Genomic DNA, 121896 nt, shown 5'->3' with positions numbered 1-121896 from the left:
TACTATTAAAACTCGCAAGGAATTCAGGAGAAACTTCTTCAACAAGGGAGCGGTTAGAACATGGAACTTGCTGCCAAGTGGGGTGAGTAGTACAGATGCAGTTCAGGGAAGGTACGTGTGTACATGAGCAAGAAGGGAATAGAAAACGATGCTATGGAGACAGAACATTTTGAAAAGTCTCAGTAGGTCTGGCTGCATCCGTGGAGAGAGAGAAATGGAGTTAACGTTTCAGGTCTCTGCTAGAGTGGATGGTCTTCGGAAGATCCTGCTGATTGGGCTCAATAAGTTAGGTGAGAGAAGGCTCATGTGGAGCATAAATACAGACACAGATCAGATAGATCGAATGGTCTGTTTCTGTGCTGTAATTTTGATATAATTTATGTTATATTAATGCCTGCCCTACAGGCAAAATGAACACAAAAACTAAACATTAATGCTAAATATAATGGCGATGGTCCTTTACCATAACCTGGGTTAGAACTAGTAATTGCAATACTTTCATTAGTTAAGAATCAACTCATATTTAATTAAATCGTTCTGTAATTGATACACTTCAGAAGACTGAATGTGCTGTGAGACTGATCTCCTGCAATGCAGCTCATTATATAGCACTGCACAGTGCTAGTGGGCTCAGTCACTAGGCAGGCTGATTATAAGAAACATTAAGTGATGAATAAAGCACCCCATGAATAAAGCCCTTGAACCAGGATTATTTTAGTCAGTTGATTTTAAAAGCAAATGAGCTATTTCTTACCTTTGTGCAAGTATTCTCAATTCACCTCAGTCTCATAATAAAATGCACCCTTTAAGCATCAAGGCAAGTCTGGAATTGGATCAACCTTGATCAGGGGTCTGACCTCATCAGAATTCACCAAATCCTAGCTATTTGAGGAACTATTCTTAAAATGCCTGATGGCACAATGCAGTCAACTACCAATAACTTGCAGGAAAGGTGGCAAGAAGGCTGCTTGCCATGTGAAACACTTCCTCATACAAGTGGAAGGCAGAACAGAACAGGAATTAGTAGGAACTGGTCTCAAAGAAGTTACAATGCAATTGGGAGACACTAAGGTGAAGATTCCTTCCTGCAGAGAACAGGGTATTGAGGTAATTAGCTCAAAGATCACAAAGAACAACAAAAGCAGATAGCAGAAGCTAAATGCTATTTAGTCAATGTTTAGGGTATTAGTTAAATTTTAGTTACAATAGTTAAGTAAAAATAATTGGATTCGGTTTGGATTTGTTCATTGTCACATGTACCGAGATACAGTGAAAAGTATTTTTCTGCGAGCAGCTCAACAGATCTTTAAGTACATGAAAAGAAAAGGAAATAAAAGAAAATATATAATAGGACAACACAATTGAAAAGCTATTCCACAGTACTTCATAGAATCCCTACAGTGCAGGTCATTCGGTCCATCGGGTCTGCATCAGCCCTCCGAACGAGCACTCTACCTAGGCCCAATCCCCCGCGCCTTTCCCATAACCCCACCTAACCTGCACATCTTTGGACACTGAGGGGAAATTTAGCATGGGCAATTCACCTAATCCACACATAGAATCATAGAATTTACAGTGCAGAAGGAGGCCATTTGGCCCATCGAGTCTGCACCGGCTCTTGGAAAGAGCACCCTACCCAAGGTCAACACCTCCACCCTATCCCCATAACCCAGTAACCCCACCCTACACTAAGGGCAATTTTGGACACTATGGGCAATTTAGCATGGCCAATCCACCTAACCCGCACATCTTTGGACTGTGGGAGGAAACTGGAGCACCCGGAGGAAACCCACGCACACACGGGGAGGACGTGCAGACTCTGCACAGACAGTGACCCAAGCCGGAATCGAACCTCGGATCCTGGAGCTGTGAAGCATTTGTGCTATCCACAATGCTACCGTGCTGCCCTAGGGGCATCTTTGGGGACTGTGGGAGGAAACCCATGCAGACACAAGGAGAGCCTGCAAATTCCAGTCAACCAATGTCAGAATTGAACCCGGGTCCCTGGCGCTGTGAAGCGGCAGTGCGAACCACTGTGCCGCTTTCTGGGGGACTTCCCATGTTGCCTATCAATCTCAGCGTTAAGACACAGAAATGCAGCCCGGTTTATGCAACAGCTCTACTTACCTGACTGTTTCATGTGACGATCAATGCAGCATTTGAACATTTTAATTGACATTGAGCACTACATGGCATTATCAGACTGTCAGCCTGAATCTAGTGCTGAATGACTATCACTATGTCAGAGAGTAAAATTAAGCAACATTTCATTTACCAGTCACAGCAGTAAACTTGAAGTCTGCATAAAAGATTGCTGCCAAACAAAAAGGCTGTTTGTCACCCCGGCGACAGGCTCTAAGTGTGTCTGTCAGTACTGTCTCAATACAGTTTATGAACAGAGATGAAATTTGATTCAAAACAATTTCTTTTTCTAATATATTCTAATATAGTACAAATTGGACACTGAAAAATGTTGTACGTTTCACTCTATACACGTAATTTATCAATAGAAAAAGTCACTGAATGTCAATACCGATCTGCTTTATAAAGGTTAGGCTTTAGATACTGCATTTGCATGGAAATAAAGGGATTAATATTTCCATCAGTGCCGGGTATGTGTAGCAGGGGCCTGCATGATTTGTTCCATGTTTTTGTGACAAAATATTTCCTGTATATTTACTTGTGCAAAATAAGAGTTCATTTTCTTTAATTACTGGGTGCCTCTGTAACACACGGTACAGTTCTGTTGCCAATCCTTGATCCAGGCAGCTTAAAAATACTGTGAAGTTGCCAGCTGATCATCAACACTCGTTTTACTTTAGTGTTGGCCGATTTATGAAGACAGGCTAATTACTGGCAGCTGACTTTATAATACATTCCCTCAGAGAACGTTAAATTTACAATTTTTGAGAGCTATCACTGTGCAACACCATATCCTATATCAGTTTAACCTGGCAGCGTAATAACATACACATTCAAGGTTCAACTTGATTTTAGTTTCATTGTTTTGATTGGCTGGTTTAGAAAAGTACGAACCAGACTAACTGTTCTGAGTGTATACGTATTTTCAGCTTTTGATAGGGATCTTCTAGTCTACTGTAGGTGACATCTTGAAGCACAACATTGGGACACTGGTTAACCTTTTCAGTATATAGGGCAGCACGATGGGCCAGTGGTCAGCACTGGTGCCTCATGGCGCCGAGGACCAAGTTTCGATCCCGGCCCGGGTCACTGTCCCTGTGGAGTTTGCTCATTCTCCCAGTGTCTGCTTAGGTCTCACCCCCACAATCCAAAGATGTGCAGGGCAGGTGGATTGGCCACGCTAAATTGCCCCTTAATTGAGAAAAAAAAGAACTGGGCACTTTAAATTTAACTTGAAAAAACCTTTAAAGTATATTCTAGACAATTTCATAAAGGGGACAGGGGAAAAATGAAAGTAAAAAAGGAATGAAAGCGGGAGTGCACAAAAATGAGAATGATTCTGCTGTCAGTAATGCAGTAGGAACAAATTAGACACACAAGATGCGTCAGGCAACCATCTGATTGAAATCACACTTATTCATTTCTTAGTACAATTGCACTTCATTTTTGAATCAAAGGACTTGTTCAACTTGCCATGAAGATATTCAAAAGAACGAGAAGTGATCTAATGTGAGATTCTGAAGGAGGTTTGTTATGGTAGATACCAAGAGGTTATTTACCCTGGTTGCAGAATCTAGGGGTCAAAGAGTAAGACGTCAATCATTTGGGTCTGAAGTGAGGGCTTGTTCACTCAGGGGTTGTAGATCTTTGGAATTTTCTACCCCAGAGGTTTATAGGCATACGGTTGTTGTGTCTATTCAGGGCTGAGATAGATTTTTAGGGAATCGAGCCATATGGAGTATAGGCAATTAAAGTGTTGAGGCAGCAAATTAGCCATGATCTTATTGGTTTGCACAACAGGCTAAAAGAGCACTGAGGCCTCCTTCCCGCTCCTTATGTGGTTATCTGCCAGCGTGAGGACCAAAATTAATCTAACATCCTGGGGCAACATGAAACCCGGTTCATGACACTGTACCGTTTCCTTTAAGGTTGCATGGTAGGCGGATCAAAAGCAGCTTTATTCTTGGTTAACACTGTGATTAGAGCATAATCAGAAAGACAAATAACCACTGCATATAAATTCAGATGACTCATTCATAGGTAAATTATTTTAGTCCACAAAAATTTCAAAGACTATAAAAAGGAAAACATCACACAATCTTTGTTAAGTCCCAGTGCCGTGACCTAAAATTCTTCAGCTATTCAACAAGTTGAATCATGAAGCAATTCTGCTGAAAGATGCATTAGCCTACTTACCATCTATCATTTGCCATTAGTGTTCCAGTAGTTTCTCCCAATTATGTCTGTCCTGCCAGCTACCACCAGCGTCAAATTTAAGATTTATTCTTGAAGTTAATTTTTTAAAAACAGGATTGTGCACGCTGCTGGCCAGTCCACCATTCATTGTCCATGCCTAAATGCCCTTGAAGTGGTGGTGCTGAGCCGATTTCCTGAAACTTCAGTCCATGTGGCGAAGGTACTCCCACAGTGCTGTTAGGGAGTTCCTGGAATTGGCAAAATAATGGAAGATGGAAGAGTGAAGGTAGGTATCACTTAAAGAACTTGCAGGTGATAGTCTCATGCACCTGCTGCCCTTGTCCTTCTCGATGGTAGAGGTTACAAGCTTGGGAAGTACTGTTGAAGAAGCCTTGGTGAATTGCTGCAGTGCACCTTGTAAATGGCGCATGCCGTAGCCGGAGTGCCTATGGTGAAGGGAGTGCCAATTAAGTGGGCTGCCAAGTCCTGGCTGGTATTCATAGAATTTACAGTGCAGAAGGAGGCCATTCGGTCGATCGAGTCTACAACAGCTCTTGGGAAAGAGCACCCTAACCAAGCTCACACCTCCACCCTATCCCCATAACTCGGTCACCCCACCCAACACCAAGGGCAATTTTGGATACTAAGGGCAATTTAGCATGGCCAATCCACCAAGCCTGCACATCTTTGGACTGTGGGAGGAAACCCACGCACACACGGGGAAAACATGCAGACTCCGCACAGACAGTGACCCAAGCCAGGAATCGAACCTGGGACCCTGGGACTGTGAAGCAATTGTGCCAACCACTATGCTACCATGCTGCCCCAGTAATGAACTTTAGTAATGTTTTTGGAGTTGTACTCATCCAGGTAAATGGAGTATTCCACCACACTCCTAACTTACATACTGTAGATGGTGAAGGGATTTGGGGAATACGGTCAATCACTTGCCACAACATGCCTATTTCTCAACTGATAACCCAACCACACTATTTGGGGCTGGTCCAGTTGCTTCTGGTCAATGGCAACTACCAGGATATTGATGGTATTCACTAATATTAATGTTACTGAATGTTAAAATGTGATTGAATTCTCTTGAAGGTAGTGATTGCCTGGCACAAATGCTGGTTGCCACTTATCAGCTTAAGTTAAAATTTTGTCCGGGTCACACTCATGGGCACAAGGATTGATCCATTACCTAAGGAATTGTGAATGAAACTGCACTGTTGTGATGCCTCCCTTTGAAGTAATTTACAAGCCACAGACTTAAAAGCACAAGGCCAAGGTGAGTAGATGGAAAGATAGAAAAAAAAAGGAAAAGTTCTACTGGAGGAAATAACAATCTTTGTGTTTTATGAACACAGCCAATGGGGGTTCAAGTGCTGCCCCCTCACCAGAACCACATATGTGCACCCAATATGGCGGCTGCATGTGTGATTAGCAGGCGCCTGCGGACTGAAGCATATTCTCTCCGCGTTGCCAGCTGTTTTCCATCAGCTTGCTGTTTGCTTGAAGATCAACAGACATCAGACAGGAGGGGGTGAGTGGAAGATGATGGATTATGTTCCCCACCAAAGTAGACCCCAAATATATCACCAGCACCCTGCTCCATCCCTTTAAGAACCGCATGGATGACACTATTAACTTTTGAAGGGTATCAAATTGATTGATCAGAAGGCCAAACACATCATTATTGGACAGAACAAAATCCGGAATTAACAGCACTGTTACTACACCCACTTCTGCACTGTAAATTCTATGAATACCATCCAGGACTTGGCAGCCCACTTAATTGGCACTCCCTTCACCATAGGCACTCCAGCTACGGCATGCGCCATTTACAAGGTGCACCGCAGCAATTCACCAAGGCTTCTTCGACAGCACCTCCCAAGCTTGTAACCTCTACCATCGAGAAGGACAAGGGCAGCAGGTGCATGGGACTATCACCTGCAAGTTCTCCTTTAAGTGATACCTACCTTCACTCTTCCTACCAAATAAACCTGCTAATAATCACATTAGCAGTACACAATGCCCCATCAGTCACCACAGCTCAGCTGAACAGAAAGATTTACACCGGTGTGGGTACTCTGGATTTGCGTTCATAGAACCCCTACAATGCAGAATGAGGCCATTCAACCCATCCAGTCTGCACCGGCCCTCCGAAAGAGCATCCTTCCTCGGCCCACTCCCCCACCCTATTCCCCATAACCCCACCTAACCTGCGTATCTTTGGACTGTGGGAGGAAAGCAGAGTACCTGGAGGAAACCCACAGACACAGGGAGAATGTGCAAACTCCACAGTCGCCCAAGGCCAGAATGGAACCTAGGTCCCTGGCTCTGTGAGGCAGCAGTGCTAACCACTGTGCCACTCGTTGTCTCCCTGAGCATCAGCTGGTTCACTCCATGATGTCACTCTCAGCACCTTCTAAAAATCCATGGTTTCACAGAGCCGAGGTCCCGGGTTTGGGTCACTGCCTGTGTGGAGTTTGCACATTCTTCCCGTGTTTGCGTGGGTTTCGCCCCAACACCCAAAGATGTGCAGGATAGGTGGATTGGCCACACTAAATTGCCCCTTAACTGGAAAATATTAATTGGGTACTCAAATTTTTTTTAAAAATTCCATGGCTCTGCAAGTGATGCCACTGAAAGCAACTTCACCCTCTCGATCAAAACATCACCACAGTAGCACAGCGGTTAGCACTGTTGCTTCAGAACGCCAAGGGCCCGGGTTCGATTCCTGGCTTGGATCAATGTATGTCTGTGCGGAGTCAACACGTTCTCCCTATATCTGTGTGGGTTTCCTCCGGTTGCTCTGGTTTCCTCCCACAAGTTCCGAAAGACGTGCTCGTTAGGTGAATTGCACATTCTGAATTCTCCCTCTGTACCCGAACAGGCGGCGTAGTGTGGCGACTAGGGAGATTTTCACAGTAACTTCATTGCAGTGTTAACGTAAGCCTATTTGTGACACGAATAAAGATTATTAAACCAGTCTAGCTCATCAAATAATGTAAATTAGTGCATGCAGTGAATTTGTCGAATGCAGTATCAATGACAACATCTAATATGACCTTATATTGCCTATCATAGAATTTACCGTGCAGAAGGAGGCCATTCGGTCCATCGAGTCTGCAGCGGCCTGTGGAAAGGGCACCCTGGCCATGCCTCCACCCTATCCCCACAACCCAGCAACCCAATCTAATCTTTTTTTCAAAAAATAAATCAGGTCACATTTTTGTGGGGGCCCACATGGCAACTCAAACGTGGGTATCAATGAGTGGTCTGCAGGTGGTGGCCAATTTCTACAATAAATCTGCTGGTTCAAAAACAATGTCTGCAGATGCTGGAAATCAGCTTTAAAATGCCAGCAACAGAAAAATCAGGCAGCGTTTCCAGAAAGGGAACCAGTTAATAATTCACATTCTGATAGGTCATTGACTTGAAATGTTAACTGATGCTACCTGACCCTTGAGCATTTTATGTTCTGACCATATAGCATTTGCTGTTTAATCACACAACCAAATGTTGGTTGGGAGAATATTGACAGGGCATGTTGTATCTGACCACATCAGGGGCGTCATTCTCCGACCCCCCGACGGGTCGGAGAATGGCCGTTGGCCGCCGTGAATCCCGCCCCCGGCGAAGTCTCCGGTACCGGAGATTGGGTGGGGGCGGGAATCGGGCCGCGCCGGTTGGCGGGACCCCCCGCTTGATTCTCCGGCCCGCGTGGGCCGAAGTCCCGCCAGAAATTGCCTGTCCCGCCGGCGTAAATCAAAGCTGGTATCTACCGGCGGGACCAGGCGGCGTGGGCGGGCTCCGGGGGGGGGGGGGGGGTGCGCGGGGCAATCTGACCCTGGGGGGTGCCCCCACGGTGGCCTGGCCCGCGATCGGGGCCCACCGATCCGCGGGCGGGCCTGTGCCGTGGGGGCACTCTTTCCCTTCCGCCTCCGCCACGGCCTCCACCATGGCGAAGGCGGAAGAGACTCTCCCCACTGCGCATGCGCGGGAAACTGTCGGCGGCCGCTGACGCTCCCGCGCATGCGCCGCATTTCCGCGCCAGCTGGCGGGGCACCAAACTCTATTTCCGCCAGCTGGCGGGGCGGAAATCCCTCCGGCGTCAGCCTAGCCCCCTCAATGTTGGGGCTCGGCCCCCAAAGATGCGGAGCATTCCCGTCTGATTGGCGCCGTTTTGGCGCCAGTCGGCGGACATCGCGCCGTTGGGGGAGAATTTCGCCCCAGGTGTTTTGTTCATTTTCTGCATTAACAGGTAGTTGTCGCCGTTGCAGCAGTTTGATTTGGGGAGCACAAGCTACGATGCACATGCCTTTTGCAACCTACGTGGAACATCACCTGTGCCTGATGCACCAGGCCACTTCCCCATTGCACTGTTTCGCTCCACATGCAGGGGCAGGGAAATTACAACCAGTCAGCCTAGTGATGGGGAAATCTTCTATGAGCTGGGGCAAAATTAAATGCATTTAGAGACGTCTAATAATTGAAAGCCAATACGGATGTATGGAAGGCAAATTGTGTTTAACTAACTTGATTGAGGATTTTATCAAAGTAGAAGAGGGGTTGATGAGGATAATGCGGTTGATTTGCGTATGGGCTTTCAAAAGACGTTTGATAAATTACCACATAATAGACTTGTTAACAAAATTAAAGCCCGTGGGATTAAGGGGCTACATGGATATAACATTAGCTAAGGGACAGAAAGTATAGTGAATAGCTTTACTGCCAGCTTCTCAGGCCTACAAAACAAAATTATTAGTTGTCCCACAAACATGCTGCAGATGTATATTTTGTACAAAGCAAATGTCAACAGAGGGAAAACCCACTGCATGTGTTAGGGAGCAGGCAATGCAAGCAAAACCAGTACTGTAGCTATGTCTGAAAAAGTGTAGTCTTCAGGAAGAAAATGCAGCACTGAAGCTTTGCTACTCTAAAGCTTTGTGAATGCACGACTTTATTACAGCAAAAGCCAGAGTAAATTGGCACATCCTCAAATTTATACTCGAGTTAAGATGAGGTTTACAAGACATCAAAAAGGGTGCAGTCTGCTACAGTCAATCTGTCTCTCCACTTTGACCAGATTCGTTGGAATCAATCTGCTACATCCATTTCAATGACAAATTTTGAATTAACTATTGTATGTTGGAGTAGTTAAAGGCAAAATTAGCAAACAGTACAGCAATAAAATGCACATCAATTTTAAAAGGAAAACAACAGCAGGGAACAATCACATACCATGCACTTCTTATATATTTCAGTCAATAAAAGTCATGAAGAATCTAACCCTGCAGTTTTCTAAAGTTTGCAAACAAGAGAGTTTATCCATTTTCTGCTTTATTAGGGTGATAGGACAACATAATAATGTAATATACAAACTAGGAGGGAAAAAAAAAACTGGCAAATGAGTTAAATTCCATCTATCATGATCTAAAATTTTTCACAAAGACCAATGTTGAAAGCAACTTTCAACTGTAAAAACGCAAGGTTTGCACTTTTGACATAGCTTCCAAAACTCAAGTAGCCTCGTCGACTGGAATGACACGATTTCTGCTCTGCGGGTCTCAGACACAAGTTGGAAAATCTACATAACTAATGGAATACAATGCAATGCAGCCCAACAGGGGAAATTATTAAATCATTCAATACCCCACAATTTCTGTTGGCACCAATGTTAAGTTCAGTGAAATGAATGAATCTAAATAGAGGTGGTGGACTCAGTCGAAATCACAGCAATTCCTTCCCTATTTGATTAGAAAACGGACTACAGTTATTCGCCTTTTGAATAAAAGCGAACATCTGCAGTTGTTAAGATAATTGTGCCACAAGTCTATGTAATCAACAATGATGGACAATAAAAAGTGTGAGAACGAGGGAAATACACAGCAGGTTGTTCAGCAGTTTAAAGTGAAAAATCAATTAACATCTCAGGTGGACTCCAGACCGAAACATTAATCGACCTTTCTCTTACAGGCAGCAGACCTGCCGCCCATTTCCAGCATCTTCAGCTTTGGGATTAATGTCTGCATTTGCCATTGGAATACACAAGTCCTTTGTGACAGAGAGAACACAACATGCTGCCAACTTTTGAATACAAGTGAATTTTGGTGTAGTGGTTGTCACATTATTGAGGGGGCCAGCTAAGTAATCACCACTTCAACACAATCCCACATCCCCCATTTTCTTTGTAGTCAACAGCTGAACCTTTTAGATACATAATGTCACTGGGTACACTACAACCAATGAAAATAAATAAACGTAGCTCACAATCACAATCACTCAAGCTAAATTTAGGCAGCAGCGAATTGCAGACTTGAGGGTGCCCAATGCAACCAAAATCCAGTGACTCTGCCAATGATACATTTACATTTTCCAGGGTTGTTTTTAAAAGGAATATTGGAACACAAAGTTTTTAACAACGTCAGCACCAGCGGGAGGATCTTACTACAGATTTGGAGAGATATATCCTTGATTTCGTTATTTTTTTTCTTTCTATGCCAAAGCAAGAACTAGACAAAGGAAAGAGAAGCACATATTATTTTACGGGTTAGATAAGAAAAGCAAATACAAATGTCAGCACCGACAGCCTGAATTTAAACCAGAACAGGATTGGAATACACAATAAATCAGATGGGATTTCTAAAAGGGAGAAAACTAAAGACAACATTTTGGGTAGGAAACCAATGATGGGCCCAAACTGAGATATTACCATCATTCTCTTAGATATTGGCAGATCACTTGTGCATTCTAAATTATTTCAATTATTTAGAATCATTATTTATTTCCTGTTCATTCAAAGCCTACCAGCTTCTACCAACTCTTATCTGTACTTTGAATTTTTGAAATGTTTGGGGTACAGCGAACAGGAGGAGCAGACGAGGGCTTCCCTTCAAAGAACTTGTCAGAAGGGTGACAACGTTTTTAAAAATAAACTTGCATATCAATGACATCTGCCAACTCCAGGATATCCCAAAATGGTTTGCATCCAATTAAACAATTTTGAATTTCGGTCATTCCTGTAGAGTAGGAAAGCGTGGCAGTTGTGATGAACGCAGCAAGGTCCCACTAAAAGTGGCTGAATAAGCTGTGCGGTTGCGTTGGTTGAGGAATAAATGTTGACCAGAATTGAGAGAACTCGCCTGCCTTTCTTAAAATAGTGCCATGGCATCTTTTACACCCAGCCCACAAGGCAGATGGGTCCCAGTTTAATGCCCAAATGCATTAGGCCATGGTCACCTGTTCAAGTCTCCGTAGTTGGTCTTTAACATATAACCTTCTGACTCCGAGGTGATTGCTTCTGCTGAGCTAAAGGTGACAGCTCTGCAAGATAATTCCAGCATTAAAAGTTTTCTGATCATAAACAAGTGTTAGTTCATTTATTGGCTGCTCCTTCCAAACATTACAGCAGCATGTTTTATTTCTATTCAATTGTCTCCCTAGTTTTCCATTGTCTCCCTAGTTTTCCCAGTGTAAATTACTTACTTTTAAAGAGAACATCCAGTCAGGTTACTTTCAGAATTTCTAATCCATAAAATGTGTTTTAGACATTTAGACATACTGGTACTATTCAATTCTTTCTTGTACTTCAGAAGCTTACTTACATGCAGTTTATTACGTGATCATCTGGTTAACTGACTCTAGCCTCAACTACCTCTTTGGAGTACGTCAACAGATGGCACTTCATCATGAAATAAATCATGATTGGAGCATTCGGGTGGTATTCAGCTTCAGAGATCTGGCAATACGTAAATAACTAGATCAATGAAACAGGTGTCAAGTGCTTGAAGGAATATCTATACCAACACCAAATCTAAAACAGCAGTAAAATGAATGAAAGAAATGAAAATCGCTTATTGTCACAAGAAAGCTTCAAATGAAGTTCCTGTGAAAAAGCCCCTAGTCGCCACATTCCGGCGCCTGCTCGGGGAGACTGGTATGGGAATTGAACCCGCGTTGCTGGCCTTGGTCTGCTTTACAAGCCAGCTATTTAGCCCACTGCGCTAAATCAGCCCCAAGCAACTCACCAGTTATAGCTTCCTGCGCAAAGTATTTTACGTCCATATCTTGGTCCTGACTCAGTTTCTCCAATATTGGTTTGACTTCAGTTTGTAAAGTGCTGTGATGCAAAAAAAGGAACATTTTAGCTTCTGGAAACCAGAATGTCAAGCAAAAACCAGAAATAGTACTTTCAATTTATTCCATTAAAGGTCACAATAGCACTGGATATTGCATTTTGGTTAAAATTTACTCTAATCCTCCTCCCACCTGCCCTCACCATAGACTTCTCACTCGTCGGGAATGGGTTTGCTGACCGTAGCTGGACAGGAGTGAGCGCTGTAATTGGGCTCCTATTCTTTGGGAAAGGGAATGAGAAGTGGTTGGGAAGAAGGAAAATCACCTAAAGGGTGAATTTTGACATGGTGGTGCCAGAGAATAGTCAGTAGGAAATCAGTGTCCTTTCCACAGAGAACGTGGCAGGTTGGCAACTAACCCAAGACCACACATTTTCCACTATTACCTAAAGTTAAAATTACCCCAAAGTTTTCACTCGTCCCCAGTTGCAGTTCAATGATCACCACCTGACAGCGTGCACATTATAATAATAATGGAGCTGTTGGAATTAACAACCAAAGAGTGAATGTACATCAAGAATTGTCTTCCATTCACATTAACACTGCAATGAAGTTACTGTGAAAATCCCCTCGTCTCTACGTTCCAGCGCCTGTTCAGATACACAGAGGGAAAATTCAGAATGACCAAATTACCTAACAGCATGTCTTTCGGGACTTGTGGGAGGAAACCGCAGCACCCGGAGGAAACCCATGCAGACATGGGGAGAACGTGCAGACTCCACACAGACAGTGACCCAAGCCAGGAATTGAACCTGGGACCCTGGAGCTGTGAAGCAACAGTGCTACCGTGCTGCCCACACGAGAGTAGAGTAAGGGTGTGATTAGATTTAGCTGTAAAGGCTCCTACAGTTAGTCAGCCATCGGCACTCTCACTCGATGTATAATGGATAATTTGGCAGATCTTACCTGCAAAATTAACTGCATTGTGGGGCCCTGACGTCAGGAAGGGAAAGAGACAGGGAAGAAAATTGGGAACAGGCAAATAAACCATTTCTAAGCATTCGCTCAAATTGTTTGAAGTATAACCACTGCCAACAATTTCAACCAGGTCCACTCACTCTGGAGTCTTAAGTTCCATTTAAGCTCAAGGATAATCAACTGTTCCAAGAATAAGAATGAGAGGCCACAGAACTATTGCCCTGGCCCTAACTGCAGTGACAAGAGATTTGCCGTTCTATAACCTAGTCCGGAATCCCAGTTAATCTTCCACAAAACTTACTTAGCATCTAAAACCGGTCCTATTTTCTGCAGCGACTTAGCCACATTGAAGCGAACGTTTGCCACTTGATCACCTGCCATCTGTAAAACCGTTGGCAACATTTGTTTTGCGGTGATATCCTGGCCACAGGCTTCAGAGAGGACCTGAAAATTCATCAGAAGAAGGAATGTTCACTCAAAGAGCATAATATCATTGGTCATTTTTGTGATACTAAAGCTTTTAATCAGCAGATTGGACAACACATGAACTGTTCCAACATGATCTAAGCACGTACAGGAACAAAGGGCTGAAGAGAAGCACCAGGCTGCACTCGCTGCCTCCCTTAGCTCTCTACTGACATTCAGCACCTTCTGCCTATACACATCAAAATACCATTGCTTTCAAATGTAGTATTTTGAAAAAATATCCTGCAAGCTTCAAAATATGACCAACTGTTCAAAATAAAGTTTTTTTTTCAGGCAACAGCATTAGAAATAACTGAATAAACTGGAGACGGTGATTTCAGAGTTATATGGACAGGGAAGGTGCTGAGGGTAAAGAGGGCACTGCTACAGAGGCAGAGATAGAAAGGGGGGTTGGCGAATTGGAGACGGTGATGTGATGGTGGTGTGTGTGAAGGGGTTTATGAAAAGTGTAGGATTTATACACACACACATGGTTGGGGGAGCAGCGGGTGGGGCGCGCAGGAGGTGAGGATCAAGAACAAATGGGAGGCGTAGGGGGAGTGGAGGAAGATAGGCTGGGGACTGTGGTGCGAGGCGATGCGTAGGGTGAATGCAACCTCCTCCTGCGCGAGGATGAGTTTGATTCAGTTTAAGGTGGCGCACAGGGTACATATGGCCCAGGCGAGGTGAGTGGATTCTTCCAAGGGTTGGCCGAAGAGTGCGAAAAGTGTGGGAGAGGGCCATCATGTGCACATGTTCTGGGTTTGTGAGAAGCTGGAGGGATACTGGGAAGCGTTTGGGACGCTATCTAAAATTGCGGTGATAGAAATCAGGTCGAACTCAATGGTGTCAATCTTTGGGGTATCAGAAGTGCCGGACCTGCTGGAGGAAAAGGGGGCGGCCGTCACCTCTCTAATTGCCTGGCAACGGATCTGGCTAAATTGGAGGTCGGATACTCCGCCGGAAGTGAAGGCCTGGCTGGGGAACTTGTACGATTTTCTACGATTGGAAATGATTAAATTTGAGTTGAAGTGGTCAGCAGAGGGCTTTGAGACACGGTGGGGGTTGTTCATGATAGTGCTCGAGGAACTGTTCGCCGGCGGGCGGGGTACAACTGTACAAACTATGGACTGAGTTTGTGGAGTGTGTTTTTGTACATGTTGCTGGTTTTTTTTACACATGTTTGGAATAAAATACATTTTAAAGTGAGAAATAACATAATAATAAGTTAACAAATAAGGAAATCCAATAGAAATTTAATAACTAATGTGTCCAGGGACACTATTTAAATAACTACAGTTTACAAGTTTTTTTTTCTTAAAAAAGAAATTTAAATCTTTTTTGTTATAAATTTAGAGTACCCAATTCTTTCTTCCGAATTCAAGGCAATTTAGTGTGGCCAATCCACCTACCTTACACACGCAGACACGGGGAGAATGTCCACATGGACAGTGACCCGGGGCCAGATCGAACCCGGTCCTCGGCGCTGTGAGGCAGCAGTGCTAACCACTGCACCACCCTGCCGCCCCACTATGGTTTACAAGTTAACTAAAACTAATGTCGCCACATTTTCCTGCAACTATAAAATTGCAATTTAAAAATAACGAAGGCTAACCCAGCATTCCTATCTTTGTATTTAGCTTTGTAATAAAAAATCTCCATAAACATTAATAAGCACCTTCATACAAATACTGACAGGCACATGGAAATGTTGTTTGACGGAATCTCTATCTGACTAGTTAATTTCACGAGACAACCCAAAAGCAAAATGACAAAGTTTCCAACTGAGAAAACCCAACTAAGACACTCCATGATTGAGCTTTGAACTCGTCTTTTAACCGATGGGGTACTCATCTCGGATTGTAGCTCAGCAAACTGCTGCCCACTCACACTGGCAGTATTTAACACTGGCGCAGCAAGTGGGATGGATAGGTTAAACATGGTTAAGTGATTAGTGCAGATCTTAAATACATAGATTGAACAAGACACTACAGAGCTCCTACATGGATGATAATATAGAATTTGTCACTTGGTCAGAAACCAGGAGCTCCTTTCCTAATGGCACTGTGGTTGTTCCTGCAACACATGGACTGCAACGGTTTATAGCAGCAGCTCACCACTACCTCGCAAGGGTAATTAGAGATGGGCAATAAATGCTGGCCTTGTCATCCCACGAACGAATAAATTTCAGTTCTTTGAAAACTCAATCCACACTGAACTCAAAACTATATATTCACTGCATCGGGAAAACCCCCCAGTACTTTTTAAACTTAATACAAGCTGAACAGAATTATACTCACATTAATGCAGAACAGTGTGGTCATTCTATGAAGGTAGTTGGGATCACTAGCCATGGCCAGGACTTTCGGCACAATAGTAGACTCTGCCCAGTCTTTGCCAAACTTCTCCACCAGCTTTGTCAAGTTGTTCGTGGCAGCCTCTCGAATGGCATATACTGAAAGAATGCAGAACCCATAGGTCAACCAGTGATCTGAACTGACCAGGCAATTATTACTGTGAATACAAAAGTATTAGTTGCTGGGGATGGCACGTGGCGCAGTGGTTAGCACTGGACTGCGGCGCTGAGGACCCGGGTTCAAATCCCGGCCCTGGGTCACTGTCCGTGTGGAGCTTGCACATTCTCTCTGGAGTTAAAAGTGATTTTTTTTCCTTGAACTCTTTCAGAGTAACCGTCAGGGCAAAACTGGCAGAACCATCCGAAGTTAGCAATTTAAATTTCTTCTGTCAGCACAATTGTCCAGAGGAAGTTGGCACTCCTAGACAATTGCCAAGTAAACCCTTATGGAGGAACCTCCTAGAGGGATTCCCCAGCGCATCATCGGTGTACCCCCGAAATGCGAGGCTGGGAAACCAGTGAATAATGGGCCAAAAACAATTTAGAATACTTGGAAAATGGTGTTAAAAAGACCTCTTAAATCACTGTCAGAAGTTGCACTAAAAACAAGTGCAACACATTTAATATATGAATGGTTCAACTGGTCTCAAATGAACACAATGCAAAACTGCACTTAACAAAATAAATACCAAAAAGCTGATTCAGCAATAATAATCTTGAATAGTGTCACAAGTAGTCTTACATTAACACGGCAATTAAGTTACTGTGAAAATCCACTAATCGCCACACTCCGGGCCTGCTCTGGTACACTGAGGGAGAGTTCAGAATGTCAAATTCTTCTGGGACTTGTGGGAGGAAACCGGAGCACCCGAAGGAAACCCACGCAGACACGGGGAGAACGTTCAGACTCCGCACAGATAGTGACCCAAGCCAGGAATCAAACCCGGGTCCCTGGCCCTGTGAAGCAACAATACTAACCACTGTGCTACCGTAAAGAGTGCACTATGTAGCAAATGATTATTGTTCAAATATCTCCAACTGGAATACAAAATCCGAGGTAACTTTATCCAGACGGGAAAGGTTCAGGTCTAATTTGTGATCAGGATCTTTGGATTAATAACATGCTCCTGAAGTAGTTATTTATAATTAAATGACTCCTGCCCTTCTTGAGGAATTGATCCAATAGCAGAGCTGTTGGCATCATGGAAAAGATCTTGTCCCCCAGCTTTAAACACACAAATCACATTCTCCACCTCGGATTTGTGAAAATGAAGACATGTCTGAATACAGGCTCTATATCACCCTGACTGTGTATAATGTCTCTTGACTGATAACATTACTTTAAAAATCGCATTTAAACAGCTAAAAAGCTGGAAAGTATTAAAATGTTCTCATACGAGGTGAAGTGCACCTGAGTTTTTTTAATTCAGGAAGGACTTCGAGCATCAATTGAATACATCACTTGTGTAGCTGTCATCCATGAAGTGTAATTGATAAGTGCTTACGTGCCTGTTACCAAATCACAACCCTGTCTTGGGTACACAATGTTCTTCTCATTCTACTTCTGTCCCCAAGCTGACAGAGGTAAATAGATATCAATAACAAATTCATGTTTCACTGACACATTTACGCCTAACAAGTGGTACAACTGAGGAAAGAAAATAAAAATCGCCTGCCAATTATTATTTAAAACCAGAATAAGAGTGCTCATGTAGCTAGATCCTGTCACAGGTTCAGATCAATGCTGGCACTGCTTCTTTCACACTGAGCGCGCTCATCACCATTATTCAACATAGCTTAACCAAACCAGCTACTTCAGAGTTACGGAATATTTAACTGATTGCTGCAAAAGCAATTTAATTTTAGAATTCTGTTAAGCTTGGCAGTTCCTGCCTCGGATTTAGCACTGTCACAGTAATTTCTGCTACATCATAATGTGGTCTTCAACGGAAGGCTTCCAAGAAAATCTATACCCCACTAAGATGGCAGAAACGTTTCAATTTCCAGAGGAACCCTGTTCCTCTGTGCCAAATGTGTACTGTTGGATGAATTTGTGAATAGACAATTGTGGTTGTGAGAGATTTGTGAATGGAACTTTAAAGCAACCTAGCTGGCAGTATCCCTCTATCAGTGGGAAGGCCAACAATGGTGCCGGGCACAAAGTTCAGCAGATTTCAGATTTATTAAAGCCAACACTTGTTGGTTCCACGTGGAAGCCTTGGTGCCTCCAACAGTGCTTTGTTTCTGGGGTGATGCTAATATGGCTGTCCAAGTAAACAGGCTAGCAAATGACCTGACTGAACACCTCCTGTCCATCTACTGTCTGTTTAATTAAATTGTATTAATAGTTTTTGCTCCAGAAATCTAGATTTTATTTAAAACTAGCCAAATAGGACATGAGCAACTGAGCAAATGGTTTATTTTTATTTCTAAGTTTTATTCTTCATAATATGAAGTATGTAATTCCATATGAAATAAGTTAATTATGAATGATGCAAGATATGGGGGCTAGGCATGTGCCTTATTTGAGACAAACTTCAGTTCCAGGGAGGAATGGAGGTTTTATTTCACATGCCCAAGATGATCCACATTTCAGGTATGAGTAATTGCCTTTCTCCATCATGAAAATACTAATACGGATAGAGAGATATTAATTGTTTAACAGGTATTTCATAGATGAAAGACAAAAAGGGAAAATATGGTGATCTTTGAGATTGCTCTTTTAAAATTATTACAAAGCTACAAAGGATGCTGATCAAATGAATTCACATTTTTTACCCACTTGTTTGAAAGGGATACTGATGTGATTGTTGAGCCTATGGAATACATTGTGGAAAATGGTCTGCATGCAATCTTCCACAAGATATCAATATATTTTCGTTTAGGGTTGTCAAGGAAACTGTGCTTCAATTAAATTATCTATTGGTGCCTGGTGACAGATCACATATGCTCTTGCTACTTCTTTCAAATTAAAGCTTCTGTTCACTATAAGGTCCCAGCTATACACAAGGCTGAGGTAGTTCAGCTATTAACCATTTCAAGGGTTATAATAATTTCCTGCATCGATTACAATGGAGAGTTGTCATGAGCCACCCCTGTCAGGGGCACCATTACAGGTCTGAAAGAGTTCAGAGTTTAAGGGTGACCTGATGAAAACGTACTGCAAATTTGTAATAAAAAGGTTAGATTGCAATAATTCCGATGTTCAAAAAGACGACAAACTTTCTTTTACAGCTCTATATTTCCTTTTAGACACCCTCCAGTTTGTCTTTGAGATAATTAAATAGTTTTACATTAATTCCACAGTATCAGCATAAACTCCTAGCATTAATTTTCCAATTAGTCTAATAAGAGGATGGAGGAAAAAAATTGTTTACTGTTTGAAACAAGGATTTTTAAAAAAAATCTAAACAGGGACACGAGTGAAAGCTGCTACTCTGCACGTCTCCCTAGTCTTGTTTACTGTTCTGCAAAGTGCTGATCTATCAAGACTCCTCTTGGGCTGACTGCAATCCCATTTGTCCAGTATGGGTTACTGCCAGCATTTGTGACACATTCCACAAAGGAAGTTTGCATGTTTACTGTAAATTAATCTTAGCCAAACCTTGACAGGCAGCCAACTGCTGCACAAACATTTGTCCTATGCATGGAATTCCAACCGCTAGTCAGCGGTGAGCTGCAACACAAGGAATGCACGCCACCAACATTTTAAAAGGAGAATAGCTGACTGAAAGATTTCTGGTACATTCTCCATGGCAATGCCTCTACCAGCCTGAATCCACTTGCCAACCAATCAGCACTCTCTTTTCACACGGCATGCTCCCCGCTATTGGTAACCTTGCGATCGTCCCGATGAGGGCAAGACAGAAAGCTTCAACAAAATGTATGTTTTCAGCAAGACTCAAGTTCTGTCCTACCCAACGACTATTTGTAAACTTAGAAATTTAATTGGGCGGTGTAGTAGTTAGCACTGCTGCCTTACAGCGCCGAGGACCCACGTTCAGCCCCGGCTCCGGGTCACTGTCCATGTAGAATTTGCACATTCTCCCAGTGTCTGCAAGGGTTTCAACCCCCACAAACCAAAGATGTGCAAGGTAGGTGGATTGGCCACGCTAAATTGCCCCTTGATTGGAACTTTATTTTTAAATTTTAAAAAATTAATTTAATTTAGGGTTTCAGATTTTCATTTTAGACCATACATTCAAACTTATATTCTAATTGTTGTGTGGGAGATTGCAGTATTGAATGAATATGGAGGATGTCTAGCAATTGTTCTCTCTGGAAAGGCTGTACACATCAAGGCAGCACAGTAGCATTGTGGATAGCACAATTGCTTCACAGCTCCAGGGTCCCAGGTTCGATTCTGGCTTGGGTCACTGTTTGTGCGGAGTCTGCACATCCTCCCCGTGTGTGCGTGGGTTTCCTCTGGGTGCTCCGGTTTCCTCCCACAGTCCAAAGATGTGCAGGTTAGGTGGATTGGCCACGCTAAATTGCCCTTAGTGTCCAAAATTGCCCTTAGCGTTGGGTGGGGTTACTGGGTTATGGGGATAGGGTGGAGCTGTTGACCTTGGGTAGGGTGCTCTTTCCAAGGGCCAGTGCAGACTCGATGGGCCGAATGGCCTCCTTCTGCACTGTAAATTCTATGATAATCTATGATAATCAAGTACTTGCAAAATATGCATTAAATGGTGAAAAGTTTAATTTACAATGCAGTCCAGAAATTTACAAGTTAACTGTAATGGACATTTATAAAGACATGAAGTGTTGTGTGAAGGAATTGAAGTAGTTTTTGGGGAGAAAAAAGCCACTTGATAAAAAGAAGCCAACTCCATAATTCTGACAGCTAGCTGGACCATTGTGGAATATTCAAGTCTTTAATCAAAACTCAATTTATTACATTCATGATTATATTCTTCTCTTAAATAACCGGATTAGAGATTGAACTGATCCAACACTGCTGTCACTTTCATTATCTATTCATCTAGAAATGTTGGGGAGTGTAACAGAGAAATAGGATCCCAGAATTAAAAGTACAAACTTCCTTTGTACAGGCAGACTCTATGGCCATTAATCTATTAAAACAGGATTTACCTGCCATCTCCCTGACATTGCCCAGATCGTTCCGAAAATGGAACTCTAAATTAGGGTACGCGTCACAAACTTAATCTAATACAAGATTTGATTTGGGGGGGGGGGGGGGGGGTCAATTATATTGGAAAAAAGCACCAGCGGTGAACATTCCATGTAAATTCTATGTAACTGTATGACTGTATTAACATACTGTAAATCATCATGGCTGCCAAAAGCTTAACAATTCCTAAAGCCATATATACACACTATATCAAAATTCTATCATAAAATCTTCACCTTTGCAACCAAGAGTCAAAGAGATAAATTAAAACTTGTAAAGTCGTAAATTATACAAGTGGCTGAGCTTACAGTAACATTGCATTTCTCTAAGGAGGCCAACATCGCAGTCAATTACAATTAGGTTGCCTTCCCCCAAGCCTAACATTTACTGCTCCCACCATATGACTCACCAAAGTGTCCCCTTGCTGGTTAAACCACAATCACAAGTCACCAGAGTTCAAAGTCACTTTGGCAGAAACCATATTAAGATAAAATACAAGAGGAATGGAACCTTGTGTCAGGTAATTTCAGGCCAGAAAAGAACTGTCTTTAATTTTAAGGAATTTAAAACTAAAGCAAAGATGCCGAATAAAGCGATTGAGCAGGTCTCAAGAAAATTAAGCAGAAGTATTTCGACAGCAAATGCAATGTTTTATGAAGCCTATACTCACCATGATCCACCAGCCACGTCATGCACAAGGAGTTCAACTTCTCATCAAAAAACTCTACCCCCTAAATAGATTGAAAACAAAAAAACGTCATTGGAAAAAATGCATCACTTTGAAGCTCTAGCAGCCTATTTTATCGCTTCAGTAGTAAGCAAAATAATTAATGTGCTTTGTGTGTTTTCCAAACAGGTTTATTGGAAATGTTTTAAACTTATGTAAAAGTGCTTTCAGAAGACTCATTTAATAGCAGATACCCAACAACTAATTTCAGTACCTTAACGGCAGATCTGCACTGAACCATAGGAGGTCAAATTATTCCACCTTTATTTTCATTCACGGGATGTGGACCTCACTGGCTGGGCCAGCATTTATTACCCATTCTGGAGGACATTTACGAGTTCACATTGCTGTGGATCTGGAGTCATGTGTAGGCCAGACCAGGTAAGGATGACAGATTTCCTTCCCTAAAAGGACATTAGAGAACCAGATGGGTTTTTACGACAATCTTGGAATCTCTACAGTGCAGTAGTAAGTCATTCGGCCCATCGAGTCTGCACTTTGGAAAGAGTACCCTATCTAGGCCCATGCCCCGACCCTATCCTGTCACCTCACCTAACCTTTTGGACACTTAAGGGGCAATTTAGCAAGGCCAATCCACCTAACCTGCACATCTTTGGACTGTGGGAGGAAACCGGAGCAACCGGAGGAAACTCACGCAGACTTAGGGAGAACGTGCAAACTTCACAAAGACATTAACCCAAGGCCAGAACTGATCCCGGGTCCCTGGTGCGGTGAGGCAGCAGTGCTAACCAATGTGCCACCATGCCTCCCCACGACAATGGTTTCATTAGACCTTTAATTCCAGCCTTTTTATAAAAATTTAATTCATCTGCCATGCCGGGATACAAACCCGGGTCCCCAGAGGATGAATTTGGGTCTCTCGATCACTAGTCCAGCGACAATACCACTACACCACTGCCTCCCCCACATAACAAGTTCTTCAACAGTTTTACAAAATATACCAATGTGCTATTTCAGTTTTAAAAAACTTACATCAAATAATTTTGAATATCCTTAAATAAATTGCTTAGCACCTAAATAGTATGCAAGACTTCCATCCAAGAGGGAAAACCCTTTTTAAAATGGCCCTCCCCCATCAGGAAATGAGTTGCTTATTTTTCGCTGGGTATAAAAGCAGTTAAAATATTTTACTGCAATAATACTCATCAACTCCACGGTAATAAATCCAATATCTAAATGGTATAGAGAACATTCAACTCTCATGAAGCTGCAAAGTTTTTTGCCACCACTGTATCGTCAAGCCAGGCCGCTAACAGCAGATGCTTTTAATTTCACGACTTTAAAAATAAATTAGTGATAAGTTATTTTACTTGCACTGCATTGCTGGAGTTACAAAGGCCATACCACTATGGCAGTGGGGCATCACATAGTAATATTATTTGGTTTCTTGTTTTTAAAAAAAACTTCTACCCAATTGAATTTAAAACAGTTTCACATCTTGGGAGTGGATTCAATTACATGAGACAATCTATGATTTTCCCAGAGTGTATGGCTGCACAGTTGCAAGATTCTATGATTACGAATTTCACATAGAAACCAATTAAACACTCCCACTGGTATCCATGCAGCTGTACTTTCAATTATGCATGATCTGTGTACCCTGCTTACAGTAAGGCCATATTATCTCTTTACTTATAAAGACCCTCTGTTAAAACATTAATACTAAACAGTTGTGATAATGAACTACAAAGCACTGCATGACAGACAGGAAGCTTTGTTCATCTTCCCAAGAAAATCTTTCTATTCCACTATCTTCATATGGAAACTGGCAGCTACTTGGAATCTTAGCTACTGTTGGTCACTTCCTTAGGCTGTAGAGATTATACAAAAAAGGTCCCCTTATGGGTCATTATTTACAAGAATCTGCTTAGGTTATTTGTCTTTTCAGTCAACTTAAAACCTTGGTTGTATACGGACAGACACACTGGGAGATGACTTGGGATCCTATTTTAAGTGGGAACTGAATAAATATTTCTGCACTGCGAATTGAATACAGCTGGGGTGTGGGAGGACAGGATAATACTTTGTAGTCTATCTAGTGGCCAGTTCTTTATCAAGGGCTTGTCGATAGAATGGAAGACACACCCCCAAGGATATTCTATCTGAGAGGTAGCCCATGCCAAGAAACCAGCAGGCTGCCCAAAGTTCCTGATTCAAGATATTGTCAAATAGATATGAAAGCCTCAACATCAATCACGACAAATGCAAAATTCTAGCTGATAACTCATGCAAATGGCGACACCAGTTATGGGCAGGAATTTGCCAATGACATAGGTTGTATAAGCTCCAAAGCAGGCGACTGCCCTTCACCTTCAGACAAGGCTTCCGCATTGATCAACTGGAACTGCCAGCAAGGAGAAACTTCACGTATGATACTTAGGGAAGAATTTGCCTTTCCACAGTCAACTTGTTCAATCAAAAGAAATGTAAATAGGGTCATAGAGTCATACAGCACAGAAAAGGCCCTTCAGTCCATCGCGTCTGAGCCACTCAAAACCAACCATCTGACGTAGTCTAATCCCATTTCCCAGTACTTTGCCCATAGCCTTGTATGCCCTCGGCTTGCACACCTAAGTGCACACCTAAATACTTATTAAATGTTATGAGGGTCTCTACCTCCACCATCCTTTCAGGCAGCGAGTTCTAACTCTCATCACCCTCTGGGTAAAATGTGATTGCTTGCATCTCCTTTAAACCTCCTGCCCCTCACCTTAAATCTATGCCCCCTGGTTATTGATCCCTCCACCAAGGGGAAACGTTTATTCCTGTCTACTCTAACTATGCTCCTCATAATTTTATACAGCTCAATCGTGTGCCCACTCAGTCTCCTCTGCTCCAACGAAAACAATCCAAGTCTATCCAATCTTTCTTCATAATTAAAACTCTCCAGCCCAGGCAACATCCTGGTAAATCTCCTATGCACCCGTAACAGTGCAATTACATTCCTCCTGTAATGTGAATTCCAGAACTGCACAGCATACTCTAACTGTGGCCTAACCATACAGTTGCAACATAACCTCCCTGCTCTTAAACTCTGTGCTTCGGCTAATAAAGGCATAATACCATAGACCATCTGAACCACTGTATCCACCAGCTCTAATACCTTAAGGCATCGGTGTACATGCACACCAAGATCCTTCTGATCTTCGGTGCTTCCCTGCCGTTTATCATGTATTCCCTTGCCTTGCTTGTCCTGCTCAAGTACATCACCTCACACTTAGCCAGATTGAATTTAATTTGCCACTGATCAGCCCATCGGACCTCCTGTCTATATTCTCCTGTAATCGAAGGCTATCCTCCTCACAATTTACCACCCCACCAATTTTTGTGTCATCCACAAACTTACTGATCAACCCTCCTACATTCATATCTAAATCATATATTATATATGGTTCATATATAAACCATAAACAGCAAGGGCCCCAATACTGATCCATGCGGAACACCACTGGCCACAGGCTTCCAGTCAGAAAAATCACCCCTCGACCATCACGCATTGCTTCCTGCCATTCAGCCAATTTTGGATCCAATTTGCCTTTGATCCCATGGGCTCTTGCCTTCACTGTCAGTCTCCCATGTGGGACCTTAGCAAAAGCCTTGCTGAAGTCCAAGTAGGCTACGTCAAACGAATTCCCCTCATCTACACACATGGTCACCTCTTCGTAAAATTCAATCAAGTTGGTCAGGCATGACCTCCCCTTAATAAAACCATGCTGATTGTTCCTGAATAGTCCTTGCCTCCCCAAATGCAGATTAAGCCGGTCTCTCAGAATTGTTTTCAAATCACCTCATCTGACATCACCAAAGTTCTGCAGCTGCATTCCCAGCATTTCTTGCAGACAAAGGGATGCCAACAACCACAATCAGTCATATAATGATATCAATTTCAATTTAACACTGCCATCCCAACGAAGATCAGCTAACCGGTGCAGATTAAACTGGAACTTTCTGGGTCTGTGTGTTAGAACATAGAACATAGAACAATACAGCGCAGTACAGGCCCTTCGGCCCACGATGTTGCACCGAAACAAAAGCCACCTAACCTACACTATGCCATTATCATCCATATGTTTATCCAATAAACTTTTAAATGCCCTCAATGTTGGCGAGTTCACTACTGTAGCAGGTAGGGCATTCCACGGCCTCACTACTCTTTGCGTAAAGAACCTACCTCTGACCTCTGTCCTATATCTATTACCCCTCAGTTTAAAGTTATGTCCCCTCGTGCCAGCCATTTCCATCCGCGGGAGAAGGCTCTCACTGTCCACCCTATCCAACCCCCTGATCATTTTGTATGCCTCTATTAAGTCTCCTCTTAACCTTCTTCTCTCCAACGAAAACAACCTCAAGTCCATCAGCCTTTCCTCATAAGATTTTCCCTCCATACCAGGCAACATCCTGGTAAATCTCCTCTGCACCCGCTCCAAAGCCTCCACGTCCTTCCTATAATGCGGTGACCAGAACTGTGCGCAATACTCCAAATGCGGCCGTACCAGAGTTCTGTACAGCTGCAACATGACCTCCAGACTCCGGAACTCAATCCCTCTACCAATAAAGGCCAACACTCCATAGGCCTTCTTCACCACCCTATCAACCTGGGCGGCAACTTTCAGGGATCTATGTACATGGACACCTAGATCCCTCTGCTCATCCACACTTCCAAGAACTTTACCATGAGCCAAATATTCCGCATTCCTGTTATTCCTTCCAAAGTGAATCACCTCACACTTCTCTACATTAAACTCCATTTGCCACCTCTCAGCCCAGCTCTGCAGCTTATCTATATCCCTCTGTAACCTGCTACTTCCTTCCACACTATCGACAACACCACCAACTTTAGTATCGTCTGCAAATTTACTCACCCACCCTTCTGCGCCTTCCTCTAGGTCATTGATAAAAATGACAAACAGCAACGGCCCCACTGTTACAGGAATGCATAACCATGGTCAAGTTTCTTTTTGCTGCTGAGGGAGCAAAGCCACTCAAACATGCTCAAAGTCAGATCTTTCCAAATTACAAAAATAAAATAACTCTAATATAGGTGAATGCATCCTTTGAGAATTCAGATCGAACCATTTTTCTGGAGCAGCGAACTCCCAAACGGGGCTATACATTTTAAACAATTGTTAACAGTTCACAAAATCATTTGGAAGGCACTACTTACCAACTGTCCTGCAAGCAGAGGCATGTACTCGATTATTGCCAGGCGCACCCTCCACTTGGCATCTTCTGCTAATTCCACAATGGCTGGCAGAAGGGATTGTGAAAGCTGGCGAATTCCTATCACTTCGTTCACACAGTCCAGATTGGAGATGATATTCAAACGAACTTCCGGACACTAGAGGAAATAGACAATCTTACTTTGCTATAAATGACGAGCTGAGCAAATCAACAGCCTGTACCTCAAAGACACGGAGAACAGAGGATGAGGGCAGAGTAGAACTCGAGATGGATCAACACTCAAATATTTCCTCCTCTTATGAGTTATCTAAAAATTCATAAAGTATTGACCAAAAAAAAGTCAACATATGCATGCTTTGTTACAAATGGACAAATTAGGGTAGCTTTTTCCAAAAATTATACTTTGCTGAAGATCAAAATTTCCAAATTGAACTTGCTACCACAGTGTTTCACTGATAAAGCCCTTAAAAGAAGTGAACAAGGTTTGCAGCCAGTTGCAGAAATTAACAGTAAATGACCCTGAATGAGTCACAGAAGCCTAATGGTACAATATTAAACCATCGTGGCTGCGGCATGCATTTTCTTTGATGCAGGTAATCAAAAGGGAAGGTTGAAGTGAAGTCTCAGAGCAAGAGTAAGACTTTCAAGTTATCTTCCAAGCACAACTGAAAGTTTCCAGAAACATGAAAGATCATTATTTTGCAGTTGGAAACTATAACCTACACAAGAAATATTTGCATTGTTGCATTCCCTTCAATCGGGTTTTGTTTTTCCCAAATGAAAATCTTGAAGGGGTAAAGGAAAAGTTTTTGGGATCCTTGTTTCAGGAGATGGCATTTAACGGTAGCAGCCCATTGGGTACCTCAATTTTCATTGTCCTCCTTTATTCTGATCAGTATTGACCACATGGTGATGAACCAGTACATAATAAGATGCACTTTCCACTTTGTCACTCCAGTCTACCATTGAAATCAAGTTATCCAGCAGCTCAAATTTAGCCATTCTGAATTTTTTTTGTATAATTCCATTTCAATTGAAGAAATAATTTAAGTTAAAACAACTTTGAATAAGAACACATATGTGGAATTTGTGTATACAATGTGAAAGATCAACTTTTTTTTCACTGTTGAATTAATAAGAAAACAATGTCCCATGTCCATTTCAAGTATTTTTTAAAAGGAGGGACAGCAATTTGAAAGATTTATTTTTTTAAAACTAAGTTTACTTTCAACTGCATTGGGCAGAGTTTTTGTAAAAAAACTCAATTCGAGCCACGTTTGAAGAGGATGTGCTGGATTTTCAATTTTATTTTTTTTAAAGGGAAAGCGCCCGCACATCATGGGCAATTCATCTTTAGGCCAAGAAACAAGATTTTGTAATTTAACAGAATAATTTTGTAAAATTGTTCGGCACCATAGTCAGATGTGCTCCCATGCAAGCCAATGACCATTTTATGAATGTACTGAAGATGGACTCTCAGCAATTAGCTATAGTATACAATGGCATCTCTCTCTGTGAGGAGAGAGAAATTGATTATATATGGGCCACCATTCCAGTGTGGGGCAAGGTGAAGGGCAGCAGAGTTTGCAACTCTAATCCATCTGAAACTCGTATCTAACTGCACAGCTGGAAACTATTTGTCGGTGGCTGCAGTTGTTCTTTAAATTCATTCAGCACAAATTAGGAGATTCTGAACCATTACACAGGCTGCAGTTACAATCAATTAGTAACAGTTTACAAATGCCAGACACATTCGTTACCCAACAAGCTGGCATTTAGATGAATACGGATTAATTGCCACTTCCACCATGAATCGCTCACAATAACTAACAAAATGCATCAGTACTATTTTTACACTACATTCTGTCAAACCACCATACTGTCATATTAAACCAGGATGCTTTCTCAAGATAAGCACATATACCCTTCATCACCTTCAGTTTTTGTCAAACTGTCGGGCTAGAAGTTCCAGCATTTAGATGCAGGACTAATAATTATTCAAGTGGCATGTTTATCTACAATTGCTTCACGGCCTGTAAAAAAATTGACCACCCTCATTTCCACTTTGAATAAGAATGGTTTTTATACAGTGAAATCAGTTTTACTGATCACCTGTGTGAGCAGTCAACTGCGACAGCTTAAGTGTTCCATTGAAATAATTTTGGTTTATCTATTACCGCATTAGTCTTCTGAAACCATTATGCTAGTTTTGCTGCACTGTATAATCATTACCTCATCTTTGAGTTGAGCCAAGAACAGTGGAAGCAAGTGTTCAACTGTGCTGTCCTTGCCCAGGATGGTGGACAGACCCATAATAACAGAGGCCAAGGCTGACTTCACATGTTGATTAGTATCAGACACAAGTTCCTGAAAAAGAAATCAGATAATCATGAAATAAAAGCCGAATCATGATGAGCAACTTAACCAAAGTTAAACAAAAGCAAACTTGCATTTCTGTTTATTACATCTGAGTGGGGTTGTAATTACTCTTTCTCTGTCCATATTTCTATAAATACTAAACCACAAAATGCCAACATTTAATGGTGCAATTAAACTAGGTAACAATGCATCTAGCTTCACACAAACCATTTTCAATTTGTAATCAAACTACAAAAGCAAAATCTTTTTTTTTTTATAAATTGGATTGCGATTGGCATGAAGTTTTTATGTAAGAAAATATCATTTTGAACTGACCGGACATTTTGCAATTCTAACTGAGACTGAGCAAACTGCTCAAAAATACAAGGCCACATTCCAAGGTGAAGGTGAGAAACAAACAAATCTGCCTCAGGGGAGTGTGAAGGAAGAAAGAGAAAGATATTTCCTATAATCCAGACAGCCAGTGAAACTCTGTCTGAGGAGAAACTTAAAATGCAAATTATAGATATTGAAACAATGGCTGCGACAGACTGAACCACCCAGATGGCATTAGATATACGCAACGAATGATTTAACGCAAGATTTCCCAGCCTAAAGAACACTTAATTGTATATTCTTTTCCCTTTAAAAAAAAAAATCAAACTCTTAACTTTCCTTATTTCTGATACCACTGTGCGCGTCCCTGAATGTCTGCTGTTAAGGGTCCTTCCTGTGTGTTCCTGCTTGGCCCTAGTTTTGCCTATTCTTTATTTTTGCTGTTACATTTTTGATCCATGGATGTTTATAGATGGTAAAGCAGGCTGTACCTTTAATTTAAACAGTAGGATGCAGAAGGCTGTGCTTGACTTAGACTGGTGATGGACAATTGGCCAGTGTTAGTGCCGACTTGGTATGATTAATTTGGCTCATGGCCAAGGATGGGCCCAAAAGATTGTGCTGTGCACTGTAACAGGTGGAGATTGGATCTGATCCCATTGGAACGTTCTGAGTCACAAACTTCCAGTTTTGTTTCACTTTTGATTCTGCAGTTTGGATGGAGGGTTCCACTTAAGTCTCTCCCAAACAATCCAGCTAAACTCTATTCAGAAGGCCAGTGAGGGCTGACTCTCTCTCCAGCAAGTTGGGGCACCGTTCGCTGGAGGCTGCAAAGTCCCAAAGTCAAACCACAAGCTGGAAGCAGGATTTGATGCTGGAGGAAGTGTCTCAAGAAAGAAATAGGCCGTAATGTGAACCTCAAGCTCGATAAGAACTCAAGTGACTCTCCTTCAACCTTCATCCTTATTATTTTTACTCTACCCCCCCCCCAGCATGTTTGTCTCCTTGTCTGCATGTGTGAGTAGAGGGTGGGGCAGTTAAAGGAGGTAGTAGGTTAGCTTGTTGTTATTCAGCTGCACATTCATCTATATTCTTGTCATAAATAAGAGTAACTGTATTTCAACTTACACACCTGGTGACTATAATTACTGGGCAGACAAGGGCCAAAGACGTTGGGTATTTTATAAGAATTATTGGTTAATTCACTTGGGTTGTGACTCAGGGACAAGTGGGGCTGGAATTGACCGTGGACTTGCCCAGGTGTCGTAACATTGCATGAGGGCCCAACACACATTTTTATTATTTTTCTTAAGATTTAATGGTTAATAAATGTGCCCCTTCTTTGATTTTGATTGGCCCCTTATTGGTCACAGCTTAAGTAGTTAAATACATTGCGATTTGGAAAAAGCTATCCTCGTGAAAAATAAAATTAACCCTTTGTTGTGACCAACTGAGTTTGAAAAGTGGGGAACCAGCTCACCCCATCTCACCTGGTCATACAAGATGGGGACACTTTACTTTCAAAATTGGATGGTTGTGCTTTGTGAAGCGTTTTACTGGATGATCTAGTTGTCTTTATGTGCTTTGGCCTATAATATTCAGAATACAGGAGTAGGAGCACTGAAAATAACAATGAATTCCAGCAAAGTGTAAATCAAAATCTGGATAACAGTCCTCTCACATTTCTAAAACTCCAGTTTCTAACAGGTTCCTCTCCATTCTTTCATTTTTAACTGACACACAATGTATTTCACTGCATTATCTTCAGTCTGATAGATCGACCGCCTAACAAGAAGACAAAGCACATCACGCAATCACGTGAGAACTGCAGCAAAGTCACCCACACACAATTAGAGATAAGTCAGATTTCTTACAAGAGAAAACCCACTGGTTTCAAACACAGAAAGAAATGAAGATTAGCAATTGCATTCTCACTTGTTAACATCCTCAAAATCAGCAACTGGAGTCATGCCAAGGTAGCCACCTAAAATCCCTGGTCTCTCTTACGACGAATAATAGAACTGAAAGGGTTTAACCATGTTCCAGGTTCTTCAAACCATTTTTAATAGCCTAACAGTGGGGTTTGGAAGGGATCTTGATGTCTCCTAAAATCAAATCATCCGTTAATCGGGGCGGTTCAGGATCACACTTGGAAGCTACACCAAGATACTGGATCATGAGACAGTACCATACCTTAAGTACGAGGCTGCACCTTCAGGAAACGAACCAAAAATAAAAGAGCACAGACAGTTCGACAATAAATTAATTTCTCTTCATACATTATTAAAAACCTTGTGTTTGTGTGTAATTCCTGTCCACAAATCTAATTCAAGTGGTCATAATTTTCCCTCACATTTATGTATCATTTTTCATTCAATTTGCTATGTTAAATAGATGGCGTAGTTCAAGCTCAGGCTACTAAGTGGTTCTGTGGAGTAAGTGTGTTGAACTCTCTCCCTAGTCCAGCACCACCTATAATATAATATATAATATAATGTAATATAATATACAATATACTTTATTGTCACAAGTAGGCTTACATTGCAATGAAGTTACTGTGAAAAGCCCCTAGTCGCCACATTCCGACGCCTGTTTGGGTACACAGAGGGAGAATTCAGAATGTCCAAATTACCTAACAGCACATCTTTAGGGACTAGTGCGAGGAAACCGAAGCACCCGGAGGAAACCCAAACAGACACTGGGAGAACGTGCAGACTCCACACAGACAGTGACCCAGCTGGGAATTGAATCTGGGACCCTGGTGCTTTGAAGCAATAAATATATTTATCAAATGGATGGAAAATATGTTCATCTTGTATAAAAACACAATAAGCAGCTTGGAATTATTAGTGCCAAATATGCATATTCAGTACAAGTAATCTTTGCACCTTGTGCTACCAACAGAATCTAGATATGTGACAACTAGCACAAACTTAAATTATTGGCCAATTCCAAAATAGCACTGGAAAGTTGATACACTCAAATTAATTTGGACAGATCATTGATAGTTTTGTTCCAACAATTGGTATTATTAATACACTATTTTCTGAAACTTAAACAAATATTATTTTCTTAGATTCATTACAGCGCCTAACTGCAAGGGCCATCATATACACAAGTGGATGGAAGTGCATTTAGACACTTCAGCGAGTGAAACTGAAAAAAAAAACTGTCCAACAAAATGTCAAGTGGGAAAGTCAACTTTCAACCATGAAAAATGAGCCAACATTCTCATGCAGAATTGCCAAGAACAGTTCCTGCAACAAAAAAGTAGTGAAAATTCAGAGCCTGAATTTCATGCTAACCTCAAGGCTCATTAACTTGGGTATATGATTACAGCAGTACTGGAATCAGTGTACTGTGAAATGCATTCCACATGGTAAGTTATCATTTTCAGCCATGTGGTCATAAAGAGCTACTAAGCAGAGGAGATGAAATTAAAAGGTCTCAAGCTTCTCTCTTAATTTGGTCTTTTAATCAAAGCTGCCACTTTGCATCATTGGGTGCACAGATTCAAATCATTTTGGTACTTGTCCTGGAGCCCACCACTTCTCCCAATCTGATTAAAATAAACACCAGGATTTGGAGGGATGAGGAAGATGCCAGCAGCCAAAGCAAGCCTTCAAGTTTTGCTAATTCACCAATGCAACTTTTCAAGTCTCCCCCAAGGCCAACAATTACCAATTTAACTGCATCCTTAGTCGTTCTTCTATATACATTATTGAACTCAAAAGCTTTTCTGACCTTAATTGCAACTCCAAGGTATACACATATTTCCTCGATTGCTAACAATTTGCTTTTTTTAATTTCATACTAAACACTTTCAATACACCACAAGAAATTGTAACGCCCATGTTCAAACTGTTCAAGCATGAATATTTTGTCTATCTTGTATGTCCAAACAAGATACAAAGAAAAAGTTCACGATTGAATGTTATCCCTCTCGTCTATCACAGCTAATCTCTGTTGCAAACTTGATCCTTCTTATTAGCATTAGAGGTTGGTAATCCTCTTAACTTTCTTTTTTGTGACTAAGCGACAGGTGCTACTGCACACATGTTCCTTCCTGTTTCTTCATTATGTTGAAATTATGGGCTGGACTTTCCTGGTCCTGAGGTGACGGGAAATAGATTGGCTGTGCCAATTTCCATTTTTACAGACAAAAGTAGGACTTTTTAGCCCCACCAACCCAGTAGCATCTCACTGACAGAAGTCACCAGCTCCATGGAGGTGGCCCCTCTAAGCTGGCCTGAAGATCCATCAGAGCCAGAGGCTCCATGCCCCAAAGAAGGATCCACTGGCAGGATAGGCTGCATCCATGGCCTGAACACTTCTGCCAGAGGCCTGCCAGCTTGGCCACCTGAAATAGTCATTTAAATTTTCTGCTCCAAGGGCTCTGGTGGTCCACAACCTGCCTCAGCAATGTCCAAATCTCCCAGTAGGGCTATCGAGGCTCTAGCGCTGTGGAACCTCTGATCACCACTGGCAGTATGGGAAGCATGCCCACCATAGTGAGCATGGAGGCAGCGATTAGGTCACCCTCAGGATGATTGTCCCGCCAGTCTCATCCCTGGCAATTGTGGGCTTGGGCTCCTGAAACCCATGGGAAAATCCTGCCTTAAGTCCAACTCTCTTTTATCATTTCCTGAAATTGTAATATCGTGGAACTTCTCTCTTCCAACTTTCATCCTCCTACCCAAACTTGAGATCACCTAATCATCACCAATTTGCCTAATTTTCCTTCGCTCGTGTATTTTGGTGGCATTGTGCACTGTGGGGTCTACCCCACTATTTCACAATTAAAAAGTTGAAATGCAGTATCGCAGTGTCTTGGGAGATGATGGGGCATATTTTAGTCCAGTTTTTTAGATTAGAGACGGTTTTGCAACAGGAGTCAACATTTATTCATGTAAACAAGGTTGTGTACCTTTCTGAATCACATTAACAAGCTCAAACTTTCACATTTTTTTCAATTATTAGAAGTTTGGTGATCAAAGATGACTGGATATAAAGGTGCCAATCTTTTTTTAAATAAATTTAGAGTACCAAATTCTTTTTGTCCAAATACAGGGCATATTAGCATGGCCAATTCACCTACCCTACACATCTTTTTGGGTTGCGGGGGTGAGACCCACACAGACAGGGGGAGAATGTGCAAACTCCACACGGCCAGGATCGAAACCGGGTCCTCGGCACTGTGAGGCAGCACTGCTAACCACGCCACCATGCTGCCCTATAAGTCATCAATCTACTGTTGACACCTGCTTCCCATTCAACAATCTAATCAGCTTTGAAGCAATTTTAAGCTGCATAATCAACTGCAACTTGAGAAAACGTTACCTTAACATATGGCAAGATGTGGTTCATTATGACAGTTTCTCTGCAATCTGCTGGCAGGTTTTCACAAAAATCTGCAATATAATATAGTACCATTAATGCACGGTTCTCACTGAAAGAAGACACTTACCATAACCTGTTAACTTTTAAAACAGTTTAAGCAAAATACTCAGTACACAGCTAAGCTGCATACCTACCAATATTTATCAGCTAAACAAAAGCACTGGAAATCTTTTAAGAGGGTGGCAAAGAAACGTGCAAAGTCTAAGATACTAAAATACATTTTAAATAGTATAAGATAGACAAGGCTGGCATTTGTAGCTTAAACATTGAGCTATTAAGGAGGCAGTAAATTGCCAAACTCCCTCTTTGTTTACTCTTGGCAAAGCTGCATTAGTGCAAAGAATGCAAATTGATTCAAAGAGTGATCTGGCATCAATGAAGAGTACAGTATCAGCTGCAGTACGGAGGACGGCTGGCGAAATATGTTGGCAGACACATCAAAATTATTTGAGTTATGGCGGTAAGCCAGATGGCTGATTCAATGATATTTATCAGCGTCAGCTCCACTTCCACACTAATTCGCAGCAAGGCGGTGGCCATCACAAAAGTGTGATTGGCAATTAGACAATTCAAAAGAGCAAATCTAATTTATCCAGCTAATTTCAAGATACAAGATCTAAGACAGATTGTGGGATGAAATAAAATTCACTGGGTAAGCAAACCTACAGAAGAACCAATCTTTCCACCTTTTATTGAGCCGGTTCGCGCTTATTAAAAAAAAAACTCTAAATCTATCTTCTGTAATATAATCACTGGTAAAATATGCAAAATTGCCCCACGGTGTAAGATACATCATGTAACAGATATAAGAAAGCTGCAGCACAAAACTCAGATTTCTGATGAAAACACAAACGATAAATGCTAGAAATCTGAAATTAACAGGTGAATCAGTTCATACAAGTCGACAATTATTAGTATATTAAATATTTCCCAATAAGGGTTCATCAGCCCGTTTCTCTGATGATCTAACGCAACCTCCTTCTGAGGTCCATTGCATCAGACATGCCAATCTTGAAACAGTTAAGATTCATTCCAAGAAACAGCTGAAGGCACTGGACTGTATCAACATCCCAGATATAATACTCAAACACTCCTGAAATAGCCACACCCCTAACCAAACTCTTCCAATCCAGCTACAGTACTTTCTGTGATCCCACCAATGAGATTTGGCTGGCAAGCATACCGAATTTAATACCTTATTGATAGATGATTAAGAATGAAATAGCTTGGATTCATTTAGCGCCTTTTGTAACCTCAGTATGTCGTCAAGCACTTTGGAACCAATGAAGTACTTTTATTGAAATGCAGCCACTGCTTTGGTATTAGGCAATTTAATCACAGCAAGGCAATGCTACAGATGAGCAGATCATCTAATTTGATGATGGTTGAGGAATAAAAAGGACAGCTGAGGAGGATGGGAAGAGAGCATTGCTGGTCTTCTTTCAAGAAGTACTAGGGATCTTTTAAGCCCGGTTGACAGCACCCCGATATTCCGCACTCCTCAGTCCTCCGCTAAATACAAAGGACTGGAAGAGGAATATGAGAATAGAGAACGTTCTTAACCAACCTTTAACTTTGTTGGCTCCAGCTGCACGGACCTCAGCCTCGCAGTCTTTTAGCAGGTTCTGGAAAGCTGGGACCAGGTCATTTTCCGTAATTTCAGGACCTACTGCTTTCTGAAGCTACGAGGCAAGGAGAATGAAATGAGTGTTAAAGAGAAATATGTCAGGTAGATTCACTAGGATTTTCAGTAATGTATAATGGTGGATCATAGATTTCCATTTTAGCTTCAAAAAGAACTCCGCAATATAGTGCTAGATCTTGGTCCAAAGTGAGGTTGTTCACGGACAGGGAATTTGGAGTTGCACAACTACTTATTTGATTCCATTTTCAAGATGAAATTTGCTTCCATTACCCCTTTTGGCACTGATATCTTGTCGATATCTTGCTGCTTAAAAAAAGTTTCTCATCTCCCTTCAGGTTTTTTCGCCAATTATCTTAAATTTGTCGCTCGCATCGGAGCCCCGCCACTGGTAGAAACAGTTCCTCCTTATTTACTCTCACCAAAAGCTTTCATAATTTTTAGCATTTCTATTAAATAATCTCCTTTACAGCTCCTCCATAGAATTATTCTTAATGCATTGCAAGTTCTTTCAGCATTTGACAGGTGCACTTAACAGAATCTTATAACAGCAGGTTTCCAAATCTCAGATCATATCTTAAAAAAATACAAATTCCAAAATCACATCTGACAATACAACACATCAATTCGATCTGGTTTTAAAAAAATTAAAAATTCATTTATTTTATGGAAAGTCAATTAAATGAACTTAGAATTTGACCATCCTGGATTTTTTCCTCTCCCCCTTTGCCCAAACCCCAATGTTTTAGACAACTCTCAGCATCATATTGGTAACTGTGGTTATTTTACAATGATGCTGAGCTAATCTGTCTGATCTTAATTCTAATGTCTTTTGAACTAATTAATATATTTAAATGCAATTAATACACACTTCAGAAAATTTGTCTGCCACCATATAGCGAACACGCCATGATTTGTCCTCTACTGCTTGCCGTAGGGTAGGCATCACCAGAGCTTCCAGATCTTCCTGGGGCAATAGTTGGGCGATGCTCACACAAGCCTCTACTGCCAGTAACCTCACAGAATCCTGTGGAATTAAAACAATATTCAAAACAGTGGCCATAATGGTTCTTAATAAACATTTTATTTTAATAAATTTAGAGTATCCAATTCATTTTCTCCAATTAAGGGGCAATTTGGTGTGGCCAATCCACCTACCCTCCACATCTTTGGGTTGTGGGGGCGAAATCAAGCAAACACGGGGAGAATGTACAAACTCCACACAGACAGTGACCCAGAGCCGGGATCAAACCTGGGACCTCGGCGCCGTGAGGCAGGAGTGCTAACCGCTGTGCCTTAATAAACATAAACTTTACAGAAGTACATATTAGCAAAACAGTGATCTCATCAATAAACTCTTCATGTTAACAGATTCGGTCATATTATTCTGTGCTGGCGAATCACATAACTAGGGCTGTAGATAAGGCTTTAAATTAAATGTGGGATTTAAAAATTTTAAGTTAAAGGAGAAGATAGGCGTGCAGGTCAGTGATGAGGTGGATTGATATCAGAAAATAAAAAGGACAGAATGTGTGAACGTCATATTGCACCAAGGAATCAGACAAGAGGGAAATGTGATAAAATAACAAACTTAAAGGCTTTGTGCCAGAAAGCACAAAAAATTTGGAACAAAATGAATGAGTTAACTGCGCAAATAGACACAAAGGAGTATAATCTGGGGGTGATTACTGAGACATGGTTACAAGGAGATCCGGTCTGGAAGTTGAATATCCAAGGGTACTCAGTATTTCATAAAGATAGACAGAAATGAAAAGGAGGTGGTTTAGCTTTGCGAGTAAAGGAAGGGATCAGTGCTGTAGTGAGAAATGATATAGGCACTGGAGATCCAGACGTGGAAGTAGTCTGAGTAGTAATAAGAAATAGCAAAGGAAAGAAGTCCCTGGTGGAAATATTCTATAGGTTCCCAAACAGTAGTTCTGCAGTGGAGCACGGTATAAACCAGGAAATGTAGGAGGTTTATAAGAAACGTACAATAACCATGGATGATTTTAATATGCATGTGGACTGGATTAATCAAACTGGCAACGGTAGCCTCGAGGGAGAGTTCATGGAGATTGTTTCTTGACGCATGCAGGTACAGCAGGTAATAAGGAAGACAAATGGAGGGTGGCACGGTGACGCAGTGATTAGCACTGCTGCCTCACGGCGCCGAGTTCTGTCCCTGCCCCAGGTACTGTCCGTGTGGAGTTTAGACATTCTCCCCATGTCTGTGTGAGTCTCATCCCCACAACCCAAAGGTGTGCAGGGTAGGTGGATTGGCTACGCCAAATTGCCCCTTCATTGGAAAAAAGTTTAAAAGGCAAATGAAATTTTGGCCCTAATAGCTAAAGGAATAGAGTATAAAAGTAGGGAAGTATTGCTGCAACTGTACAAGGCATTAGTGAGACTGCACCTGAAGTACTGTGTACAGTTTTGGTCCCCTTATTTGAGGTGGGATGTAGCTGAATTAGAGGTAATTCAAAGGAGATTCATGATATTGACTCCAGAGGTTAGGGGTAGCACAGTTGCTTCACAGCACCAGGGTCCCAGGTTCGATTCTTGGCTTGGGTCACTGTGCGGAGTCTGCACGTTCTCCCCGTGCCTGCGTGGGCTTCCTTCGGGTGCTCCGATTTTCTCCCACATGTCCTGAAAGACGTGCCGTTAGGTGAATTGGACATTCTGAATTCTCCCTCAGTGTACCCGAACGGGTGCTGGTGCGTGGCAGCTAGGGAGGGGATTTTCTCAGTAACTTCATTGCAGTATTAATGTAAGCCTACTTGTGACACTAATAAAGATTGTTATAAGAGAGATTCAGCAGTTTAGACCAATACTCCCTCTAGTTTAGAAGAATGAGGCGACCTAATTGAGGTATATAAGATAAAGTAGATGTAGAACAGATGCTTCCCCTTGTGGGGCAATATAGAACGAGAGGTATAGTTTTACGATGGGGTAGCGGGTTTTAAACAGAGATAAGGAGTGTTCACTTCTCTCCAAGGGTCGTGAATCTGTGGAATTCACTACCCCAGAGTCATTAATGCCGGGTCATTAAGTAAATTTGAGGAGATAGACAGGTTTTTCATTATTAATGGATTGAAGGATTATGGAGAACAGGCAGGAAAGTGGAGTTGAGGCCAAGATGAGATCAGCCATGATCGTATTGAATGGCGGAGCAGGCTCGAGGCATTGAATTGCCAACTTCTGCTCCTCGTTTTTATGTTCTTATTATTGCAGAAAGACCCCATCACCAACAAACTGGAGTGCAATAGGTATATTTATATTCCAACATGTTCGGCAGCACCATGCTGGTATGTATGCAAACATGGAAATTTAAAATGGATTATGTTTAAAGGCATTTCTGACAGACGTATGCTGATCTGAGTATTATCAGACAGGTTGCAAGGATGTTTTACGAACCACGTTTTTCCTTCCGCTCTTGCTGGGTATGATTCGAGGACCAGTTATCCACCAAATGGTCAATATTTGCCCATGAACCTTGACAGTAAGTTTTGGTAGGCTTGTAACCAAGGACAAAGATAATCCTGTCCTCATCCACAAACGCATGCTTCCATGGGGCATATTGACCACAAAATGGAATCGTGCCCGATCTCTTACTCCTTCAACAGAAGAACGGAGGCGGATTATATTGATGCTCCTGTCAACTTAGCCACAGTGACCTAAGTCAGCACAGATCAGGGATCAAGCCTGGAATTTCTGGTCCATATGGCTCATCTGCTCACAGAATTAAACTGCTTAGCCAGGGGAGCCCGTAAACAGAAAAATTAATGCAAAAAAAAACCGAAGCTCCGCAGTCACTTCTTAATGAACAGTGAGGTAAGGTAGGGCACGTTCACCTTCCATTCAAAGTCCCGGTATCATGACAAAGACTAATCATTCATGCAGGTCTCTTTCTGACTTCCAAGTACTGCAGATGTCCATTTGACAGCTGAGTAAACGATCAAACTTATACGGAGTCCTTTGCTCAAGTGGACTATTTGTATGGGGGTATTTGAACCTGGTGCATATTGGTTAAACCTTGATTTTTCAGCCAACAATCTCTGAAATGCTTAAGATACAAATGGAGAATAACTGCATTATTCATAGATCACTTGCCAAAACGAAATTAGATATTCATTTTAGCCATGAGACATGACTTATATCCGATATGTAATTACAGGTACAAAGTCTCAAAACTGGCGCTCTCAAGGCCCAGGCAGTGCCAGATTATGGATCTTGCCAGTTTAATGACAGACAGTTTGGGCCTCATGGGGTCAAGAATTGCTCAGACTAGAGTGCTGGAGAAGACAAGCACACAAAGCTAAAAGCTAGTCAGTGCATCATTGTGCCAATGCAGCAGCAACTAGTCAAACAAGCTGCAAGTTATTTTACTCATCTAATACTAATTAAAATTCCCACATAGCAGATTTTTTTTTAAGTTTCTGGGTTTCGGACATCACCAATTTTGGGTAGCCAAATTTGAGACACTGCACCTGTATATCTCATAATTTGTTGATCTACCCTGGTATTACACAACAGGGAGGAAAGACAAAGTGTAGCCTCTTGGTGAAATACGGTTGGAACGTTAACAGCTCCTCACCATGAGGAGGATCGGCTCATCACTGAAGTGCTCAGCCTCAGAAGTGACAGGATGATGCAATTATAGCATGGCACATTTACATGGGCAGTTTCCTTTAACAACGTGGACAAGAAATTTATACTGGTAAAAGGTTGGCAAAAAAGGGTAGCACAAGGAAGGACGGTTCTGTAAACAAAACAAATCCCACAGAGGAGGTGTTTAACATGTTATCAATGATAATTGAGCCAATCAATTATATTCCATTCCTGATCCTCGCCAATGCAATTTATACACTGCATCCATCCAATGGTAACCCACAGTAAAATAAAATTTATACTTGTGTGCAGATTGCACATTTGCTCCAGTGAGTTTAGAGTGAACCAGCTTTCTAAAAGAGCCATCTGTTCCATATTATAGCATCTATGTGAAATAGGAGAAATATTTCATGGAGCACGTCATCACATGTGGAATAAATTAGGACTCTTGTTGATATAAGTAATTGAATACAGAAACCATTTGAACATGAGGGTCACAGCAGCTTCGGCAAGATAGATGAGAGAGAGATAATCATGGCATCTAGCGGAAAAATCTTCTTTTCCAATATAAAGACTGAAGATTCATGTGACTGGTTGGGATGGGGTAGCATTTAGTAATTGAAACAATCATGGAGAAGTCAGGCATCTGTGACTGAAAATTGAATGATAGCAAGATTATTTGGGCATGGTTAAGTGGGTGGTACGGTTGCGATTACAGCTGCCTGACAGCGCCAGAGACCCAGGTTTAATTTGGGCCTTTGGTGACTGTCTGTGTGGAGTTTGCACCATCTCCCCGTGTCTGTGTGGGCTCCCCGTGTCTGTGTGGGTTTCCTCCAGGTGCTCCGGTTTCCTCCCACAGTCCAAAGATGTGCAGGTTAGGTGAGAGTGTTTTGGGGATAGAGCGGGAGATTGGGCCTAGGTAGGGTGCTGTGTCAGAGGGTCTGTAGACTCGATGGACCAAATGGTCTCTTTTTGTACTGTGGGGATTCTATGGATTCGATCTTCTGTCGAGGTTTCCCATCATAGAACCCCAACAGTGCAAGAGAAGGCCATTCAGCTCATCGAGTCTACACTGACCCGCTGGAAGAGCACCCGACCGAACCCCACTCCGTGCCACCCCAACTAACCTGCACAGCTTTGGACACTAAGGTGCAATTGTAGCATGGTCAATCCACCCAACCTGCCCATCGTTGGATTAAACCCAGGTCCCTGGCTCTGAGAAGCAGCAGTGCTAACCACTGAGCCACCGTGCCGCCCATATTTGGCACCCATTGACCCAGTAATGAATTGCGAATCGGGATGCTGTATTGTAACTACATACCTGTTCATCAGAAGCCAAGGAAGTGAAGAGCGGAATAATATCATTTTTTAAAAACTCCAGCTCAAGAACTTTGGCAAATTCACCCAGCTTTGATGCAGCAGCTCGGCGAACCATTGGTGTATCATCTGAACATAAGCTACGGAAATGCCTGCAGAGAAAATATCAATGTCAACCAAAATTGATGATTCATTTATATATTAGAAATTTTTTTAGGCAGCACGGTGGCGCAGTCGGTTAGCACTGCTGCCTCACGGCGCCGAGGTCCCAGGTTCGATCCCGGCTCTGAGTCACTGTCCGCGTGGAGTTTGCACATTCTCCCCGTGTTTGCGTGGGTTTCGCCCCCACAACCCAATAATGTGCAAGCTAGATAGATTGGCCATGCTAAATTGCCCCTTAATTGGAAAAAATTGATTGGGTACTCTAAATTTATATTTTATTAAAAAAAAGAAATTTCTGCATACAATTTCTGCCCCAAACATAAGAAAAAATAATAGGCAGGCAGTCCATTAAACGTGAGGTCATCCGTTTTGGTAGGAATAAAGCAAAATTGACTATTATTTAAATGGTAAAAATTGCAGCATGCTGCTGTGTCCTTGTGCATGAATCGCAAATAATTGGTTGCAAGTGCAGCAGATAATTAAGACGGCAAATGCTTCACTGCTCGAGGAACGGAGTTTAAAAACAGGGAGGTTATGTTGCAGCTGTATAGGGTGCTGGTGAGGCTACACCTAGAGTACGGTGTCGTTTCGGCTGCAGTGCTGATCAGGGAGCCCTTTGAAGCCCGTTCCCAGCTCTGAGTCCCTCCCTTATCAGAGTGACGGCATTAACTACTTTTTTCTCTAAGGGGCTCAAGATTAGATGAGAAATCCCGCCAACAGACATTCAGTTTCTCTCGCCGGGGCTGACACTTTGACATTTTTTGGTAAAATTCCACCCTTAGTATCGTTCACTTCTTTCTTTCCCCAAAACTACATACATATTAAGTGCAAATGTCATTAAACGTGAATCTTACTACAGGTTCTCACTGCAATACGTGATTTACAGCTATTCCCTAGAAACTAACCCTATCCACTGAAATAAATCATGTTTTTCGTGATGGAAGCAGACCGCTTCTATTTCTTTCAATTAAGTCCCATACTGCAGTTGAAACCAATACAGTAGAAGGTTTGTCACTGTAAAAGTCAGCGTTTCTGGTTCACTTTTAATTTGGAATCCGACATGAAAATGTGCACAGAGTGATAGACATACTCACTGGCGCAGTTCAGTTTTTACAGTGCTGGATACCCGAGGGTAACAGACACTGAAAAGACCACAGGCTGATGTTCTGGATGTGAACCAGTCACCACAAGCCAAACGTTTGACCAGTGGCACAAAATGGACTTCTAGGTCTGCGGGAGAATGTTCATGGGAAATCGCTCGCAGTGAATCAACAGCCTTATCTCGTACCACAGTTTCTTCCACGGTAGCAAGGCTTTCCAAGGGAGGCTGTAGAGAAAGAAAGAATTAAAGTGAAATGCATGGCCACAATTTATTTCTCTGCCACCAAAATGATGGAAACAGTGTAAAAGAAAACTATTTCAGATGAATTCTTGAGCAAATTCACAGGAATTAAGAATAAAGGAAAAAGAGACACAGAGATACTGAAAGGCAAAAAATATATATGGATTCAGAAAATAATGAAAAACATCAAAAATTCAGGAGTTATCTAATGGAGCATAAAAGGATTTCCATTAATATAATAAAGATGCATGTGGGTATCCTCAATAAAGCATGGGGGTTCATATCAGACTTACTCTCACATAATGTGTGCAATGTACATATTGCCACATTAGGAATTACAAATTTTACATTTGTAATAGTGTTTAAAAATGTTCCTTTTTCTAATATTGCAGCAATGAAGCAGTGATCATAGATGATTATAAGGCATCTATAAATCTGAAGTGGGTTTTCTTCTGGTTTTTCGCGCAGAGCAAGATATATACATAGCAAAATGATATATTTACACAGCTTTGTACACTGGCCCTCACCCGTACGTGCCAGTTTCCCCAACCCTTCATGTTATCTCATGCTCATCCACCCTCCCAGGCAGTCCCCCCTTCCCCCCCTCCCAGGACGTCCCCTCCACACACACACACAACCCCCCCACCCCCCCAAGGTTGCTGCTGCTGCTGACCGACCTCCCTCTAACGCTCCAGAAACAACTTTTTGACGTGAGCACAGAAAGGCACTTTAGGGAAATGAACCAGATGTCTGAAATATTTGACCTAAAATTTGTGCTCTGAAAGACCATAAAATAATTCCAGAATAATTCATTTTTGACATGCCAAACAATACTTTGCTAATTAATATTTCTAAATTAAATATAAATATGAAAAAGATTAAGTCTGCTTTAATAGTTTAATAATTTCAAATAATTATTTTAATTTAGTGCTGTCCACATTCCAATCATGGTTCCACCATTGAGAAAATCAGACCATTTGAGTCTGAATCACGTTCTACATTGACAAAAGATCTTTATGCGTTTCATTACTTACAGGCCAATTTAGTTATTTGTTCACCATTACAATGGTTGCAGATTAAATAAATGCATTTCCCCCCCCAACAAAATAACACAATAGATTTTTGTGTTTATGCACGTAATATAAAATATTCTTGTAAGTAGTCTTTAAAAATGCGTTTTGGTTCCAACAGCTCAGAACATAAATGTAGTTTGTACGTGATCAATACAAACCCGAGGTTTCCATGCTTAAGTAAAACTTAGGGCAACACAATTAATTTAAGTGTTACTGAACTCAGAAATGAAATGCCAGTGTTCACAATCCATTAAGCCAATGCAAATGGTGCTTGTAGATTTGGAGATGGGGCAATTATGTTGACCCCACACTGAAATGGACCTTTGATACTACAGCTAGGCTATGTATGAAGAACATGCACCATGGCAAGGCAATATAGGGCACAAGGCACAGATAGAACTGTAGAACATCAGGTAGATAGGCAATTAAGGGATGGGGAATGGACAAATTAATAGTTTTTTTACAAAACAATTAGGAACACAGCTTTAACCAGCTGATAAAATTGCTACAGAAGACGTGGCGTTTCAGGAGTTAACTCTGACAAAGCAAATTAAGTAGATTTTAATATATTACCATCATATTTTTTTTAAAAGCCTTGCACGAAACCTTGTCCGAAGTTGATCGTATTACACTCAGTATAGTCATGATATATACAGATCTACCTTCAACAGATTATCCAGTTGCATCATGCAGCTGTTTGCGGGACCTTATTATATGCAAATTGGCTGCCACGTTTCCTACATTATGATATTGACCAACCTTAAAAATATGCTTATTTTGCTGTAAAGCGCTTTGAGTTACCCTGGGACATCATATAAATTTAAGGCTTTATTATTGCTCATCAAAGTGACAAACTACATGCAGAAACTGCTCATCTATTTGTTACCAAGAATCCAATCAGCAACCCTTGCATTAAGATCCGTTTATGAGACTGGATCATGTAACCTAGGCTGACACTGCAATACAGTGCTGAACTGTCAATTACCAGCTGTTAAACTGAACTGCTTCCTCGGATGACCAGAAGAAAATCTGACGGCACAATTAGAAATAGAGCAAGGATTTATCTGTATCCTGGTTAACATTTATCACTAAAACCTGGATGGTCATTTAAGTCATTGTTGGTCGTGGAATCTTGCTGCACAAAAAATTAGCTGTAGCCTTTGTCTACAGACAACAGTGACAATTCATCAAAATTACTTAATTGACTCTGATCACTCGGAGATGCTGATGTTCTGAAAGGCACTATGCCTTCCGGTGACGGCGGGCGGGAGGCAGCCACATATTGGAGGGCTCCCGTTCGGGAACGGCATTTTCGGGGAGTAACGCCCGGTCCTAGCGCCAGCGACGGCAGTAAAAGTCGGGAAATAGCGCAAGGAGAAGGAGGATGTCGAAAAACACCAAAAAAACGGCCGGGAAAAAAGCGGCTGAAAGTCCGCTGGAGAGGGGAAAGGTCACCGCGGGATCAACAAAGAAAATGGAGGCTGGAGCACCAGGGGAGGCCGCAGGGCTTACGGCTGAAGAACTATCTAAGGTGATAGCTGCGGAATTCCAAAAGCAGTTGGCGCAGATTGAGAAATGTATGGAGATGGTGAGGAATGAGATGAGGGAGGTTTTGAATGTGCTGGTGGAGGAGGCGGTTTCCCCGGTGAAGACAGCGGTGGCAAGCGCAGTGGCGGAGGTGCGAGAGCAAGGGGAGGCGCTGAAGGAAGTGGCGGAGACGGTATTGCAGCACGGTCATCAACTTACCTCGATGGGGAAGGAGATGCGGAAGGTGATGGACATGAACAAGAATCTGCAAGGAAAAATGGAAGATCTGGAAAACAGATCCAGGCGACAGAATTTGAGGGTCGTGGGGCTGCCCGAAGGAGTTGAAGGACCGAAGCCGACTGAGTATTTTGCCGCGATGCTGGTAAAACTACTGGGGGAGGGGGAGGACCCCATCCGATATGAACTGGATCGGGCTCATCGGTCGTGAAGGCCTGTACCAAAGGCGAGTGAGCCTCCAAGGGCAGTGACTCTGTGCTTCCGTAGGTACAGTGTGAAGGAGAAGGTCCTGAGCTGGGCCAAGTAGAAGCGGGTGGTGCAGTGGGCTGGAGCTGGTATACGTGCATACCAGGACTTTACGGTGGAGCTGGCGAGCTGCCTTCAACCGGCTGAAGAGGGCACTGTACATTGGCAAGGTGCAGTGCGGCATTGTATATCCAGTGAAGCTGAGGGTGACTTACAAGCTCAGGGACTTTTATTTTGGAACGGCAGAAGCAGCGGCGGAGTTTGCGAAGGCAGAAGGACTGTGGCAGAACTGACAAATTGAGGAATGGACATGTGCCGATGTAACCTCATGACTTTTTTTCGTATCACTGCGCGCAGGTGTAGAGGCTAAAGGAGCCAATGTTGCATATATTTGGACAAGGGAAGGGACAGGACTTTCACTCAAAAGGAGGGCTCTTTGGGGTGTAGGTGGATATGCGGGGTTTGTGTGCTAAAATGGGATCTTTGGGCTTTCCTAGGGCCGGGCAAGGGGGAAAGGGACCCAGGCGGGGGCCTCCACGCTGGCCGGTTTAAGCCGGCCAGTGAACGGGAGTGAGGTGGGGGGGGGGGGGGGGGCTGCGGCCATCGGAGCCTGACAGAACAGGGTCCGAGTGGTCTAGCCGGGGTGGAAAGTTGGGGGAAGGGAACCGAGGTTGGGGGAGGGAACCGAGGTTGGGAGGAGGAGTTTTACAAGAGGCAGTGGATGGGAGGAGCTGGAGACTTGGGGGGGGGGGGGGGGGGGGGGGGGGGGGGTGTACAACTTTGGGGTATCATGTACGGTACTCTCTTAGAGGCTGGATGGTGTTGGTTGGGGGGGGGGGGGGGGGGGGGTGGAGAGCCGCGTAGATTAAGGGTGACTACGGGTAATCCCTGATTCCTTTTTGTCATTTGTTTATGTAAACATGCGGGTTGAGGTTTGGGGGTTGGTGGGCGGATGGGATCGTTGTTATTATGGGGATTGACATATCTTGTTGATTATTGTTTATTGTTGATGGGTGTAAATGTGGGAGAAAACGTGAAAAAGGAGAAGAAAAGAAAAAAAAAATGAAAGGCACTATATAAATAAATGATTTCCTACCAGCAAACAGTGAACATATTCTGGACCCCCAACAAGGACGGTGAAGCTTCCAAGTTGTTCTGCCAAGGCCAATAGGACTTCATCTTCATCATAAATGGTATCTACATTGATACAAGAAACCAACACAAATCAGTTTAACGATCAGTCTCACATTCCAGTGGATAGTTCCTTCGTTAGAAGAAAAATACAGAAGCAAGCACCAACAGTCTTGTACATACCAGTCAAGAATGGGAGGAGTTCACTCCTAGTTCTTTCAACTCCTAAAGCCAAGGCGATTGTTGACAGTTTCTTAATACTGTTCAGACGCAGCTGGTAAAGGACAAGTACAATTTGTGAATGTCAGTTAGGTACAGAAAGCAGTATTTGAGAATGAATTAAGAAGTAATATTTCCTACACCAAACAATATTAGACTAATAAAAATAAATTTAAAGTATTCAATTATTTTTTTTCTAATTAAGCTGCCAATTCACCTACCCTGCACATCCTTTTGGGTTGTAGGGGTGAGACCCACACAGACACGGGGAGAATGTGCAAACTCCACACGGACAGTGACCCAGGACCGGGATCACCCAGGTCCCCAGTGCCATGAGGCAGCAGTGCTAACCACTGTCCCACCATGCCGCCCTGCTAGCTTCATAATTAATACCCGTAGTGACAATTTCCATTAGATGACAGTGATCAATAAAATGGGAAGCAATTGAGAAACATGGCAGTACGCTCATCCCAAAGTAACAGTTAGGTAACTCTTGATGCAAATAAATTGGATAACTCATGGTTTGTCAGACAATATAGTGATACAATTATCCCTTTCTGTGGTATGATTTAATGGTACCTTATCCCACTGATTAGCTGCATGAATGTTGGTCATTCTAGCATGCAGGGCATCACAGTGCTCATACCCCGACATACACACTTCCAGCTCTGGTTACTGATTAGCAATAGAGAGAACCATACTGAACTCCACCCCCTCTGGCGAAGCAATTTTAACTCCTCAATCAATAGACCTAATTCAAACCAGTTAAGTCAGACCTCCCTGAATGCAAACCGCAGCTATTCACACACCTCTGTACATCAATCATAGGATTTATCATAGAATTCACAGTGCAGAAGGAGGCCATTTGGCCCATCGAGTCTGCACCAGCTCTTGGAAAGAGCACCCTACCCGAGGTCAACACCTCCACCCTATCCCCATAACCCAGTAACCCCACCCAACACTAAGGGCAATTTTGGATACAAAGGGCAATTTAGAATGGCCAATCCATCTAACCTGCACATCTTTGGACTGTGGGAGGAAACCGGAGCACCCGGAGGAAACCCACGCACACACGGGGAGGATGTGCAGACTCCGCACAGAGTGACCCAAGCCGTAATTGAACCTGGGACCCTGGAGCTGTGAAGCAATTGTGCTATCCACAATGCTACCGTGCTGCCCCTATCTTATGACTTATTAATATTCAGAGTTGGGACATTTCCAGTCCCTCCACTTTCTCTACCATCACAAAATTTTGGGACAGATCTTCCGAATTCTATTATTACTGATCCAATCATCAACTTGTGGGAATTTTTAGCTCTTTGCATCCACGCAGGAAAACTCCTAAATCACCATTTAACACAGTGGGAAATTAGTTGCTTGACTTTTTCATTCTGTAAAGGAGAGTAGAAATGCAGGATTAACACTCAAAAGTAAATCGCATAACTGCGGCGAGTGTCATCACACTGTACCGAGACAATTTCCTCAACCTAACTGGACAGCCAGTATACCAAATCACCGCCCGGTGTAACATCTTAGATAGATAGAAACTTTTGCATTCAGAACAGACCCACACATAATTAACATTTCAGAATATATCCCTAATGGGCTATTACACAACTACCAATGCAGAGCAAATACATTTGCACACATGTTCAAGTTATGAAATAAGCCCCTCAAGAGTCTCAGCACCTGCAGGGATTCCTTACAAACTATCCACTGGTGACTTGAAAAACTGCCAATTGGCTCCATTCTACGTGATACTGCCTTAAGTAGGATGCACCATGTTTGAACACGCAAAAGGGTTCAGTTACCGGAGGCTACATTATGAGGGTCGAGCATTTCAGAGCTCAAATAAGCAAACCCAAGATCAAATATTCTTTCAGTGCGGTTAAAGTAGCCTGAATGTTGTCAAACTAACTGGAGTGTGACCATTGCTTGGCATAAGATTCAACAGTAAGTACAAATGAGATGTCCAAGTATTTGCCATGTTTAATAGCCATTTACATTGGAACCAGTTCCACTAGGAGCAGCTTTCCAATACGATGTGGGTGTCTGTATTTATATTTCAGGGCAAATTCAGCAGGAATATTGGACAAGTTCACATATACTGTATTTGTGAATGCATTTTCCCTTATGCCATGAGCTCTAATGATGTTACAAGGCTGATCAAGCATGTCATAAAATTCCAGCTTCTTAGCGACACTCCAAAAACTGTAGCTGCAAAAAGCTACAGTTGGTGCAAAATCAGAAAATGTTGGAACCATTCAGGAGGTCAGTTAGGATCTGTGGAGAACAGAACGGTCAACATTTCAACAAAGCAGTCACAAACTATGTGCTTCTCCCAACTAAGCACACATTCTATTCATTTCCCAAGAGGCTCCCCATTTGGCATGGGGCAGACCAAAAGTAAATTAAATGGCTGTTTTGCTGGATTCCTTAATTCGGACTGCAAGTGCAATCCCAAAGCTCCCTGGCACTTGCCGTTTCAATTCCCCATCCCAGTCTAACTTTCTGCACTATTCAAATGCACCACAAGGCAGGATGGATGAATTAGGTGGGATTCTCCGTCCTGCGTCACGCCCCCGCCAGGAGCGGGATCCTCTGTCCCGGCAGCCGGCTAATGAGATTTCCCATTGTGGGCACCCCCACGCTGTCAGGAAATCAGTGGCCGTGAGTGCGCTGCCGAAGCGGAGAATCCAGCCCATTATCTTTCTGTTAGGTATATTTCAGTTCTCTGGGCCAATTTAGCGTGGCCAATACACCTACCCTGCACATTTTTGGGTTGTGGGGATGAGACCCACGCAAACATGGGGAGAATGTACAAACTCCAGAGTGACCCAGGGCGGGGACCAAACCCAGGTCCTCAGTACCATGAGGCAACAGTGCTAACCACTGTGCCACTATGCCGCCCGGCCTGCACCCTTGATACCAACCTTTATTATTTCTCCAGACTCTTGGGTCACTACAGCCTGTTCTACTTTGCCAGTTTAATGCTTCCATTTTCATCATCCTACTTACGCATTTTCTATGTTTTATAAATATCTTTGATTTTCAGGGTTAGTGTCATTATGGCTTCTTTTATTTCATGTTACTATATGACATCTGCAATTCAACCATTTCCCTTCCACTTGAGGTGCAATTTCTGCTTCTTTCAGATACGTTTTTTAAAAATTATTTTCCTTGGAATAGAGGAGAGTTTGAGGGGATCTAATTGAATACTCCAGGGTATGAAGGGAATTGATGAAACTCTGCCAGTTAAATTACGGTGCTGGTTTTCAAACCCTTCTAGATGGGAAATCACTAAAAATTCTTCGACACATTCCTCAGAACGAAGAGAAATGTATCCTAAGAAAACAAAACTATCAATACTGAATTTTTTTTATTTTTTTAAAAACATGCTGGTAACAAAAAGAAAACTTATAATTTGACAGCCGCATTAGGATTCACAAAAAACCTCATAGGATCCGGACACCTATACATTAGGATGAAGGGTTTCAGAATCAGCAAGCCCCAAGTCAAACTAAATTGCAAAGGAGAACGTGAAAGAAGTCAACCAGAACATTTTTCATCCAAAGTTTAAAAGGATTCTCAAGTACATTGCCCAAGGGCAGCACGGTGGCACAATGGATAGCACTGCTGCCTCATGGCGCCGAGGTCCCAGGTTCGATCCCGGCTCTGAGTCACTGTCCGTGTGGAGTTTGCACATTCTCCCGTGTTTGTGTGGGTTTCGCCCCCACAACCCAAAAATATGCAGGGTACGTGGATTGGCCACACTAAATTGCCCCTTAATTGGAAAAAATGAATTGGATACATTAAATTTAATTTTTAAAAAGTACATTGCCCAAGCAGCCCAGTGAATCGGTAAACAGATTGGTTCAAGAGATAAAAATTAATTTCTAGAGGCAGGGTCTAATCAGCAGACTGGTAGGCAGGGTTGCTCTATTAAAATAAATGATGGTTTCACTAAACTAATGGTCTTTTTCTGTTCTGGATAAGTTTTTTTTTTACAATTTGCAATTGCACAAGATAAAAATATCAGTCATAAAACTAATGATACCTCAAGAATGCTGCCAAACAAGGTAGGTTATAGTTTCGAGAGCTCCATCTCGGTACACTGAAACGCCTACCTTTTCAGCCAGTGACAGGCACAGGAGGAGTAATTAAAACACTGCTAGCTACAAACTCCTGGGAAAGAATCACTGCTACCTGCACCCAATGGTTCTGAGTTTACCCAGTGAGAACCTCAATCATGCAGACAAGGATGTTCCCTTTTTGGCATCTCACCCTTTCCCTTTTTGTGAAAGAACTGATATCAACTTGGGGCAGCAATGAATTGTTCCCAAGAAGCTAGAATACCCTTAGGCCAAGGACTGGCGTGGAAGGAGGAAGAAAGCAGTTATTGTTCCCACTCCTAATAACAATCCACAAACTACTGCAGAAACTAGGAAGATGCCCACCCAGTGAGCGTCAAATCTGGTTCAGTTGTGACAACCCCATAGTTAAATGGCCCACTGTCACTTAACATAAATGTTCATATGTTGTAAATAATCACCTGGGCAAGGTAAATGCAGATTCAAACTTCAGAACAATAACGTCAAGAAATGAAAATAGGGAAGCACGGTGGCGCAGTGGGTTAGCCTCACGGCGCCGAGGTCCCAGATTCGATCCCAGCTCTGGGCCACTGTCCGCCGCGTGGAGTTTGCACAATCTCCCCGTGTTTGCATGGGTTTCGCCCCCACAACCCAAAGATGCGCAGGGTAGGTGGATTGGCCTTGCTAAATTGGCCCTTAATTGGAAAAAAAATAATTCTGTACTCTAAATATTTAAAAAAATAAATGAAAGTAAAATTATTGTTTTGAAATTTTACAGTAGCAAACTCAAGACAGCAAGATCCATTCCTCATTTATACAACTAGGAAAGCAACCACAATGATTGACTGCAGCGGAATGATTGACGGGGTGGAGGGATTGGATGAGGAAGCACAATGTACATGGGGCATGCTTAGACTGGAACAAAGATGATTTGAAGTGAGATGATCGGTGTTTAAAGGATTCTAAAATCCAAAGGACATAGATCATGACAAGTTGTCTCATCCTGCCCAGAAGACACTCTTCTTGCATGGATGAGTGCAGCTCCTACAACATTCAAGGAGCTCGACACCATCCAAGCAGCCCGCTTGATTGGCACCATGTCCAACAAACATGCACCCCCTCCACCAGTTGCGCAATAGCAGTGCGCACCATCTACAAGATGCACTGCAGCAATTCACCAAGGCTCCTTAGACAGTACTGTCCAAACCCACAAGCACTTTTATCACAAAAGACAAAGGCAGCAGCTACATGGGAACACCACCTGGAAGTGCCCCTCCAAGCCATTCACCATCCTGATTTGGAAATGTCGCCGTTCCTTCACTGTCGCTGGGACAAAATCCTGGAACATCCACCCTAACAGCACTGTGGCTGTGTCTACACCACATGATTCAGCGTTTCAAGAAGGCAACTCACCACCACTACCTCTCACGGGTAATTAGGGATGGGCAATAAATTCTGGCCTAGTCAGTGAAGCCATTTTTAAAATAGCTGCAGAACCAAAGAATAAAGCCTGCACTTAGGTGGGGTCAAGGTAAAGTCACCATAGTCCCAGATGACCATAGCCTTCGTTCCCCTTTGAGGAGGCGAGCTAACTGGTGGTGATTTAACCTGAGGATCACTACACCTCAGGTGAGGGACATGGTTGAGACGACAGGCCTTCATGAATAACCTCAGCTGGTATGGGAATTGAACCCACACTGCTGGCCTCGCTCTGCATCACGAACCAGCTTACTAGCCAAGTGAGCTAAACCGGCCAAGAACATCACAGTGAGAGAGTGGTTCATGGAAGCCAATACAGGCAATTCTGCAGCCAATTTTAGAATACAGTCGGAGTAACAAGACTAATATGTGCCAAGTGTAGGATAATGGTAATGAACAAGGGACTTTGCACCTATGGTTTTCAAAATTCTCCATCACCAGGGTCTGCCTCATGCAATGTCTGGCTTTATGGACAAATTGATAGAGACTGATTGCTATATAATTGATCAATATGCTGATAGTGATCAAGATCTTTTTCCATCTAGAAATGATCTCACATGCAGTAATTCCTTCATAAGGAATTGGTTACAGCAAGTATCCATCCAATGAAGTGAACTGTCCAATGTGGAAGCAATTTTTGAAATTTCCTCGATAAAAGATGAACCCCAATAAAAAATGGAATTATCCAAAAATTGAAGGAACAAAAATAAGTGCATTTGCTAACAATTGAATATCAGATATGAATTAAGTAAATCAGTGGATGAAACTATTTCTTTTTAATTAGAACAGGGAACAAATTTTGAAATGAGGTGTTGCCATGGAAGTCCCGAGGTAAGGTTAATTTTGGAGTTTGGATATGTTGAACAGAAGCAATTGTAAATATAACAGCCAAGGGGAAACTGTGCCTATATCAACACCATGCATGCATACCCGATGATCTTCAGCAATTAATTTTTTTAATCAATCATATCTATAGCACACGGTTATGGCATCTCTCTCATTATGATGCAGATCTACAGATCTTCTCCAGTGGGGAATGCATACAGCAAAATTGCATCATGGTAGGGGGGGTTTGGCCGATGCCAGGCAAGGCCAGGCGCAGTTGCTAGTATCCTGTTGCCATTGAGGATAGGGGGTGTTCCTTTCTGGGAGCCCTGTGGGGGGTGTCAAGAGAGGTTATGTCTGGTCACTGGGGTACAGGGAGGTTTGGCGAAGGACTGTGCACTGTGTTTGGCATACATTCTGTCGCGTCCCCATCCCCTACCTCTCTCCTTAGAGTGGGTGTGATGCCCTTCTATTGACTGAGCGACTGGCTTTCTTCCTCAAACGTGTGTCAAGCTGCCTGAGAGATTTGGATCTGATTCATAGATATCCGAGAGATTAATCCTGATGATTCTTTTTCTTTCTTCCTTTTTTCTTCTCTTTTGGGAGGCCTTGGAGGTCATATCATAGATACAGAGAAGTTGGAGCAGGAGGAGGCCTTTTGGCCCATCAAGCCTGCTACGCCATTCATCACGATCATGGCTGATCATCCAACTCAATAGCCTAATCCTGCTTTCTCCCCATAGCCTTTGATCCCATTCTCCCCAAGTGCTATATCTAGATGCCTGTTGAATATATTCAACGTTTTAGCATCAACTACTTCCTGTGGTAATGAATTTGACAGGCCCACCACTCGTGTGAAGAAATGTCTCCTTATATCCGTCCAAAATCGTTTACCCTGAATCTCAGACTGTGACCCCTGGTTCTGGACACACCCATCATTGGTAACATCTTACCTGCATCTACCCTGTCTAGTCCCGTTAACATTTTCTAAGTCTCTATGAGATCCCTCCTCATTCTTCTGAACTCCAGCAAGAACAATCCCAACCTAGTCAATCTCTCCTCATATGACGGTCCCGCCATTCCTGGAATCGGTCTGGTAAATCTTCGCTGCACTCCCTCGAGAGCAAGAACATCCTTCCTCAGAGGAGACTAAAACTGCACACAATACTCTAGGTGTGGCCTCACCAAAGCCCTGTTTAATTGCAGCAGTGCATCCCTGCTTCTACACTCCAAAGTCATCGATTTCAGGAAGCGTAGTGGAGAACATGCCCCTGTATACATCAATGGGAACGAAGTAGAAAGGGTCGAGAGCTTCATGTTTTTAGGTGTACAGATCACCAACAGCCTGTCCTGCCCCCCCCCCCCCCCCATGCCGACACTATAGTTAAGAAAGCCCACCAACGACTCAACTTTCTCAGAAGACTAAGGAAATTTGGCATATCAGCTACGACCCTCACCAACTTCTACAGTTGCACCATAGAAAGCATTCTTGCTGCTTGTATCGCAGCTTGGTATGGAGCCTGCTCTGCCCAAGACCGCAGGAAACAACAAAAGATCGTGAATGTAGCCCAGTCCACCACGCAAACTTGCCTCCCATCCATTGACTCGATCTATAATTCCCATTGCCTCAGAAAGGTAGCCAGCATAATTAAAGCCCCCACGCACCCCGGACATACTCTCTTCCACCTTCTTCCGTCAGGAAAAAGATACCAAAGTTTGAGGTCACGTACCAACCGACTCAAGAACAGCTTCTTCCCTACTGCCATCAGACTTTTGAATGGACCTACTTCGTATTAAGTTGATCTTTTCTCTGCACCTTGCTATAACTGTAACATTATATTCTGCAGTCTCTCCTTCCTTCCCTATGTACGGTATGCATTGTTTGTACAGCATGCAAGAAACAATACTTTTCACTGTATACTAATACATAAGAACATAAGATCCAGGAACAGGAGTAGGCCATCTGGCCCCTTGAGCCTGCTCCGCCATTCAATGAGATCATGGCTGATCTTTGTGGACTCAGCTCCAGTCTCCGGCCCGTACACCATATCCCCGAATCCCTTTATTCTTTAGAAAGGTATCTATCTTTTTCTTAAAAACGTTTAAAGAAGGAGCCTTAACTGCTTCACTGGGCAAGGAATTCCAGAGATTCACAACCCTGTGGGTGTTGAAGTTCCTCCTAAACTCGGTCCTAAATCTACTTCCCCTTATTTTGAGGCTATGCCCCCTAATTCTGCTTTCCCCGACCAGTGGAAACAACCTGGCCGCATCTATCCTATCTATTCCCTTCATAATTTTATATGTTTCAATAAGATCCCCCCGCATCCTTCTAAACTCCAATGAGTACAGTCCCAGTCTACTCAACCTCTCGTCATAATCTAATCCCCTCAACTCTGGGATCAACCTAGTGAATCTCCTCTGCACTCCCTCATGTGACAATAAATCAAATCAAATCCTCTCGCAATGAAGGCCAACATACCATTAGCTTTCTTAATCGCCTGCTGCATGATTACCTTCAGCGACTGGTACACAAGGACACCCAGGTCCCGCTGCACACTCCCCTCTCCCAATTTACAACCATTCAGTAATAATCTGCCTTCCTGTTTTTGCTTCCAAAGTGAATAACCTCATACTTATCCAAATTATATTGTATTTGCCATTGATTTGCCCACTCGCCTAACCGGTCTAGATCATGACGTAGGATCCCTGCATCCTCGTCACATTTCACCCTCCCACCTAACTTGGTATTATCTGCAAACTTTGAGATGTTACATTTTGTCCCCTCATCCAAATCGTTAATATATATTGTGAACAGCTGGGGTCCCAGCACCGATCCCTGTGGTACCCCACTAGTTACTGCCTGCCAATTTGAAATGGACCCATTAATCCCTACTCTTTGTTTCGTCTCTGCCAACCAGTTTTCTATCTACCTCAAAACATTTCCCCCAATCCCATGTGCTTTAATTTTGTACAATCTCTAATGCGGGACTTTGTCAAACTCCTTTGGAAAGTCCAAATATACCACATCGGCTGGCTCCCCCTGGTCAACTGTACTGATTACATCTTCAAAGAATTCCAAAAGATTTGTCAAGCATGATTTTCCCTTCATAAATCCATGCGGACTCTGACTGATCCTGCCACTGCTTTCTAAATATTCCGCTATAAAGTCCTTGATAATGGATTCAAGCATTTTCCCCACTACCGATGTTAGGCCTACTGGTCTATAATTCCCTGATTACTCTCTACTTCCCTTTTTCAATATCGGAGTGATGCGGGTTGCCCTCCAATCTGCAGGGACAGTTCCAGAGTCTATAGAATCCCAGAAGATGACCACCAATGCATCCACTATTTCCAGATCCACCTCCTTAAGCACTCTGGGATGCAGATTCTCAAGCCCTGGGGATTTATCCACCTTCAATCCCATCAATTTTCCATCAGCCACTGGGTCTCTCTTTGTGTTTCTTACTTGAGCCACTTGAACATCAGTTTAGTGTTGGTGCATGGTGAAGTTGGATTGGTGATGTTGTCCTGGCTGGTACGGAGCAAGTCTGCTCTGGGTACTCCTCCTGTGGCGGTGATCGCCTTGTGTTGGTCTGGGTGTTCCTCCCCTGGTTTTTGTTTTCACATACGCATGGTGCTGGGTTTTTCCTGGGTGGGCCCCATGATGTTGCCTGGGAGGAAGGAGTCAGCCCTCCCTCCCAGGGCGCTCTATTGGTGGGTGCCTTCGACTGGATTGATTATTCTGGGATATATCCAAGCCTTGTGCATTGAAGGTTATTCTGTGGTTCCCCTTGGCGACGAGTTGCCTTATTGTGGTTGAGTGGCGCATTCCCTTTTTACTGATAGATGCTTAATGCGTACCACGGTGAGTCAGGGCCTGGACTTGGTCCTGAGTTCTTGTTATCCGGTGGGTCAGCTTTGGTAGCTCTAGTCTTTTCCTCCTTCATCTTTATCTACAGAAGACCCTGGGTTTGAGAATAACTTGGATTTGTTGCTGCCGGTCCTCTCTTTACGATTATATGAATCTGCTCAGGGCCTGGATTATAAAACTGGATTACGGGCAGCACGGTAGCATTGTGGATAGCACAATTGCTTCACAGCTCCAGGGTCCCAGGTTCGATTCCGGCTTGGGTCACTGTCTGTGCGGAGTCTGCACATCCTCCCCGTGTGTGCGTGGGTTTCCTCCGGGTGCTCCGGTTTCCTCCCACAGTCCAAAGATGTGCAGGTTAGGTGGATTGGCCATGATAAATTGCCCTTAGTGTCCAAAATTGCCCTTAGTGTTGGGTGGGGTTACTGGGTTATGGGGCTAGGGTGGAGGTGTTAACCTTGGGTAGGGTGCTCTTTCCAAGAGCTGGTGCAGACTCGATGGGCCGAATGGCCTCCTTCTGCACTGTAAATTCTATGATTCCATGAAAACCATAAGAACCAGGAGTAGGCCATCTGGCCCCTCGAGCCTGCTCCGCCATACAATGAGATCATGGCTGATCTTTTGTGGACTCAGCTCCACTTTACGGCCCGAACACCATAACCCTTAATCCCTTTATTCTTCAAAAAACTATCTATCTTTATCTTAAAAACATTTAATGAAGGAGCCTCTACTGCTTCACTGGGCAAGGAATTCCATAGATTCACAACCCTTTGGGTGAAGAAGTTCCTCCTAAACTCAGTGGTAAATCTACTTCCCCTTATTTTGAGGGTATGCCCCCTAGTTCTGCTTTCACCCGCCAGTGGAAACAACCTGCCCGCATATATCCTATCTATTCCCTTCATAATTTGATATGTTTCTATAAGATCCCCCCTTCATCCTTCTAAATTCCAACGAGTACAGTCCCAGTCTACGCAAACTCTCCTCGTAATCCAACCCCCTCAGCTCTGGGATTAACCTAGTAAATCTCCTCTGCACACCCTCCAGTGCCAGTACGTCCTTTCTCAAGTAAGGAGACCAAAACTGAACACAATACTCCAGGTGTGGCCTCACTAACACCTTATTCAATTGCAGCATAACCTCCCTAGTCTTAAACTCCATCCCTCTGGCAATGAAGGACAAAATTCCATTTGCCTTCTTAATCGCCTGTAAAACAACTTTTTGCGACTCATGCACTAGCACATCCAGGTCTCACTGCACAGCAGCATGTTTTAATATTTTATCATTTAAATAATAATCCCCTTTGCTGTTATTCCTACCAAAATGGATAACCTCACATTTGTCAACATTGTATTCCATCTGCCAGACCCTAGCCCATTCACTTAACCTATCCAAATCCCTCTGCAGACTTCCAGTATCCTCTGCACTTTTTGCTTTACCACTCATCTTAGTGTCGTCTGCAAACTTGGACACATTGCCCTTGGTCCCCAACTCCAAATCATCTATACAAATTGTGAACAATTGTGGGCCCAACACTGATCCCTGAGGGACACCACTAGCTACTGATTGCCAACCAGAGAAACACGCATTAATCCCCACTCTTTGCTTTCTATTAATTAACCAATCCTCTATCCATGCTACTACTTTACCCTTAATGCGATGCATCTTTATATTACGCAGCAACCTTTTGTGTGGCACCTTGTCAAAGGCTTTCTGGAAATCCAGATATACATCCATTGGCTCCCCGTTGTCTACCACACTGGGAATGTCCTCAAAAAATTTCACTAAATTAGTTAAGTATGACCTGCCCTTTATGAACCCATGCTGCGTCTGGTTAGGTTGCATGGTGAGGGTGTGCATGTAATTTCCCCTTAGATATGGGATATTTTCTTTTGTTTTTGTATAGCTGGGTATGACAAATCCAGTCTTGGCTTCTGCATGGGTGTCGGTGGGCCTGATATCCGAAGGGAATAGCTGTGATGCATCATTGATGCATGTGGTGCAGCTGGGACAAGGGTGCTGGCGTGCGCCCGACCTTACTGCAGAAATTTTAACCCGACTTTTTATGATGGTTGCAGCCCTATGTGGCATGGAAGGGTGTGCACCGGTTTAGCATGCACCGGTTTAGCATGTCTTTATGATGTTATCCGATTTTTTTCTCCCCTTGGTGGGATCAGAAGAGCATCCAGTCTCGTCTAATGTTTGTACTAAGCCAATTCGTGCTCATCAATGATTTTTTTCAACTAAGGAGCAATTTAGCCTGGCCAATCCACCTACCCTGCACAACTTTGGGTTGTGGGGGTGGGACCCATGCAAACCCGGGGAGAATGTGCAAACTGTAACACATTCCAAGTTCAATGTTGTTTCAGAGAAATAAACACATGCATTTCTATCAACTCGGGTGATTCTAATTCCACGTTTCTGGTTGGGACCGCAAAAGAACAAGTTCACTTTGATCTTTGATGCTGGATATTTACATCTGAAGATCAAAGGGAAAAGCCATAGATCCAACCAGCACCAGTGTAATTAGCTGAATACATCTTTCTGCACCAAGAGCTGTGATTTTTACAAGTTATGCTACATAAATGTAATGTACAGATATTACTGATAGTGTGCCAGCCATTTGGTTACTTCAGCATCTACAAGTATTTGGATTCAAGTTCACAGACCCTCAAGGTTAGCTTGTACCACATTCAGCCAGTCAGGAAACGGAGTGAAAGAGAGAAGGAAAGGGAATCATACAACAATTTATCTTTAGATTAAGTTTCAAAATGTTGAGCAGCATCAAATTTTGAAGTTCTTAAAAATTAAAAAAGGGGTCAACCATGCTTCAGTGGTATGGTGTCATTTTGCAAATGAGATGTTTAGCAAAAGCCCTGTTTTGCCCTCACAGTTGGAAGTAAAAGATCTCATGGTATTTTTTTCAAAGAAGAGATAAGAATATAAGAACTAGGAGTAGTAGGCCATCTGGCCCGGGCCTGCTCCGCCATTCAATAAGATCATGGCTGATCTTTTTGTGTACTCTGCTGCACTTGCGCACCCACTCACCATTAACCCTTAATTCCTTTACTGTTCAAAAATCTATTTATCTTTGCCTTAAAAACATTTGAGGTAACCTCACCTGTTCACTCGGCAGGGAATTCCAGATTCACCACCCTTTGAGTGAAGACATTCCTCCACAACTCAGTCCTAAATTTGCTCCCCCTTATTTTGAGGCTATGACTCCCTAGTTCTATTTTCACCTTCCTGCTTCTATCTTATCTATTCCCTTCATAATTTTATGTTACTATCAGATCCCCCTCATTCATCTAAATTCCAATGAGTATACACAGCCTACTCAGTCTCTCCTCATATGCCAATCCTCTCAACTCCAGAATCAACCTAGTGAATCTCCTCTGCACCCCCTCCCATGCCAGTACATCCTTTCTCAAGTGAGGAGACCAAAACTGTACACAGTATTCGAGGCGTGGCCTCACCAGCACCCTATACACCTACTCCACCCCACTAACAATGAAGGACAAAATTCCATTTGCCTTCTTAATTTCCTGCTGCATCTGCAAACCAGCTTTCTGTGATTCATGCACAAGGACACCCAGGTCCCTTCTCACAGCAGCATGCTGCAATATTTTACCATTTAAATAATAGTCCATTTTGCTGTTATTGGCTCTGCAGGTCATTATCCCCGCTTCCCATTCACTAATTTGGTTGCGATCTCCCAGACACTACAGCCCAATAATAGCTACCTCACCTTGTGGGCTGCTAACACAGCAGATTCCAGGACATTCCTCCATCAATGGAAAAGGAAACCAAGATGGCAATGACCGAGATATCTAACAAATCGAAAATGAATGAAATGGCATCCCATTGGCTGTAAGTTTAGATATAACCTCAGAAAAGGAGGAAAACAGCCAAAGCTAAGATATTTACCTATTCTATTTAATGTACATATATTGACTATTTTCAAGTAAGGACACCTGATGCAAGTCCTTTGGGTTTAAAAAAAATATTCATTGTTGGGATGGCCGACTGGGGATTTATTATCCATCCCGAAATGTCAATGAGAAGGTGGTGGTGAGCTGCCTTCTTGAACCACTGAAATCCATATGATGTAGATACACCCGCAGTGCTGTTAGGGAGGGAGTTCCTTCATTTTGATCCAGCAGCAGTGAAAGAACCGCAATATATTTCCCAGTCAGGATGGTGAGTGACTTGGATGGGAACTTCCAAGTGGTGGCATTCCCATGAATCTGTTACCTTGTCCTTCTGGATAGCAGCGGTCGTGGGTTTTAGAAGGTGCTGATAAGGAAAATTGGTGAGTTCCTGCAGTGCATCTTGTAGATGGTACAAATGGTACACACGCTGCTACTGTGACAGTGGTGGGATATGTGAATATTCATGGGATGCTTGGTCTTAGATGGTGTCAAGCTTTCTGAGTGTTGGGGTTGCACTCATTCAGCACAGTTGAGATCATACCATTACACTCCTGTCTTATGCCTTGTAGATATGGATTGGCTTTGAGGTGTCAGTTCAGTTTCTGGTCAATGGTAACTCCCAGGATGTTGCCAGTGGGGGAACTGGGTAACGCCATTGAACGTCAAGGGGCCTTGGTTAAATTCTCTCTTGTTGGTGACAGTCAATACTTGGCATTATGTGGTGCAAATGTTACTTGTCACTGGTTAGCCCAAGCCTGGATATTGTATCCTTCAATTATAGTTTTCACTGCATTTAATTGGCTGGAAAGCACTTTGAAACATCCAGAGTTGTGAAAACGTATGTCCCTTATGCTGGCATTAGTCATTGGACTAATAATCCAGTGACCCAGGGTAAGACTCTGGGAACCTGGGTTCAAATCCCTTGGCAGGTGATGACATTTGAATTCAATTTTTAAAAATCTGGAATTATAAGTTTAATGACGACCATGGAACCATTGTCGATTGTCGTAAAAACATATTTGATGCACTAATGTCCTTTAGGGAAGGAAATCTGCTGTCCTTACCTGGTCTGGCTTACATGTGACTCCAGACCCACATCAATGCCCTCTGTAGTGACACTCAGTTTCAAGGGCAACTATGGATGGCCGAGCCAACGATGCCCTAATCCAGTGAATGAAAAGACTGGAGGAAGTACCAAAAGCCCTTAGTAGACAAAAATTTACATTGCAGTTCCATCACAAAATAAACCGTGCTAGCTCTCAATTTAATGATCTCCAACCTCGAGCACTAAATGCAGCAAAGTACAATAACAAGTGCACTTCTACAGCCAGACTGAAATGTTTCAAAATACCAATAAGCATGGTGTGCACATTTCTGAGAAAATGGCTTAAGCAGCATTTAACTTCCAGGTTAACAAAACTATCATTCTTATACAAAGGTGACTGGAATGGTCAAGACACCTCAAAGAAGAGCTCCAAGTTATTCAATCCTTGCCTTCCTAAACTAATCACTACCACACAATAACTCACTATGGAAATGTGGGAGCTCATTGATCTTCAGTAAAGCCTAGCTCTTTGCTCAAATTAGATCTGCAAAGGTTAATGGATGGTGATCTCCAAAGTAAGATGAGCCACTATCAGAGTCCGTGGATAAACAACACTGCATCATCATGAAGGCTCCTGACCCAGTTCTAAAGCTAAATGCTGCAGGATGCAACTCAATGAATCCTTCCAAAAATCACAACTCAATTCTTTCTTTTGAAAAAGACAGAAAATTCATCTAATTTTGCCAAAATCAAAAGACAATTAGGGAAGTTTATCTCCACTGTTACCCCCGCCCCATTTCTCATGTCTTTTTGACTTTCAACAACCCTTTCATCTTGTCCTCTGCTTTTTCCATTTCAGTGAATCCTGCTGGGTTTATTTTTCTATCCCGTGCAATTGTAGTTATAGATATTTTAGTTCCACAGCATTTCTTGGCCCTGATTGCTCAGTTTCCCTTCCTTGGATGTTTTTGTTCAGTTTCTGTCTTTTTAAGTCCCTGCTCAACTCAGCAACTTCTCAATTCCTCTAATCCTAAGGGAATGCTACTTATAATGTTCCAGGTTTCCTTTATATTTTCAGATTGCCTCTGAAGGCTTGTAGAGTTCTATGCACCCATCTTTATTTTAGGCTGATACAATAACATAAGGAATCTTCATTCATTGGAATAACCGATTACTGAGGGCTCTCTCTAGATCCTCATCATGTGCTCAATAAATTTGGCATGCTCCTTCAGTGCTAAAGCTGAAATGGGAGTTGCACTAGCAAGGATCCCGTATTGATTACATGTTGCAACAGTACATTTGCCACATAAATACTATTTCCCCAACTTCAAATTTATTCATGATTAATAAATTTTGGGTGCAAGGTAACGGCAATGTTCATTTTTGTCAATCACAATGACAAATGCTTCATCTACTAAGATACCGAGTCCAACAGGCTACGAAGTTCATTGGGTCTTGTATTTTCTCCACAAGACCCATCCCCTACTCTCTTGGCATTCCTCCAACTAAACTGCTGACCCCTATGTTAGTTAACATTGTAAATAGCTCCCTCGCTTCATGGACAGCAGATCCCTCCCCTCCCTTCAAATCTGCCATTATCACCCAACTCCCTGTCCTTTCCGAAGTCTTTGAAGAAATTGTCACCTCCCATTTCCATGCCCATCTTTCCACAATTTCATATTTAGTTCTCTCTAATCAATGGCCATCACAATACCATAATGGCCATTCTCAAAAACACAAATGACGTTCTCTGTGCTGTAGCTGAGGTAAATAGTCCATTTTTATCCTTCTTGACAATTCCTCCCCTTCCATTGTCCAACTGGGTGGAATTGCCTTGCCTGGTTCATTCTTTTCCACAAATTGTAGCCAGGAAATCACTTGCAACGGGTTCTCTTCCCACTACCTCACAGTTACCTCTGGAGCGCCAAGAATCCAGCTGTGGCCGCCTCCTTGTTCTCATTGACATCGAAAAATGCAATGCAGATCCAATATCCAGCTTTGGATGGTAGAAATTCTTGCTAAATATTTATTTTTATCCTGCCTCAAACCCTATTCTTTAGCTACCCATTCACTCTCTAAAGCTGAATCACGACCATTTTCAACTTTGATGTTTGGTTTGATCCTGAAATGAGCTTTTGCCCACCAGTCTGTTCCATTACGCGACTCCAATCCTGCCTCAGCTCACCTGCTGAAACCCCAATGCCTTTATTACATCTAGACTCGAATACCGCAATCTCCTCCTGGTTGGTCTCCTGTCTGCCACCCTGCACAGACTTGTATTCATTCAAAACTCGGTTGTCTGAACCTTAACTCACAATAAGTCCATCCACCCATCACTCGTGTGGTTGCTGACCTATACTGGTTTACCATTCCAGCAACATCTCAACTTTAAAATCCCCACCCTTGTTTTCAAATATCTCCATGGCCTCTTCCCTCCTCTGTGCTTCTCCAATTGGGCTCGGTCAGACTTCCTGACAATGCTCTTGAGATGCACCTTGGCTTGAAAATTTTCTGTAATGACTCTCTTCCCACCATTAATATGATACATCAAGGAACTATCCTCAGCCTCTCCTGCTTCTCATTTATTTATTTTTTAATTTAAAGTACCCAATTCTTTTTTTCCAATTAAGGGGCAATTCAGCATGGACAATCGACTATCTTGCACATCTTGGGTTGCGGGGGTGATCCCTGCCACCAACGTCATGCATAGGTTTCAGGTGAGGACAGGATTGGGTTTAACTACTGTTGAATAGTCCATTGAGTAAGCCCACAAAGTTTAGCCACTTCAGTTTAGCACCCGTTGAATCAGATCCCAAGGAAACAACCTTCTCCAAATCTAGAAATTATGGAGGTAAATTTGTTGAGAAAATCTCGAAGATTTTGACATAGAATTAATTATTTTCCATGTAAATGTAAACAATAGCCATAGAATGGGTACAGCAAAGGAGGTGGTTATTCAGCTCATGTCTGTGCCACTCTCCTCTGTAGGATCAATTTGTCTAATGTCACTTCCCCACCTCTACCCCGTAGCCTGGCAATTTTTTTCTCTTCAAATATTTGTTCTACAAACAGCAATACAATTAGGAGCAATAAAATTAGGCTCAATTATTTTAAGCTTTACATACTAGTTGAAGAAAGGATGCCAATTTGGACACCAATCTTTGAAAGAGTGAAACTCCCAGCTCTTTTTCGTTGATGTCAGAGGATCTTCAACATTTATCTGCAGACCAGGCCACACTTAATTTGAAGGACAAGCCAATAGAGAAGCCCCTCCCTAATGCAGTGAAATCAACCTAGATTAAAGCTGGTGCAAGAACAGAGAGATATTCCTGGAATTCACATATAGGTGGGTTCATATCCGTGCAGTGACAGGACATGTTGATAACGTTGCAAAAAAAGAATTAAAGTGTCCTTTGCTTAATAAATAGAGACAGAGTACAAAAGCAAAAAAAAAACAAAGAAAATTACAGCACAGGAACAAGCCCTTCGGTCCTCCAAGCCTGCACCTACCATGCTGCCCATCTGAACTAAAACCCACAACCCTTCTGGGGACCATATCCCTCTATTCCCATCCTACTCGTGTATTTGTCAAGACACCTCTTAAAAGTCACTATCTATCTGCTTCCACTACCTCCCCCAACAGCGGGTTCCAGGATACCTCCACGCTTTTTGTAAAAATACTTGCCTCGTACAGCTCCTTTAAACCTATGCCCCTAGTAATTGATTCTTTCACCCTGGGAAAAAGCTTCTGACTATCCACTCTGCCCATGCTGCTTATGATCTTGCAAACTTCTATCAGGTCACCCCTCAATCTCCGTCATTCCAGTAAGAACAAAACAAGTTTCTCCAACCTCTCCTCATAGCTAATGCCCTCCATACCAGGCAACACCCTCGTAAATCATTTCTATACCAAAGCCTCCACACACTTCTGGTAATGTGGCGACCAGAATTGAACACTATATTCCAAGTGCGGTCTAACTAAGGTTTTATAAAGCTGCAACATGACTTGCCAATTTTTAAACTCAATGCCCTGGCCGATGAAGGCTAGCATGCCTATGACTTTTTGACTATCTTCTCCACCTGCATTGTCACTTTCAGTGACCTGTGTACCTGTACACCCAGATCCCTCTGCCCATCAATACTCTTGCAGGTTCTGCCATTTACTGCATATTTCCCATCTGTATTCAAACTTTCCAAAATGCATTACCTAACATTTGTCCAGATTAAACTCCATCTGCCATCTCTCTGCCCAATTCCACCAGCTTTTATGTCATCCGGAAACTTACTAATCAAACCAGCTACATTTTCCTCCAAATCATTTATATATATTACAAACAGCAATGGTCCCAGCACTGATCCCTGAGGAACGCAACTAGTCACAGCCCGCCATTCAGAAACACACCCTTCCACTGCTATCTTCTGTCTGCTATGGCCGAGCCAGTTCTGCATCCATCTTGCCAGCTCACCTCTGATCCTCATGCGACTTCACCTTCTGTACCAGTATGCCACGAGAGGCCTTGTCAAAATCCTTACTGAAGTCCATGTAGACAACATTCACTGCCCTAACCTCATCAATCATCTTTGTCACTTCCTCAAAAAACCCGATCAAGTTAGTGAGACTTAACTTCCACTTCACAAAATCAAGTTGCCTCTCGCTAATACGTCCACTTATTTCCAAGTGGGAGTAAATCCTATCTCGAAGAATCCTCACCAATAATTTCCCTACCACTGACGGAAGGCACACTGGCCTGTAATTATCTGGATTATCCTTCCTACCCTTCTTAAATAAAGGAACTACATTGGCTATTCTCCAATCCTTTGGAACCTCCCCTGTAGCCAGTGAGGGTACAAAGGTTTCTCTCAGGGCCGCAGCAATTTCCTCCATTGCCTCTCAGTATTCTGGGGTATATGCCATCAGGACCTGGGGACTTGTCTACCTTAATGTTTTTCAAGATGCCCAATCCCTCCTCCTTTTTGATCTCAACATGACCCATACTATCTACACACCCTTGCCAGACTCATCATCCACCAAGTGCTTCTCTTTGATGAATACTGACGTCAAGTACTCATTTAAGCTATGGTAAATCTTTTAAAATAAATCACTGGTTGGGCATCAGCTGGCGTATTGTTCATTTCTGAACACCACACTTTTGGAAGGATGTCAATGCCTACCAAGGGAATGCATATTTACCAGAATCGCAACACGGATGATGGTCTTGGGTTTGTAGAGAGAGTGAATACACAGGGATTGTTCTTAGAGGGTCAACGGGACACTTAAGGTGTTCAAAACTATGAGGATTTAAGAGAGTAAATAAGGAAAAGCTATTTCCAGTGACAGGAGATGAAATAAAGAAATTTTAAATAATTGGCAAAATATCCAGAAAGGAGATCAGAATTTTTTCACACAGCGAGCTGTGATCTAGAATGCACTGTAAAGGGATGGTGGAAGGAGATGCAATACTTTCAAAAGGGAATTTAATAAACATTTGAAAATACTTGACCGGCAAAAGTCCAGAACAAGAAATGTTGTATGCATAGTCTGCACTAGTCCAGCGAATTGAAGCTCAAATTCCATCATGGCAGTTTGATAAGAAGAACAAAGAAAAATACAGCACAGGAACAGGTCCTGCGGCCCTCCAAGCCCGTGCCGACCATGCTGCCCGACTAAACTACAATCTTCTACACTTCCTGAGTCTGTATCCCTCTATTCCCATCCTATTCATGTATTTGTCAAAATGCCCCTTAAATGTCACTATCTTCCCTGCTTCCACCACCTCCTCCGGCAGCGAGTTCCAGACACCCACTACCCTGTGTAAAAAAACTTGCCTCGTACATCTACTCTAAACCTTGCCCCTCGCACCTTAAACCTATGCCCCCTAGTAATTGATCCCTCTATCCTGGGGACAAGCCTCTGACTATCCACTCTGTCTATGCCCCTCATAATTTTGTAAACCTCTATCAGGTCGCCCCTCAACCTCCGTCTTTCCAATGAGAACAAACTGAGTTTATTCAACCTCTCCTCAGCTAATGCCCTCCATACCAGGCAACATCCTCGTAAATCTCTTCTGCACCCTCTCTAATGCCTCCACATCCTTCTGGTAGTGTGGCAACCAGAATTGAACACTATACTCCAAGTGTGGCCTAACTAAGGTTCTATACAACTGCAAGAGCTCATTCCAAGAGCCAGTGCACTCGATGGGCCGAATGTCCTCCTTCTGCACTGTAAATTCTATGAAACATGACTTGCCAATTCTTATACTCAATGCCCCGGCCAATGAAGGCAAGCATGCCGTATGCCTTCTTGACTACCTTCTCCACGTGTGTTGCCCCTTTCAGTGACCTGTGGACCGGTACACCTAGATCTTTCTGACTTTCAACACTCTTGAGGGTTCTACCAATTTGAGGTCGAGGATAGTTCTATTAATATATAAATGGGATCTCTAAATTCTGTTTAAAAGCTAAAGAAAAAATCTGCAACTATAAAGTTTATAGCAGCAAGAGTAAACCATTAAGCTGCTGGATTGCAATAAAAGTCCAACCTGTTTACTAATTCAACCTTGCCCCTCGCCTGAGGTGTGGTGATCCTCAAGTCAAATCACCACCAGTCAGCTCTCCGCCTCAAAGGGGAAAGCAGCCTATGGTCATCTGGGACTTCGGCTACCTTACTTTATCTCATTGTTTATGGAAAGAAACCTGATATTCATTCCCGGGCCAGCCCAGACATGTAACCAGCCCCACACCAACATAACTGACCCTTACATTTCTGTCTCAACTGGCCTAGCAACCACTGCCAGTGGTTCAAGGGGGCAGCCCAACCTTGTCAAGGCTTCCAAGGATGGGCCAATGCCAGCACATCCCCTGAATGAATTGCAAATAGATTCCCACTTCTTGTTCGAGGAGGTGAAACGGGGGGGGGGGGGGGGGGGGTCTGCAGAAAAAAAAACCTGTGGTCCAAAACAGAGCAGAAGCCTTATTGCAATAAACAGAAAAAAGGTTTGCATCTCCACTGTTAAAATGAAGGGAGACTGTTCAGTGAGAACTCGATTGCGTGGAAAGACTGGAATCGTTTTAACACTCCCCTCCCAAACAATGAGATTTAATTCCTGCTCATAAACTTTGTCCTTAAATCATCTCACTGTGTATAAAGGAGACAGCCATTTTATCACGTCTATGTAGGCCTCCATGGTCACCTATTCAGTGTGACTGCACTACCCTGGTCACAGAATATTTTCATTTTCTCTTCCGCAATGTGCATCGTGGGTGTATGAATTGCAATCCTTCGCCGTTTGGCAGGTCATCCTTTTGGTGAATGTGGCCGAATCAGGGTGTGAGGCCCAGTGAGATGCTAACACCGGCCTCGGTTACAAGGCTACGCTACGCTACCTCCCCCTCCCCCTCCCCAAATCCTGGGACAGAGACATTCCCCTCCCCTTGCCCACCTGCACATCCTCATTCCGCAGCTCGTCTATCAAAACCGCGATCGGGTACAGAGAGTCGTCGCCATCAGCCACCTCCGCCGCCGCCATCTTAGCCCGCTTCCTGCCGGTGTATGGGGCCCACCCAGGATGACGGCAGGAGCGGAAGTCGCCGCGGCCAATGGGTCCTGGCGGCCGGCTGCGCGCGTGCGCGGTGCGCGCCGCGGGGCTGGGAGGCGCGGCGCCATGTTTGGTGCAGGCAAGGAAGCAGACTGCCTGACGGGAAGGGAACGTTTGCTTTTCAGCAGAGTTTCAGGGCTGCTTTGGTGCCAGCCGCGTAGGCCGCATATGCCAACCACTTGTGGACAATATCACACACAGTACGTCCCTGCGGCTGTTCAGAACGGGCATGGCACCCGTATCCAAACAGCCCATGCTTGCGGGACTCAATAGATTGTGGCCAACGTTAATCGGTATTCCGTGATGGGACAGCACTCACTGAACAATCCTGATTGCGCTAAGGAGGGGCAGCACGGTGGCGCAGTGGTTAGCACTGAAGCCTCACGAGGCCGAGGTCCCAGGTCCGATCCTGGCTCTGGGTCATTGTCCGTCAGGAGTTTGCACATTTTCCCCGTGTTTGTGTGGGTTTCGCCCCCACAATCCAAAGATGTGCAGGGTAGATGGATTGGCCATGTTAAATTGCCCCTTAATTGGAAAAAATGAATTGGGTACTCTGGTTGCGCTGAGATTTACACGAACAACCAATTATTGATTATCAGTCAGGCTCACAGTGTGGCTCACTTGCGCATACTGGAAGTTGATATGTCCACACACGGGACCCTCTGTCCAAACAGAAAGTGTATGTCCACTTTTGCAAGGGACAACAAAAGGAGTCCACACCGAGTTGTAGAGAAAAACAAAACTTATTTTTATTTAACACGTTAACTACATACACAGCTCTAATAGTCTTTAGTCAGTGCCTGGCTGGTGACTCCAGTTATACAAAGGCACATGACCTTAATTAAGGGTCCGCCATCCCCCTTATCGGGGGAGCTTGTATTCTGCAAGCTCCATGGGATAGTGGATCATCCTTACCCCGTATGACCCGTGCGGGTTACAACATCCACACATCGCAACTTATACAACTGAACAAAAGCTTGGGGACAGTCATTCCCTGTTTCACTTCCAAAGCTTTGACAATAAGGGTCAACCTTCCCGGTTTCAATTTAAACAAAAGCTTGGCAGTTAACTGTTCCCTGATGCATTATCCATAGCTGCACCTCCACCAATGGAGTCCACTTGTCAACCATTCTGCCATCTCTTTTCATGAAGTTTAATTTCTTGTTCCCTTTACAATTGATATTCTTGCAAATCTGTGCTGATGAGTGCAAGACTAGCATGTCTCTTTTTTCAGCACTACTTCACAAATAACATAATAATTTTGCAAAGTGGTGAGTGTAGGTATGCAGGCAATCTTGCCATTTTCTGTCTCCAACTAGGGTGGGGAACAACCCTACAATAAATGCCAATAATATAAATCAATGGTCTCCTGGAATCATTTCACTTCAGGGGTTGGAGAGGAATGGTTGAATGTATTCCCCCATAACACCATAAGACATAGGAGCAGAATTAGGCCACTCGGCCCATCGAGTCTGCTCCGCCATTCAATCATGGCTGATATTTTCTCATCCCCATTCCCCTGCCTTCTCCCCATAACCTCTGATCCCCCTTTTAATCAAGAACCTATCTATCTCTGTCTTAAAGACACTCAGTGAATTGGCCTCCACAGCCTTCGGCGGCAAAAAGTTCCACAGATTCACCACCCTCTGGCTGAAGAAATTCCTCTTCACCTCAGTTTTCAAGGATCGTCCCTTTAGTCTGAAATGGTGTCCTCTGGCTCTAGTTTTTTCTACAAGTGGATACATCCTCTCCACGTCCACTCTATCCAGGCCTCGCAGTATCTTGTAAGTTTCAATAAGATCCCCTCTCATCCTCCTAAACTCCAACGAGTACAGATCCAGAGTCCTCAAACGTTCCTCATACGACAAGTTCTTCGTTCCAGGGATCATTCTTGTGAACCTCTTCTGGACCCTTTCCAAGGCCAGCACATCCTTCCTTAGATACGGGGCTCAAGTGGGCAGCATGTGGCGCAGTGGGTTAGCCCTGTGCCTCATGGCGCTGAGGTCCCAGGTTCGATCCCGGCTCTGGGGTCACTGTCCGTGTGGAGTTTGCACATTCTCCCCGTGTTTGCGTGGGTTTCAACCCCACAACCCAAAGATGTATAGGGTAGGTGGATTGGCCACGCTAAATTGCCTCTTAATTGGAAAAAATTAATTGGGCACTCTAAATTTATAGGAACATTTTTTTTTTTTAAAACATACGGGGCCCAAAACTGCTCACAATACTCCAAATGGGGTCTGGCCAGAGCCTTATAGAGCCTCAGAAGTACATCCCTGGTCTTGTATTCTAGCCCTCTTGTCATGAATGCTAACATTGTATTTGCCTTCTTAACTGCCGACTGAACCTGCACATTAACCTTGAGAAAATCGTGAACAAGGACTCCCAAGTCCCTTTCTGCTTCTGCTTTCCGAAGCATTTCCCCATTTAGAAAATCGTCTATGCCTAAATTCCTCCTTCCAAAGTGCATAACCTCACACTTTTCCACATTGTATTTCATTTGCCACTTCATTGCCCACTCTCCTAGCTTGTTCAAGTCCTTCTGCAGCCCCCTTGCTTCCTCAACACTACCTATCCCTCTACAGATCTTTGTATCATCTGCAAACTTAGCAACAGTGCCTTCAGTACCTGCTTCCAGATCATTAATGTATATTGTAAAAAGTAGTGGTCCCAGCACCGACCCCTGAGGCACAACACTAGTCACCGGCTGCCATCCTGAAAAAGACCCCTTGATCCCCACTGTCTGCCTTCTGCCAGTCAGCCAATCCTCTGTCCATGCCAGGATCTTACTCTGAACACCTTGAGCTCTTAACTTATTTAACAGTCTCCTATACGGCACCTTGTCAAAGGCAAGTTGACCTTGGCCTTTACAACCTTTTTTCCACCTCCCGAAGGGGTTATATGGTTTCTGGTTGGGTTGGGGAATATCTGTATGGAACAAGCTGGATGGGCCAGTTCGTCTTTTCCAGTCCATCATTTATTATATTTTTCATATGCATGATATCTAATTTGTACGTAGTAAGGATTAAACCGGAATGAGATGAATGACAGGTGAATCTATTTTGGGTTGCATCGAGTTAGATCTTGACTATACAAAAAAAGGTTTTAGTTATGGCTTAAGATAAAGATGGGGCTTAAAAATATACATATATTGGCGATACTGGAAGAGCACAAATGGGAGACATTGTGATTTCATACCATTTATCTCCATAAAATTGATGTTCTATCATCTAATATTCTAACACCTTCCCATCACAGCATTTGTGCACAAATTATTGAAGGTAGCAGGGGAGGTTGAGAGCAGTTAATGGAGAACATTATATCCTGGGCTTTATAAATAGGGGCAGAGAGTATAAAAGCAAGTGAGTTATGATGAACTTCTAGAAAACAATAGTTTGGCTTCGATCAGAGTATTGTGTCCAGTTCTGAGAACTCCACTTTAGGATTTGAAGGCATTAGAGAGGCTGCAGAAAAGATTCATGCGAATGGTTCCAGGGATGAGGAAATTCAGCGATATGGGTGGATCGGAGAAGCTTGTTCTCCTTGAAGAAGACAGGTTGATTTGATAGAGATGTTCAAAATCATGAGGGGTCTGGACTGGGTAGAGAGGGTCTACCCTCTCATTGATAGAGGGTATCTCATTGACTGTTCTCATTGATAGAAGGATCGAGAACCAGAGGACACCAATTTAAGGTGATTGGCAAAAATGCAACAATGACATCAGGAAAAATGTTTTCACGCAGGGAGTGGTTAGTGTTATAACCTGCCTGCTTACCACTGGCTGGGGACTAATGACAATCCCACAATCCAAAATGTTATTTCTTTCTATCCTACAACTCGTGCTGGATTCTTCATGGCCCTCACAAAAGTTAGCACCTTGAATGCATTACCTAACAGTACAATGGATTTAACTGTGGCCTTCAAAAGAGAATTTGACAATTCCATAGAACCCATAAAATCCCCACAGTGCAGAAGGCGGCCATTCAGCCCATTGTATCTGCACCCACTCTCTGAAAGAACACTCTACCTAGGCCCACTCCCCACCCTATCCCCATAACCCCACCTACCATACCTGCACATCTTTGGACACTAAGGGGAACTTGCAACCACGGCGGCAACGTTAGAGCTCCGGACGTGCGTTTATTTCTGGAAGCCGATCCACTTTTTAAATTTTGCAACCATGGCTCCTAAAAAGGCAACCCCAACGTGAAGGCGACCAAAAATCTGATAAAGTGGCTAAGCCGCTCAGAAGATCTTGTAGATTGGAAAATAATGCTGCTGCTGCTGCCGCTGCTGCTACTGCCAAGGAAGATTCCAAACCACAGAAGCGTGCTCGGAAGCTTTCACCGAAACCCAAGAAACAAGCCAAAGGAAAGGAGAAGAAAATAGCGAAGGAAGACGATGCACCTGCTCAAAATGGTGAAACAAAAGCTGATGAGGAACAGAAAACTGAACCTGCAAGCGATCAGAATGACTGAAGATCTGCCATTGTCTTCAGTTGAATTTTATGTACCACCTGTAGAATTGAAAATATTTGTATCAAGTATTTTGTAAATGCAAATATTTTTAGGATTAGTACACTTATGCTGAAATACATTGAGGAAGCCTGCACATCAGGAAATTGGGATATTTGTAACTTACTGTGCAAAAAACAAACAATGATTTTGCAATTGGAAAGATTTTACATTGTTTTCTCTTGATAACTTGGACACTTGTTTCATGGGCTTTTAAGCTTGAGAATGTTGGCTTTACTGCTTAACGTGATTGCAAGTCTACATTTCAAACTTAGTTTCTTTTTTTTAATGTTTTTGTGAGGCAATAATAAATCAGTGGTGAATTGTGCTAAAAGTTGACATGGGTGAGTGACAATGTGACCAACTGCTTGGTTTGTGTTGTCCGCTTTGTAATAAACAGTTCTCCTGTTTATTATAGAATATTTGTTTCACAAAAATTTTTTTTTTTTAAATCTTTGGACACTAAGGCCAATCATGGCCAACCCACCTAACCTGCACTTGCAGCAACCACCTCTGTGGGCAGTAGTGAGGCTTGTATGGGGATGGACTCCCTGCTTCTGAGGTGTTCCAGGTGGTCCTCAAGACCTTTCCTGGCCTTCACTTTGTATGACACTGGTCCTGTTCTCTCCAGCTGGAGACATCTTCGAAATTCCTCACATAGACCAGATCACCTGTATTAAATATTGTTTTGGATCTGGTTCTCTTGTTGGGTCTCCACACTCCCCACCAGGTTTGGTAATAAGAGGCTTAATCGCGTGCAAAGCAGTCATTAACAGTTCCGCTGGGGCGATTCCTGTTGTGGTCTGAGGAGACCGAGCTAATTTGGTCCCTATGGATGCTGCCAGTTGCGTTTTCATGCTGATTTTAAAGGTCTGCACTGCCTGTTCTACCAACACATTTGGCGACGGGTGATAAGGTGTTGTTCTAATGTGTCTGATGCCATTGGATTGCATGAAGCTTTGGGACTGTCCACTGGTGAAGGCAGAGCCATTGTTGGAAACCAGGACTTCAGGTATGCCACATGTGAAAAAACTCTTTCATACTTCCTTGATAGTAGAGTGGGAGATCGTAGAGCCCGCATGGTGTACCTCCAGCCATTTGGAGTGTGCATCCACCAGGATCAGAAACATAGAACCAACAAAGTCCACGTGCACGCTCACCCGTGGCCTGCCTGGCTATTCCCATGATGGAGAGAATTTAAAGGAGGGAATTTCTGATCCTCCTCGCATGAATCACACTGCTTCACCAAGTCCCTGATGTCTGAGTCCAAACCGGGCCATCAGGCAGCACGGTGGCGCAGTGGGTAGCACTGCTGCCTCACGGCGCCGAGGTCCCAGGTTGGATCCCGGCTCTGGGTCACTGTCCGTGTGGAGTTTGCACATTCTCCCCGTGTTTGCGTGGGTTTCGTCCCCACAACCCAAAGATATACAGGGTAGGTGGATTGGCCGTGCTAAATTGCCCCTTAATTGGAAAAAATGAATTGGTTACTCTAAATTTAAAAAAAAAGACCGGGTCATCAGATATAGTTACATTTTAGAGACCCCAGGATGGCCGTTATGTAGCTCCAGTAGAATTGGGTGTTGCCCCGAACAACTACCTGGAACGGGCGACACGGTGACGCAGTGGTCAGCACTGCTGCCTCACGGCACCAAGGACCCGGGTTCGATTCCGCCCCAGGTCACTGTCCTTGTGGAGTTTGCACATTCTCCCCGTGTCCGCCTGAGTCTCACCCCCCCCCCCCCCCCCCCCCCTCCCCCCACAACCTAAAGATGTGCATGGTAGATGGTCACACTAAATTGCCCCTTAATTTGGAAAAAAAAAGAATTGGGTACTCTAAATTTATAAAAAGAAAAAAAAAAGTAACTTTTTTGAGTTTCACTTTATTATTCTGCACAGCTGTCCGTCTTGCAAGATCCTATCAGGGATGGGCTGAATTCACAATGTTCTGCCAGCTTCCGCAATCTGGTCAAAAATTCAGTGACAGGTTCCTCCGGGGTTCTCCCTGCCATGTTAAAATGGTATCGCTGGAGGATAATAGAGAGAAAGGTCGACAAACCCGGCAAAGGTTTTTGAGTCAAGGGCATCCAGGTTGGTCAGGCTTTTTATCACGCTAAAACATCCGGTCTCTCCCTCCATCAAGATCAATGGAGAAACCCTACCAAACATGGAACATTTCCCAGACCTGGAGAGCCACCTCGTCTCTTTTTTTAAAAACCCGGACATGTTGTTGGATAGGATCCCTGAACTAGTTTGTGGAAGAACAGCATATCATGGAACTGTGTAGCTATGTAATTCCATATGTGCTGAGGATTGTGTAAGGGAGGATTGTGGTGGTGTAAGGTGTATCATAGAATCATAGAATTTATAGTGCAGAAGGAGGCCATTCAGCCCAACGAGTCTGCACCGGCTCTTGGAAAGACCACCCTATGTAAACCCACACTTCCACTCTATCCTCATAACCCAGTAACCCCAGCTAACATTTTTTTGGACACTATGGGCAATTTAGCATGGCCAATCCACCACACCTGCACATCTTTGGACTGTGGGTGGAAACTGGACCACCCGGAGGAAACCCACGCAGACACGGGGAAAACATGCAGACTCCGCACAGTCAGTGACCCAAGCCGCGAATCGAACCTGGGACCCTGGAGCGGTGAAGCAATTGTGCTAACCACTGTGCTACCGTACTGCCCAGCCATCTCTCCTCTCAGCCTGACATCGGTGCAGAGATCCAACATTGTATCCAATCTGCGAGCGTCTCTTTCGGACGCCTAAGGACAAGGGTCTTTGATGACTGCGGCATCGGTGCTGACACCAAGTTTCCCGTGTGCAAGGTGGTCATCCTGCCAACTTTGCGATGCGGTTCAGAAACATGGACTACATGCAGAGGCTACCTCAAGGTGCTGGAGAGGTACCATCAATGCAGGCTTAGAGAAGAGATGGCTCTCCAGGTCTGGGAAATGTTCCACGTTTGGTAGGGTTTCTCCATTGAACTTGATGGAGGGAGAGAACCAATACGCTGAATGAATGCGTTATTCCATCCGGGTCCAAAATATCACGGAGAACGAATGGCAGGTGTTTATACAGTTGATGGGCTGCGGACCGCATACATTCAGGGTGATCCGGAGTCTCATGTACCCGATGAAGCCAGATACATGAACATTCGACCAGCTCGTGAAACTTGTGGCGCAACACTTTAACCCAACCCCATCGATAATCATTCAAAGATAGCGGTTTAATATGGTGGCGAGGTCTTCCGGTGAGTCTGTCACCGAGTTCGTATCACAGTTACGGAAGATCGGCAAGTTTTGTGAGTATGGAACTGTTTTGTCCAATATTCTCTGCGATCGCTTGGTCTGCGGTATCAATAATATGGAAACTCAGAAAAAGCTTTTGGGGCGAAGTCTCCCTAACCTTTCAGCAGGTGCTGTAAATCTCCCTATCCCAAGAAAGCACAGAATGCGCCGCCAAGAGATACAAGGGATGGAGGTGAACGTCTTGGGGCATTGTACTCACACATGGTACCCCCCGCGGCCCAGTTTGAACGCTGCAGTGATTCCGGCCTTTGGGCAAAGAGCCAGCCGCCAGGACGTGAGACATTACTGGACTCGGCTGAAGGCGAATCTGGCTCGTGTGTGCCGGTCCAGGCGTTACTGCAGGCATCAGGAGGGCCAGTACTCCAGCCATCGCATTCGAGGTGGGCATCAGCCCCATGACGCTCGTTCTCCATGATATTTTAGACCCGTAAGAAATAACGCATTCATTCAGCGTATTGGTTTCAGTCTTGAACACCGGCGTCAAATGCATCTAACTGCCCAAACAGAGGCACGGCAAATCAAAGAAATCCAAACCTGGGTTGAGAAAAATGGGGAGGTGGTTCAGCTGAGTAGGTCACAGCATTGACAGCAAACCAGTTTACTCCTCGTCGCCAGTGTCATGATATTCAGGTAAACGTCATAGCACATACATACATACATACTGATGGACAGATCAACGGACCAATCAACACACACAACACGACAGCCAATCACAGACAAGAGCATACACAGTACAAAACAAGGAACACGACACTTCCTGGGCACTCAAGCAGGAGACGGCTCATTGCACAGAGCTCATTGCAGGCCACTCAGACATCCACCATGTGCTGAGTGCCACTACAAGATAGAATTAGGAATAGGTCCACAGAATCAAGGGTCATGATCGAACCTCAGTAATCAGTTTACCAGTGTAAATGGATGTTTGAAATAAAACTGTGTTGTACCATTCACAACCGTGTTGGTTCATCTGTGTGGCAGAGCACCCAACACTTCAGCTAGTTTAATGAGGACACAGGGAGTCCACACCAAGTAAAATATGAACCAAGTTTTATTTACACAAACGAATATATGTACTACCCGGTAGATCCCTACTGGGTTCCTCTCTTGCCGGTGACTTACTGGCCAATCTTATATACATCGGGTAATTTAGCGACCCTGCCCCAACAGAGGAGCTCCTACTCTGCAAGGAGCACAGGGAAGACAAGTATTCCCACACTGTAGGTACCATATGGGATATTACAGGTAGGGTACTCTTTCAGAGGGTCGGTGCAGACACGATGGGCCGAATGGCCTCCTTCTGCACTATAGGGATTCTATGGTCATTGAAGAGGAAGGTAATATAATCTAACATAGTCAAACATCCCATAGTTTATCATGGCATACCTACCGGAAATGATCTGAATTTCCAGGTGCAGGTCTCTATTTCTCGGTTGCTAAGGACAATGGCACACGGAACAGAATAAGAACTGGAAATTTTATATGGGGGAGATTCACATATCCGGATCTTCTCTGCTTTGTTGTAGTTTTCAGACTGGTCTTTTAGACTGATTTAAAGTGGAGTTGTCAAAAAAAAACTACAGCTTCACTTATGTAATTTGCTAGAATGAAAAGAGGTCGCAGCCTCATTTTCTGTCCATTTAGAGTGGGATTGTGCTGGGAGGTCCATTTACACAGGCTAAGAGATGTTCAACAGCCCTAAAGCAGTGGGAGCCCATTAGCTATTTTTATTTAACAATGTAGTTTGGAATCTTCTTCGGCTGATAACTTTTGTTGACATTTTCATGGAAATATATTTTAATAAAACAATTGTTTATTTTCCTTTTAAATGTCACCTTGACTGAGTAGTGTCACTCTCACAGTCTCACCTCTGCGTCAGAATATCTAGGCCGCAAACTAATCTAGGCTGACACCTCTGGGTAGGGCTGAGAGAATGTTCCAGTGTTGCAGGTACTGTCTCTTAGTTGAAATGTTAAACAAAGGTCCTATCTACCTGTTCAAACAGTCATAAAAGATCAGATTACGTTACTGGAAAGAAGAGTTGCAGAGTTTCCCTATGATTCTGATCAAAATTCATCCTTCAAATAACATCACCAAAAAATAGACTAAGTAGTCATTCAACCCTGTGTTGTTTCTGGTACCTTGCTGTTTGTGAATTGGATAACCAATTATATCTATGTTTCTGCAGCGCTTTAATACAATGAAAATTCCCCAATGTGCTTTACAAGAGCATTATAAAACAGCGTGTAATGGACGTCTGGCCCAGTGGTCCTGGGTGGTGCAGTGGTTAGCACTGCTGCCTCGCAGCGCTGAGGACCTCGGATCAGTCCCGGCCCCAGGCCACTGTCCGCGTGGAGTTTGCACATTCTCACCGTGTCTGCGTAGGTCTCACCCCCACAACCCAAAAAGATGTGATAGGTAGGTGGATTGGCCACACTAAATTGCCCCTTAATTGGAAAAAGAGAATTGGGCACTCTTATCATAAATAAATAAAACAGAGTGTGACACCGAGGCACTAAGGAGATATTAGGTCAGATGACTAAAAGCTTGGTCAAGGACGTACGGTTTAAGGAGAGTATTAAAATGAGAGAATGTGAGGTAGGTAGAGCAGGGGATTGCAGCCAAGAGTACTGGTGGGACAGCCACCAATAGTGCGGCGATTAAAATCTGGGCTACTCAAGAGGCCAGAATTAGAGGAATGCATGTAGCTCAGAAGGTTGTGAGGCTGGAAGATGCAGAGGGGCAAGGCCATGGAGGGGTTTGACAGAGAGGATGGGAGTTTTAAAAGCATCAACTCAAACAAATCAAGATCATAGAGGAACCTGATGAAATGTTAACTGCTTCTTGAGCAGAGTTTTTTCCTGCGGACAGCCAGGGAAGGCATTGTCCAGTTTTGAACTTGGATCTTAGATAAGTTTAAAACTAATCTTACATCTGATGTACAACACAGAAATAAGCCATTTGACCCAACCAGACCATGCCATGGAAACGAGCACATATGTGCGGCAGTTTACGGACACGTTCCCATATTGTTAATTTACCGATGTGAGGGCTGTTAATATTGCGGCTAATGCTTCCACCATAGTTTATTGCTGAAAGCTTGGTGCATTGCTATAGCATGGGCAAGCTCAAAGTATCACAAATCTGGAGCCTCCGCATCTGATGAGCTGGAACTTTTACACTGAAGTAGAATTGCCTCTCACATTTGTATTCTTCAGTTGTTCTTTGTTTGATTATTTGATAATGTGAGTCATGTAACCAATCTATGCTCACTATGCTTGATTGGTTAAGCCTGGGCGTTGACTCCGAGTAAAGTAAACAGGCACCACAGAAGCTGCTGGAAGCTAGAGTTAGGATAAGCATGGTCTAGATATTTCATAAATGCAGATACTATACAGGACTACATAAAGCCCATTGCATACTTAGAAACTAGTGTTATCTCTGCATTAATCTGAGATATAAAATATACAACATTGATTCCCAAGGTGCTCAACTCCTCACACCCGATAATTTAATCATGATTTACCCATCCTGTTTACATGGAAAAGATAAATTAGAAATAAAGCATTAACATCATAAATAACTTTATGAGCAGTTGATGTGGTGTATATGGGTTTCAGCAAAGCGTTTGATAAGGTTCCCCACGGTAGGCTATTGCAAAAAATACGGAGGCTGGGGATTGAGGGTGATTTAGAGATGTGGATCAGAAATTGGCTAGCTGAAAGAAGACAGAGGGTGGTGGTTGATGGGAAATGTTCAGAATGGAGTACAGTCACAAGTGGAGTACCACAAGGATCTGTTCTGGGGCCGTTGCTGTTTGTCATTTTTATCAATGACCTAGAGGAAGGCGCAGAAGGGTGGGTGAGTAAATTTGCAGACGATACTAAAGTCGGTGGTGTTGTCGATAGTGTGGAAGGATGTAGCAGATTCAGAGGGATATAGATAAGCTGCAGAGCTGGGCCGAGAGGTGGCAAATGGAGTTTAATGTAGAGAAGTGTGAGGTGATTCACTTTGGAAGGAATAACAGGAATGCGGAATATTTGGCTAATGGTAAAGTTCTTGAAAGTGTGGATGAGCAGAGGGATCTAGGTGTCCATGTACATAGATCCCTGAAAGTTGCCACCCAGGTTGATAGGGTTGTGAAGAAGGCCTATGGAGTGTTGGCCTTTATTGGTAGAGGGATTGAGTTCCGGAGTCGGGAGGTCATGTTGCAGCTGTACAGAACTCTGGTACGGCCGCATTTGGAGTATTGCGTACAGTTCTGGTCACCGCATTATAGGAAGGACGTGGAGGCTTTGGAGCGGGTGCAGAGGAGATTTACCAGGATGTTGCCTGGTATGGAGGGAAAATCTTATGAGGAAAGGCTGATGGACTTGAGGTTGTTTTCGTTGGAGAGAAGAAGGTTAAGAGGAGACTTAATAGAGGCATACAAAATGATCAGGGGGTTGGATAGGGTGGACAGTGAGAGCCTTCTCCCGCGGATGGATATGGCTGGCACGAGGGGACATAACTTTAAACTGAGGGGTAATAGATATAGGACAGAGGTCAGAGGTAGGTTCTTTACGCAAAGAGTAGTGAGGCCGTGGAATGCCCTACCTGCTACAGTGGTGAACTCGCCAACATTGAGGGCATTTAAAAGTTTATTGGATAAACATATGGATGATAATGGCATAGTGTAGGTTGGATGGCTTTTGTTTCGGTGCAACATCGTGGGCCGAAGGGCCTGTACTGCGCTGTATTGTTCTATGTTCTATGTTCTATAAACCTTTCACTTTTACGATTGTGAATAGTGTCATTGAGCTCTCAAAATGTATGACTGGAACAGAACCATAAGAGTCACGGGTGCTCGCACCACACTGCCATGTACATGCCATCACTGCAAGAATTGATGCAGCTGTGTCTTAATGTCCTGTCACACGTAGAAAAGCTCAAGAGCATCAGCTGATACAACGCTGTTCCTACCTGTGGAGCTTTTCCTGGATAGTTTTACCTCAGCAGATATGCTCCCTGCATGGAGCCATTAATAAATCCAATGGAGATTTCAGGAGAAATGTCTTTACCCAGAACGTGGTTATGATGTAGCACAGTTGGTAGCACTGTTGTTTCACAGCTCCAGGGTCCCAGGTTCGATTCCCGGCTTGTGTCACTGTCTGTGCGGAGTCGGCACGTTCTCCCCGTGTCTGCGCGGGTTTCCTCCGGGCGCTCCGGTTTCCTCCCACAAGTCCCGAAAGACGTGCTTGTTCGGTGAATTGGACATTCTGAATTCTCCCTCAGTGTACTGGAACAGGCACCAGTACGTGGCGACGAGGGGCTTTTCACAGTAACTTCATTGCAGTGTTAATGTAAGCCTACTTGTGACACTAATAAAGATTATTATGTGGAACTCGCCACCACAAGACACAGTTGAGACGAATGGCATTGATTCACACAAGGGAAAGACTAGACAAACACACGAGGCAGACAGGAATAGATAGGATTAGATGAAGGGGTTGGTGGAGGCTCATATGGAACGTAAACACACACAGGGGCTAATTTGGCCAAGCGACCTGTTTCGGTGCCGTATATTCTATGTGAAAGGAAAAGAGCTGACAGCTCTTTCTAAAGGGTTTGATGATTGGCAGATTTAAGCTTGTTATCCAAGCCCTTACGACTGCAAGCATCAGATTTTCAACAGAGAAATGCTCCCGGATAATACAAAAAAAGAGTCTAGCGTCATGAGGATGTCTGGAGCGCTTTACAACCAATTAAATACTTTTGAAGAATGTAATGTAGGAAAGGTGACAGCCAATTTGTACACAGCAATCTCCCACAAAGAATAATGTGAAAATGATCTGTTTCTGTCATATTGATTGCGAGATAGACTTTGACCAAGATACCAAGGTAACTCACCTGCTCTTCTTTGAAGTAGGTATCTTTTATATCCACCTCAAAGGGGACACTAGGCATTGGTTTAATGTTTCATATGAAAGACAGCACATCTCAGTACTGTACTAGAATGGAAACCTTGAATTTTGCACTCAAGTCTCTGGAGTGGCAAGAGTGCGATCAATCTTTTTTCCATTCATTGGATGACAGCGTCTCTGGCCGGGCCCAGCATTTATTTCCCTTGAATTGAGGGGTTTGACAGGCCATTTCAGAGGGCATTTAAGAGTCAACCACAATGGTGTAAAGGCCAGACCAGGTAAGAATCCCCCTAAAGCTGTCTCACGGCGACGAGGTCCCAGGTTCGATCCCGGCCCTGGGTCACTGTCCTTGTGGAGTTTGCATATTCTCCCCGTGTTTGTGTGGGTTTTGCCCCCACAACCCAAAGATGTGCAGGGTAGGTGAATTGACCACGCTAAATTGCCCCTTAATTGGAAAAAATGAATTGGGTACTCTAAATTTATTTTTTAAAAAGAATCCCCCTAAAGAATTGCAAGATGGGTTTTTACAGCAATTTACGAGGCCAGTAACCAATAAGGGAGGGGGGGACTGAAACAAACAAAAGATGAAGAGAAGGGGGGAGGGGGGAAGACACCACCCAGAGCACGGGGGAAGCAGGGCAGAGGGACCAAAGTGGGGGGGGGGGGGGGGGGGGGAGGGCCCAAAGGGGGCGACCACAGCAACAACAAGAAGGCACACCTGGGTGGCCCCAAACAAGCCCTGGTATGTTTTAATACCATGGGGCCACATGAAACAGTGTGGTTGGGATAACTGATTACTGAGGGCCTAATGCCAACAGGACTCAAATCTATACCCTTTGTATTTACACTGGATCACTTTTTTCCCCGTTTTCATAGTTATCATAGAATTTACAGTGCAGAAGGAGGCCATTCAGCCCATCAAGTCTGCACCGGCTCTTGGAAAGAGCACCCTACCCAAGGTCAACACCTCCACCCTATCCCCATAACCCAGTAACCCCACCCAACACTAAGGGCAATCTTTGGACACGAAGGGCAATTTATCATGGCCAATCCACCTAACCTGCACATCTTTGGACTGTAGGAGGAAACCGGAGCACCCGGAGGAAACCCACGGGGAGGATGTGCAGACTCTGCACAGACAGTGACCCAAGCCGGAATCGAACCTGGGACCCTGGAGCTGTGAGGCAATTGTGCTATCCACAAGGCTACCGTGCTGCCCCTTTCATTTTGTTTTATGCTGTGTGTTGCCTTTGGATCTTTTGTTCTCTTTTCATTTTTATTATTTATATCTTTATTCAGCAATGTTGTTACAAGTTAAATGTAAAAACGAATAAAAACATCTTTCAAAAAAAGATGTCATTTTATGAGTTGTCATTGGACTTTCAATTAAATGTTTCTATTGCATTCTAATTTCACATCTGCTGTGGTGGGTTTCAAACCCAAGTCCCCAGGGCCTTACCTGGGGTCTGTGGATTACTAGTCCAATGACAATACCTCTGTGCCACTGTCTCCCCTGAGTCAACAATTGGACTGATACAGTTGAATACACCAATTGTTAAGACTCTGCTGAGGGCATCCCAAATCCCAGAAGAGAAAGTTGTTACGCCAGCTCTTAACAATTTATTTTCACAACTTAGAAAAATGTGAGAAAAAGATGAAACATGGTAAGGAAAAGTGATCTGTTTATCTTGCTGTAAATTATTCAAGTAACAAAACGTTTATTAAACTTTAAAACATACAACAAGAAAGGAAACTATAGAAAACAACATCTCCAATTAACTATAACGATGGTTACCCAGACAATATACTTAAATTACCCTCCAATCCAAATCCATCTACTTTCCTAAATTCCGAGAATACACCTGCCCCAAAACAACATCCCATTGGTTTTAACACTAAGAGCCAAAATCCAGCTAATAATCAACACATAGGACCTGTAGCTTTCTTTTAGGGACCGTTCTTCTAATTTAGAGAAGGGCGTATGGGGTCTCACCGAGGCACCTTCTGCTGTTTTCTTTTCCTGCACAACAGCTTGATTCTGGGAGAGAGCTCTGCTTTGCAACTGGCCATGACTATGATCTAGGTCTGTAGACTGTCAGGAAAAAGTTAATGTTCCCCAGTAAGTAAGTTTGAAGTGGGGGTTTAATTGTTTTGTAGGTTGCACTTATTGTTTTTTTAATTTTTTTATTTGTTTTAAAATAAATGAGGCAGCTGTGCTAACCACTGCACCACCATGTTGCTCTCTTCTTATTGTTTAATCGACTGCACCAATATATAAAGTGAATACAGGTGGCATTGTTTAGTTTTTGGAGAAGTGATTACTGAACACCATAAACATGGAATCTTGTTATCGAATTACCATCAGCGTTTAACAATGGTAGCAGTGAGGGTGGCCACCGGTGGCACAGCGGTTCGATCCTGGCCCCGGGTCACTGTCTGTGTGGAGTTTGCACATTCTCCCCGTGTCTGCATGGGTTTCACCCCCACAACGCAATGATGTGCAGGGTAGGTGGATTGGCCACGCTAAATTGCCCCTGAATTGGAAAAAAAAGAATTGAGTACTTTAAATTTTTTTAAAATCTTTTTGAACTTGGAACCAAATGTTATGCGATTGATCAATTGCCCAAGCTGCCAGGCCATTTAACTTTGAAGTACCTGAAGTGGACATGCATTCAAGCCCTTTCACGTTGTGCCTGAAGCCAGCATAACTCAAGTAGAACATTTATGCCACAGCACTTTTCCGAAGCTGATTGAATATGATGCATCGCAAGGCCAAATCTGATATTAGGTTATCATATCTTATGGAAGGGAATACCTTCCATTGTTATTTATGACATGGCTAACATTCCCTCTAACTTTCTATTGTTTTACTTGATCTGCTCATTATTTTTATTTTTACCTTTATTGTTCTTTGTGTGACTGTGCATGCATAGCATCTTAAAAGGAATGACTTGTGAGAGGACTGCAATGGTAAATTCCAAGTTGCTGTACAGCAAGATAGCAAGATTTTAATATATTTGATCGATTTATCGGGGTAGCACAGAAACAACTAGCTACAATTGTAATTTCAACTTTCTAAAACTACAATGCCAATCATTGCTCTCTATTGGTGACCATTCCAGGTCAGCTCCTTCGCAGAGACTATGAGGTTCAACAATACCTTGGAAATGATTTTGAGGTCAGTAGACTAGCCATGGTTAGGTGTCCACCTGTGTGGCGAGCAGAAATACTTCCATGACAATAAAGTACCTGAAGTCTGCAAAGTGGAAAATCTAGACTTTTTATTTTTTCTATAAATAAATTTAGAGTACCCAATTCTTTTTTTCCAATTAAGGGGCAATTTAGTGTGGCCAATTCACATACCCTGCACATCTTTTTGGGTCGTGGGGGTGAGACCCACACAGACACGGGGAGAATGTGCAAACTCGACATGGACAGTGACCCGGTCCGGGATCGTACCCGGGTCCTCGGTGCCGGGAGGCAGCAGTGTAGTCTTTTTATCTTAAACTTGCCTCTGCATCAAAATTCTACTCTCCGCACAATGCTTCGCCACCTCCAATTTTTCGATTTGATATCTACCGCTGAACTTCCCCTGCTCACACTGAGATACAGGAATCTTGGCACCAACGGTTAATCCACCATCTCATCCAGTTCTTCATTCATAAGCGAAAACACTGTGAAAAGACAAAAGATCATCGATCTGAAACATTAGTTCTGTTTCCCGCTTCACAGCTGCTGCCTGACCAACAGAATATTCCCAGAGTTTTCCATTCTTACGTTTTCATTCATAAGATATTCAGAGTGAGCGCTGCAGGGCTGTTAAACTACAGGACCACAAACTGAACCCAGCCCTCTGTTCACTTGCTATCAATTCAAATAAAAACACTGACATTAATAAGGAAACTAGATTACTAGATTGGGTTCAGTTGTGATTGGCTCTATACCAAATCTGTCACTCGAACATTCACATAAACATTAGCCACCCTGAAGACACACTGGCAGCATTGTACTCCGGCAGGAGCCATGGAATGTTGGGAAGGGAGTGGAGAAAATTAGAAATAAAATTAAAAAATTAAAAGAATTAACAATGGACAGTCGCATGATAGACTGTGCCCAATCCATTTAATCGTCTTCGAAAAGATTTCTGATAACTTGACCCATTGAAAAGTAAATTGAACAAGATTTCAGCACTGTCACTAAGTCACATTATAAATTTTGGGTCAGTTCACTCCTTTGGGATAACATTTTCTTTTGACCTCAATAACCCTGTTCTGACAAAAAGTCACCAACCTGAAAACCTTAACTCTTTGTTTCTCTCAGATACTGCCAGACCTGCTGAATATTTCCAGCCTTTTATTTCTGATTTTCAGCATCTGTAATATGTTGCAATTGTATTAATGTCTCACACACCATTCGATTATCTTGCCCTGAACTTTATCTGTATGTTTCCTTCTAACCCTCACGATTTTTCCCAACAAGCTATTTCCCAATAAGATATTTCCGAGCAAGAAATATGCCCGATTCTCTTTCCAGTGTTGATTGATGCAGCACGAATAGCTTTCTCCAGTAAGTCCATCCCCTGGAACCTTATCACAAAAAACATCTGTGCTCTCTCAATTAAAGTTAAATAATCTGCTTGCATATACTTAACCATTCTTTTTTTTTTGAATGGCGTTTAATAGCACAATAACATATTTCATTTCGGACAAAGAACCCTTGTTCTGTAGTTTATTATTGAGGTAAATAGTTTATCCTTGGCAATATTGATCTATAAATGCACACGAGTGGCTGAACACCTAACATATTTGTTTTCGATTCTTTTGTCCCCAGTTTAAATAGAGGTGTTGGCCATTTAAAGTAAGCAAATTGATTCTTTTTGAAAATACCAAGGTCATTTATAGGATGTTATGGCATACAATGCACAGTGTAATTCATTTATGCCTATAATCTGCAATGTGTTCTCGCATATCAGCTTTGTTTGATCTTCCTGAACTCCACTTGAAGTTTTGAGGCTGGATTTCTCAGCACGTAAAATACAAAGGGTGGCAAGTCCACTGTCTTTCACCCACCCCAAAGCTGGTCCGCATATGTGGGGTGGCAAGCTTCCCCGCCATTTTTTGAAACAATAAGTAAACATTTTAACCATGCCAATTTACCCTATTTCATGCCGACCACGCCAAAAAATAGTTGGATATTCGCGGCTAGGTGTCCTTGGAGAGGGAGCAGTTGTCGTGTTATTCACCCTGGGGAAACACGGACGGCAACACGATGCAGATAAACGATAAATCATACACCAAACGTAGGCGTTGGTTCAATAAGATTTATTGAACTTCAGTCACGAAGCACACAGCTGCCTGTGGGTTGACTCTCTACTACTCTAAGAAAACTAACTCTAACTATCTAGACCAGGTTAGCTCTGATCCACATGTAGAAGATGTTGAATGATTTGTACACCCTGACTGTCACTACAGTTGTCACCAGTGGAAAAAGGCAGAGTGCTGATATCACATGTGTTTTATAGTTGGAAGCCCCCCCTCTGGTGTTCTGTCTGGTGATTGGTTGTGTTCTGTTCTGTATGTTGATTGGCTCACCTGGATGTCTGTCGCTGCCTGCTTTTACCTCATGATGTGCATGGGTGCATATTATGACATCCCCCCTTTTATAAAAAAATTGTTGGTTGCTTAGAGCATATACGACATATTTACAGAAGTAACTATTTACAGCAATTGGTGAGTGAATGCATATGTACATGTAAGGTGTCTGGTGTGCAGAAACTTAACAGTATATATACAAAGGAACTATTTATAAGTCCAATTATTGGGGCTGTCGTTGGATTCTTGTGGACCGCCTGAGAGGTGGAGGTGGGGATGATGGCGTCTTGACAGGCTGGCATGCAGTCAGATTGGTGGCCTCGTGGAGCGAGGTGTCCGGAAAAGGCATAACGACAGCTGGGAACGTGAGATCCGGTGGTGGGTAGGTAAGTTTGCGTAGTGCCTTTCTGTTGCGCCTGACAATGGATCCATCAGCCATGCGAAGCACAAACGACCTGGGAGCAGCCTTTCGAATAACAACAGCTGGAGCTGACCAGCCTCCTCCAGGCAACGTGATGCGAACAGCGTCCTTCGGAGAGAGGACGGGCAGATCAGTAGCATGAGCATCATATGTCAGCTTTTGCCGGGTTCTGATTTGCTGCATCTTTTGCTGCACTGGAAGGTGATCCAGGTCAGGTAAATGAATGGCCGGAATAGTCATCCTCTGGATTTGTGGCGGGATCAGGTTCCAAATCTAGCAGCCCTTGCTGCACACTTCGAACGCATCTGCGTCGGAACTGGGATCGCTGGCCCTCTATCGGAGGTGCAGACCTGCACAAAGCCGCATAATGGCCAAGCTTCTTGCAGTTGAGACATCGCCTACCTCTTGCAGGGCATTGCCGCTTTAAATGGGTGGTGCCGCAGTTGGGGCACGTCATCACGTTGACGTCGTGATGCTCCGTGCGTCGTCGCACATGCGCAGTGCAGTCAGCCACCGCTCGCACCTGCGCAGTGTGGTCTTAGGCCGCTTCGTACTCCCGACCATGGTGCGCATGCGTGGGACCCCTGGAAAAGCGCGCAAAATGGCCGCCTTCGGGCGATGGCCTGTACACTCTCAGCCTCGTGGGAGGCAAGTTGGTCCTGCTCTGCCGACTTAAGGCGGGAATAGCGACTTTTCGCCTGTTGATGGACTTTGCACGTCTTGATGGCTACTGGCAGGGTCATATTTTTTATTTTTAGGAGCTGCTCCTGCAGGGCATCGGAATGGATGCCAAACACGATCTGATCCCTGATGAGTCAGCAGTGTCACCGTAGTTGCAGGATTGCGCTAGAATGCGCAGATGAGTGAGAAAAGACTGGAAAGCCTCATCCTTACCCTGAAGGCGTTGCTGGAAGACATAACGCTCAAAGCTTTCGTTCGTTTCGACTTCACAGTGACTGTCGAATTTGGCTAAGATGGTCTGGAACTTGGTCTTGTCCTCACCGTTGGCAAAAGTGAGCGAATTGAAGATTTGGATGGCCTGGTCCCCCACAGTCGACAGTAGCAGCGCGATTTTTCGGGCATCGGACGCACTTTCGAGGCCCGAGGCCTCAATCTATAGACTGAATTTCAGCTTGAAGACCCGCCAGTTGGTGCCAAGGTTTCCGGACATCCGGAGCTGTGGAGGTGCCTGGAGCTTTTCCATGCCACTGGAAGGCAGTTGCTGGTCGTCGGTGAATTTTCCAAGGTAAATTACTTAGCAGCAGTAGCCACTCCTGGTATCATGTCATGTTATTCACCCTGGGGAAACAAGGATTGCAACATGATGCAGATAAACGATAAAGCATACACCAAACACAGGCGTTGGTTCAATAAGATTTATTGAACTTCAGTAATGAAGCACACAGCTGCCTGTGGGCTGACTCTCTACTACTCTAAGTAAACTAATTCTAACTATCTAGACCAGGCTAACTCTGATCCACATGTAGAAGGTGTTGAATGATTTGTACACCCTGACTGTCACTACAGTTGTCACCAGTGGAAAAAGGCAGAGTGCTGATACCTCGTGTGTTTTATAGTTGGAAGCCCCTCCTCTGGTGTTCTGTCTGGTGATTGGTTGTCTCCTGTTCTGTATGTTGATTGGCTCACCTGGGTGTCTGTCACTGCCTGCTTTTACTTCATGATGTGCATGGGTGCATATTATGACAGCACTCAGTGTCTGCTGACAACATCAAGGTCTTCCATGCCTGGTGGGCACCGTAGGGGCTGGGGTGTTTTATCGACCCCCATTAATCACATTTTGGTTTAATGTTTTAAGTTTCCATTACGATTTGTTTTTGTTTGACGCAGTACCCCTATAAGGGGCTGCTCTTCTGATTTGTCCCTTAAGTTTGTTTAATTTAATTGGTCCAATCTAAAATAGTATAAAATGGTTGGAGCGGGCAGGCAGGCAATTTGGTGTGGCCAATTCACCTACCCTGCACATTTTGGGTTGTGGGAGCAAAACCCAAGCAAACACGGGGAGAATGCGCAAACTCCACATGGACAGTGGCCCAGAACCGGAATCAAACCTCGGTGATGTGAGGCAGCAATGCTAACCACTGCACCACCGTGTTGCGCCTCAGGAGAGCCTGCTTTTGATAAAAGCTTTTGCAGAAGCAGGAAGGAAGAGGGGGACACATCATACAGGGACACCCTTTGCGCATCGGCGCACTCTCCCCCCAAGATATTACACCTCCCATTTGTTCCTGCCTATCTGCCCTCCAAAACTTGTAACCCCCTCCCAATGCCCCCCCCCTCACCATCTCCCTCCCTATGCTCCCCGGTCCCTCCCCACCCTAAATTCCCGGGGTATACCTGTCCCTGGGATTCATCAACGTTCTTTGTGGGGCTGCGTACAAACCCAGCAGCACCCACTGCTAAGTTCCAGCACTGCCAGGACTACTGGAGCAGCGGGCCGATCAGATTGGCTGGCAGCTGTTGAGAGTGGGCGCCCCCACACTGAAGGGCGGAGGCCCCATTCTCAGCTTGCTCAGTCCGCCAGCAGTGCGTTATCACTGCAGGGCCGGCATGGTTGCAGGCATGTCGGCGACCGGCCAACCCCCGAAGTGAGGGGGTGAGCGAGTCGCCCCAACTTGTGCAATTTAGCCCATGGCGTTGCTACAAAAGGTTTATTGCACTGCCTTTAAATTCAAAGTAAATGGGAGCAGAGGAATTTTAAAGGAAAATTGCACCTTCAACTTGTATATTGACTGAACACCTGGAGTGTGAAGAACGTTAAACATGGCACGGTGGCTCAGTGGTTAGCACTACAGCCTCACGGCGCCGAGGGCCCGGGTTCGATCCCAGCCCTGGGTCACTGTCTGTGTGGAGTTTGCACATTCTCCCCGTGTCTAGGTAGTTTTCACCCTCAAAACTCAAAGATGTGCAGGGTAGGTGGATTGGCCACGCTAAATTGCCCCTTAATTGGAAAAAAAATAATTGGATACTCTAAATTTATAAAATGAAAAAAGAAAGGAAGGAGAATAGAACAGAAAAATGAACTGATAGTGTGAGATGATGAGAAAAAACACCAGCAGAGGCTGAGTGGCCTCTTCCTGCGTAATGTATACTGTTATAAAAGCGGGCACAGGGCAGCACGGTGGCACAGTGGTTAGCACTGCTGCCTCACGGCGCCGAGGACCCGGGTTCGATCCCGGCTCTGGGTCACTGTCCGTGTGGAGTTTGCACATTCTCCCCGTGTTTGCGTGGGTTTCGCCCCCACAACCCAAAGATGTGCAGGGTAGGTGGATTGGCCACGCTAAATTGCCCCTTAATCGGAAAAAATGAATTGGTTCCTCCCAATTTAGAAATACAATTATCTATATTATGATAAAAAGCGTTTCACTTTTTTTATTAACTCACAACACAATGGCATGAATTACGTTAACGCCCTCCATTGGTTTCCTTGTGATGACATTGAGAGAGGAGACAAGGAATTGGTTTAATGTCTCATCTCAAAGACAGCGGCCTGGATTCTCCGATCCCGCGCCGGGTCAGAGAATCGCCGGGGGTGGGGTGGGGGGGGGATAGCGAGAATCGGGCCACGGCGCTCATACGCCGAGCCGCCGATTCTCCGGGGACCGGAGAATCGGCGCCAATCGCGCCCGAGGGATCGCTGCCGCGCCAGTCGGGGGCCGTTGAAAGCAGTCCTCCGGCGATTCTCCGCGGCACGACGGGCCGAGTGCCCGCCGAGTTCGGCCGAGTCCCACCGGCATGGGTTACTCATGGTCCTACCCGGCGTGACCTCAGAGTTCTGGTTGCGGGGACCGTCCTGGTGGGGGGGCGGGGGGGAACCGACTCCGAGGAGGGGACTCCACGCTGGCCAGGCCCCCGATCGGGGCCTACTGATCGGCGGGCGGGCTAATTCCGGGGGGGGGGCCTATGTTCCTCCCCGCCGGGCCCCTGTAGTGTTCCGCCATATTGCCCGGGGGCCAGCGCGGAGACGGCAACCCATTTGCATGCGCATACCCGCGCCGGCCGTGGCACGCATGCGCGAACCTGCACTGGCCGCGGTGCGCCGGCTTTTGAGCGGCGGAGCAGCGGACACCACTCCGGCGCCGTACCTGCCCCCCTCGGATGGGTGTAGCTGTTACAAGGGGGCATAACTATAAGATTCAGGGTGGGAGATATAGGAGGGATGTCCGAGGTAGGTTCTTTACTCAGAGAGTGGTTAGGGTGTGGAATGGACTGCCTGCTGTGATAGTGGAGTCGGACACGAGGAACTTCCAAGCGGTTATTGGATAGGCACATGGAGCACACCATAATGACAGGGAGTGGGATAGCTTGATCTTGGTTTCGGACAAAGCTCGGCACAACATTGAGGGCCGATGGGCCTGTTCTGTGCTGTACTGTTCTATGTTCTATGTTCTAGGAATGGGTGAATGACTGGGCCTCGAGGCCCGTTGACGCCAGAGTCGCTCGCGCCGGTTTTGACGCCGGCGTCAACACTTGGCTGGTATTTCAGAGAATGCCGGCCAGCATATCCAATAGTGTAGCACTCCCTCAGCACTGAGCAGGGCTATCAGTCGACATTATTGTGTTGAAGTCCCTGGGGAGAGACTCTCACTCAAACTCTCTAGCTCAGACAAGGATGTTTCTCACTGGGCCATGGCTGGCACTACATCAATGCCCTGATCACAGGGATCAGTGAGGAGGCATGAATTGTGCTTGGTACTGCTGGGTCAGGGGGGATTGGCGGAGACACTCAGGGTTCTACTGCAGGCCGGTAGCTCATGACCCCAACTGAAAATCGTGGATGTTAGCCCAGAACAAGGTCTCGCCCGGCTATTAAGATGTCAGAGTCCAATAGGCTGCCATAAATCACCATGCATGCTGGCAGGTGAGGAACGATTGACTAGGATCCCACATAAGTCATTCAACTGCGGAGGCTTCACAGATTGTGACCTGACACCAACACCTGCACAATTTCCAGCAGGGGTCACTGCATAGCTATTAGTAATGACAATCTTATCATTCTCCCCCCCCCACACTATTTTTTGGCTAGGGTGGCTAACCTGAGTTTGGAACCTCAGGCCGCGATCAATAATATTGCTAGAGAATGATTGAACATAAACTTGTTTTGGTTCAGTATGGCTCAATTCCACACCAACCCCTTATCAGAAGCCATTAAGCAATCAAGGGAGTTTAAAGTTTTCATCGATTTTTAAAATAACATAGATAGCTACACACAAACAGATACAAAGACTTTGCATCATGTTTAATTCCAAACGTTAATTAATTTGGATCGCCTCATTCACAGGAAAGGCAAGTTTCAAATGATTGGTTTTCCAGTAACTGAGAACAACACCATTGATTGCTGAAGTGAGATCATTAACCTTGTCAGCAGATGATGAAGTCATGCCCTGGATAAAGCACACAGGAAAACTTGAAATGACAACAAAGGGAGACTTTATTTATTGGATGATTATGGAAATACAGTGCCAGTGTCATAACCAGTGATTGAGATGGACTTTCTCCGGCCTGAAGTTTGCCGAGAGCATCAGAAACTCGACCCTGAACCCGCCTGATGTCATAGCCGCTCGTGACTGGATTTTATTCAGCCAATTAAGAGGTTACCTCAGCATTTGCTGTCTAATTCGGGATGGTAGGTGCATTCTGTCAATCAGGACAGTGCGGCAAGAGAGGTCAGCTACTTTCACTGTGTAAGCAAAGGCCGCTGCTCAGGCACAGACAGGTACTGGAATTCATGAAATATCCTTCATCCATTACCTAATTTCAATAGATCCCAAGATTTTACTGTGAAATCGTTCCCATTTGACAGACAAGGGGTGCAATTAGTTTCCATGCACCTGGGTTCAGGAGCGCTCCTGCTCCTGGCTTCCAACAGTTTCCCCTGCTCATGTTGCATGGGTCAGGAGAAGGTCAAACTTGGTTCTGATGATCTCCATTACTCACTCTTCATGGTGAAGAAGAATGGCGCCTGTCACCGACTGAGGGACTAAGCCTGAGCGTGTGTCACTGCTACAACAGCAACCCTGCAGTGGGGAAGAAACACTCTCGGAACAGAGAAACATAAGCAGGGACAAATTCAATTACAATCCTTTGCAACAATTTTTTTAAAGTGTCTATTAATGGATAGATGCTAACAAGTTCAGCGATTTTCAATAAAGTTGTATGTTTCTGTGGGTCTGAACAACGAACACTTAATTACCTGTTCAACTTATGCATTTAAGGTATTTACTGTTTAAATATTTATTGATCACATTTAGTGTTCAGCTTTATCTAAACCCTACATTAAAAAAATCCCACAGCACCCCTCCCCAGACTATAAACATCAAGCAAGCCCTTAATATTTTGAAATATCAGTATTAGATTCGATAAAACTATGAAATTTCCTTGAAAGAGTTAATAGCATTGTGGAGGGTAAAGGAATGTCAGTCAAAACTGACAGTATATTATTAAAATTGCACAGCGTGACTTCTGCCCCAGAGAATCGTCAGCTGCTGAATTCCGGTGAAGGAACCTGAACCTTTTTAGATGTTGACAGAGAGAGGGAGTTGGCGTGTATTTCCAATGACTCTTTGTTTTTATTTCCGATTTCTCCTCTTTTCTAAATCCGATTTCCTTTGCTGCCAATTTGCCTTTTGTGTGTGAGGTGAAACTACAAAACGCAACATAACACAATCCAAAGGGAGAAGATCGGGGTTAAAGGCGCTATATAAATGCAGCTTGTTGGCTGGTCATCTCACACTGCGATGTACACTGCTATCCATTCAGATCAAATTGTCCACTCTTCGGAGATGAAGCCAAATCTGCGGGAATTGTTCTGATGTTAATGGACAAATAGCGAACAATCTATATTAACTTCATTTTTAATTGGTTCAGTTCAAGTAAGCCTCATTTTCTACAATCCCTCTCCTGTTCCTTATCTTCCAGTTAGTTTATCCTCTTTTCTATCCAACACATCCCGATCTTTCCACTGTTGAAATTAAGACTCATTTAAAAAAGACTCCGACTCTAATTCTGACAGGGGCTCAGGTGGGAAGCCAGCCCGTGGCTCTATTCAGGTCCTTACGTGGCCACTTATAGAATCATAGAACCCCTACAGTGCAGAAGGAGGTCATTCGGCCCATCATGTCTGCACTGACAATCCAAAAGAACACCCCCCACCTCCCAGGTCCACTCCTCTACCCTATCCCCATAACCCCACTTAACCTTTGGACACTAAGGGGCAATTTAGCATGGCCAATCCACCTAACCTGCACATCTTTGGGCTGTGGGAGGAAACCGGAGCACCCGGAGGAAACCCACGTAAACACGGAGAGAACGTGCAAACTCCACGCAGTCACCCAAGGCTGGAATCGAACCCAGGTCCCTCGCGCTGTGAGGCAACAGTGCTAACCACTGGGCCACTGTATAGCCATTTAAGGGTCTTTTTTTCACCCAGCCTCAATTTTCAGGCAGGTGGGTGCCGGGTAATTCATGGTGGGAAATAGAAAACTTTAACATCCTCAATCTTGGGTGGGGAGGTGGGGGGAGTTCCTCCATTGAAAGGTCCCTTCTGATTGGGGCTCCCTTCCCTCATAGACTGGATAGTTCAGGACCTACCTTCTTTCCACCCGCTCCAACCTATCTCCCAATGACCCAGTTGTTTCCCCTCACCATCCCCCAAGTCATCGCCAACCTTCCCCCCTCTAAAACCCCTGACACGTACATTCACAGCAGCTCCCTGCACTTAGTCCCAGGCAGGTTGCTGCAGTGCCTCTTCCAGCCACTGCAGCGCTGCGCCTGGATGGGCTCGAGAGTTTCCAGACAATCTGGTTGGTCTCCAAGGCGGGACCTTCTCCAAAGTGCGGCTGGAATCCCGGCAGTTGAAAAATGGCAGTGGGCCTACCAGAGCCGGCAACGAGGATGCTTTCACACGTTGGGAAACTGACTTCCGACCTCATACCAAATTAGGTTGCCCTGCCCATCTGAATGAAGGGAAATGAGAATGTGGAATGACAGCAGAAGATCAACCATGGCCATATCGACTCACCTGATGAAGGAGATAAGCTCCGAAAGCTAGTGATTCCAAATAAACCTGTTGGACTTTAACCTGGTGTCGTAAGAGTTCTCACTGTGCCCACACCAGTCCAACGCTGGCATCTCCACATCATATTTAATGTTGCAGCAGTCTCACTGAGTGGAGCGGGTTCTTCCTGCCCCCATCTCTTACAAAAAACTGTGGCGTTCCTCGCCTACTTCTCCACTCCTCTCCCAAAGAAATTCCAATCGAGGTCCTGTTGACTTGATAGGAACTGATCGGCATAAATCTATAAGGCGCAAGGCAACTTCCAGTGGTGCTGCAACCTCCTAGCTGAAATGACAAGTTAAAACTGTAGCAAAGCAGTGGCTCACTCATTCAACAGGGTCGGAAGACACATTTTGAAATTACCCACCCTGTTCTATCCCTGCCAGTTGAGCCGAGTAAAATTGGTCCCCTGGTTAAATACTGATTCACTCCAAAGTTGGTTGTAGGAGAACCTATCCAGAATGTTTACATGGGTTTTATTGCTGGGGTATGCGTGAGTGCACGTTGTGTATGGGGACACACCAGTGTAAAGGCAGCTCCTGTTGCTCCTTTATACTGGATAAACATTTGAGGCCAAAGTGTTAGTTTTGGTCCCCGAGTCACTGAGAAACCCTGTGGAGATAAGTGGTCATATTTCAAAGATTGAGCTGAACGACTGAGTGAATTCAGCTCTGATTTGTTGCAATAAAGGGGTTATTATTGAGATCAAAGGAAGAAGCCTACAACCCACAGATAGTTGTTTTTTAAATTTAGAGTACCCAATTCTTTTTTTCCAATTAAGGGGCAATTTAACATGGCCAATCTACCTACCCTGCACATCTTGGGTTGAGGGGGTGAAACCCACGCAAACACGGGGAAAATGTGCAAACTCCACATGGACAGTGACCCCGAGCCTGGATCGAACCTGGGACCTCGGCGCCGTGAGGCAGCAATGCTAGCCACTGCACCACCGTGCTGCCCTTCAACCCACAGATAGTTAAGGTTCGCGATCAATGGTAATTGCCTTCTTTATGACATTCGATGATGTGAGACTCCAACAGAGATCTACCAGCAGATCCCGGGGCCCCCATGTAACCAAGGATTCAGCCCACACCATGGATTCAGGGAACAAAAGAGTCTCTTGTTATTCCGGCTGCAAATTGCAGACATTGAGGGGCAGGGTGGAAACCTTTCCCATAATCCTTCAGCATTGTCATTACACAGGACCATCCAGACTCACTCCATTATTACAACTGGTTTTTGCTTTTCTTTCATTACTGTTCTAGTTTATCACCTATACTGGTGCTGGTTTACTTGGGATTCCAGGAGCCCAGTGTCATAGAATCATAGAATTTACTGTGCAATAGGAGGCCATGTGGTAGCTCTCCGTATTCACAATGCTGAAAAAGGACGCACTTACCTCAGCAGACAATGATACTCATCAGTCTCTGAATCTGCTACCAGGATGAAGTTAATTGAGCAACAATAGAGAAGCAGCCTTTAAAACGTGAAGAAGACTTTCTATTCAATGGGCTCTCAGACTGATATGCCTGGTTTTCTAGGTGCATCAAAGTAGATCAAATCCAACGCTGCACACTCGACATATCACTCGACAAGTCCTGAAAGATGTGCTGTTAGGTAATTTGGACATTCTCCCTCTGTGTACCCGGACAGGCGCTGGAATGTGGCGATTAGGGGCTTTTCACAGTAACATCACTGCAGTGTTAATGTAAGCCTACTTGTGACAATAAAGATTATTATTATTGCACTATATTAAAAGCAAGAAAACGGTAAAAATGAAATACAAAACTATGGTTGCACATAGCGGCACTTCAGACCCCAGTCAGAATTATGATATTGCCAGTGGTTAGCACTGCTGCCTCACGGCGCCGAGGACCCAGGTTCGATCCCGGCCCCGGTCACTGTCCGTATGGAGTTTGCACATTCTCCCCATGTCTGCGTGGGTCTCACCCCCACAACCCAAAGATGTGCAGGGTAGGTGGATTGGCCACCCTAAATTGTCCCTTAATTGGGAACAAAATAATTTGTTTAAAAAAAGAAGAATGGTGATATTGCACAACCCCCCCCCCCCCCTCCCCCCCCCCCAAACAATGTATGTGACTGGGACTGATTTTAGGTACAAAATTTGTACTATCCTTCACTCACTATATTTTACTAGAGAAATAATCCTGCTTTTATTGGGCGCCTTTGCTGTTGTTTCAGTTATGCATTCTGTATGTGGTAGCTCGTAGAGACTCTGATTAAATAGACCCCATTTTCTGAGCAAATAGATGTTTGCTATAAGCTCTACCACTTCCCCTGTCACATGGTGACCATATTCATTTCATTTTCTTACTAACATTTAGTCTTCCCTGGTTTTTGCTCACTACAGGTCGCTGCCTGGGTGCTGGCTAAGATTCCATATGTTGTGTCATTAATACTTAATGGTAGTTCTGTTGTGTGGTTTGTTCGCAGTCGTTGATGTGTAAGAATGCTCGCTTGTGAGTAGAGAAAAGCCATGGGTGGAAGTTGTGTTTTAAGCCTCAGAGATATGCAGAGATCTCCTGAACGTAGTCAGGCACATTATCCATTGCGCCACTGGCCCACAGAGAGATATGCAGAGATGACACACCAGATTCTATGGGCTGGACTTTCATGGAGTCGGGTCCCGGTGGACCTCTAAAAAAAGGAGGCCGGGGCCTGATTCCAAGATTCCCGACCCCATTCCTGCCACCTCCAAGTTTCATCAGCATGGGATAAAGGTGCGAATTGTGCACGTCACAAGTCCGCACCCTGCACTTGCCAGCTCCATTGTTTGGATAGGCATGTCCTAGTCCTCCACAGTTTTCATAAAGCCAGGCCAGGTTTTCAATGAGTCGTGGATCACAGATTCTCTGAGGTGTTGTGAAACATTGCCTGGATGAGGGAACCTTTTGAAAGGTAAGTTTAGAAAATCTCACTCATTCCCTCCATGCCAACCTATGGCCCTCCAATTAGCCCCAGTGGCCTCTCATACCCCTTCCATACCAACCCAAGGCACTTCCATCCCCAATCATTCCAGTGTACACGCAGCCAGAAATGCCAAATAAGGCTAGTCTGAGAATCTGGACATCTATTAGTCTGTTGATACAGCTGCACCCCAGGGAACATATTGCTTGATCAACAGCTTTCTCTCATAGATCTATTTCTCAATTGATCAAAGTTTATTTGCAGAAGATAAAGAGGTGGTGAATGCTTGCAATTTTTGCTATTACTACTTTAAAGGGCTGGTTGATTTATGCTTTTATAGGGTTGTAGTAAAATGAGTTTTTTAAAGAATGTTGTGAATCAATGAATTTTTTTGAAAGCTTTTTCACACATGAAATTGTTCATTGGTTCTACACAAAACATATATTGAGTAAATCGACATTGAAGTGTCATAGGTGGACATGGAAGGGATGAAGGGTTATTGGGAGCCTCAAGATGAATGTTGGGTGCACTCATGGCTGAGGATAGAGAACATAAACAGAGCTGTTTTACATAAGCAGAATCAGAGCAATCTGTTTCATTGTGCTGCTAAACAATGATTAAATAAATAGTCCTGGGTTAACTTCTACTGAAATAGCATGTGTGAAATGATATCATCCAGTGAAAAGTCTATACGGAATATCTATTGTGCTTCACATTTACATTCTGTTTTAATTTAGCACCTGACTCAAACTGAGGTTAGATCAATGGAATTGTAGGGCAATTTTTACTTAACCAGGCATCGGAAAGCTGAAAAGTGCAACACTGAAATAAAGACAAAAACGCTGTGTCTTTCCTGCACATCCTCCCCGTGTGTGCGTGGGTTTCCTCCGGGTGCTCCGGTTTCCTCCCACAGTCAAAAGATGTGCAGGTTAGGTGGATTGGCCATGATAAATCGCCCTTAGTGTCCAAAAAAGGTTAGGTTGGGTTACGGGGTTACAGAGATGGGGTGGAGGTGTGGGCTTAAGTGGGGTGCTCTTTCCAAGGGCCGGTGCAGACTTGATGGGCCAAATGGCCTCCATCTGCACTGTCAATTCTATGATTCTGTGATTCCTGATGTGTCTGGCTCAGCACAGCACTGTTTTACCCAATGAGGTTAGCAGGGAGCTCCTCCCAATGATTTAGTTGTATTTTCCCTCTCGTATGTAAGCTGCGCTGGGCAGGAGAAAAAGCTGAACAGTTTCTTGTATTTCCTGTGCCTTGAGGAGCACATGTTCCTTGTATATGTGGATTGCCAGAGGTTGTATCCCCTCTTATATTATTTGAGGAGGCTGCTCCTCACTGATTGCATTTCAGCCCACGCTCCTAACCTTTGGGCACCTGCTGTGGAAAGGTACGAATAGGGCAGATGACCTCTTTGTTAGCCTCCTCCAGGGTCTGGCCAAGATAGCCATCATCCAGCTCGACTGTCTGTCCCTTTTCCACAGCTCCCTTCATGCCCAGGTGTCCCTCGCGAGGGAGCATCTGGTCTCCACCGGTGTGCTTGATGCATTTGGTGACCAGCGGGTACCACAGGGACTGGAGTGCTTCATCAGCCCCGAACACAACATTTTGATTTAATTAGATAAGTTTCCTTTGGCGCCGAGGTCCCAGGTTCAATCCCGGCCCCGGGTCACTGTCCGTGGGGAGTTTGCACATTCTCCCTGTGTCTGCGTGGATCTCACCCCCACAACCCAAAGATATGCAGGGTAGGTGGATTGGCTATGCTGAATTTCCCCTTAATTGGGAAAGAAAAAGAATTGGGCACTTTAAATTTAAAAACATTAGTTTCTTTCTGAACTTTGCTTTTGCTACTGTGCCCCTTTAAGAAGCTGTCAATTTGGTTAATTTGTTCATTTTTTGTTGATCTATCATAAGATTATAAATAGGGGATAGCCTGGGGCACTGGCGGTGTGGAAGGAGAAGTGGGTGATTAAACAAAGTCACAAAATCCTCTGAATAAAGAAATGCTCTGTGTCTTGGTTTTTGCTTTACCAACGAGCTTGAATCCTTTTAACAGTCGGCATCTCTTGGCAGGACACGTTCAGGTCCTGAATTGTGCTAATTTCTTCAGCATACACTCATTGCTAAGTCGATTACATCTGCGACGGCTCAGCCGCATTCATTGGGTGGATAGTGGCCGTTTACCCAAAGACCTTCTGCATGGCCAGTTGGTCAGTGGGCCATGATTTGCTGGATGTCCCCTGCTGCAATAGGTATAAAGATGGCTGACATTGACACAGACAACTGGAAAACATCCATCGAAGGGCAGCTTGGAGTGACATCGGAAGTGGTGAGGCGTAATGTAAAGCTCGGCTGGCTAAGAAGCGGGCCAAGGGGAAATGGAAGCCACCGAATCGTGCACTTTCTCAGCCTACTGCCTTCGCCTGAAGCAAGTGGAGCAAAGAGGGCCATGCCAAAGTCCAGCTCCTGAGCAGTCTATGCCAGACATAGAGGTGACCACCAAATAGCACAGGCATTGTCAAACTCGGGGGCACGACCCGTGGGTGGGTTGCGGGTGGATATCGGGAGGGTCACGGAGCCGTCCATCGCGGAGCTCCCGATCGCGCAAATCTGCGCGCAACAGCCACAACACCCTTCAAAACGGCCGCGAACATGTAAAAAAAATGCGGCCGCACTGCGCATGCGTGCCAGATCATCGGCATGCATGCGCAAAATTATGCGTTTGTGCGCCGATGATCGGGCACGCATGCGCAGTGCGGCCGCTTTTTTTTAAACGGTCGCAGCTTTTTGTTTTACAAGTTCGGGGGGGGTTTTATTCATTTATTTTATGCATTTAATTTTTATTTTTTTCATTTATTTTATTCTTTTCTTTTCTTTTTACACGTTCGGGGGGGGTTTATTTGATAAATTTTACAGGAACAAAATGCAGAACTTTGGACAGATGGAGGCTCCATACTTTCCTACACCGGAAGGCTTCACCTTCATCCAACAGGTTCCATTGGAGGAGCGTGTACGAGGGCCAAAGGGACCCAAAACCATTTCCTCCATTTTCGTCAGCAGCAAACAAGGTAAGAGAAAATGGTGGGTTGCGCAGGTCAGCTGGCGTGGGTCGCGAAGGTCGGCCGGCGTGGGTTGCGAAGGTCGGCCGGGTTGGGTCCCGAAGGTTGGCCAGTTGGTAAAAATGGGTCACCGGAAAAAAAGTTTGAAGAACACTGAAATAGCGGATCATCATCTCACCATACAGAAGACTGCCAGATGAAACTATCACCCAGCCCAAGATACTGAGGGGAAATGTAGCACTTGCAATGTTGCAGATAACCCCGTTAGAGGTTGAACCTGTGACCCGCGACTTTGGCCTTTACCTAATCTAGGCATCAAAGATCAGAAATACTATCCCTAGAGTAATCTAAGAGAAGAAACATTTTCCATTGACTTCTTCAAAACCAGCAGAGATAGCTGTTGTTCCCCCCGATACAGAGACAAATGTCATGCAGCAGATTTTAGACCTGGTAATCGATCATTCAAGTCCTGAGTTTGAAAGAGGAGACAACAGCCAAAAAATATCTGAGCAGCTCCCAGGGCAGAAATGCAAGATAAAACATACCCAGTGCGCTGAAAAAGCATGAATATTTAAGCAGCATCTACATCGATGCTTTAATCTGGCCCTAATTATACAAGGCATTGAAATCAGCTGGCAGAATGAGCAGTGTGTTTGGATAATCACTCTGAAATGTACAATGAAACCCTGACAGCTGATTGACAAGACTGGGTTCAGCACTTCAACTCATCCTGACAATTACTAATTAACGAATATGCATTCGGGGTCACTGTCTTCAAGGTAAACAGGCCATTTCTGAGTGTTTCAGGGAAATTTCACCCCTCTCCCAAAGCACTTTGCACCCAATGAAGTACCTTTGAAGTGCAGTAAATGTGGTGGATGATTTGCGTAGCACACCAACGACTACGGGCTTTTCACAGTAACTTCATTTAAGCTTACTTGTGACAATAAGTGAAATTATTATTATTATTAATATCCCACAAACAGCTATGTGATAATGATTAGCTGATCCATTTAAAAAAAATAATTTTGATTCACAGATTAATATTGTCCAGGATTCTGCTTTGAAATTGAGTCACGGGTCCTTCAGGTTCCGAGAGTTATTGTCTGGCAGAGTCAGCTGGTGCGATTCAGAACCTCTCAAACTCATGAAGGTGACATTAGTTAACTTCAGTCGAGCCAGAGAGCAGGAAACAGCTCGCGCACTGAGCCAGTATCTGCATTCGCACCCCAGGGTGATCAGGCCAGGGAAGGGGCAAGGGATCAATGAATGGTGGAATTGTCCGGTGTACATGTCTCTGATGCCCTACTAGAATTTTCTAATACACTCATGGGCTGTGAGCACTGCTGTAAAGGCCAACATTCCTTGCCCATCCCTAATTACCCAGAGAGGCTGAGAGTGAGGCGTCTTCTTGAACCGCTCAGGTGAGGGGGTTCCAGGATTTTGGCCCAACGATGATCAAGGAATGGTCAATATATTTCAAAGTCAGATGGTATTGTAGCCACTTAAAATGGCCAACTCCCAATTCAAAATGGCGAACGGCAGAGGCTGATGGGAAAGTCAGCCAACAGGACAAAAACGAGCAGCTGCAGGTTGACAGTGTATTTATCTCTGGAAAGGCCAGAAAAGATCGATACCAGCAACCATCAGCATAACAAAACACCAGCCATCTGCATACTAATGAGCTATCCCCGGGAACAATAAGCAACATTTAGACACATAAAGCAAAACCAAACTCTTCGGCGCCAGCAGAAGCCTGCACAAAAGGAGGTGAACGACCACCTCAAGACCGCCCATCGATCAGGGAACCGCTCCAGCATTGGAGAAAATCGAACCAAGTGATTGGGACAAAGTCCAATCACTTGGAACCAGGTACAGGGTCCACCCCGAAAGGCAGGAAGCCCCTGGGGACTATAAAAATTGAGCCCCAAGTTCAAGGCGCTCTCTCTTCCACCGCTTCCAGCTCTCTTCACTCGCTCTTCACTCTTCAACAGCCGCTCCAAACTGTAAGTCTCACTTCAACGCTCGCTACGAGATAGGCGCTCCCAGCTACCAATCTGTACCAACTTCGCATCCCGCAGGCTCAGAACCCGAACGAAAGGCCATTCGTTTCCCTGACCTGGTGGGCCAGTTCCAAGTTAAGTATTGGCCTGTTAGTTGTAGAAGTAGCTTAAACGTAGAATTTGTGCATGAGTAGCGATTACTGTGTCTAATAAATGTGCTTTGATTTAAATCTTACTAAGCGGTGTATTGGATTATTGATCATGACTCGGACTTGAACCACGTGGCGGTATCATAAAGATACCTGGCGACTCAAGAGCAAAGGTGATAAAACAGAGCAATTAAACTAAGGCAAAGTTAGCAACATTATTTGGCGACATCCTGACGGGACCCGATCTAGAAGTGGAAAACCACTCCGGGAGAACCCAGAATTTGAATTAGAGATCCAATTGGAAACAGAAAACCACAAGTGTCCATGCAGTTCTGATCAATACTCATAATTCGGAAGTGTGTGTATGCCTGCGTAACTACCAGGGCGATAAGGTAAAACTGATAGATTTTTTGTTGCGACAAAACTGTCGGAAGTTTGTATTTCGGAAAGTAGCGAAAACCGTACCCGTATTTACAGCACCGCCTTAAGACCCCTGTCCCAAATTTGAAGAGCAGCATTCGGATTAAAACCCCTGTCCAAAATTTGAAGAGCAGCATTCGGATGGGAAAGATGGCAATGCAGGCAATGCAGCGCCTAATGAACCCAGAGAAATTTGCGGTCGCAGCGACCAGCAGCAGTAGAGTGGGACAATGTCCCATTTGGGAGGAAGAAATCAGGAAATATCTCAAAGGGAAAGGATGGCCCCTTTGGAATGAATTCTGTGACAACGAGGAATCAGGTCCCGGGAGTATAGGACATACTTGGTGGGAGAACCTGAGCGAGATCCACAAAAAGAGCTTAGGGAAAGCTCGCAAGCCGATGGCAATCGTGTCCTGCTTGGCACAGAGGAGGTCATCAGGACGCTCCGGAAAGAAGTTGAGGGCATACATCGAATGAGTAAGGTTGATGTAAGCGAGGTAGAAAAGGAGAATTTAGAATTGAGAAGGAAGTTGGCAGCAAAAGATGGAGAGGTGGATGATGCCAAAAGGGCACACCAGGCTTGTCTGGCGCACTTGAGCAGCTTCCAGTCTCAATACGAAAAGGCCTATCAGGACACGCAACGTGCAGTCCTGGTACGTGAGGAGACGGAAAAACAGGTAGAGGTATTACAGAAACAGTGTAGTGGCCTCAAGGCAGCATTAAGAGCACTCCATGCTGCCACCACAGAACAAAGACAAAGCACATTAGATCACGCAAAGTGCCGGAAGTAGATTGCAGAGCTGCAATCACTGCTTTCTGTTCAGAAAGGTTTCCAGGAAACCTTTGGAGAAAAATTAGATCAGGAAGACGGCCCTGATTGGGAAGAATTGAACGAAACAGCGCAGAGATATGTTCAGGGAACATGTGCGCAGGGAAAGCCACAAAAGAGAAAAATGCCCCAACCCCCCCACACAGCAGATAGTTCACGCTCCAATGAACCCAGTAACCACCCACCGCCCAGCCACATCGGACGATGAGGAATTTCTATATTCCACCCCCTTAACAGTGACCCAATTACGGGACGCGTGCGATAAGATCACACCGTTCCTCCCCACCTCAGAACCCCACCATTTCTTTGCCACAGTCAAGCATCAGGCGACCATGTACGGACTGGATGAGCGAGAGCATGTAAAGCTCACAGTTTTAAGTTTAGACCCTTCAGTAGCAGCAGCCCTTCCCGACCCACAGAATGTAGGAGGAGGCACCCTTGCAGAAATGCATACCGCGATCCTGGATGCGATCGGTTATCACCGGGGTGACCCCGTAGATGGCCTCAACAAATGTAGGCAAAAGAAATCCGAGCACTCCACAGCATTTGCTGGACGCCTGTGGATCCACTTTGCAGCAGTCTTTGGAGACTTAGACCGTGCCCATTTGTCCCCAGACAACATGGCTAAATGGACCCGCACCCTTATCTCCCATGCCACAGAAACAAGACAGAAAGCTTGCGCGAGTTATGATCCCTCAGAGGAGGCCCATAACAAGAAGTGGGTAGTGAAAAGATTGTCCCGCGCTTGGGAGCAATCTGTACAGAGCAAACCCGCTGTTAAGAAAACCGAGGAAAAGCAGGCCGCCACAGAAATGCAGGCAGTAAAAACAACACACCACAACCCCGCATTGGTGAATGAGGGAAAGAACAGCCCCCCACCCAGGTCACAGGAGTGTTACAACTGTGGACAGTTGGGACACTTCGCAAGAGAGTGCAATGCCCCTAAAAAGCCACAGAGAGCCCAGCAGATGGGCACTCTGAGTAAGAAAAAGACAGAGCCCATTCATAGCGTTAGCGCCCGTTCAGATCAGACGGACTTGACCGGAACGGACTGACGGTGTACGGGCTCCCCCAGTTGGGTCTGCGACACCCTTTGGGATAGGTCCGGATGACCGGTAGTTGCAGCGAAAATTTGGGGACAGCCCATCGAATTTCTCTGGGACACAGGAGGGTCCCGCACCACAATAAATTACTCCACCATGTTTCAAAAAGACACGTGGCCCACTACAGCCACCATCACCCTCAGCGGCTTTACAGGCCACTCACAGCAGGGACACATCACAGCCCCTGTACCCATTCAAATCGGTAACATCACCACCAAACACCCCGTAGTTTTAGTTGACCTGCCCCACACAACAGAACACTTCTGGGAATCGATTTCATGAATTCCCATAATCTTTCATTTGATCCAGTCAACCAGTGTGTCTGAAAAATGGCAAAATCCGCAAGAGCCCCCGCAACGCTCAACATAGGAGAGTACACAAACAAAATTAGCACAGTAGGCGAATTTTGGTTCAACCCGACCACACTTAGCACGGACAAGCAGGTTAGGGCAGTTCTGCAAAAGAACAGGGCAGCATTCGCGACCCACAAGCACGACTGTGGACGGATGACTTGCTCCGTACAGATAACAGGACCTGACCCTAGACCCCCAGAACAGTATGGATTTCCCCAAGAGGCAGAGGGAGAAAGGTAATAGAAAGCTTATTAGAGCAGGGCATACTTAGATCAGTAGCCTCCACTAATAATGCCCCGATTTGGCCAGTGAGAAAGCCTGATGGATCATGGCGACTGACCATCGATTACCGGGAACTCAACAAAATCACCCCCGCAGCAACCCCCACAGTAGCAACAAGTCCCGAGACCATGCTCAAGCAGGGACTCAATTCCCGATTCTTTACGGTTTTGGACGTCAGTAATGGATTCTGGTCCATTCCATTGGCAAAGTAGTGCCAGTACAAATTTGCCTTCACCTTTAAAGCACAGCAGTACACGTGGACATGCCTGCCACAAGGCTTCCACAACTCCCCCTCCATTTTCCACCGACAGCTGGCAAATGGTTTAGCCATGTTTTCTCGCCCCGAATGTCTGGTACAGTATGTAGGCGACCTACTACTGCAGACATACACCTAGGCAGAGCACATTAAGCTTCTGTCCGAACTCCTGGAACTATTACATTCAATTGGTTGTAAAGTCAACCCCAAGAAGGCCCAAATTTTGGAAGAAAAGGTGATATATTTGGGAACAATTATCACACACGGTAAACGCGAGATCGAGCATAAAAGGATTGACTCGATTGCTAAATTGCCCCTTCCCCAGAAAGTTTCAGCCCTCCAGTCATTTATAGGACTGGTTGGCTACTGCCGAAACCACATTGACGGTTTCGCCAGCAAGGCAGCGCCCCTCTCAGACCTCCTAAAGAAATGAGCCCCCTGGGAATGGCTTCCGCAGCATACGGATGCTGTGGACTCTTTAAAACAGGCACTCATAGCAGCCCCCGCACTACAAATTCCAGACCCGCTTTCCCCTTACGCCATAGAGGTAGCGACCACACAGGCCCCACACCCAGCGATTCCGACTACGATCCAAGTGATCCCTTCATGATCACTTTCCTGAACAAACCCCACCACCGACCACCGAACTACACTGACAACCCCGATTTTGTCCCCACACAACTAGACACCAACTATTGGCACCGAGATAACTCGTTCCGACTCGTCCGCAACGACGAGAGCGACCCCACCTCACACCATGCAGCCCTTTCAGCCCTGATACACTCAAGAGTTTGGCACCCGGGAGAAGATGACGACCTTGGGTCTGACTCCCAAACCGAGAACCCCTTTGCGACCCTGTTCGCAACCGAGAACTGAGGTGTCCAGATGATGTTTTAAAAGGAACCGCTTGGGAGAAGTGGTGTCCTTTCTGATGGAACCTGCAGAATGGTTTATGTTGTTTGTACGTTTGTTAAATGTTGTATGTCCGACAGGAGAATTTTTTTCTCACTGCCCCACGCCTCCGAAACCTCTGAGGACTTGCCCACAGAGACTCACTATTGCCGGACACTAGTTCAGCGGAACTAGCTTGTCTGCAGAGACTGGTTAAGGTACCAGACGCCTGACCATTAACTGCCCTTCTGGTTCGAAGGAAAGAACGACTACGGCAGCCCCACCACGATGACTACATTTTTTGCCCGTTCTTACTGGTTGCTCAGGCAGTGGAGAAACGGCTTGGGACCCACCCTGCCTGGGAACCCCCCCCTCTGGTCAACTACGCTCGGGTAGGAGAGACACTGCATTGGTAGCCGTCCTACCCGGGGACTCCATCCAACTCTTACCCGTCGCGGCCCATACGCACCTCATTTTGACACTTTTCGTTCAAAAAGTTTTGTTTTGTTCAGGTAACCTTTAGGTTGCCAACCACATGCTATTTACATCCTGAAACATTTGGATGGTAAATTGCACAGTCTGCGAGACGGCTCGCATTGGTTCATTATTGGGAAGTGTGTATTGTCCTAAAATTCGATTTTTGAAAAAAAATGAGGGAGTCACACATAGTGACCAATTATAAAGGGAGTAATTGGCACTAAAGGACAGACACACTATCGTACAAGATATTAAACAAAGATAGTTACAGACACTATGCTTGTTTCCACAGAACTCCAGAAGCTCCAGGACCGGAGAAGAGGACTTCCTTCACATGGATCAGCATCATCTTTATGGACATTTGGTTGTGCGTGAACGCGAACCCCATGACTTCAAGCCCCCCAGCCGTTAATGTTTCACTTCCCCACAGTACCCAGAGCCCAGTCACCAGCGGCACCACATCATCTTGGTGTGCCAGGTTTATAACCTGGTACTCCCTGTCCTATGTAATAGAAACCTTACTGGTATTAGTGATACTCTGCTGCATCGTGCAGACTATGCGTCTACGGAAATGGAGAAGGAGAGCCTACCGCGCTCGAACCCCGGTATATAGGATCAGATCCCCTATTTTCGGATACGACCAGACCCCCGACCCCCACGATCTATAATAAAGAGCATTCACTTGCGTTTTATTGTAAATAAAGAAATGTAAAGAACTGTTCATGAGCAATTGTACGATCCTGAGCTTGACTGCCAAGCCAGGAAAACTGTGTATAAACTGCTATGATTTTGTTTGTATGGTTGAGGAAGTTAGGATAATGAAATGTTTAAGTGAGTGTAGTGTATTAAGAATAATTAGAGGTTCCCAGTTTATTGTTTTGTAATGCATGTCCCTGTTTGACATAGCGCCCTTAGAATTGTTAGTTACAAAATTTTTGCATAGCTATGGTCAGTGCAAAGGCCATGAAGGAAGTGCCCCCCCAGGTCAGGGAATGGAAAGCAACATAGTTATGTGATCCTTCAAGCTTCGTGTTAGGATCACAAGGAGGGAATGTAGCCACTTAAAATGGCCAACTCCCGATTCAAAATGGCGAACGGCAAAGGCTGATGGGAAAGTCAGCCAACAGGACAAAAATGAGCAGCTGCAAGTTGCCTGTGCATTTACCTCTGGAAAGGCCAGACAAGATCGATACCAGCAACCACCAGCATAACAAAACACCAGCCATCTGCATACTAATGAGCAATCCCCGGGAACAATGAGCAACATTTAGACACACAAAGCAAAACCAGACTCTTCGGCGCCAGCAGAAGCCTACACAAAAGGAGGTGAACGACCACCTCAAGACCACCCATCGATCAGGGAACCGCTCCAGCATTGGAGAAATCGAACCAAGTGTTTGGGACAAAGTCCAATCACTTGGAACCAGGTACGGGGTCCGCCCCAAAAGGCAGGAAGCCCCTGGGGACTATAAGAATTGAGCCCCAAGTTCAAGGTGCTCTCTCTTCCACCGCTTCCAGCTCTCTTCACTCGCTCTTCACTCTTCAACAGCCGCTCCAAACTGTAAGTCTTACTTCAACGCTCGCTACGAGATAGGCGCTCCCAGCTACCAATCTGTACCAACTTCGAATCCCGCAGGCTCAGAACCCGAACGAAATGCCATTCGTTTCCCTGACCTGGTGGGCCAGTTCCAAGGTAAGTATTGGCCTGTTAGCTGTAGAAGTACCTTAGACGTAGAATTTGTGCATGAGTAGTGATTACTGTGTCTAATAAATGTGCTTTGATTTAAATCTTACTAAGTGATGTATTGGCTTATTGATCATTACTCGGACTTGAACCTCGTGGCGGTATCATAAGGATACCTGGCGACTCAAGAGCAAAGGTGATAAAACAGAGCAATTAAACTAAGGCAAAGTTAGCAACAGTATATGTCTGTGAGGGTCACTTGGAGATGGTGGTGATCAAATGCGACCACAACCATTGTCCTTCAGGTGGCAGAAGTCTTAGGTTAATATGGTGTAGTGAAAGAAGCCTTGGCAATTCGCTTACTGTATCTCGCAACTGGTCATAGAGTCATCATAGAGTCATCGAGGTCTACAGCACAGAAAAGGTACTTTGGCCCATCGTGTTTGCGCCGATCAAAAACAACCATCTAAATAATCTAACCTTATTTGCCAGCACTTGGACCATAATCTTGTATGCCTTGGCATCGCAAGTGCCCATCTAAATACTTCTTAAAAGTTATGAGGGTCTCTGCCTCCGCCACCCTTTCAGGCAGCGAGTCCCAGACTCCCACCACCTTCTGGGTGAAAAGGGTTTTCCTCACATCCCCTCTAAACCTCCTGCTCCTTACCTTAAATCTATGCTCCCTAGTCATTGATCCCTCCACCAAGGGGAAAGGTTTCTTCCTGTCTACTTTACCTGTGCCCCTCATATTTTAATACAACTCAATCATGTCGCCCCTCAGTCTCCTCTGCTCCAAGGAAAACAACCCCAGTCTATCCAATCTCTCTTCATAACTAAAACTCTCCAGCCCAGGCAGCATCCTGGTAAATCTCCTCTTGCACCCTTACCAGTGCAATCACATCCCTCCTATAATATGGATTCCAGAACTGCACACAATACTCTAGCTGTGGCTCGACCAACATTTCATACAGTTCTAGCGAACCTCCCTAGTATGCTTACCTCTAACAAGTAAAAAGAGCTGGAAACCCAGACAATGCCTCAAACAGAAATAAAAACTGTGATTAACATTATTATTAATGGATTACAAAAGAATGAGTTTCAATAGGTTGTCATAGAATTTACAGTGCAGAAGGAGGCCATTCGGCCCATCGAGTCTGCACCGGCTCTTGGAAAGAGAACCCTACCCAAGGTCAACACCTCCACCCTATCCCCATAACCCAGTAACCCCACCCAACACTAAGGGCCCATCTAAATACTTCTTAAATGTTATGTGAGAGGCCATCGCCCCACCTCAGTCGCACAAAATAATAATCATCTTAATGCTAATAACCTTTATTATTGTCACAAGTTGGCTTACATTAACACTGTAGTGGAATTACTGTGAAAATCCCCGAGTTGCCACATTCCGGCGCTTGTTCAGATACACTGAGGGAGAATTCAGAATGTCCAATTCACCTAACAGCACATCTTTCGGGACTTGTGGGAGGAAACCCACGCAGACAAGGGGAGAACGTGCAGACTCCGCACAGACGGTGACGCAAGCCGGGAATTGAACCCGGGTCCCTAGCGCTGTGAAGCAACTGTGCTAACCACTGTGCTACCGTGTCGCCCGTTATAGTGACGTCATCTCTCCGTTTTATCTTCAATTTTCTACTCAGCTGCTTTGATCAGCCAAACACTGAACGTGAGAGATAATGAGTAAAGAACCAGCAGAGGCATAATAGGCTGATTGATCTGCTTCGGAGCTGCAAGAATATAAATGAATTTTTCTTCACTTCTGTTTTAAACTGCGGGATTACCTACAGGGAAAAAAATGACTAGGAAATTTCAACATTAAATACGACCACTTGCAAATGGCTTTACGCAGAAGAAAGAATATTGTCCTTAATTTCAGTGATCACAAAAGGTTCTTTGGAAAGCTTGCCTGCACATTTATATAATGATGATAACACTAAATCTCTTTCATGCAACTTGCATCCCATGCTCAACAAACCAGCTGACCGCAATCAGCAGGCTTTACATCGGAGGCAAAGAATGGCTGACTGTATTTTTTGCCTTTGTGTAATTACCAAAAACATACATTTTCTTCTCTTTTGGAACTCGGGTTTTCCGTGCCGTCCCTCACAATGTGATGGTATTTTTCCAGACATAACCTAACTTATCGATCAACTCATGCATCACACTGAGTCACTTTCCTCTTTTTATTCCTTTACTCTGTCCAATTAAGGGGCAATTGTAGAACATGCACGAACAGACTCAAAAACAGCTTCTTTCCCACTGTTACCAGACTCCTAAATGACCCTCTTATGGACTCACTTCATTAACACTACACCCTGTATGCTTCATCCGATGCCGGTGCTTATGTAGTTACATTGAATACCTTGTGTTGCCCTATTATGTATTTTCTTTTCTTCCCTTTTCTTCTCATGTACTTAATGATCTGTTGAGCAGCTCGCAGAAAAATACTTTTCACTGTTCCTCGGTACACGTGACAATAAACAAATCCAATCCAATCCAATTTAGCGCAGCCAATCCACCTACTCTGCACATCTTTGGGTTGTGGGGGTGAGACCCACGCAGACACGGGGAGAATGTGCAAACTGCACAGGGGCAGTGACCCGGGGCCGGGATGGAATCCGGGTCCTCGGCGCTGTGAGGCAGCAGTGCTAACCACTGCGCCACTCTGCCGCCCCATCTTTTATCAAAGTTTACAAGCTACCTGTGAAGTATCTCTCTCTCAGTCATTGCAGAACCAGTGCAAATTCTAAATCTAGGCTCCATGTCTGCCTGATGAGGAAAGAAAACAATGATCCACCTCAGCGGGGGTTTTTTAATCTCAGGCTCGCGGCCAGCGGGTGGGCCGTGGGCAAGTTTCGGGAGGATCGCAGCGCTCAGTCGTTCCTGATCGCGTAAGGAACGGCCAACGGCCACGACCAACTTTTTAAAACGCTTGTTAGGGACTGGCACAGTTGCAAAAGATTCTCTTCTGGTGAATTCCTGAGCATTCATTTGATGCTTGTCACCCAATTCATATCCCTCCCCTAACCCTAACCCTAACCCCGAGGCACCCAAGACCTGCACTCCAAACGCACTGCTTCGTCCACCGCACAGCAAACAGATTAGCTCCCTAAATTCAGTCTACCAAAAGAGGGCAGCACGTCAGCACAGTGGTTAGCACAATTGCTTCACAGCACCATGGTCCAAGGTTCGATTGCCGGCTTGGGTCACTGTCTGTGCGGAGTCTGCACGTTCTCCCCGTGTCTGCGTGGGTTCCCTCCGGGGGCCCCGGTTTCCTCCCACAGTCCAAAGATGTGCAAGTTAGGTGGACTGGCCATGATAAATTGCCCCTCAGTGTCCAAAAAGGTTAATTGGGGTTACTGGGTTAAGGGGATGGGGTGGACGAGGTGTGGGCTTGAGTAGGGTGCTCTTTCCAGGGGCCGGTGCAGACTCAATGGGCTGAATGGCCTCCTTCCGCACTGTAAATTCTATGATTCTATGAACTACCACTGCTAAACTGATCATTTTATTGAGTCTCTGAACTGATAATTCAATTAGCTACTGTCCAACTTGCCTTGTAAGTTTTCTTCTCAGATCTAGAGCATATTAGTGAAGAAGCTCCTGGGGCACTATCAGGTGTGCACACGTGCTGGAGGTAGGAACCCCCAAGGGGATGGACGGTCGGAGGGCGGCATGGCCCCAGGGACTAGCTGCCGTCCAGGCGGGTTTCAGGCTTCTGGAGATGGCAGTCCCTTCGATAATGGAGATGTAGACCCATGAGGGGCTGTCAGCAATAATCCATTGCCTGCAGGTGCAGGTGGAGGTGTCCAACCATCTGCAGGGCAGGAGGCGATGCCGACAATGCGTGCTACACAGGCCAATATTGCACGGGTAGTGTCCGTGGTGGAGGCTTGGGGGAAACGGTATCGGCCCTGGGTCAAGATGTCCAAGGCCTGGGGCACTCTGTGCAGTCAGTGGACAAGGCACAGGACAGGGCTGGCTTGTCACAGGCAGCTATATACCAGGGCTACCTGGACATTGCAGCGACGCTCCAGAGCTTGGCCCAGTCACAATGGGTTATGACTGAGGGCATCATTGGCACCGCCTGGGCGCTGGATGGCACAGCCACCGCGTGATGTGGTACAGTCCCAGGGAGAGGTGGCCCAGTCCTGTGCTCCTTGGCCATGAGCATTGAGACCCTGATCAAGACAAGAGAGGGCCTCCAGGGCTGGGCAGCGCTAGGTGGCAGGGGAACCCCAGAAATTCGGTCCAGTCGCTCCCCCATCCCACGGAGTAGCCTGGAGCCATCGGGCACCTTGAGGAAGGAAGAGGCGATGGGGCCCATGCCGATGACTCACGCAGAGACGGTGCCAGAACACCACCACGCCTCGTACTCCCCCTCCCCCCTATCCCTGGTGCATCTGGTGGGCAGTGGGCAGTGGGCTGAACAGGGTGGCACCACGCTATTTGGGACAACCGAGCAACTGCCAGGCCCATCCAGGCTCGGTAACTCCAGAAGACGGTCGACAAAGGGGACCCATGTCACAAGGCAGGATTCGCAGCAGGCCACCTCCACCTTTGATGTACCACCTGGGGATCCACCTAGACATAGCGTTAGGGCCCGTAAGGTCAGGAAGGTAGACACCAGTTAAAGTGGCATGGGTGCAGCACATAGGATAGCATTAGGGGCTAGGGCACAAACTCTTATAGTGATATTCACATGCTATTTGCTAAATAAAAACCTGTGCACCAAAGTTCCAACCTGCCTCAATACTCTGTCAGCAGGGTATGAGGGATGGGCTGGACTGCCTGCAGACGGGGTTTCACCCCCACAACCCAAAAATGTGCAAGGTAGGTGGATTGGCCACGCTAAATTGCCCCTTAATTGGAAAAAAAAATGATTGGGCACTCTAAATTTATTTTAAAAAAAGAAACCTAAATGTAACAGAAACCACTTTTACCTTTCTTTGCACACAAGTATATATATAAATTCAATTTAAAATTATACATTGTTCATAAAAAGATAGTAAAAGTTTCTACAAATACATAAAACAAAAAAGAGTGGCTAAGGTAAATAGTGGCCCTTTAGAGGATGAGAAGGAAGATTTAATAATGGGAGATGAGGAAATGGCTGAGGAACTGAACAGGTTTTTTGGGTCGGTCTTCACAGTGGAAGACACAAATAACATGCCAGTGACTGATGGAAATGAGGCTATGAGAGGTGAGGACCTTGAGAGGATTGTTATCACCAAGGAGGTAGTGATGGGCAAGCTAATGGGGCTAAAGGTAGACAAGTCTCCTGGACCTGATGGAATGCATCCCAGAGTGCTAAAAGAGATGGCTAGGGAAATTGCAAATGCACTAGTGATAATTTACCAAAATTCACTAGACTCTGGGGTGGTCCCGGTGGATTGGAAATTAGCAAACGTGACACCACTGTTTAAAAAAGGAGGTAGGCAGAAAGCGGGTAATTATAGGCCAGTTAGCTTAACTTCGGTAGTAGGGAAGATGCTGGAATCTATCATCAAGGAAGAAATAGCGATGCATCTGGATGGGAATTGTCCCATTGGGCAGACGCAGCATGGGTTCATAAAGGGCAGGTCGTGCCTAACTAATTTAGTGGAATTTTTTGAGGACATTAACAGTGCGGTAGATAACGGGGAGCCAATGGATGTGGTATATCTGGATTTCCAGAAAGCCTTTGACAAGGTGCCACACAAAAAGTTGTTACATAAGATAAAGATGCATGGCATTAAGGGGAAAGTAGTAGCATGGATAGAGGATTGGTTCATTAATAGAAAGCAAAGAGTAGGGATTAATGAGTGTTTCTCTGGTTGGCAATCAGTAGCTAGTGGTGTCCCTCAGGGATCAGTGTTGGGCCCACAACTGTTCACAATTTACATAGATGATTTGGAGTTGGGGACCAAGGGCAATGTGTCCAAGTTTGCAGACGACACTAAGATAAGTGGTAAAGCAAAAAGTGCAGAGGATACTGGAAGTCTGCAGAGGGATTTGGATAGGCTAAGTGAATGGGCTAGGGTCTGGCAGATGGAATACAATGTTGACAAATGTGAGGTTATCCATTTTGGTAGGAATAACAGCAAAAGGGATTATTATTTAAATGATAAAATATTAAAACATGCTGCTGTGCAGAGAGACCTGGGTGTGCTAGTGCATGAGTCGCAAAAAGTTGGTTTACAGGTGCAACAGGTGATTAAGAAGGCAAATGGAATTTTGTCCTTCATTGCTAGAGGGATGGCGTTTAAGACTAGGGAGGTTCTGCTTCAATTGTATAAGGTGTTAGTGAGGCCACACCTGGAGTATTGTGTTCCGTTTTGGTCTCCTTACTTGAGAAAGGACGTACTGGCACTGGAGGGTGTGCAGAGGAGATTCACTAGGTTAATCCCAGAGCTGAAGGGGTTGGATTACGAGGAGAGGTTGAGTAGACTGGGACTGTACTCGTTGGAATTTAGAAGGATGAGGGGGGATCTTATAGAAACATATAAGATTATGAAGGGAATAGATAGGATAGATGCGGGCAGGTTGTTTCCACTGGCGGGTGAAAGCAGAACTAGGGGGCATAGCCTCAAAATAAGGGGAAGTAGATTTAGGACTGAGTTTAGGAGGAACCTCTTCACCCAAAGGGTTGTGAATCTATGGAATTCCTTGCCCAGTGAAGCAGTAGAGGCTCCTTCATTAAATGTTTTTAAGATAAAGATAGATCGTTTTTTGAAGAATAAAGGGATTAAGGGTTATGGTGTTCAGGCCGGAAAGTGGAGCTGAGTCCACAAAAGATCAGCCATGATCTCATTGAATGGTGGAGCAGGCTCGAGGGGCCAGATGACCTACTCCTGCTCCTAGTTCTTATGTTCTTATGTTCTTATAACAACCCTGCCTGCTTTAATATCTGAGGAGTTGCAAATAGTGGAGAACATTGTGCAATCATCAGGAAATATCCACACTTGTAACCTTAAGATGGAGGGAAGTCCTCTCCTTAGGAGCCCTGTATTCTTTGCCTTCACCCTTTGGACCCCAGCCTTATTCCCCTGCTGAATCACAATAATGTCGGTATCCATTTAGAAAATAGAGCAATATATACACTAAACACTGGGGTGAAGGGTTACGGAGAACGGGCGGGAAAGTGGAGTTGAAGGCAAGAGGAAATGATCCACAATCGTATTGAATGACAGAGCAAGCTTGAGGGGCTCAATTACCTACCCTTAGTTCTTATGTTTTGATATACCATAAGCCACTGGTAAATTCTTCTTTTTTGGCAATCATTCGCTAACGGGTATGATTGTCCAACCTAAGTATCTCTGTGTTACTGGCCATGGGTTTCTGTGGGTCCTTGAGTGGCTGATGAGCCCCATTCTAGAGCCCCATCTTCGCCCTTGCACTTGGCAGGTGTTTCCGGGAGCTGGGATCGCACCTTGGACGCTAGGCCATCTAGACACAGGCAAGGCGCCTGATTCATGGTCATCAAAGATAACAATGTTTCTCATCCGAAAGACAATTTTATGACCAAGGTTGTGTAGTTCCACACCCATAAGAGCACCCTACTCCACCAACCCCCTCAACTCACCTGCTGCTCAAACCCTCTTCCGCAGCCTTGGACTTGACAATTCCAATGCACTCCTGGCCAACTCCTACAATATATTCATCGCAAGTAGGTTTCTAAGTGGGAGGCTTCCCACATCTTAAGATCTTTTAAAACTTGTACCAAGTTCCGTACACCCACTATTCCCGTGCTCACTGTCGAATTTGGCTCCCAGTTCCCCCATTTTAAATTTCTCACTCTTGCTTTCAAGCCCCCTCTGCTCCCTACCCTCCCACTATCTGTAATTTCCTCCAACCCCACAACCCTCCGCGATATCTGTGCTCCTCCATTTCAGGCCTTTGAGCATTCCCAATTTTAATGACGCCATCACCGGTGATCGTATCTTCAC

At 44.4% G+C, this 121896-nt stretch overlaps 1 protein-coding gene across 2 annotated transcripts; it reads right to left on the bottom strand.

Annotated features, from left to right (window-relative positions):
• Positions 1-9283: 9283 nt before the first annotated feature.
• On the bottom strand, positions 9284-71712 carry LOC140398200 (serine/threonine-protein phosphatase 2A 65 kDa regulatory subunit A beta isoform). 2 transcript variants are annotated; one of them, XM_072486565.1, is made up of 16 exons: positions 71550-71712; positions 48838-48928; positions 48620-48720; positions 44193-44425; positions 42941-43088; positions 37883-38038; positions 36937-37051; positions 35310-35380; positions 29508-29642; positions 27259-27432; positions 22017-22077; positions 16160-16314; positions 13696-13838; positions 12369-12460; positions 11581-11664; positions 9284-10853 (listed from the first exon to the last, which is right to left on the bottom strand). In XM_072486565.1, exons 1-15 carry the CDS (start codon positions 71634-71636, stop codon positions 11606-11608), a joined length of 1821 nt encoding a protein of 606 aa, XP_072342666.1. In that variant the 5' UTR covers positions 71637-71712; the 3' UTR covers positions 9284-10853; positions 11581-11605. The 2 variants fall into 2 exon arrangements, with proteins under 2 accessions (XP_072342666.1, XP_072342667.1); XM_072486566.1 differs by lacking the exon at positions 11581-11664.
• Between the last annotated feature and the right edge of the window lie 50184 nt (positions 71713-121896).

The sequence above is a fragment of the Scyliorhinus torazame genome, chromosome 21 (genome assembly GCF_047496885.1).
Source record: "Scyliorhinus torazame isolate Kashiwa2021f chromosome 21, sScyTor2.1, whole genome shotgun sequence".
In the NCBI taxonomy this organism is placed as follows: Eukaryota; Metazoa; Chordata; class Chondrichthyes; order Carcharhiniformes; family Scyliorhinidae; genus Scyliorhinus; species Scyliorhinus torazame.
Note: the sequence above shows the minus strand (reverse complement) of the source record. Positions and strands in the feature narration are given on the sequence as shown.

What these genes read in the sequence shown, in the direction of transcription:
- LOC140398200 (XM_072486565.1), bottom strand. Translation starts at nt 71,636, where the DNA reads ATGGCGGCGGCGGAGGTGGCTGATGGCGACGACTCTCTGTACCCGATC. An exon ending in TGGCAGACAAATTTTCTGAA is followed by an intron (nt 37,052 to 37,882) that starts GTGTGTATTAAT and finishes CTTGCCTCGTAG; the next exon opens with CTTCAGAAAGCAGTAGGTCC. An exon ending in GACGTGGCTGGTGGATCATG is followed by an intron (nt 16,315 to 22,016) that starts GTGAGTATAGGC and finishes GCATTCTTTCAG; the next exon opens with TATATGCCATTCGAGAGGCT.